The 144,179-nt window shown below is 44.3% G+C and overlaps 2 protein-coding genes and 3 non-coding genes across 13 annotated transcripts; all 5 read right to left on the bottom strand.

The window, feature by feature from the left end:
• Positions 1 to 28,153: 28,153 nt before the first annotated feature.
• ZNF143 (zinc finger protein 143) lies at positions 28,154 to 88,474 on the bottom strand. 9 transcript variants are annotated; one of them, XM_075567070.1, is made up of 16 exons: positions 88,352 to 88,474; positions 72,624 to 72,734; positions 70,564 to 70,656; positions 70,083 to 70,166; positions 68,596 to 68,676; positions 67,622 to 67,818; positions 67,447 to 67,521; positions 54,169 to 54,288; positions 53,431 to 53,484; positions 50,699 to 50,774; positions 47,925 to 48,050; positions 41,920 to 42,099; positions 40,516 to 40,743; positions 33,214 to 33,377; positions 32,568 to 32,708; positions 28,154 to 29,853 (listed from the first exon to the last, which is right to left on the bottom strand). In XM_075567070.1, exons 2-16 carry the CDS (start codon positions 72,724 to 72,726, stop codon positions 29,770 to 29,772), a joined length of 1,806 nt encoding a protein of 601 aa, XP_075423185.1. In that variant the 5' UTR covers positions 72,727 to 72,734; positions 88,352 to 88,474; the 3' UTR covers positions 28,154 to 29,769. The 9 variants fall into 9 exon arrangements, with proteins under 9 accessions (XP_075423185.1, XP_075423187.1, XP_075423186.1 ...); XM_075567072.1 differs by having other exon boundaries at positions 33,214 to 33,341; XM_075567071.1 differs by having other exon boundaries at positions 68,596 to 68,673.
• An 8,714-nt stretch (positions 88,475 to 97,188) lies between these two features.
• On the bottom strand, positions 97,189 to 138,672 carry IPO7 (importin 7). The gene is made up of 25 exons (XM_075567069.1): positions 138,396 to 138,672; positions 124,787 to 124,868; positions 122,726 to 122,879; positions 121,809 to 121,967; positions 121,054 to 121,210; positions 120,221 to 120,310; positions 119,685 to 119,779; positions 117,875 to 117,959; positions 115,528 to 115,662; positions 115,224 to 115,323; positions 114,547 to 114,623; positions 114,016 to 114,132; positions 111,784 to 111,873; positions 110,408 to 110,573; positions 109,435 to 109,595; positions 108,114 to 108,242; positions 107,148 to 107,214; positions 106,256 to 106,381; positions 104,251 to 104,348; positions 103,622 to 103,717; positions 102,752 to 102,972; positions 102,187 to 102,392; positions 101,299 to 101,502; positions 100,634 to 100,750; positions 97,189 to 98,427 (listed from the first exon to the last, which is right to left on the bottom strand). The coding sequence occupies exons 1-25, from the start codon at positions 138,477 to 138,479 to the stop codon at positions 98,330 to 98,332; spliced, it is 3,114 nt and encodes a 1,037-aa protein (XP_075423184.1). The 5' UTR covers positions 138,480 to 138,672; the 3' UTR covers positions 97,189 to 98,329.
• Positions 109,158 to 109,338, bottom strand: LOC142464356 (small nucleolar RNA SNORA23). Its single transcript, XR_012787665.1, has one exon. It is a non-coding gene; the product is annotated as a small nucleolar RNA SNORA23 (small nucleolar RNA).
• LOC142464357 (small nucleolar RNA SNORA23) lies at positions 110,959 to 111,140 on the bottom strand. Its single transcript, XR_012787666.1, has one exon. It is a non-coding gene; the product is annotated as a small nucleolar RNA SNORA23 (small nucleolar RNA).
• Positions 116,139 to 116,319, bottom strand: LOC142464355 (small nucleolar RNA SNORA23). The gene has a single exon (XR_012787664.1). It is a non-coding gene; the product is annotated as a small nucleolar RNA SNORA23 (small nucleolar RNA).
• Positions 138,673 to 144,179: the final 5,507 nt, after the last annotated feature.

The following is a 144,179-nucleotide window of genomic DNA, read 5'->3' as shown; positions in this document are numbered from 1 at the left end:
TGGTAATGGTGAGGGGAGACTAAATAGGGGGCTGGGACCTATCAGAGGAAGAGGAGGAACGGAGGAGCGGCCCGGAGAAGGACCTGATAGGGGAGAAGGGCCTGGGGGGCAGTCCTGATGGAGCAGGGGCAGGGGAGCGTGTGAGGCGCGCGCTGCACCTGAGGAGGCGGAGTCAGGCGCTCGAAGCCAGTAAATAGAAGCCTGGGTCCGCGCGCGCCTGTAAGGGTGACGCGCGCGACCCGGAAGTGCGGAAGCAGCCGTGGGGAGGGCCGCGAGGAGTGAGGTACGCCACCGGGGAGCCTGGACGGCACGGAGACCAGGTAAGGAGGCGCTGGTAGCGGGTGTACCCGCACCGCAGATCCTTACACAGAGGGAGGATACAATTGGGCACCTTTTAACATTTAGGGTGAGCTTGTGACTCACGGTGAAGACAAAAGTGGTGAAAGTGCGCTACTATAAATCAACCTGAATATTAATCACACAAAACCCAAGTGAGATGGTGATAAAACAAATGGTGAATATAATCAAATTACGTGATCCTAATCGTAGAGAGCGTCTGCAGCTGTGGAATCAGGGGTGGCTCAAACACCCCCTAAACTAAAACAGAGAAAAACACAAAAAACACAAAAAAACAGCGCACAATGCTCATAGTGCTTTAAATAAAATATTATTGAATATACAATTATAGCCCCGGTCTCTTTTCAGCCTCAGAGACCCCCTTGCCTGCGCGCCGAGCGGTCGCGGGTGCCGCCGGAGGCAGCGACGGACCCGCCGGCACTCCGAGAAGGTGGGGGCCGGAGCAGGGAGCGCTCCGAGGCTCTGCGGCGCACCCGGCTAGCGGGGGCCACCATTGTGTCTGCTCGCGGTTGCGCAGTGTAGTCGCGCATGCGCTGTACCGTGCCAGGAGTGCCGGCAGCAATGTTACGGTTGGCGTGAGGTCGCACATGCGTAGAACCACCGCGGTAGCCAATACAGGATCGCGCAGGCGCAGTAAGGGTAGCGCACGCGGTCCCAATGCTAAAGAGGTCCTGAGTGGACTACAATTCCCAGCAGCCTCTGGGGATTGCCCTTTCACCCACATCACGTGCAGCCAGCCAGCAAATAGGGTTTTGCAGCTTCTCCTGTGGAGGAAGGCTACAATGTTGCGGGGACCACGTTTGGCAGTTGAAGCTGGGAGCAGGAAGGGGGAGGCAGGGTGTAGGGAGCAAGTGGCTCCTACACCAGGTAAGGTAGTTCCCCAGATCCCAGGCAGGCCCCAATCCCTGTTAGGGTAGTGGGTAGGTACTGAGGGACGGCCCCTAGGTTAGGGACCCTGCCTTTAGGTAGTGTGTGTGCAGTCATGTCAGTGTCTAACGGCTGTCAGTGCTGTGAGCGCTGACAAGAAGGACACAGGGCTGAGTGCAGTGCAGCTGCAGGCAGAGTGAGTGCAGTGCGGTTGCTGCAGGTACAGTTAGTGCAGTGGGTTGCTGCAGGTACAGTTAGTGCAGTGGGTTGCTGCAGGTATTAGGGAGAAGTTAGTGAGAGGGGATCCGGGAGGGGAAGGGAGAGGTAGTGTGGGTGCAGGGGGTCAGTGACCCGCCTGCATAGGACAGTTCTAACCCGCAGGCCCTAGGAGTATTCCCTGAAGTCACCATAGGTTGCTGTGCTGCAGGGACGACCTATAGTGGAAGCGAGCATCACCCCTTACTGAGTACCAGTTAGGGACAAAGCAAAGAGTTGCGGCGGTTGCAGTCATCTGGGACCAGACGCTGGACACCGTGATATCTGGAGGCTACGTGTTGGAGGCGTCTTACCCTTTGTGAAGTGTTGCCGGTCACCGCCGTGACCGGAAGGTATTATTAAATCAAGTGCACCAACACCGGTCAACAGGCGCTGATCCAGCCTTAGGCGTAACTCTTTAGGGACACTGAGCGAGTGGCTAAAGAACTGAGCATATACCAATAGTACTATACATGGACACGGTGTGTGGGACACGCGGTGAGGGGACGGACACGTTGCTCCTGATGAGAGTGGCCGAGCCACTAAGGTTATACGAGCGTTAGAGTATAAGTGTATATGTTATGTGTTATTGCTACGTTGCATTATAGAGTGATAAGGTTACCGTGCATTATTACAGTAAAACTGGTTGCATTCATATGTGTGTTATTGTATTTCTTGCCCAGGGCAATCTCACATCACGGGGATCCTGGGTAAGTGGAGGCACTGCGCTATAAGTGTTACCCCAGGCTCCCAGCTAGCAGAGGCTCAGATCTCCTGGAGCCGCAGGTTATATACAGTGACCAGTAGTCTCTTTGGGAAGCGTCAGAAAAAGGGCTACACAATATTGTGTTTATTCAATAATATTTTATTTAATGCACTATGAGCGTTGTGACTCACGGACCTGTAAGGCAGTATTGAACCAGACAAGCTGAGGTAAAGGCTGAGTTCAATCTGAGTCGGAAGGAGGATATAATTGGGCGCCTATGAAAATTTGGAGGGATCATACTGGTGTGAAAAGGGGGTATGCTGTCGCCGTTGTGGCCTCCAGCGTGGCAGCAGTGAGGGATGGGACCCCGGCTTGGCTGGCGATGGTCAGTTCTTTCCCAGGTAGGCTAGAAGTGAGTGGTAGGGCTGAGCCTTCTTCAGGTGGAGAGGCTGTGGTTGCGCTGCTTGGCCCCATGGTGGGCCCGGCTGAGTCAGGTTACATTTTATGATGAGTGAAAAAACGAGTGACGCCGCGGTCACGACTCCTCTAAACAGCCAAACGCATGTAGAAAAATAAAAAAACTTTATTGATCAAACAAGTGAACAGCCATAGTCATCCTCTGACGCGTTTCGTCCGGGTCACGGACTTTTTCAAAGAGTAACTCGCCAATAAATGCCACAACTAGGCAGTTACTGTACCCACAGAGCCCAGTCTGGCAAGGGTATCCTGCACTTACCCACCAACCAGCTGCTACCAACGGGGCTATATAACACCCTTAAGTTAGCCCCGCGCCTTCAGACCCGCCCGGACCCTTCCACCTCCCCCTAAATGGTGACATGAAATAAACCGGACCAAGGTCAGAAAATGCACCATATCCGGGCTGCCCCTCACCCAGCTCTTCTTTATCCCGACTGGTAAATGCAACCCCAACGGGCTGGTGCCGCATGTATAAGCATCTCTAGAATGACTATCAGAAACTTTGTCCCCAGCAGGACCCACCGAGGGGCCAGGCAGCACAACCACAGCCTCTCTGCCAGAGATAGTCGCCCGGGCATGAACTGACCACCGTCAGCAAGGCAGAACCCCACCCCCCCCACTACTGCAATGCAGGAGGCCACTACAGCCCCGGTGCTAGCAACAGCGCACTCCCTTTGACACCCATATGACCCTTCCAAATCTTCATAGATACCGAAATGTATCCTCCTTCTAGCTAAGAATGAAAGTCAGACTTTACTTCAACTTGTCTGGTGCAACAGTGCTAACCAGCTCCATGAGATGCAAGCTCACCCTATCCGACTTTCTTGCTAGACACCGCCAAAGCCTCCATGTGGCCTAGCAGCATAGATACTGGATCCTCTTCCCACCTCGGCTTGTATCAGCAACCCCAACCAGCTGGCGACATAAGTATAAGCATCCTTAAAATAACCATCATAAAATGTATAGACAAGAGATAGGGGAACCGTGGCTACCAAAACCGTGGTGGTTTTAATTATGCAAGTCCATGGCAGCAAGAGGTGGACATCCTTTGAGTAGTAAAGACAATAGGCAACCAAGATATAGCCGTGCAGACTAAGACAGGGCGGGGGGCTTTGGACCGGGGGAAATACCCGCGGGCACGTCCAGGGAAATGCCCGTAAATAAGTCCCTTTAACCGGTAGCAGGACGCCTCACCCACGCCCTGTGTCCCGGTATAGACCCAGCGGTCAGTACTCACGACTCCTTGTGTGATCTGCCGAAGTGCTGGTTACGAGGTTGCCCAGCGGTCCGCTGTGTAGTGGTGTCCTTGTGTGCTCCAGCCGGAAGTAGAAGGGATAAGTGAAAAAACGAGTGACGCCGCGGTCACGACTCCTCTAAACAGCCAAACGCATGTAGAAAAATAAAAAAACTTTATTGATCAAACAAGTGAACAGCCATAGTCATCCTCTGACGCGTTTCGTCCGGGTCACGGACTTTTTCAAAGAGTAACTCCCTATGCCTGTGATGATCTTTATATAGGGTGTACTGCACTATGATTGGTCATAATGACGTGGAGAGTAAAACCTCCCACCTGCAGAATAATGTGTATTAGCTAATTTTGTACACACCCATACCGAGACCATCACATATTAGACACAAAACAAAATGTGAAAATACATAAATAATCCCAAAGAAAACGTTTTAAAAAATAATTAAAAACAAGAGTTAAAAACAAAGACTGCTGATTCATCACGGTAGATATTGCATAAGAAAAAATACATGTTAGGAAAGCGTATACAATATATATATATGAATTTCTGATATAGGCATATGATTATAAATATACTCCAACTCACTACATTGAATAATAGGTACCTCTTGAGAAGTAATAAGATAACATGATAATCGTTAAACTGTAACAACATGTGAGGACTTAAATGTAGTCCAACTTTCCACATTAAATGGTAAGTAATTTACATTTAGAATATTGAATGACATGATAATCAATAGACCATAATAACAAAATGTAAATATTGTCACATGAATACCCTTACTGATAAAAAAGTATACAGAGGCATACAACATCAAAGGTTCGCTTAAGCCATCCCGCAGGATAAGACAGAGAGATATAAATATACCCTGGAGGATATTCACAGGGATGTATATGGGATTGATGACTATGTCAGGAAATGTTTTAACTCCCATTCCTGATTTATACCTGATGGAAAAAGGGTACCCAAGGAGTAAATCCAGAACATTTCACGTTTGTTCAATATATTCTCTCTGTCTCCCCCTCTGATGTGGCTAGGGATATGTTCTAAAGCTGCATATGTAAAATTTGTGATTCCCCCTCTTGAACACGAGGAAAAATGTCTAGGTACAGGATGTACCAAATCCTTCTTTTTTATTAGTCTGACATGTTCTGCAATACGTACTTTCAAGGGTCTAATCGTACGCCCGATATACCGCTGGTCACATCCACAGAACAAAATGTAAATGACAAAACTGGAATTACAGTTTATAAAACTGTTTACATAGAAACTCTTTTTACCAGCATTAATTGATTTCATCGGTTTAACATATCTGCACATGGAGCAAACACCACAAGAGAAAAAACCTTTTGGTATTCCCTGTATACATGCCTTTCCTGATTGTGATTTAAACAGACTAGGCGATAAATGTGTCGCTATGGTTGGAGACTTGCGAAAAACAAAACGGGGTCCATCTTGTACATATTCCTTAATATCTTTGTCCAATGACAGGGTCCGCCAGTGTTTTTTGAAGATATCGCATATAAGATGTGATTGGCGATTATAGGTAGATATAAATAAAGGACTTTTATTCCCGTCATTGGAGGAAGACAGTGGAGTGACCCCATGTCCAGAATGTTTGGTTTTCCTAACTAATGTGGATCTTTCAGCGAGATTTGCTGACTCGAAAGCCGTTTTGATATCGCTATCCTTGTAAGCTGAAAAACGTTCAGCTAAAATTTTTGATTGTGTCAGAAAGCTATCATGGTTTGAGCACAATCTCCTAAGCCTGAGGAACTGTGCTTTAGGGATGCTTTTGATGAGTGAACGAGGATGATTACTCTGAGCTGACAACAAGGTGTTTCGAGAGTTTGGCTTACGGAAAATGTCCGTTTGTATACTCATGTCATGGTCGATATACAGGAGGAGGTCTAGATAGTGAATGTGATTGATGTTATGATCATATGTAAACTTAATATTTAAATCATTCTCATTGAGAATCTGGATAAATGATATGAGAGATGACTCATCACCTTCCCATATCATTATCAGGTCGTCAATAAACCTCTTAAAGAACTTAATATTTGAACGGTAAGAATTATTACAGTGATAAATGTGTTGTGCTTCCCAAAAACCCATAAATAAATTTGCGTATGAAGGTGCAAAACTCGTGCCCATAGCAGTGCCTAATTTCTGTAAATAAAATAGTGAGTCAAACATAAAATAATTGTGAGTTAATAAAAAGGAAATAGCTTCTAATATAAAAGTGCAATGTGAGGTTGATAACGTGGATAAACTCAAAAAGTGATCAATGGCGCAAAGGCCGTGCTCGTGTTTAATGATAGAATATAATGAAACAACGTCTAGTGTGACCCACCTATAATGTGATTTCCAGACCACATCCTGTAGATCGACCATGAGATGCATGGAATCTTTTATAAAAGATGGCAAACTAAGTACCATAGGTTGCAGAAAGCTGTCCACATACCGCGATAAACCATCTCCCAAAGATCCAATGCTCGCCACAATTGGACGACCAGGAGGGTCCTGTAGCGATTTATGGATCTTCGGGAGATGGTGAAATATCGGTATCACGGGATGTGGACAGCGTAAAAAGTCAATCTCCTTTTTATTTAGAACACATAAGATCTTGCCAAACTCAATCAATTCCTCAAGCTGTGTGTTAAACACTATTGTGGGATCTTTTTTAAGCGGAAGATAATTGTGTGTGTCCCCCAGTTGTCTAATCGCTTCACCTTTATACTGTTCTGCAGATAGAACTACTAGGGCCCCTCCCTTGTCTGCTGATTTAAAGACAATATCTTGTCTTTTTTTAAGTGAATTTAATTGTTGGGATTCAGTGTATGTCAGATTTTTGGAACATACTTTAGAATGTGAGAAACCTTGGGCCAATAATTTCAAATCTCTTTCTACAAGTTTTTCGAATGTGGTAATGAAAGGGCCCCTATTGTGACTAGGGCAGAAAATTGATTTTCTCCTAAGGTTAGACTCATCATTCCCAAAAAATGATTGACTGAAATTATTCAAGGGTTCCCCCTGTTGTTCCAACAATACGTTCATATCTGACAAGACACATGTTTCCTGAAAATTGAAAGTCGGCTTATCAACCTGAACTGGGTCTGACAACAATGTACCATTATTCACACTCAAATCCACATCCAATAATTGAACATCTGTTTCCAAAGGAGCAAACACTGGCGGACCCTGTCATTGGACAAAGATATTAAGGAATATGTACAAGATGGACCCCGTTTTGTTTTTCGCAAGTCTCCAACCATAGCGACACATTTATCGCCTAGTCTGTTTAAATCACAATCAGGAAAGGCATGTATACAGGGAATACCAAAAGGTTTTTTCTCTTGTGGTGTTTGCTCCATGTGCAGATATGTTAAACCGATGAAATCAATTAATGCTGGTAAAAAGAGTTTCTATGTAAACAGTTTTATAAACTGTAATTCCAGTTTTGTCATTTACATTTTGTTCTGTGGATGTGACCAGCGGTATATCGGGCGTACGATTAGACCCTTGAAAGTACGTATTGCAGAACATGTCAGACTAATAAAAAAGAAGGATTTGGTACATCCTGTACCTAGACATTTTTCCTCATGTTCAAGAGGGGGAATCACAAATTTTACATATGCAGCTTTAGAACATATCCCTAGCCACATCAGAGGGGGAGACAGAGAGAATATATTGAACAAACGTGAAATGTTCTGGATTTACTCCTTGGGTACCCTTTTTCCATCAGGTATAAATCAGGAATGGGAGTTAAAACATTTCCTGACATAGTCATCAATCCCATATACATCCCTGTGAATATCCTCCAGGGTATATTTATATCTCTCTGTCTTATCCTGCGGGATGGCTTAAGCGAACCTTTGATGTTGTATGCCTCTGTATACTTTTTTATCAGTAAGGGTATTCATGTGACAATATTTACATTTTGTTATTATGGTCTATTGATTATCATGTCATTCAATATTCTAAATGTAAATTACTTACCATTTAATGTGGAAAGTTGGACTACATTTAAGTCCTCACATGTTGTTACAGTTTAACGATTATCATGTTATCTTATTACTTCTCAAGAGGTACCTATTATTCAATGTAGTGAGTTGGAGTATATTTATAATCATATGCCTATATCAGAAATTCATATATATATTGTATACGCTTTCCTAACATGTATTTTTTCTTATGCAATATCTACCGTGATGAATCAGCAGTCTTTGTTTTTAACTCTTGTTTTTAATTATTTTTTAAAACGTTTTCTTTGGGATTATTTATGTATTTTCACATTTTGTTTTGTGTCTAATATGTGATGGTCTCGGTATGGGTGTGTACAAAATTAGCTAATACACATTATTCTGCAGGTGGGAGGTTTTACTCTCCACGTCATTATGACCAATCATAGTGCAGTACACCCTATATAAAGATCATCACAGGCATAGGGAGTTACTCTTTGAAAAAGTCCGTGACCCGGACGAAACGCGTCAGAGGATGACTATGGCTGTTCACTTGTTTGATCAATAAAGTTTTTTTATTTTTCTACATGCGTTTGGCTGTTTAGAGGAGTCGTGACCGCGGCGTCACTCGTTTTTTCACTTATCCCTTCTACTTCCGGCTGGAGCACACAAGGACACCACTACACAGCGGACCGCTGGGCAACCTCGTAACCAGCACTTCGGCAGATCACACAAGGAGTCGTGAGTACTGACCGCTGGGTCTATACCGGGACACAGGGCGTGGGTGAGGCGTCCTGCTACCGGTTAAAGGGACTTATTTACAGGCATTTCCCTGGACGTGCCCGCGGGTATTTCCCCCGGTCCAAAGCCCCCCGCCCTGTCTTAGTCTGCACGGCTATATCTTGGTTGCCTATTGTCTTTACTACTCAAAGGATGTCCACCTCTTGCTGCCATGGACTTGCATAATTAAAACCACCACGGTTTTGGTAGCCACGGTTCCCCTATCTCTTGTCTATACATTTTATGATGGTTATTTTAAGGATGCTTATACTTATGTCGCCAGCTGGTTGGGGTTGCTGATACAAGCCGAGGTGGGAAGAGGATCCAGTATCTATGCTGCTAGGCCACATGGAGGCTTTGGCGGGGTCTAGCAAGAAAGTCGGATAGGGTGAGCTTGCATCTCATGGAGCTGGTTAGCACTGTTGCACCAGACAAGTTGAAGTAAAGTCTGACTTTCATTCTTAGCTAGAAGGAGGATACATTTCGGTATCTATGAAGATTTGGAAGGGTCATATGGGTGTCAAAGGGAGTGCGCTGTTGCTAGCACCGGGGCTGTAGTGGCCTCCTGCATTGCAGTAGTGGGGGGGGGGTGGGGTCCTGCCTTGCTGACGGTGGTCAGTTCATGCCCGGGCGACTATCTCTGGCAGAGAGGCTGTGGTTGTGCTGCCTGGCCCCTCGGTGGGTCCTGCTGGGGACAAAGTTTCTGATAGTCATTCTAGAGATGCTTATACATGCGGCACCAGCCCGTTGGGGTTGCATTTACCAGTCGGGATAAAGAAGAGCTGGGTGAGGGGCAGCCCGGATATGGTGCATTTTCTGACCTTGGTCCGGTTTATTTCATGTCACCATTTAGGGGGAGGTGGAAGGGTCCGGGCGGGTCTGAAGGCGCGGGGCTAACTTAAGGGTGTTATATAGCCCCGTTGGTGGCAGCTGGTTGGTGGGTAAGTGCAGGATACCCTTGCCAGACTGGGCTCTGTGGGTACAGTAACTGCCTAGTTGTGGCATTTATTGGCGAGTGGGCAGGGCTCAGTGTGCTTTGGGCACCTGGGGTCCAGTCTCGCAGCCGATGATGAGTCATCGGAGCGTCTGGGGCTGTGCGGTGCCTGTCTGGTAGGTTTTGTGGGTCATGGTTACCCACCATTATCCTTACTGGTTGGAGGAGCACTCTGGCAGGATTTTGGCACTTACTGTTCTTTTGTGTGCGTTTTATTTGCAGCTATGTTTTAGGGAGTGGGGGGGTTTGCATCGAAGGCTCTAAAGAGGTCATGTTATACAATTGCCTAACCCCTATACTAAAGGGGCGTGCAAGTCATTGTTGGTCTCTCTTGCTGTGAATGGGGTTAACAGAAGCAGCAATATGTAGCCCAGCTTGAGGCATTGCAAGTGCTGCTTTGAACTCACTGTTATTACAAGGTGATTCTCCTTGACCCGAGTAGAAATAGGCAGAGCTCACAAGGCAGACCGGTCTTTCAGGTTATGGTTTTGCACTTTCCAAGGGTCTCAGAATCCGGCGCTCGTAGCAGTGTGTCTGACGCCTGGAGCCGTCCTACTTAACCCCAAGGCCCCTATTCAATATCTTGCGATGCTGCTTCCCTGTGCTAGAGATGAGGCCAACTCCATCTAAATAAATAGGACTTCAATCCTCTCCAGCACAGGGAAGAGGCTTCCCAGCATCTTCATTAAGGGTCAAAGAAGCAGGGGAAGGAAAATCTTTGGTTTAAAAAAGTGCATCCTACTTAACAACATGTATCCATGGAGTTACAAGGAATGACATTCATTCAGTGGTGTAATATTATTTGTAAATAAATAATTAAGTAATTAAGTAATATTATTTATAAATAAATATTTATAAATAAAATAAATAAATAAATTATCTTCGCTATAGTACTGGTGATTTCATAATACAAGACGTAAATATTAGCTTATTAATTTTAGGCACTTAAATATGGAATTTACAGTATAATATATAATACAATAGATATGACTTTTCCTATGGGCCAGTTAGCTACAGGGTGGAAAAATGAAAGGTTCACTTCAACAGTGGGAGATACGTTTTGATCAACTACAACTGCACTGACATAGCTACAAGAGCCCATTTCCTATAGCAGTGGTGCGCAAACTGGGGGGCGCCAAATTATTCAGGGGGGGCGCGGGCGCTCTTCCCCCAAGGCATTTAAATTAATGCCGGGGGATCGCGTGAGGCCCCTGCAACTAACTTACCTTCTCTTCGGCTACGCGTCGCCATGGCAGCACGTCGTAAAATGATGCCGCGGGGTCATGTGACATCACTTTGGCATGGCAATGTGACGTCACGTGACACCGCGACATCATTTTATGCCGGGAGCCGGAGAGGAGGTAAGGGTGGGGGGGCACGAGCAGGGAGGGAAGCAGGAAGGGGGGCGCGAGCAGGAAAGATTGCGCAGAGTTGTCCTATAGGACGGGGAAACTTTAAGTTAATAAAAGGTCTACAATTCTGGACATATGCATGTGCTTTTTTCCCAGCATCATAATCCAAGCTGCTAGATTTTAATTAAAATAAATATATATTTTTCAAACATTAAGGGGCCTATTCACTAAACAGTGATTAAATCAGTGCATTGCCGATCGATTTTGCATTGTTTTATCGCGCTCTAAAACATGTGGGTCAAAACGATATTCACTTTTTCTAAGTGCTATCGCACTATAAGTCCTATTGATCGGCAACTGATTGTTGAAACTGCAGCCTGGAAGAGTTGCACGGAGACGCTGCGTCTCCATGCACGGCTCTTACAGGCGATCGTGCAGTTAAAATATTCATTTTAATACTAGTGTGCGGGAGCAGGGGGTCTCCTGAGCTGAACCGTATTGATTTCAGCCCCGGGGATTCCCTACTTCCCGAGATTGGCTGTCATAACATGGTACTTCAACCATTTTTTTTTAAAGGATGTGACATCATCCCTTTAAGATGACATCACATCATTTAAAAAAAATCAAAGCTGCCACATAGTACTTGAACCAATCGGATTGGGGGTGTACCATGTGATGCCTCACATGTTACATCTCACAATTCCTATTGGTTCTAGTACGATGTGATGGCAGCCATTTTTTTTAAGGATGTGACAAACCTCCCTTTAAGTTGACAACACATCCTTAAAAAAAACTGTCACATGGTACACCAGCCAATCGGATTGGGGGCGTACCATTTGACACTCAAATGTGACATCACAGGCCTTATATAAGGCCTGTCACGTCTCATTTGAGCATGAGAAGACGACGAGACAATATCCGACCATTGGATTGGATTACAAAGAAAGAAGACTGAAGACTGGAAGAAGAAGAAGGACTTACCCGCTGTTGAGGAGCATTGCGTCAAGTGTTAAGAGGTTCCTGCTGTTGCTGCTGGAATCGGAATCGATGGTGAAGACGTCAAAAGTAAGACAACCATTGATTGTATTATATTTAATTCTGTAATTTTTTTTTTAGGTTGCCCATTGATTGCCAATGTGTTTATCTATGCCCCTTTCGGGCAATAGATAAATATAGTGACAAGCAATGCATTTTTTGTCAAATGCATGTTTTTATTTAATTTTTATGTTTTGGGTATGTGGTTGTTTTTATTTAAATGTTTTAGCTTTGTGGTTGGTTTGATTTAAATGTTTTGACTCAGTGGTTCTTGGTTTTATTTAATTGTATAGGATTTTTGGTTCTTGGTTTTATTTAATTGTATAGAATTTTGGTTCTTGGTTTTATTTAATTGTATAGGATTTTGGTTCTTGGTTTTATTTAATTGTATAGGATTTTGGTTCTTGGTTTTATTTAATTGTATAGGATTTTTGTGGATTTGTTTTTAGGTTTCCCATTGTGGCAAAAGCATGGTTTAACACTGTGCCAATCAATGGGTAGCAGGGGTGGTGGGTGGGAGTAGTTGCCCTGGAGAGGGTGGTTAGGCCTCCCGGGTGGGTAGTGGGGGAGGGGGGTTAACCCCTTAATTACTTCTAACCGCTAAGATGATTAAGGGGTTAGTGGCCATTAGTTTGTTTTTTATTGTTATGTTGCTGCCCACGGAGGACGGAGAGGACGAGGAGGAAGACAAGGACGGCCTTCATCCTGGCAGGGGTAAGTAGACTTTTTATTTACTTTATGGTGGCTGATTTTATTTTTAATTTTGCCCATTACTGTATGTTGGTGTTGGGAGGGATGGATTTAAGTACTGCACTGTAATTATTTTTTTTATGGGGAAAAGCGCTATTAGCCATCCTTGGTTAATAGCACTTTTACCCATTCCTGTAGTTGGTACAGGGGGTGGGTGAAGGTGGTAGTTGCCCCAGGATGGTGTTCAGGCATTGCGGGAGGGTAGCGTGAGGGGTTAACCCCTTCATTAACAGCGGTTGTAACAGGGGTTAACTTCTACTGCCACCCTCCCGCAAGGCCTAAACAGCCATTCTGGGGCAATCTTCACCCACCCACTGTACCAACAATGAAGCAGTGCCTGCTATTTAACCCTTTCATTACCTTAGCGATTAGTTGCTACGGTAATGAAACCGGCCGCAATTTTATTTTATTGCATAAGATTGATACTGGAGGCTGGTGGGAACCCCCGGAGACCGAGGTGGACCCCCTTGGGTCCCAGGGGGGGGCCCGCGGGTCTCCGCCGGCCTCCGGTATCAATCCTGTGCAATAAAAATAAAATGCTTTTATGCATCTTGCAATATCGTTAGCGCCAGCCTTTAGCTGGCGCCAAAATATTGCAAAATGTTAAAGTTCGATATGCTTATCACTGCTTAGTGAGTAGCAGTTTCTGGACAAAAAAAGTGATTTTGACCTTTTTTGGCTTCTCGTACGATTTTTATTGGTTAGAGTGTTAAAGCTCGTTAAAAAGCCGTTAGAGCGCGATACTGCCCTGTTATCACTACTTAGTGAACAGCAAATCGTCAATATCACGCTTTAAGGGCATTTAACGTGCATTAAGCCACTTATCGAAGATTAGTGAATGAGGCCCTAAGAGTCAAATTTACTGGAAGGTATTAAACGTTAACACACGTCCCAATATCCTAAATTTTTTAAACAACAGGAAGAAATGCGAATGTTTATCTAACCCTTTGCTTGTTTTCTCTTGATGAATGACATTAGTATTTACTGACTAACTCTGCACTGTTCGCTTGTTGCAAAGTGTGTTCTCTTTGTAAGAGTGTGAGATGTGTCACTGTGTGAATAACACCCTTACACTAAAGGGAAACCGTGAGGGGTGAATGCACGCTGATTAGAAGACAATACAAAAAGCAAGGCAACACCCTTAATTCTTGCGCCTAATGTTATGAGACCCACACTCTTTTGTATGCAATATTCTTGCAGAATTGAAGAACGTGTATTTCAGATCCTGCTTTTTTTCTTCTTCACTTTTCTCCATTGTTGTGTATTGAAAAACAAAACCAATTTACTTAATGAAGAGATGGGAATTCCAAATGGTATAATGCAATCCAGGCACGTACAGCATTTCAATGATTATTCTAACGTTCCTTAAGACTAGGTCCCCGCTGCCTCTCACCAGCCCCTTACCTGCTCCCTAGCTGGCCCCAGTGACGCCTCGCTCCCATGCTCACTGCGCGCTGTGATGCGTCAGCCAGCAGGGGCTACAACAGGATGGTGAACCCGAGTGGCGACGCGTCATGTGGTGTGGCAGGGAGCCAATCAGCGGGACCCTAGGCTCTGCTTCTGCCTCCTTTCAACTTTCTTTAATTAAGTGCTGCTTCTCAGTCTTGTATCTGGCAGCTGGGGGGGGGGGGGGGGGTGCATTGATTTTCAGGGCTGGGAGGCTCACCATGGCAGCTCGCTATGTTTAAGGTTTGTCACGAGTTTTGGAAAACGCTGTGTGTGTGTTTTTGTATTTACTTACAGCAATCTCGCACATTACCCCGCCCCCCCCCGTCATGGCCACGCCCACGCGCCCCACTTTGGCCACGCCTAAACAAGCTCCCTCCAGACCGCAGATCAAGTGCCACCAGGACGCAAGGAGGGCGCGCAGGCGCGTGCAGTGGGGCCTCAGCCTAACCCTCCCCTGTGGGTGCTCTAGCTGCGCCATGTTTTTGCAACAACCAACCAATGAAGCATTGATAAAGAAGCCAAATGCTGGTTTGTCGTTGTTTACTATTTCTTTAGATATTCCCAAAATGTGGCCTGGTTTAGGGCGTTAAGATTCGGCATTTTCCTGATTTTATGACCCGTTTGTTTGTTGTGACTTGTTACAGTTGTTGGCAGCAGTCCAAGCTGCCGTTTTTTTTAATTGTATTTTCCCCCCTTTAATATGTGCATCAATACAATCCACACAATGATCAGTAATTAGCTAAGGGGCCTATGCAGAGAGCAGCGCTGTAAATAATTGGCGAGGGTAATAAATTGTACCTGTAATGGCGGGATTTTTTCTCTATATGCAGAAAGGTCCGAAATCTGCAATTAATATCAGTCATGAATATGGCGAGTTTCAAACGGAGAGATGAGCGCTGTTGAAATGTTGTAGGAAAAAATCGCGGGTTTTTTTTTTCTTGTCTCTCTGGCCGCCGAGCTCCAGCTTATTGCCAACTTTTGTTGGCGGAGCTAATTGTAGAATTTCTCTCCATTTTAATGGCGCGATCAGCCGCTAGATGGTGATCGCGCCTTCCTGCATACGGCCCTTTTCAACAGTGGCGAGATTTAGGATCTCGCCACCCGCGCGGCGAGATTTACAACAAAAAAAAAATGGCGCTTTTTTCTCAACTCTCCATTACCTACCTTTTTATAGCATTAATTCGCTAAATAATGCCGATATTTCCGTTCGCGCTGCTCTCTGCATAGGCCCCTAAGTTGCCAATCGATCCGTTCTCCTGTGATCGATCAGTGAAGATTCAGCTCGGGGGATTCACTAAATGGCTGTCAGTGCAGCAGAAGAGTACAAAAGATGCAAAGTTCTGTGGGGAAGATCATGTGACCAGGCAGTCACTAGATACAATTGGGGCACTGCTAGAGAGAGGGCAGGGCTCAAAAAGAGGTGTGTCAGAGCCTGTTTCAGAAGAAGAAGGGGATGTGACTTTGTAAATGGTTGCTATAGAAACAAAAAATGCTTGTTACATTATAATACATAAAAAATGTCATTCAGCGTTGTTTAAAAATAAATAAATGCTACACGTATTTTCTCATAGTACAGAACTGATGTTTTTTTTTTTTTTAAAACACACGTAGGATATTGCTTGGTCAGCTCAGCTTTAAGCATTCACTTCTGCACTTTTACTACCTCTCATGTCTTTGTTAATAGCTGGCAATGTGCCCGTCACAGTGTTTCTGAATGTGTTCGTTCTAATTTCGCTATTTGTATATATGGGTGGTACATATCCAACCGGAGTAACTGGTTCCGTGTCCAAACGGGCAGTGGGAAGGGATTACCGTCATAATAAAAAGAAGAGATGAGACACAGGGTTCCACTCTGCCTCGGGACCAGAGGTGTTCCCCAAGGTAAAATTCTTAGAGGGGGCGGGCGGGATTGAGTGAGGAAGGGGGGGAATTGAGAGAGCAGAAGGGAATTGAGTGAGAGGAGGGAATTGAGAGGGGGGAATTGAGTGAGAGGAGGGGGGAATTGAGTGAGAAGGGGGACTGAGCGAGAGGGGGTAATTGAGTGAGAGGAGGGGGAATTCAGTGAGAGTGGAATAAAGTAAGAAAGGGGGGAAGTGAGTGAGGGAGGAGGGGGGAATGAGTGAAAGAGGAGGGGGGAATTGAGTGACAGGATGGGGGATTGAGTGTGAGATGAAGGGGGTTGAGTGAAAGGAGGGGGGGTTGAGTGAGAGGAGGGGAATTGAGTGAGAGGAGAGAGGAATTGAGTGGGTGAGAGAGATTGGGGAGAGAGAGGAGGGGGGATTGAGTTAAAGAGGAAGGGGCTTGAGTGAGAGAGGAGTGTGGGGCAATTGAGTGAGAGATGAAAGGGGAGTGAGACAGGAGAAGGGAACCGAGTATGGGAGGAGGTGGGGGAATTGAGTGAGGGAGGATGGGTGAAGTGAGTGAGGGGGCGGGGGGAATTGAGAGAACAGAGGAGGGGGGAATTGAGTGAGAGCGGAGGAGGGGGGAATTGAGTGAGAGCGGAGGAGGGGGGATTGAGTGAGAGCGGAGGAGGGGGGATTGAGAGAGAGGAGGAGGGGGGATTGAGTGAGAGAAGAGTTGGGGAATTGAGTGAGAGAGATGGGGGTTGGAATTGAGAGAGAAGATGGGGGAGATTGAGTGAGAGAGGAGGTGAGGGGATTTGAGTGAGAGGGGCAATTTGAGTGAGAGAGGAGGAGGGGGGATTTGAGTGAGAGGAGGAGGGGGATTTGAGTGAGAGAGGAGTGGTGGATTGAGTGAGAGAGGAGTGGGGGATTGAGTGAGAGAGGAGGGGGAATTGAGAGAGGAGGAGAGGGGGAATTGAGAGAGGAGATGGGGATATAATCAAGAGGAGATGGGGGTGGGGTATTGAGCGAGGTGGGAGGAGGGAGGGCTGTAGGACAGTGGCCTGCCCAAAAATGTGCGCCTGAAAAAAACGTTGGCCACCCCTGGTTTAGTCCTACTAACATTTCAGACGCCAAGGTGTCACAACTACTGACATTGTATATCTCTATTGGCTGGACTGACATTATATAACCAATCATTCATGAAGGGAGGAGTAAAGCTGGAAGCAGCTGTGCCACTACAGGTTTTAGATAAGGTGCTGAATGGGACGGTCAAAATATTAGTGTCCCAGTAGTAACAGGAGATCTTATTAACAGGTTCCTACAAGAGCACACGTGGCCTCTGCCCAATCAACTGCCAATACTATTCATTTATAAAGCTTGGAGTCAGCCTATTCACGACTAGAAGAGCCTGGAGAGGGGACCTAGTTGAAAAGCTGGAGCGTAGAATCTGGTTACGGTTTTGAAGACAACAGACTTTACTGATTAACCCTCCAGAACTTTAAGTTAATTCACTAAAAACAAGAATCTGGCTAAATTACTGCGACGTGTTACCTCCTGGCATTCAGGGGGTAAACCCTTTTACTGCCAGAGGGGTATACAAAGCATTTTAAAGCAATTAATTCCTACTTAAGGCGACCCCCAAGTGATTAACTCCTCGCCGGGATAGAACCTTGGCCCTTTTTGCATGTCACAGCCGGCACTTTAAGGGACCAGTTTCTAACAATGCCTGTAAATACCAGCCTCAAAACATGGCCATATTAGGCATATAAAGCTGGTCCTCCACACACAGCCATTCTCAGCTCAATTGTCAAGTTGAGTTATTGTCACTGCTGGTTTAAAAGGGCATTTGAAAGAGAAAAGGACACAACTGGGAGTATATTTCTAGCAAACCTACTGCACTAATGGGTGAAGTCATTTCACCTTTGCCCTTTAAACAAACACATGTACTCTCTAGGCATTCTGTAATCCTTTAGGAATGCGCTTGTTGTTGAGTCGTACGTGATCACTTTAGTGCGACTATCAGCGATATACTTATCAGTTCATCCTAGACAAAAAAAAATTAAACAGTGTGTGTTTGTGTGTGTATGTGTATATATGTATATATACATATAGAAATCAAGCCCTGTCAGGACCGATAGATATAGAAAAAAGGTTTTATTTAAACAGGATTAACATTACAGTCTTCTCAAGGACCCTTTCTGAGAAAATATAGGAAAAAAGGGACACCTTTAGTTTTTCATCATATCTTACTTGCTCAACCCCCATGAAAATGTGCACAATTGTAGGTCTGTCCTGTAGATCAGGGTCTCCAAACTCAGTCCTCAAGGCCCACCACCAGGCCGGCTTTTATGAATATCCCTGCTTCAGCACAGGTGGCCCAGTCTTTGACTGAGTCACTGATTGAGCCACCAGTGCTGAAACAGGGATATCCATAACAGCCGGCCTGGTGGTGGGCCTTGAGGACATAGCTTGGAGACCCCTGCTGTAGATGAACACTATATAAGAAGCACAATGAAGACAATCAACTGATGCCACTGTATTATGTCAACAAGTAGCAGACACACTACGGGAGGTTCATGTTCATTGAACAAGAAAGAGGACTTTTTCCTTCTTAGCTCGTAAATGGGTTAAACTGCTGTAATCTAATTTGAAACACCAAGATTACTATAACGTTTGAGTTCAAAGTGTGTGTTCAATATGTCCTTCTATTGAAACGCGCGCCCGAAGAGGAGACTGCCACTGTCTGATTGCATAATCGATAACATATTGATCCAGCTGATGCCACTCCTGAATGATACTTTGTTTTTACGAATCCTTTATCAGGAAACATTTTATATAAGCGTTTTGGACCATAATTCTTGCTGTCCCAAGCACTTTATAACGTCCTTATATTCTTTGCTCAGCCCCCCACCCTTAGGCAATCCCTATTAATACCCCATCCCCCGCCCATCAAAGAAAAAAAATTCCATCCCAAACAAAAATTCACAGAAAATATTTTCACAAAACAATCTACCCCTTCCTCTCCCCCCCCTCCTCAGGTAGGAGCTGAGACCCATTCATTTCAGCTCCGGGGACCCCTGCTTTCTGAGATACTTACCTCCTTAGGGGGTGCCGGTATACCCTGCTCAGTTTTAGATGTCCCATCATATTTTTATTTATTTAAAATGTGTTACCAGGAAGTAATACATTGAGAGTTACCTCTCGTTTTCAAGTATGTCCGGGGCACAGAGTTATAAAAATACATGGTTACATTAAAAGAACAGGGTTATACAGTCAATTCACAGACATTTCATGGACAGAGTTTGAAAATTGGGTATAGGGGATAAAGGGCTTGTGAGTTTCAGATTGAAATAGAGCAGCTATAACATCACTTTAACATCACCAAATGGCTCACACCCTTTGGCTGCGCCAAAGGCTGTCCGCCTTTGGGGCAACACAGATGTACACTGGGGTGGTTGAGATTCAATGCAGCTGTGAACACAAAGTGGGTGGGGTTGACGTTCCACAAAGTACAAGCAAATGTTAACCCTTAGCACGCTGGTCCTGTGCAGAGGGGTGCAGCTCTTGGGGAGTCCCATCAGGCTGTCCGCCTTCAGGACAACGCAGATGTACGGGCCAATAGAAAGCCGTGATGTCATAGGCGGTTTCCTATTAGCCCATGTGACCGGTGGGCTTTAAACCTGAGCTGAGATACCTGCACCCCCTAAGGAGGTAAGAATCTCAGGAATCGGGGTCTCCGGAGTTGAACCCCATTCATTTCAGCTCCGGAGACCCCCTGATTCCTGAGAGAGAGAGACAGACAGAGACAGAGAGAGAGACAGAAACAGAGACAGAGAGAGACCAGGACAATTATACCAGTGATCACTACACTAGACAGAGCTGCAGAGTTGAACAAAAGTGAATTTATTAGAAAAAGTTTCCACAAACTTCCAGTACATAAGGCCTTGACCCCGCTGCCTACTACAGCGTCCGCTGTGGCGGACGCTGCACGGACGAGAGCCCTCCCCTCAATGGCGCCGGGCCCGCTGCGAGGGGGGGCCGCAGCGCTGGGGCGAGAATTGCTCGCGACAAGCGATACGGCACGCCCCCCGGCGGTTCAGCCAATGAGGGCGAACCTGCCGGGTGACGTCATGGCCGCGCCCCCGTCACTCCCCCGCCACGCCCCCCCCCCCCGGTCTCTCTTCCTGCAGACCAGGGAATCGGCTGCATGCACGCGCCGCCAATCTCGCGGGCGCGCGTTGCAGCGGAGTTACCGGGGCCTTAGCCTAAGACACACACAAACTCACCCAACTGGGGGAACAACTTAAAGTCCTAGGTGCGAGGACCTCCGTTCTGAAGCTTACCCCGATACGTGATCCCAACTTGCGCCACTGCCCTCGGCAGTATGGGCCGCCCTGCCTTGCTAACCGTTGGCTAGCAGTTTAAATTCCCCACTGTCGCTTCACTTCAAACCGCTCCGGCCAACACTGCACACACAGACCGCAGCAACACCGGACGCTCCCGACCCTTATTTTCACATTTTTCTCCATGTCACAATTGTAATAAATAAATATATTTTATATATATATATATATATATATAAATATATATATATATATATATATATATATATATTTATTTATTTATATTTCTTGGTCTATAGCTGTTTTTGATTTCAGTAGCCCGATCCCTTCTGTTTATTAACCCATTTTGGGGTTGTTTAATGCAACAAATCCCTCCACTAGATCTACTCCCTCTATTATGATATGCTGCAGGCTGTGTGTGATATACAGTGCACTTCTATATATTTAATTCATGTATTGTCTTTTGTTCTTTTTTGCATCTTTTCTTAGAAACACGAGATAGCACATTTTTGTGTTTTAATGTTGTACTTTCATTGTATAAATTGAATGCATTTAATTAATTATACCTGTTTCCTCAACCAATCCCTCTCTGTGAAGGGATTTAAATTGTGCACATTACTTGTTTCAAACTATCCCATGATAAAGTAGCGCTCCGCTACGAAACGCGTTGGATATAGTTTGTGCACAATTTGACGTATTAATGTATCTACGATCCTCTGGTGATACTAAGGTTATTTCTCCATATTGCAATTTTGCAACATTGTTTCCTGTGGACTGATGTTCCTCCCGTCCATCTGTTGTTGGAGGTGATGTAATACACATGCGCTTTGGTTTTTCACTGGCGCGCCCCGCTAACAGAGTGTGACTACCTGCCTGCGCTCACCCACTGGGGTCGGGTGGGAGAGAGGACTAGACCCTCCTGCAATCTGGACTGTTACTCTGGCAAATCCCACTGGCATCAGAGAGGGATGTGTCGCTGTTGATCGCCTCTTCTCCCTCTACCACTTGCCCTCTTGACCCCATTCCCTCCCATCTCCTAAAACCTCTTGCTCCTACTATAATCCCTACGCTCACACACATTTTTAACTCCTCCCTCTGCTCTGGAACCTTTCCATCCTCCTTCAAACATGCAACAGTCATACCATTACTCAAAAACAGCAAGCTTGACCCTACCTGTCTTTCTAACTATCGACCTGTCTCCCTCCTGCCTTTTGCCTCTAAACTCCTTGAACGTCTTGTATTCTCTCGCTTGCTCCATTTTCTCAACACCTATTCTCTCCTAGACTCTCTACAATCTGGCTTCCGCACTGCTCACTCCACGGAAACAGCCCTCACTAAAATAACTGATGACCTCCATGCTGCCAAAGACAGGGGTCATTACACTCTGCTCATATTACTCGACCTCTTTGCAGCATTTGACAACGTGGGCCACCCTCTTCTCCTTCACATTCTCCATACTCTTGGTATTCGGAACAAAGCTCTATCCTGGATCTCCTCTTACCTCTCTCATCGTACTTTCAGTGTCTCTTCTGCTAACACCTCCTCCTCCTCTATTGATCTCTCTGTGGGGGTACCCCAGGGCTCTGTCCTGGGACCTCTTCTCTTTTCTCTGTACACACTCTCTCTAGGTAGGTGACCTAATAACATCTTTTGGGTTTAATTATCACCTCTATGCTGACGACACACAAATATACTTTTCAACACCCGACCTTACACCTGCTGTACAAACCAAAGTTTCTGAATGTCTCTCTGCTATATCATCCTAGATGGCCATCCACCGCCTTAAACTCAACATGGCTAAAACAGAGCTCGTCATACTTCCTCCCAAACCTGGCCCTACTACCTCCTTCCACATTACTGTTGGAACTACGATCATTCACCCAGTAACCCAAGCACGCTGCCTAGGGGTCACACTCGACTCCTCTCTCACATTCGCCCCTCACATTCAAAACATTTCTAAAACATGTCGCTTTTTCTTCTGCAATATAACAAAGATACGCCTTTTCCTCTGTTGCTCGACTGCTAAAACTCTGACTCAGGCCCTCATTCTCTCCCATCTTGATTACTGTAACCTCCTGCTGTCCGGCCTTCCTGCCTCTCACCTGTCTCCCCTACAATCTATCCTAAACGCTGCTGCCAGAATCACTCTACTCTATCCTAGATCTGTCTCAGCATCTCCCCTCATGAAATCCCTCTCCTGGCTTCCGATCAAATCCCGCATCTCACACTCCATTCTTCTCCTCACTTTTAAAGCTTTACACTCTTCTGCCCCTCCTTACATCTCAGCCCTAATTTCTCATTATGCACCATCCAGACTCTTGCGTTCTTCTCAAGGATGTCTTCTTTCTACCCCCTTTGTATCTAAAGCCCTCTCCCGCCTTAAACCCTTTTCACTGACTGCCCCACACCTCTGGAATGCCCTTCCCCTCAGTACCCGATTAGCACCCTCTCTATCCACCTTTAAGACCCAACTTAAGACACACTTGCTTAAAGAAGCATATGAATAGCACTGTGGATATTCTGAACACATGATACATAAAGCTTGGCCCTCTGCAGACGCACTTACCAGAATTCCCTCCTACTGTCTCTACATTCTCCCTACCTACCAATTAGACTGTAAGCTCCTCTGGGCAGGGACTCCTCTTCCTTAATGTTACTTTTATGTCTAAAGCACTTATTCCCATGCTCTGTTATTTATTTGATTACCACATGTATTACTACTGTGAAGCGCTATGTACATTAATGGCGCTATATAAATAAAGACATACAATACAAGACAATTGCAAATCTATTCAATTAATACTTTGTGTAAGGATTCTGCTCGATCCGTGCTGGGTTTGCTTCCAGTTCGGATTTTCCATGTTGCCTGCCCTTTTTGCTCAATTTGGCCATTTTGGTTACTGGCAGCCTGCTATATAAGGCTGCACTTCCTGGTGGGAGTCGCCGAGCAAGTTTCTAAGGTTTGCAGTTCCTGTTGTCTTCGCTGTCACGTCTTACCCTTTTGTCTGTTTGGATTTCCCTGTTGCTGACCCCGGACCGTGACCCCGACCTCGCTGCTTTCTGCCAACCCTGACCTCCTGCCTGTTTACCGTCTACGCATACTCTAACAGGACTCTGTCACTGGGTTCTGGTTGGTTATTCTGCATCCCTACCTCAGCCCTGTGGGTCTGCTTCCAGATTGGAGACGAGCAACATCACACTTTGTGGGGTGTGCTACTAACTTATTAGCGACACGTAACCCGAACTACATACATGAACCTCATTCTGGAAGTACCACTATAGCCCCACCCTCTCCCAACACTGCCCACAATTTTCAATTTGTCCCAGTATCTGAAGAGATTACACAAGCGCTCCTCAAATTATAACTAAGCAGCCAATGTGGACCTGACCTACTGCAATCTAAGTTCCTATGACTTGGTGCCCCAGCCATTGCCAAACCGCTTGCTTCCCTAATTAACTCTATTTTGTCTTCAGGCTATATCCCTAAGACCTGGACAACTGCCAGAGTTGTCCCAATCTTCAAAAGTGGGGATAAAAACACTGTCTCAAACTACAGGCCAATCCCTCTTCTCCCAATACTATCCAAAGTCATGTAAAAATGTGTTAACTCCCAATTATTTATTTATTTATTTATTTATAAAATATTTTACCAGGAAGTAATACATTGAGAGTTACCTCTCGTTTTCAAGTATGTCCTGGGCACAGAGTAAAACAAATAATACATGGTTACAAATACAGTTACATAAATGAACAAGGTATACATTATATACAAGACATTGCATGCACAGTTAAAGAAAATATATATTATGAGCGTATGAAACAGTTACAGACCAGATTAAAGTGTGAGACAGCCTTAGATTTGAAAGAACTTAAGCTGGTGGTGGATATGAGAGTCTCTGGTAGGTTGTTCCAGTTACTATGCCAAGACAAATTTCCCTAGCCAATTCCCCTGGCTTTCGCCCCAAACACATTTCGGTAAATACCCTCCTAAAAGTATGCAATGAGATCCAGTGTGGAATGAAACTGTGACAACTCACTGGTGCAATATTCCTAGATTTTGCAAAGGCTTTGATACTGTTGATCATGTTATCTTGATAAACAAACTCCAGTACTCTGGAATAGGGAAGCATCCTTTAAACTGGTTTAATTCCTTCTTATCAGGTAGATCCCAACATGTGTCTATCTCGGGCACTAACTCCAACCCCTTGGCTATCACCTGTGATGTCCCGCAAGGCTCTGTTCTGGGGCCCCTACTCTTCTCAGTGTTCATTATTGATCTTCCTACAGCTTGTAAGGGGGCCTCAATGCACATGTATGCTATTGACACAATATTGTATGTATACATCCCTAACCTCTCTGACCGTGGACACGTACTTCAATCTGACTTTTTCAGACTTGAAAATTGGATTTCTCAAAACAAACTCTTTTTAAACACTGACAATACTGTAACAATGGTATTTGGGACCAAGGCTAAATTTCTAAACCTGCCTATGAATGAGCTCCTGATCAGAACCAACGCTAATACTATCCTAGCCCGTTACTAGTTTCAAATATTTGGCCATATGGTTTGACTCCCATTTAACATTTGCGTTGCACATTGATACCCTGATATCCAAAACCTATGCCAAACTAGGTGTACTATATAGGAACAAATCCTCCCTGTCTGTTGGTCAGAAAGCGTATCGCACAGCAGATGCTAATGCCAATTATAGACTATGGGAACATACAGTAGTATATGGCACGGCAACCCAAACTCACCTTGGCAAAATTGATACCCTCTACAACTCACTATGCTGCTTTGTCCTCCAATGCAACTACAACACACATTACTGTGAAATGCTCAAAACTACATTGGTGATAACTTGAGTCAAGGTGCAAACTTCATCTTTCCTGTCTTGCCTTCAAATACTTTCTGGGCAAGGTACCCGCCTATGTGAACAACCTCCTCACCCCTACCACATGCAGCACTTATCATCTGAGATCTGACTCCAAAAAACTGTTCATGATCCCAAGGTTCAACAAAGTATCCGGCCGATCCTCTCTCTTACCGTGCACCCCACAACTGGAACAATCTACTGGAGACTCTCACAGCCGCCACCAGTCTAAGTTATTTCAAAACTAAAGCAGTCTCACATGTTAATTTGGTCTGTAACTGTTAATACGCCTATAAGATATATTATCTGTAACTGTGCATGCAATGTCTTGAATATAATGTAACTATGTATTTGTAACCATGTATTATTTGTCATCATAACTCTATGCCCAGGACATACTTGAAAACGAGAGGTAACTCTCAATGTACTACTTCCTGGTAAAACATTTTATAAATAAATCTGTGCCTGAGCTGGTATCTATCTGGGCAGCTGCTCTTTCACCCGTTATACTACGGTGATCGTTCCGTTCATCTGCCTGGTGTTCCTGCCACGTTTCGGCTTTGTATCATTGTGAGAGTCTGCTCCACAGAAATAGGAACTTTCTGCGCCAAACCAAATGCTACATCAGTGGTGATTCCAAGTCGGTCTGCCTCCCATCATCATGTGGTTGGAAGTTGGAATGAGGACTTACCCTGATGTCCAGGCTTATGGTTTTTATACCTCAATGCTTTTAAATGCAGTCTTGTTTTTTATACCTGCATACATTACCCCCTTTTTTTTACCACTAAATACTGTCAATACTACACTTAGGCTAAGGCCCCGCTGCCTCAGACTACGCGCCCGCACTGCAGACAGGCGGCGCGAGGAGAGGCACTTGGGGCTTTTTCCGGTCCAGCCCCTCAACTCCTCAGCCCTTCAACCGCTGAGACTCTCAACCCTCACACACAGACACGCACTCAGGCACACACATAAACAGGCACTCAGGCACACACATACACACATACACACACAGACAGGCACTCACAAATACACACAGGGGGGTGGGGGGTGAATCGGAGCCCGGGAGATCGGAGCAGGGGGGGATCGGAAGGGGGACCCCCCAACCCCAAGAGGAGTCTGTGGGAGGGAGCAGGGGGGACTTCCTTGGTGCTGCAGAGTTTATTTAAAATCGCTGCTTTCCCCCCACACTCTCCTCCCAGCTCCCCGATGCCTCCCCTCCTCATTGGCTCACAGCCACACCATGTGACACGTCGCCGCTTGGGATTACAATTCTCTTGAATCCCCTAGCGGCTGACGCGTCACAGCGTGTAGTGAGCCGTGCAGTGAGGAGGGACTGGGACCGGCTCGGGAGGATTCCCCTGCTGGTGGGGAACGCTCGTGCGGCCGCCCGCGCCGCCGGGCGCAGCGGGTCCCAGCCCTAAGGGTTGTGTGCTTTTCTTTTTTTAGATACAGTACAATGCCCACACTATTCCCCTCCAGGTATACAATACAGATAAAGCCCCAAGGCTTACAGCTTTCTTGCAGAACATGTCCCCTTAGCAGGTGGTCAATTTCTCTCTGGTTCCTCAACAATGGGCCTAATCCCATCACAGCGGCCAGGCCTACAGTACCAAACTCCGATGTGATTACAGTCCATTTGCAAGAGTTAACCCCTGCAGTCCACCCTCTTGAACAGAGCTGTACATCATTATTTTTCATACTTTAAGAATAACATATATAGGACTGGCACAATAAACTGTACATACATAAATAAATACATCATATCATTGCCAGGTAGGGGTAAAGGCGGGCTTAACCTTTAAGAGCAGCCAAATCTACCCCTACTGTCAATGCGGATACAACCAAGATTCCAAATGATTACTGTCTAACGCTTGTCCTATAGTAGGTGTGGGCGCGTCTGTGCGAACGCGCGTGCACGTGATGCACACATTTTGTGTGTATGCTGTGAGCGAAGGTACGGTGTGTGTGTATATGTGTATTTGTGTGTGTGTGTGTGTGTGTGTATAGATTGTGTGAGTTAATAATGTATTAAATAATATTTTTAAAATAAAAAAACATGTTGCACAATAATAATCATTTTTATTTATTCAACTTTGACACACACACACACACACACACACACACATTTCAGCGGCGGTAGCAGCGTAAAATCTTTCTTTTCCCTGTCTTCCCCCGTCGGCCGGCTCCACACTCACTGCCGTGTGCAAGCGCGGCACCATTATAGAAAGGCTGACTAACCACAGGCACTTATAAGTGCCGCGCGCACGGCGGCGCACCCGCGACCACTATATAACAGCCTTAAATCAGGGGTAGCCAACTCCAGTCCTCATGAGCTACCAACTGGTCTCTTTAACGATATCCCTGCTTCAGCACAGGTATCGTGAAAACCTGACGTGTTGGTGGCCCGTGAGGGCTGGAGTTGCCCACCCCTGGGTTGCACTCCTGCTCTGGGTTAACATTCCAGTGAAACGGGGCACTTTACAAAATCCTCATGAAGAATCGGGCTCCGACTTACCAGGCTATGGTGTCTATGTCCCAGTGAACCGCTGCAGGTGAGGATAGTGAGAGGTTTCAAACACACAGTGGTTTCCAAATAGTTTCAAAATGATGTCGTTAGAAAACGAAAGAAAACCAGCACGCCCGTTTGCCAGGATAACTAGAAACGGGATACTCTTCATTCAGAAATGTACGTTTGCATAAAAGGCAAGAAAGCAGCACTGATAGAAAGTCGTTTTATTTTATTATTTTCGGCATATTTACAGTTCGGCTTGAGGGATACTACACAAACAAAACAAACAGCAAAAAAAAAAATGTAATTACACCTGAAAATTCAGTTAAAAAAAAACAACAACAAAAAAAAAAACAGAACTTTATTGCATATTTGGTACAAATAAAACACTGCAGATGAACACTTTGGAACTTGTATTTCAGATTATGGAGCCAGAATATTGTTTTTGTAAGTTGCCCACACTGACAGCAGAAATTCGTGTTTTATTATTATCTAATACATTTAGAACTGGGGTCCTTTTTAGTACAGGACTATCTTTTTATATTGCAAAATCCCCTTGGCCCCTATATTTGGGGAGGGGTACACAAGGCGTTCTAGCAAGCCAATTAGAGAAAGGGTCAATAGCAGAGAACACAAATGGGACACATATTGGTTCAAATGCTAATCTTTATCAACTTCAGGAATAATAGTCACTTTAGTTTTTTTTTTTGTGTTCTCTAGGGAAATGTGAACAGGTGCTGCTTTTAAATCGCTCTTCTAAAGCATTGTCCTTAAAGCCATACGGGACACTCCTTCATCTAACGCAGGGGTGCTCAACTCCCGTCCTGAAGAGCCACCAACAGGTCAGGTTTTCAGGATATCCCTGCTGCAGCAGTGCTCAGTCGAAGACTTAGCCACTGATTGAGCCCCGTGCTGAAGTAGGGATATCCTGAAAACCTGACCTGTTGGTGGCCCTGGAGGACTGGAGTTGAGCCCCCCCTGTTCTAATGTACAATGAAATGTTTATATACTTTGTTGGCTCAAAAGCAAGTATTAAAATCTCAAATAACTCAATATTTTCTCTATAGACAACATACCTACACAAATTATATACAAAAAGTACTTACAGAAACAAAAGACATATTTCATTCCTTTAATATTCCACAACCAGAGCTTTTTTTTTTACATAATCCAATCAAAAGATAAAATATAATTAACACTTCCAGCATTAACAGTTTCTATTTACAAAGAGGAGAGGACAGTCAATGGGAAATACTGTACCAGACACAAAAGGTGTACTTTTCAAATACCTGTCCTGATATAGTGAATCTGATAAAAAGGCAGTGAATACTGGTCATTCTCCTTGGTTTTTGCTTGCACGTTTTTTTTTAATTATTATTATTATTTCCTGGAAAATCTTCATGAGTTTACAAATCCATCAATATAAAAAAGACCCAAAGTATTTCCTTTTTTTTAAATTTGTTTGTACATTTCCGGTGGTCACCAAAACGTTTGCTACATAGATTAAAATCACAATTTCCTACAGCCCTAATTTAATATCCTGGGGATATACCAGCGATCGATTAAGTTTCGTTTTCCCTCCTTAGACGAAAGCAAATAAAAGGCAATCAATTGTTGAATATATATATATATATATATATATATATATATATATATATATATATATATATATTTATATATATATATATATATATATACATACACACACACACACACACACACACACATATACACATATACACACGCACATATATACATATATATAAATATACATATACACACACACACACACACACACACACACACACACACACACACACACACACACACACACACACACACACACACACACAATCATTTAGGGGACAACTTCAAAGTGTGTATTTGCTGTAGCTGGCAGAGGCTTTTACTGATAGAAAAGAGAATACAATGAACTAGTGGCTTTTATTGCACGATTATTGGTTATTCATCCATGCCCGGAGATTCACCCTGCTGTATCCTTGAAGCTATTCTTATCGCTTCTTCTAAAGACTGCTGCTCACCAAGCTACAAAAAATAAGTACAGAAACACGTCAAACGTTTTCTAGTTTCTAGTGTTTCAGAGTTTCAAATTGGTTAAAACAATTTTCAAAGAAAGAGCGAGTGAGATACAGTGAGAGTGAGAGACAGTGAAAGAGTGTGAGTGACAGTGAGAGTGTGAGTGACTTTGAGAGACGGTGAGTGTGAGTGAGATACCGTGAGAGAGTGAGACAGTTAAAAAGTGTGAGCCGGTGAGAAAGTGTGAGTGTGAAATAATGAGAAAGTGTGAGAGAGTGAGTGATATTGTGATTGTGAATGTGACAGAGTGAATTGGGAGAGCGAGTGTAAGAGTAAGTGTGAGAGTGAGTGAGTGTGTGTGTGTGACTCATTTGCCAACTAACAAATTAAAACAATTACTGCTGATTGAATACATTCGTCAAACAATGTTACATACTTCTATGCCCTTATCAGCATTGGTGCAAACAGAAACCACTAATCAAATTTGTACTATAAAGATAATGTGAATTGCTCTTCAAAGTGTTAGCAACGAGATTACACCACTGATCTTCAGGTAAATACACTGTAAAATGGGATGACATTTAATGTTTGTGCATGAATTTCATAAGCCAAGAAATAAGCCTTAATGATTAACTAATCTGTCATTGCAGAAAACGTTTTTATTTCTTCAATCACCATGATGAAACTGGAGAAAACAAATGTCTATTGTATAATCAAGTATAGTTTGGATAAATATATATATAAATATATAGCCAATAAAGAATATCACTTGTGAGCACATTCACATGTCTTTTTTACACAGGTCTGCAACCCCGCCTTTCACCATTATCACCTAGCATACAGTGCTTCCACTGCAGCAAGGGGTTCTGGGAAATGACATGAAAATGAGCACACAATGTGTCACCTTTTGCCTGGACTATCCATACACGTGGAGCCCATTTAAGCTGATGAATCGCTGTTCACACAGTTTTTAAGCACAGCATGGGACTAGCAAAGCAAGTCAAAGCCACTCACAGACACGTTTCAACCTTGATGGGTAACATCAGTGTGAGGCTGGTTTATACTTGCTTTGCAATATTTCTGGGTAGGATTACCATAACATTTTAAGTTATGGTGGGTGAAAAGGGCAACAAAAAACCTCCACCGTTATATATATTATTCAGGACTGAGGCTTGGAACACATCTCCAGGAAGCACCACACATCACGGCTACCCCTCTCCACTCCCCGTGGCGCCGCCATCACTCATGGCTAGCTGAGTACAGCCTTCACCATCTGGACACTCTGTGGCATATCCGTTTGAGGCGGTAACTTCTGGCATTAGGTGCACAGCACACAGTGTGATGCAAAGCCGGTGGGATTAGGGTCGTGGTGCAGCTGGGACTGGTTCCATTGAAAGGTCACTCACCATTTGTATCCCCCTGAGGAAGGTCCCATTCTGTAGGACCGAAACGTTGGGTTTCTGGATGTATTTTTGCTTTCACTAATACACTTTGATTTTCAACTTTGAGTGCTGTCTCTTGTTTACCAATCCTTGGAACGGTAACGTATAACTACATTCTCTATATGGGACGTGCACCTGTGGCTTACCAGCACCTATTGGAGTGCCAACTGCCTTATCTGACTATATATATATATATATATATCCCCCTCATCAGTAGGCTTCTTAATGCGATCACACTGAATACTGTCCCACTCCTCCCCTTACACTGGCAACTAGTGATTAGCTCTGCCATTGGGCAGCTGAAGGGAAGGGGGAGGAGCTACAATCCACACCAGTAACATCTCCACTCCCTCTGCGCTGGGTAGAGTGAGCTGCTGGGGTGGTTAGTGGTTGGGAACCACAGGTAAAGCCCTTGAGGGCAGGATTCTGCTGCTGCTGCTGCTGCTGCTGCTGCTGCTGCTGCTGGGCCGCCTGTTGCCCCTCCAATGTCAAAGCAGGGGTGTCAAACTTTTCATGAGGGGCCTGATCAGATTTAATTGTACTTAAAATCGGGCCATACGTACCACAAATGTATCAAAATACGCTGGCTTCTCCTCCACATGCTACCCACAAAATATGACATACTCTCACTAGCGCCATGTGTACCGCCAACCAAGCTAACTGGGAGGACGGAGATGTGGGGCCGTCCCCCCCCTTCCTTATGCCATCCCTCCTATCCCCTCCATTTCCCTTTCCCTCCCATCCATCACGCCTACCCTCCTATCCCCTCCTCCATCACGCATACCCTCCTATCCCCTCCTCAATCATGCCTACCCTCCTACATCACACCTACCCTCCTATCCCCTCCTCCATCACACCTACCCTCCTATCCCCTCCTCCATCACGCCTACCCTCCTATCCCCTCCTCCATCATGCTGACTTACCTATCCCCTCAATCACGCAGACCCTCCTATCCCCTCCTCCATCACGCCTAACCTCCTATCCCCTCCTCCATCATGCTGACTTACCTATCCCCTCCATCACGCAGACCCTCCTATCCCCTCCTCCATCATGCTGACTTACCTATCCCCTCCATCACGCAGACCCTCCTATCCCCTCCTCCATCACGTTTTTCCAAGAAAACTTCTACAAATGATTTAAAAACATTTTCCCCTTAGTAATGGCATCAACCAACACATATCCACCTAATAACTAGATAAATGGCATGAAGCCACTTGGGTCCGATGAAGGGAGACACCTTTACATCCCTCGTGGGAACCCCTCTTCCGGTGGTACACTTACTTGTACTGCAATTTGTGTTCCATTTGACGTTGCCAATAATGTAACCGGCCTGGACTCTGTGGCCACCAGGTGATGGCTGTGCTGCTGATGCACCATTTCTGACGTTTGGAATGCAGACAAGTCCTGGGCAACTATTGCCACCTGTCAGAAAGGAAAGTAGTTCTATTACAGAAGATAAAACATTCAACTGTTTCAATGCACAGTCCCACAAAAGTTTTTTTTATTTTATTTCCCCCCATCTGAGGATTTAGTCATTGGGTTTCCCAGTCTAATGAGGACACACATATTTATAAACTTCCCCTCCCTGCCAGAGGACTGCAAATACGGGGAAAAAAGGGGAAGCCAGCTCAACAAAGACTAATGACACAAACGGGAGGAGCAGAACCCTCTCAGATTTTCAGGTGTACAAAATAACACTATAATGCAGAAGGTATGTGCAAATGCTTAAGAGTTCCCAGATTAAGGAAGGCATCAATCACAAACAGTTATCCTCTCATGCATGCAACTTTCATAGGCTGGCTTCTGTGATTTTATTTGAACTAGGAATTTTTGTTAGAAATATGCTGGACATGATGAAACAGGATCTTATTATAACAATGGCTTATTATAGCCTCCTGGAAGAGTTGAGGGCGAGGTGAGAACTTACATGTTGTGTCCCGTCCTGGGAAATGAGCGCCAACTGTTGGCCGGACTGAGTCACTGCGGCTTGAATCCCATCCTCGGAGTCGACGCCAGTGACATACGCTATCTGAGAGCCTTTGAGGACGTCATCCGCTACACCAATGGAACATTTAATATGCATGTTTGTAACTGAAATAGTGTAATCAATTATTGTAATATAGCATTAGCATTGTATATAGTATCATTTACAGGCAATTTACAATTATTTAATGCTCAGAACAGTTTTTAATTAACATTTACGTGTCAGAACCACGGGGAGATGAAGTTAATTGTTAAACCAGGCTTCAGGGAGCAGACACTGATGTTTGAACCTAATTTAACTACTTAACGAGCCCTGGTAACAACATAGTCCCACCATATCTGCACATAGTCATATTGCATTATAATGCTCTATCTGCAGTAATTCATGTCTGGCTAATCCTTCAATAGAAAATTAGCATGGTATCTTTCAGCGGAGACTGAATTAAAAGCAAAAATTATTCTTCCAAATATCTGATACACTCCTCATGTTATTCAGATTTGTAGCAGAGGACCCACCCTGGATATTTTCCCCATCATAGGTCTATTCTTCAGGTTTTCCTATACTAGTCTTAAAGGGGCAATACCTCCTAGGACCAGTGACCTAATTCTAGTGACATATTTAATTAGGGGTTTCATCTGGGTAATTGATGACGTTTTTACCCAAATCTGCCACTTAGGCTGCGCTTATAGTGCCGGTGACAATGACGTTGCGTCAAAACAAATGCATTGACGCAGTCGCGTGCGCTTATAGTAATTCTATATAGTAATTCTAAGTATAGCTTAGTCGTGATTGGCGGAAGTCATTTCAATTTGATTTTTCCACTGACCGCAGCGTGACGTCACCGTTGCGTCGCTGTCGCTATAAGCGCGGCCTTATAAGTATGTAAGTGTAGCCCCCCCATTTGGGATTACTATTTCAGTTAAGGGGTCAACAGCCTTAATGGGGTAACTGTGTGGGTTCCCTCAGGTTACTCCAGCCCCCATCATGTGATATAAGACGACTATGCAGAAAGTATTGCCACTCCCTTTTATGTCTTGTGACCAGTGACGTCAGTGTAGGGAGATTGAAGGGTGTATATATAGATCTTCCCAATGTTCTAGAAACATATTCTCCTGAGGCCTCACTGTGAGTCCTGTAAATATATCTTTGTGTGTATAGTTTAATATATTTAAATGTGTCCTGCCACCCTTTGTTGTTTTCAGTTAAGGAATGTGCCCCTGTAAGTAAGCACCAGTAGTATGGGTCCAAGATTGTTCTCACTACTGAACGGGAGGAAGCATGTTTTGGTAAGGAGTTCTCAGTGTTAGTAACTCCCAAGTGTGTTTGGATCGGCCCAACCGGAAGGTCCCGAGTGCAATGCTGATCAGATAGGTATGGGAGAAGTATGCTGTACACAGTAGCGGGATATAAATCCCGGAGGCCGGAGTTTATTCCATTGAGATCCATTTAACATGGGGCATCACTAACTATGGAAAAGACTGCCCGTTTAACCCTGTGAGTAACAAGTCAAATACCTCCCCAGTGTAGGACAGAGCTACAAAGGAGATGAAGTCCTGCATATTATTATTTCCCACAAGTTATCAGACAAGAGTGAATATGTCAATGTCTGTGAAGCATTATTGACGGTTGTCCAATAAAGCACTATATGGTTTTATTAAAGTTCCTGGCGCCCATCCTTGTTACAGTCACAACCATCCACGCCCAGCCTGCCCCTACCCAGCAAAAGCTAGACCTGTGAGGCTGCTCCTTTTTGTGAGATCTCACTGTGTGTTCAGCAAGTGTTTGTACAGCCAGAGTGCACCCCCTCCCCACCTCCCCTTATCTTTATTGGCTCTCTGATAAGGACAGGGTGGGATAAAGGTAAAGACAACACTTGACAGACAAACACGTCCCCTTTCTGAGGCCCCCCAAGAAACAAGCCGACTATGTGGGATTGCACTTTTAAGATCTTGTGTTTGAGTATTTGTCAACTACTCCATGATAAAACACCTGTTTGGGGCAAATCGCATTGGAGAACTTTTTTCCTCCTTTTATCTATGGATGAATAAGCAGATGTTATATTTGATTATCTTTATTGGTGCTCCCGTGCATGTTTCCAGCAATGTGGCTGTTACTTTGTTCTGTCTGATCCATTCCTTATCTTGGTTTTATAATGAGACGTAGCCTTGGGAGAATACAAGTGTTTGCTGATAAACTAGAGAGCCCAGTGTATTTATTCAACCTATAGCACATAGGAGCAGGGTTCGCTGTGTATGTGCTATACAAGACATTGAGATAGATACCAACATAAACCTTTGCTTTAATAAAGCCCAATACTGATTTATAGCCTTATAACATTGTTATATTATTGGTGTAATATAAAAGGGACTAACAAGGAATATTTAGACAAATGGATTGCAAACAAGTAAAAAATCATCACATTTTGTCAACATATGTGCTATTCTGTCCACATTGATCAGAAAAAACCCCAGTGCTTTATAAAAATACATAATATCCCTTTTTTTTAAAATTAGGAATCTATTGTGTCTGCATTAACCTCCTTGTAAAGCGCAACATAGAGAGGCAGAACTGTTTAAAACAGGTAAAATACTGAGGTACGAAAGACAAAAAAAAATATCACTAGGCATTTGTTAAATATTAACCTGGTTATATATAATCCATGAGACAATAACTGTCTAGCACACAGCTTGCCCAGAAAGAATCGTCCATTACAAGTGCTGATGGGGCTGTTGAGTAAGAATTTGCACAATGACAGCATTGTGTACAGAGTGAGGTTACGGCGTGTCACTTTAGTTAATGATTCACATTACACAAGTGTTTATTTCTACAAAAAGAAGCATGTTTTTGATAAGGAGTTGAGAGATAAACAAGGAGCAGTCTCAATGTGCCATATCTATCTATAAAGTGGCTCTTAAAGAGGCAGTCCTGGCAGCACTTTTTTTTGTGTGTGTGTTTAAAATATGTTTTTTTTTAAAATAGGTTTGAAGCAGGGGGTCTCCGGAGCTGAACCGTGTTGATTCCAGCCGCAGAGACCCCCTGCTTCTTGAGATACTTGTCTCTGAAGGGGGTGCCGGTAGCTGCCCAGACGGGGCTAGTCTGGACTATCAATATGGCGGCTTAAAAATGTCCCACGTTACTGCGGGCCAATAGGAATCTGCAACATCAGCCCTTGTGGCTTCCTTTTTTATCCACGTGATGCGGGAGCTTTAAACTGCACATACTAGCAGCACGGAGGTCTGTATTCTCAGGGAAGCAGGGGGTCACCGGAGCTGAAATCAACACGGTACAGCTCTGGAGACCCCCTGCTTCAAGCCTATCTAAAAAAAAAAAAAAAAAAAAACATAAAAAGGTGCCGCCTGAAGTGCTCCTTTATATTTCAGCCTGATCCCATGAAAAGCACCCACATTCCCACTGCGCAGCTAAAACACTACAGAGTGAAGCGTTTTACCAATGTAAGGAAAGGAAAAACACCACAACACAATGCAACCCAGGGGTGTGCAACTCCAGCCCCCAAGGGCCCCCAACTGGTCAGGCTTTAAGGATATCCCTGCTGCAGCACAGGTGGGTCAATCAGTGGCTCAGTCTAGGTCTGAGGATCAAGGATGTTCCATAGAGGAGGTTGCAAAGCCATGTTACACAGGGTACACATTTGCAGTGTTTATTAAATAACTGTTCAAGGTTTAGATCAGGGGTGGGCAACTTCAGTCCTCAAGGGCCACCCACCGGTCAGGTTTTAAGGATATCCCTGCTTCAGCACAGGTGGCTCAGTCGAAGACATACCCAATATACCTTTCTGTGGCTGTGTGGGGTGGCCGAGTGGTGCTGCACTGCCTGTCTCCCAATGGTTAAACCTCAGAACCTTCAGCAGCTTAAAGATCAATGGCTGATTTAATACATGGTCAGCAGGTTATGAGATTATAACTATTATTTTATCTATATATTGGTATATACCATGAAATCCAGAAATACACAGGTTTTATTAGTAAAACTGTAGCTGTGTATAATACATTGCATGTGTTATGGAGTCTACAGCAGACTGCGGACATAGTGCCGCAGCCCCATGCGGAGACACGCAGAGGCAAAGCGGGTGCTTTCCCTGGTCAAAGTACTCGGGCCGTGGGGGACGTTTCTTGGGGCATTCCCAGTGACGTCACGGAGCTGGGGCCAACCGCTCACGTGACCGCCCTGTTGCGCGAGAAATCAGTTTTAACTGATATCTCGCGCATCGCGCACCCCTTTCTGCCTCCGCGCGCACGCGCCCACAGTCTGTTCGCTCAGCGTGTGGACGCGTGGTCTGAGGTACCATGGACGCAGCCAGAAGTTTTTGCTTGCCAGCTCCTGTACTCTACAATGACAGAAGTACTAAAGTGTACGGACAGTATTTGCATTTGCTCACTGTTGGAAAGCCAAACATCTCCAGGAAGCATGAAAAGGTTTCCTGGGCGCCCTCTACTGTTGACTAAAGGTGTCAATTTTAACAAGAGAAGGACCCAACCAGCTGTAATAATCTCGGAAGTGCACTTCCAGGCCCATTTTCACTAAAAGGTGCTAAGCTTTAGCATGACCTAAAACAATGGGCTAGGACGTGCAGAAGCTTAGCCCCCCTTTAGTGAATATGGGTCACAGAATGTTATCTTGAGGTACTATGTTAGGACCACTATTGTCGGGACTATACTTTTAAAAAGCCATTAGTCTAAAACTGATGACCATGTAGTACTGCTACTTCCATGCCAGAGGGCAATGCGCTGCAGACGATTCAGGCACGGAAATGGTTAAAACATTTTTTTAAATAAATGTTATTTCATTGAAATAGTCATCTCAAGATGGTCTGTGGCTAAAATAAGGATGTCTCATTTTTCTCCGTCTCCAGTTAATCGTTACGTTATTACATTAGCAATATATTTTGATATCATTTTAAGGCTACTTTTAGGAGGAGTAAAAAAAATGGCTGCTCTTTTGAATAGTTTTGTTGCCTAGTGATGAAAGAAAAAAAAATAGCGAACTGAATAACTATAAGCGTAATTTGCCTTCCTCTGCGTGTATGGCCTGTAGGGGGCATTCCCATAAATGTCGCACCTCCTTTCATTATTGTCATTGGCTTTAAAAATGGCATTGAATGTTGTGTCTCTTAGGCCGCGCTTATAGTGCTGGCGACGGCGACGTGACCGATGACGTCACCCTTCGCCACCTGCGATAGTTGTAATTTGGTTTTTAGCGACGGTCGCCAATGATGTCACCAAAGGGGGTGGGGCCGCGGTCTCTGATTGGTTTAGAGACCGTCACATGTGGCGACTGTCTCTAAAAAATCAAATAGACCCGGCTACCACATATTTTGCCGCTCCGTCGCGCTTACTATAAGCGCTGGCGATGGAGTCAATGAATTTGTTTTCGAGCGACGTCGTGTCGCCAGGCACTATAAGCGCAGCCTTAACCGCGCTAAATAATACTAAGAAAAGAATCATTTGTTATACCTCCTGCCAGGGACCGGCAGGTGTTCACACTGTATACGACAGCAAACACAGTTGGAATAAAATGATCTTCCCAATCAGAAAGACCAGTGTTTATCAAAGCTACAGCAGTGCCAAGTATGGGCTGCACACCTAGTCTCAATACACATTACCAACGGATGTTATTCAGGTCACAAGTCTCACTACCGTATGGTAATTAGCTGATTTAGTTGTGTAGGATCTCTCATTTGGTTTGGCCGAGAACCAATATATGGCACAGAAGTCGCACCCAAGCAAAATGGTCACCCCGTGCACGAGCTTGGGTAATTAAACAGGCATATCTCCTGTATTGGAAATGCTAAGTGGCTGTGTCCATGCTGCTGTGATCCTTCACACCTGGATTGATGACAATTCACTTGGATGGCGGATTTACAGATTATCAAGTGTTTGCTAAAACTGTCAAACAAGGGCTGCTCCGTTCCCCCCTTTGCTGCCGGGGAGGCCTGTAATGCGTCACACCGCAGGCAGTGCTGCTTTTAAATGGCAAGTCATACCTTTTTATTGGTAGTAGGTGCAGCTTTAAAGATGCAACATGTGGTTTATTAAGACGTGTGTGCACCACGGTGATGCAAGATGCCGGCCCCCGCAATACGCCATGCAATCGTCATTTAGGAAATATTATAATGGTATTTGTTTAATAGCGTCCCAATATATGCTGCATTATTGACTTCATCTCAGTTTCTTAACATACCACAAAATCTCGGGTGTAGCAAAATGACGGGTTCGTTTATATTAATAAATCGTTTAATTAGAATTTACCAATATATTTAAAATGTTTACTCTTCGATATGATCGATCACATAAAAACTTGCAGTGTCTACTTTAACGCATTTAAGGAGTTTTAACTGAGTCAAAACAGGGGAAAGCTAAAAACCGGGATATTTGAAAGATTTTGAGAAAATTGTCGGGACACCAGGAAGTTTATTAAAAATCTGGGACCGTCCCGGCTAAATCCAGGACGTATGGACACCGAAGATTTCATTGCCAGTGCTAATTGTTATCTCAGATGCTCCAAAGATCTCCCTTTAATGACCAACACAAAGTCCAATGCATTCATTGGCTATACACATTAATTAACGTCTCTGGTGCAGGAAGAAAGCAATGTGTGCTGCACATCACAGGCACCCTCGCACTGAATGAAGCAATGTCTAATAAGGAGGATATTATCACCATATAATAATGTGCAATTAGTGCTCAAACTGCCAACCCCCACACCGTTTATTTCCTACTTCCAACTTTAGCGATCACGCTACAAGTTATGTGTTTTCGATTGCCCCCAAACCATGCAGGAATTGTGAGACCTCCACTCTTTTCCACCTTAAAACCCGTCATCCCAGACGGGCCTTCAACACATCGCAGGCTCTTCTAGCAGCAAAATGGTTAAACCACTTTCACAGTGTATTCCCATTTGGCATCGCTCTGCAAACTAATGAGCTAAATGGCCCCAGTTAATTATTCCCAGTGCCCTCTTGAACCCTAAAGCAAATACAATAATGTTGCTGTAGACCAGGAATGGGCAACTCCAGTCCTCAAAGGCCACCTACTGGTCAAGTTTTAAGGATATCCCTGCTTCGGCACAGTGTGGCTCAACCAGTCCCTGCTTCAGTACAGGTGGTTCAATCAGTGGCTCAGTCTTCAAGGATATATCTTTAAAACCTGTTTGTGGCCCTTGAGGACTGGAGTTGCCCACCGCTTCTGTAGACAGACAGGCATGAAACAGTTACCCGCAAACACTTACGCGGCTGAGGAACAAAGAAGCTCTCCTGCTCCTCCTCGATGGGTTCCGTGTCGTTGTGCGCAGTGCGCTTATGCATCGCCAGCGTGGAGATCTGCTTGTACGTCTTGCCGCAGTGGTTGCAGTTGTAAGGCTTGGAGTGGGTGTGAACCACGTGGTGTTTGTACAAGCTGGAGTACTCCGTGAAACGTTTATCGCAGCCGGGCACTGTGCACACGTACGGCTTCTCGCCTGCCCGGAGATGGGAAACATTGCAGTCAGCGGAAGGGAAGGATAACAGGCCCAAGGGATCAACGGCAAGGGGAAAACAAGTCTAGGCGCGTACAGGAGCGTTTAAAGGGAACAGCAATGGTTTGATAGTCCGTGTGAAGGTACAATCCATGATACTCTTAATAAATCCAAATGATAAGAAACACCACATTTTATGCTTTTTGTGGTCATTTGTATGAGGTTTTGCATCCACGGGGTGCTGTATGCGACTGCCCAAGGGATAGTTGACATTGAACTGGAAGCCCTCAGTCATGTAACACCCTTTCTACTCCTTATAACTCTCTCTGACAGAGGGGCTAGCAATGTATTGCTCAGGGTCTGAGGCTCTCTCTGCCAGTGAATAAGGGTTGACGGGTGTTTCATAGTTTGAAGCAAATTACACTGCAGCTAGGGATTCTGGGAACTGACATGGAAATGAGCACACGCTGCCACCTTTTTTTCATAGTTTGAAGTAAACCAGACAGATTATCTGCAAAACTCACATTAACACATATCAAAGGTGCACCGGGAAAATGCTGCAGCAATGCAAAAGTTGCAGTGATCAGGGCTGAAGTAAAAATAAATATATAAATAACAATAATTAAAAAAAAGAAATAACTGTGAAAGCTATAATGGGTATTTCCGAGAGTCTGGGCACAAAGTATTTTTTATTTAATATGGGTCTACAAAATGGAAGGTTACTAGAGACTTTTACAGCGCAGTCAGAAGGGAAAAAAAAGAGAAACTAAACATACAAAATACAAAGGAAACAAATAAAATATAAAAATAAAATTGTTTTTTTTTTGACCAAGAAAGTGGAAGTGTACTTTTAAAGGGTTGCAGTGAATCACAAATGAATAACAACTAAACTCATACAACAACCTATCAGTTAAAGTACTGGCCTTTGTAGTGGGAGACAGAGAAAGGAAGACCCAGCTCTGGGCAGTTCATCTTCCTCAGGGACTAAACATGACAAACTCTAGAGACGGGGATTGTACGTGTATATTACCCCCACATAAAGTGCTGCATGAGATATGCACAATGTAATAATGGAATATCAGAGACCTTAGTGACAGAAAATGATTGTTGTACAGTGTCACTGGTGCGCTCTTCTCTTGCAGTTAATACAGCCGAGACAATATCCAAGGGGCGGGGTACCTGTGTGTATCCGCACATGATTCTTATAGTTGGTTGCGCTGGCAAAGGCCCTGCCACACCCTGGCTCTGAACAGTAGTACGGTCGCTCTCCAGTGTGTGTCCGTATGTGGACCTTTCGGATATTGGACGTTGTGAACGACCTTCCACAGCCTTCAAAAGGGCACTTAAAAGGTCTTTCCCCTGCAGAAAGACAACAGAAACATCTCAATTAAGGAGAGTACAATTCGATTGGGTCTGTATTTTGTTACCATGTTGCTGCCCCCTTAGGATCACAGGGGATTAATGGCAGAACTAGATTAAAGCAGCACTCCTGGGGTATCTTTTTTCTTTTCTTTAATAGGTTTGAAGCAGGGGGTCTCCGGAGCTGAACCGCATCAAGATCAGCTTTGGGGACCCCCTGCTTTCTGAGATACTTACCTCCAAAAAGGTGGTGCAGGTATCTCTCCGCTGTTTAAATGTCCTGTGTCACGTATGTCAATAGGATGCCGCGAGAGATGACGTCACGGCTTCGTATTGGTGAACAGGACATGGGACATTTAAGCTGCCATTATGTTAGCCCAAGCAGAGATGCTACTGGCACCCGCAGTATCTGAGGTTAGTATCTCGGGAAGCTGAGGGTCACCGGACCTGAAATTAACACAGTTCAGCTCCGGGGCCCACTTGCTTCACACCTATTAAACAATTTTTTTTTTAAAAACAACAACAAAAAGAAGAAGGGTCCCCAGGAGAGCTGCTTTAAAGAGGTAAAATCTTGTTATTTCTTCTTCTTTTTTTTTTTTAAATTAGAAATAAGTATCTTACATTTATTTTTGAAAATGTCAAATCTAGACGGCAGAGAAGCTGGAGGTGAAGGAGGGGTTAATGTTTAACTCCAGCCAAAGTAAATGGTTTCCTTCACCACACCGATAATGTAAATGAGATTTATGCATGCTCTCCATATCAGTGAATACCAAGGAAAGGATACTTCTCCTCTGACATTTCTGTCTCATGGCAGTAAAACTTTTTTTATTTGGGGGGGGGGGGGGAGAGATTATTTATACTTGTTTAAAAGAAAATAAAAGCATCACATCACCGATTAAATATATAACTGCCATTGAAATGTGATCTTAAAGGATGCCACAGAGTGATCAGTTGAATTTCCTAGCGGCTTCTAAATGCCGACGTTATGTGTTTGTCAATCAAGTGTTTTCTTTCCCTTTGACCCACCCTGTCCTTATCAGAGAGCCAATAAAGATAAGGGGAGGTGAGGAGGGGTCCCACTCTGGCTGTACAAACACTTGCTGATCACACAGTGAGATCACACAGTCACATCACATGGGGAGCAGCCAGAGGAAAATCACACCCCTCACAAGTCTAACGTTAAAAATAAGCTAAAAATACTTATAAGTGTCAAGATTTGTGTAAAAAATTTTTTTTTTTAAGTTGTGTGTGCTGATCACGCACATTTTAAGTGAAATTTCTTTGTCTTTTGTCACAGAAATTGTATTTGTGATGGTGATGATTTTAATTAATAATCAAAACACAATTTCAGTGCCAAAACACAAAGAAGTTTGACTTAGAACGCGTGTTTTAGCTATTTGCACTTCTATATTTATAGTAACTATGAATTCCTTGTGTGTTTGTGTCAATGTTTGTGAGTCAGTGTGTGAGTGTGTGTCTGTGTCAGTCAGTCAGTGTGTGTGTTTGTGTGTGTCTGTGTCAGTCAGTGTGTCTATGAGTCAGTTAGTGTGTTTGTGTGTCAGTCAGTTAGTGTGTGTGTGTGTGTGTGTGTCAGTCAGTGTGTGTGTGTCAGCGTGTGTCTCTCTCTCTCTCTCTGTGGTGTGTGTGTGTGTTATTCTCCGTGTCCTGCTGCTGGTGCCTTCTGCCAGCCCCTCCCAGTCTCCTCCAGGCAGAGGAGTCTGATCTGTCACTGTCTGACTCCCCCGGCCCTGAGTCAGCCCCCCTCTCTCCTCCCCTCCCCTCCCCTCCGGCGGGGGTACGGAGACACGGGTTTGTCTTAGGCCGTGCTTATAGTGCCGTTGATGGGCGGCGACACAACGGGTGACGTCACCCGTCGCCACTGGCGAAAGTTATATTTCACTGGGCGGCGGTGTCACGGGTTTCCTGGCATTTGATTGGTTCAAGGGCCGTCACGAGGCGATAGCCCTTGAAAAATCAAATTTTGCCGGCTACCAGTTTTCACGACGGCGACGTCGCTCCGTCACATTGTCGCGCGCACTATAAGCGCACTCGGTGGCGGCAATTTATTTGTTTTCGGGCGACGTCGCATCGCCGTCACTATAAGCGCGGCCTTAGCTGTCTGTCTGAATTGCCTGAGATGTGTGTGTCCTCTACCCTCCCCCCGCGCTGCCTTCCCTTCCTCCTCTCTGGTTACTGCTGGTGTTGGAAGCTGACGTTGCGGGACACACGCAGCCCCCCCCCTCCCCTCTTTTCTTTCCCCGGCAGAGGTCCCAGTCGAAAAGGGGGGGGGGGGGGGGAGAAAGGTGGTCTTTGGGTGCATCACTCATGGGGGGGTGTTCGGGGGGGGGGGGGCACACTCCTTGCTACGCGGTGGGCAGCAGTAGTGTGCGGAGCGGGGACAGAGGAGGCCAGACCCGGGGAGCTACAGCATGAGACACTGGGGACTATTCTTGAGGCATTCCTTCACTCAGTCAGAGGTACTGGAGGTAGGTAGATGCAGGGAATTTAGATGAGCTGGGCTTTCTGTTTTCTTTCTCCTGTGGTGTATTTTTACTTTGTTTATATTAAGTGCGTGTGTGTGTGTCCCGGCGGAGTGCATTACTTGTGGGGGGCATCTCCGTTACGTGATTGCCCGGGCAGAGGTGTGTGTGTTTCTCCTCTATGGTGACTCCTGCTGGCAGCTAGCAACACTGACAGCCTCATCTGCCAGCAGTGACATCACTTCCGTCACCACTGACTTCCGCATCAATCAACTGCATTCATTCCCATAGCATTTTGCTGCTGTGGTAGGTGCCGCTAAAGAAGTTTCACTTCAAAAGGGGGGGAAAGTATCAATTACACCGATGAGACCCCTTAAACATGTCAGTGGAATGAGTTCACTTTGGTCTTAGGAGGGATTGCCCCGTTAAAATGTTACAGGAGACATGGCACGGTTCCTGTAACAGGTTAGCACACAGGATCAGGGGGTGAAAAAAACACAGTCTCTACCAATTGCCCGAGATCGCAATCTGACAGCCTTCCCACCCATCCCCCTCTTTCCCCCCCAGCTGCACTCTGCAGATACCAACTCCTAAAAGCAGGACAGCTATGATAGGCTCAACTATTTTATCAGCATCTCCTAAAATAAGATCACACAACACAATACAAATAAGTGACACAAAATAATGTTATCTGGCTGCAATGAGAACAGGTGTTAGAGCTGCATGCATTGTAATAAAACAGATTCCACTGAACCAGAGGTGTAACTTTAAAGCCAACAAACGAGAGAACCAAATGCCATTAGTCTCTGTGTTTGTAAAACGTATTATTATTGCATTTTGTACATTATTCTTGGCTCTGCTGCATGCCACCAGGAATGTCGGGTTTCTCCCCCTCCGCTGGCACTCCAGTTTTTCTGCCTGCTTGATTCAGACACTTTCTAACTTCAAGTGCCATATACACCTGGAGCCTTGAAGCACAGAACAGAATGTCCTGCAATGCCGCCCCGGCTGGAGAGTCTGGGAAGCGCTGACACCCTTCCCAAAACAAACGTCTCCTCCTTGCCAAGGGCCGCTGTCTGCTAGAGAACATTATGTAACGCACCGTTACTGCAGCAACAATAATCCTGCCATAATAAACAGTGCTCAGTAAAATGAGAAAGGTGCGGTGGAACAAGCTTTAAAGGGCAGGCATTTTTTAAATAACGGCAGTTTCCGTTCAGCCGCAGAACAATTGGAGCCAAACTGCATGCGCTTCTGTTATACATTATTTCAAAGAAATGAGTGTTAAAACAGCCTATTCAGACATTAGGGCTCAATGTACATAAAGCCTGTCCTTATACTACATGGACATACCGTGTGTACTGGAGTGTAGTGTGTATGTATATGTATGGTGTGTGTGTGTGTGTGTGTGTATGTATATGTATGGTGTGTGTGTATGTATATGTATGGTGTGTGTGTGTATGTATATGTATGGTGTGTGTGTGTATGTGTATGTATGGTGTGTGTGTGTATGTGTATGTATATGTATGGTGTGTGTGTATGTGTATGTATATGTATGGTGTGTGTGTGTATGTATATGTATATGTATGGTGTGTGTGTGTATGTGTATGTATATGTATGGTATGTGTGTGTATGTGTATGTATATGTAGGGTGTGTGTGTGTATGTGTATGTATATTTATGGTGTGTGTATATGTATGGTGTGTGTGTATATGTATATGTGTGTATATGTATATGTGTGTATATGTATATGTGTGTGCTTATATGTATTTGTGTGTGTATATGTATATGTGTGCATGTGTGTGTGTGTGTGTGTGTGTGTGTGTGTGTGTGTGTGTGTGTGTGTGTGTGTGTGTGTGTGTGTGTGTGTGTGTGTGTGTGTGCTTGCAATAGAAGAGGAAAAACACTTTCCATGTGTTGTCTAAAAAAGGGAAAATTCTGCCATTATAATACAGACACACATTTGTCTCCATATTATATTTAGTAGCTTCTAAGGAAACTGCAAACCTTACATTGTCACTTTCTGTATCTGAACGATGGCTGGTTAACCAGACTACCACGGAAAATATATCTTTGAAATGTTCTTTTACTTTCTTTCAATTCCTTTCTTGCATTTGGGGGCTATTTCTATATCCACCAAGGTATCCAATCGGGCAGTTTTCAAACCAAATCCTCCACTGACTTCAAATGGGAATTTGGGCCGAAAAACGTCCCAATCTGTTGCTTCGGCAGATATAGAAAAAGTCTCTTCGTAAGTACATTAATATATTATTATTCTTTATCTGTTAAGCACCAACATATTCCGCAGCGCGGCACAATGGGGGGTACAGAGTTATGTATAATACATAAACAGAATGACATATCAAATAACATCAAACAAGAGCAAACAGATACAGAAGGTAATGAGGGCCCTTGTCCTGAGAGCTTACAATCTAGATGGAATAAGGTTCAATGTTGGAACAAAAGGTAGAGTGGCTGCTCATTGTGGGATGGAGTATGCCTCAGGGTGGGGTATTGTCCTGCCACACAGCTGATCCCATTAAGCTTTGGGGTGGTGATGTTAGGGGGTCTTAGCGTGGAGTTTGATTCAGTTGCATAGCTGATCCCAAGAGGATTGGAGGGGGTGTTAGATGCTAGGGGTGTATCAGATAGGCTCCCTTGAAAAGGTGAGATTTCAGTGAGTTGTTACATGTCGCAATGCTGGGGGAGAGTCTGATGGTGCGTGGTAGGGAATTCCAGAGAGTGGCCAGCACGGGAGAAGTCTTGTAGGCCGGAGTGAGACGGGGTAATAAGGCAGGAGGAGAGGCGGATGTCATGGACAGAACGTAGGGGGCATTTCGGGATGAAAGCTTAGATGTAAGAGGGGTAGCGTTGTTGAGAGCTTTGCAAGTAAGAACTAGGGTTTTACATTTATCTAGAGCAGGGGTCTCAAAGTCAGTCCTCAAGGGCCATCAACAGGCCAGGATTTCAGGATATCCCAGCTTCAGCACAGGTGGCTCAATCAGTCCCTCCTTCATTACAGATGGCTCAATCAGTCCCTCCATCAGCACAGGTGGCTCAATCAGAGGCTCAGTCTTTGACTGATTGAGCCACCTGTGCTGAAGCAGGGATATCCATAAAACCTGGCCTGTTGGCGGCCCCTGAGGACTGAGTTTGAGACCCCTGATCTAGAGGATATGGGAAGCCAGTGTAGGGATTTGCACATCCCTTATTTTAAAAGCAGGGATAGTGATTGATGCAACTCGCTCAAAAGACAAATTATTCTCTTTGCTAAATAAACCTAGCAGATTAAGAGAGAGAAGGAAAAAAAAATGAAATATAGATATACAGTACAAGCTTATTGCACCTGTATGAGTTCTGATATGTTTCTGCAGGTCTCCCGAGGTCTTGAAGGACTTGGTGCAGTTTTCTTCTGAACACCTGTACGGTTTCTCTCCTGTATGCGTCCGGACATGGCTTTTTAATCCATAACCTGGCATGAAAGAAAAAAGGAAACAAAATATATATATTTTTTCAAAACCGACCAACTGAATCGTGTGTTTATTTCTTGAAAGTCGGAAGCAGGAATTGTTGAACCGAGCCCTGGAGAAAGATAGGACACGCCTGGAGACAGCAACGCTAGCTTTATTTGCACTCCACACAAAAAAAGGATTTGCTCAAACATAAAAGGACCGGTTAATGCCACAAACTCCTTTTGCAACTGGTAAAACAGCAAAAAGATAAGAAGCAGGAACAGTATGTTTGCCTAATATTCACTAGATTACTTCCACATGATGTGTTATGTCTGCCTATCAGAGAGCGGGTATAAAGCCTCTTTAACTGAAGGTATTGGTAGTTGTCAGTTGCACGACGTTCTCCGCTATAGCGTACAATTCTTAAAAGTTCACATATTTTATACTGGAATTTGCCATTTTCAAGAATAAACATGCCATTACATTATGCCGCTCATGCTGGGCTCACTAAATATGACCGCCGGTGTGACTTGCCAGTGCGGCTTTATAAATCTTTTCCTGCCACATCGTTAGAATTATGCACGTGTTCGTCCCTGATATTTGGGAGGCATTTCCAAAAGGCAGTATATGCTGCATGTTTTATGGGATGGGCAAGTATGCCAAAATGAGTTCCACTTTTTTCTTATTATTATTTATATATGTAAAGCAGGTGACAATGTATAATTCTACATTTTTACCTAAGCTGGCAATCGTTTGGTGCCCCTGTTATAAATCTGTAAAAATCCTGACGAAATGGCCGCCTTTCAGTTTCAATCAATCCTTTAGTGTAACTCAGCAGCTACAATGTATCCTGATATTACTACGGTAACATTGCCTATTGTTACAGTCTACAGCTCAAACTGCTGGGAACTTTGGCAACAAATGATCACAAACAGGAAAGTGTTGCAAAGATCTTGCACTGCTGAGGAAAGTACTAAAACCTGTTATAGAAATCAAAGGATGCTCAGTATATTAAAACTAATTAAAAACTGCATTAAGAGTTTTTTTTAAATTAAAAACAGTCACTATTATGTAATACAGTACTACAGTACTAATTTATTATTAAAAAAAAAACCATAAGATTTCCCATGTTTTGCCACTTTAAAAAGAACTTACATTATGAGACATAGTTTCATCATAGACGAGGTTGAAAAAAAGACAAATGTCCATCGTGTTCAACCTATGTTTTAAAGGGGCATCCCCTTTTTTCTTAATTTATAAACAGCATTTGATTTTCTATTTGACTTCATTAAAGTAATTTTTTCAGTTATTTGTCTTCTGTGAAAAATTAGTACATTTCCATTTTTTCAGGGTCAGTGTAATTCTAATTTTATGTGATACTTCCTGAACTTCTCTTTTATTTCGTCGGCTATACATGGCAGAATAATTAATTTACACAAAACAACTAAGTGTGGAATAAATATTCCTGTAACAAACCGTTGTATCATGAAAGGGATATAGTAAAGATAATACAAATCTGCTAAAACATTTGGTTATTAGGGAGTCACAGGTTAGACAGCGTTTTAAAATGCTTTTTTCACGTATGAATAACCCACATGTAACCAATATATTATGCCACTGGCTCATTTTGGTCCTAGGAGGAACTGCCCTATTTAAAGCAGCAAAAAGTCATATGCAGTGGCGAATTTCCCTCTACGCCCGATAGGCAAGTGGCGGCAAAATTTTGGGACGGCAGAATTTGGGAGCGGTATGCTCGATTGGCGCTTGTCAGCCGTGCATGATCACGCACGGCTGGCAAGCGCCACTGGGTCATGCGCGGACAGTATGGCGTCATCACACTGCGTCGCGTTGCCATGGTAACAGGATGGCACGGCGCTGGAGGCGTGCGGCATCAAGTAAGTGCCAAAGGGCGTTTTTTTTTTTTTAAATCCAACACTGGTCCTGTGTTTTAGTATTTGCACTTTTATGTGAATTTACCCTTCTAAATGGAATGTATTTAACCTCTAAGTACTCTAAAATGTATAGTCACTGGATTGCTAGCATTTGTATAATCCAGGGGTGGTAAACTCCAGTCCTCAAGGGCCACCAACAAGTCAGGTATTAGGGATAACCCTGCTTCAGCACAGGTTGCTCAGTCGACTGAGCCACCTGTGCTGAAGCAGGGACTGTTTGAGCCACATGGCACCAACATATTCCTCAGCGTAGTACAATATGGGAGTGAGAACAATTACATTGTGTGACAAAAGAGTGCATGTACGTTAAGACAAACTGAGACAATAGGAAGAAGACGCCTGCTCCATGGAACTTGCAATCTAGAACAGAGGTTCCTAACTCCAGTGCCCAAGGACCGCTAATGGTGCAGGTTTTAAGTGCTTGAGCACAGGTGGTTCAGCCAAAATGATTGTCCGGCCTGTGACAAAGAAAGGATACCCTTAACACTTGTAATGTTAGTGGTCCTTGAGGGTTGGAGTTGGGAACCTCTGACCTAAAAGATTGTATATTGCTTTCATTAAATGGGCAATGCCTCCTACGGCCAACATTGCCGCCCCCTACTTGGAACCGGCCCTTTAATAGCTCAACATGGTGCTTTATTACCCAGAAGGACAGGGGAAGGTCGGCCTGGGAGCTTGGTTACAGAGCACATATACACCGAGCGAGGTTACAATACCTGTTGCAAATGCTTTGCCACAGCCGCCGTGTTCACACTGGTACGGACGGTCGCCTGTGTGTGACCTTTCATGCACCTGTGAAAGACGAGGAGATGTCTCTGCGTTGTCACACTAATGCCGCCGGTTTTAAGGTTCTGGCATTAATTACTTATTTATTGTTAATAACCCAGATTTTTTTTTTACAAGAAACTGGAGTTCAGTAGATGGGAAAAGAGACTCTCTATGGTTTTAAGCGTATAGCAGTGGGAGAGGGAGTGAGAAACATGAGACGGGAGCAGCAGACATGGACAATATAGTTGTAGGCAACCTAGGCTAACCAGAGTGCGTCTTTTACATACATTTACTGCCACACACCACAATGCTACTTTTGCATTTTAAAGTTAAAGATCTCGAAAATATGATTACAATAATTTATACATTTTATCATAAATAAATCATGATCTAAAATAGCGAACGTCTCACTGTCAGACAAGGTTGACAATGCCTTGCAAGTCCCTTCAGCAATGCAGGGGTTAATACAGCCTATAGGTAGCCTTTTTGTTGGTTTTTTCCAAGTGTGGGAGACTAAACAGAACAGTACAGACCCAGGAGCTATTGGCATGATCTGAAGGGGTGTTTCAAACAATCCAGGAGGAGCAAAATATAGGGAAATAAAAAACAGAAAACAGTGCAAATTTAAGTGCAGACGTTGAGACTATGATGAAATATTAATGACGATATCTTGGCTCTGCTGGTCTATCTACTTACAAGATGTAAGTGGTAAGCATGCAGTTGGCAGATTGGGCTGCCACCCCAGGTAGTATCTGTGTATTTGTGGATATCCCTCCAGGCTTATCTCGTCAGGGTAACCATGGTGTACATAGGGAGGAAACAAAGCTACATAGCGCGATCTGTCTTTCCAAAAACTTTATAAAATGAATATGAACATATAAACATATAAAATGTGCACTTACAATGTGCTAGAATTAAAATAGCATTTATCACAATCACAGTGATTCTAGGGGGTTTAATCCGATCTCACCGCCTCCTCTCTGGCTCTGGATATCAGCTGTCTGCAGCCTGGAACGCTCAGCTCCGTTTCTCCTCCGGCGCGTGTGACGTCACTGCTCAGTGGAAGGTACAGCTACGGATCCCTCACTAGCTGGGCGAAACGCGTAGAGTGGTGTTTTGGTCTAGTGAGGGATCCGTAGCTGTACCTTCCACTGAGCAGTGACGTCACACGCGCCGGAGGAGAAACGGAGCTGAGCGTTCCAGGCTGCAGACAGCTGATATCCAGAGCCAGAGAGGAGGCGGTGAGATCGGATTAAACCCCCTAGAATCACTGTGATTGTGATAAATGCTATTTTAATTCTAGCACATTGTAAGTGCACATTTTATATGTTTATATGTTCATATTCATTTTATAAAGTTTTTGGAAAGACAGATCGCGCTATGTAGCTTTGTTTCCTCCCTATGTACACCATGGTTACCCTGACGAGATAAGCCTGGAGGGATATCCACAAATACACAGATACTACCTGGGGTGGCAGCCCAATCTGCCAACTGCATGCTTACCACTTACATCTTGTAAGTAGATAGACCAGCAGAGCCAAGATATCGTCATTAATATTTCATCATAGTCTCAACGTCTGCACTTAAATTTGCACTGTTTTCTGTTTTTTATTTCCCTATATTTTGCTCCTCCTGGATTGTTTGAAACACATCTTTCTACTTGGAACCCTGGAAACAGGTTCTACCAGAGGGTTTGAGCAGGGTTTCTTATTATTAGAGCACTAATATTAATTATTATTGCACTTGCACGTATCACTATTATATGTATTTAAGTTGTTAGCGCCTTATATTCACTTATTCACGATGATCTGAAGGGGACCACAGTTTGCCTAAGACTAAGGCCCCGCTGCATGCGCCCGCACGGCCGCCTTGCTTGCTGGCGGCGCGTGCAAGTCACTGCACCGCGATCTGCGGTAAACTTTTTCCGGCGCGGCTGGGGCGTGGCCAAAACGGGTCGGTAGGGCGGGGGCCATGACGAGGGGGGGGGGACTGAAACTGAGAGGAGAGAATGGAGGGGAGGAGAGCAGGAACTGTGGGGCAGTAAGAGACGGAGGGCAGAGACTGGGGGGCAGTAACAGACAGAGGGCAGAGACTGGGGGTGGGAAGTAAGAGACAGGTGGCAGAGACCAAGCGGGAACACAATTTACTAATAGCCGAACATGAGATTTCTCAAAACATGTAATTTCAGCATAAAATGTTTAAACCTCACAAATACATTATGAGCTATCTTGGGAAAGAGATAAAGGCTTCTCTTGAGACAGCTCCCCTCCTCCCTGGCTCACTGCGAGACCACGTGACGCGTCACCGCTGCAAAACACCAGAGCCTTGTAGCTCTGGCCGGCTGACGCGTCACAGCACGTAGTGAGCCACGTCGGAAGGAGGCAGCGGGACACCCAGACTGGAGGTAAGAGGTTGGTGGCTCGCGCACATGCGCCGCCGAACGCAGCGGCTCCTCAGCCTTAGGTTACCCACCACTGCTGAACAGACAGAAAAATCAGCAGTTCTGGAAACACGGTGAAGGGTCTCCTAGATACAGGAGGGCTTGTTTACAGTTGTGGGTAGATGTGAAGCAAGCAGAAGCACCAGACATATTCAGTGGCAATTACAAAAAGCACCAGTCCCACTTTATTGGTCCAAAAAACCCTAAGTATTTAGTTATTACACACAAAGTCACCCTTACTTTTCTTTTTCGGTCCTGATCGCACACTTCATTCTGAAATTGTCCAATAGTTATCTATTTTGGAGACAAATCGATGCAGAATCATTTTGGCGAGGGCCCAGTAAAGCATTTTATTTCTCTATTTAATTGTAATAAAACTGCCCTCAGTACTGCATTATTGGACTTAACGCACCAATCTTTCCATATGTATACATACAATCCGTGTGCCAGCATTTGCCGCATATCCCCTGATATTTGCCATAGGGCCAAATGGCATGAGGCCTTTGGGCCTACTTAGTTATCATACTTAAGTGTTCGTTTTAGAAGTGCTTTACCATAAATGCCACTTGGTAAGTGAGACTGGTGCTTTAATAGATTAGAAATAACTTGATGATTGATCTGCTAACACCACAAGTCCCATAAAAGGCAAAATGGTAGCCTTGTGTCCAGTCATGGTATAGATATGCTAACTACTTCATTTTCCGTCAGTTTGGTTTCTTTGTGTGCAGATTTCAGTGCCGCAGTAGTGTGGTAAAATGGGTGTTGATTCAGTTTTACCCACGAAAACAACCTATTAACATACTTACTGCTCTCAGATGAAATGAGCACACGTTATTGAACGCTTTTGAAGTCATGTACTGCACGACTACTTCTTACACTCATTGATTGAAAGCGTGGATGTAAACGCTAAAGCAACTTGCACCCCAGTGAAGGTCGAATGAAGTATTTTGTACATGCGTGATCTACACACCCGGTTACCTTAAGATGGTGAGCAGTTGTATATAGCTTCCCACAGCCATCATAGTCACAGCGGAAGGCTTTCTCATTAGTCTGTTGAATCTTTGCTGTCACTCGGGGGCCGTGTCCTTGTAAAACAATCTAAAAACAAACAAAACGTGGTACAGTTAAAGGATTTCTATTACAAGGAGAAGTTGACGTGTGAATGAAAAGATAAATAACACTGGGTGTCACCATAGACTTAAGAACGCCCAAACATGAGCCCATAAGAGGAGATACTACTTAAGTAAGAACATATCATTTTACGTTGGTGGTAGAACATCATTATGGTCATCCCCATATTACTGTCCCAAATTGCAGAATTCATTCATTAAAACTAATGTGCTTCCTTTTCAGTTTAATGAGAAATCTCAAAAGACAAAAATACCCAATGCTACATCCAATGTGACAAAATACAGTGTTAAATACTTCAATGTTAGTATTCTCATGAAAAAGGGTCATTTAGATAACCCCTTTGTCCAATGCGTTATACGCTTTCAGCCACGTCACGGCATGACCAGTATGCAGGTCCGAACACTACCTGTGTAGTAGCTTGTAGGGACTGTGTGGTCATTAATGAGAAATCTTACCTTAAGTACTGACTATTTCAGGTAAATGAGTCAAAGAACATTCTATTGCAACGGCTGAATACAAGAGAGAATCGGAGGATATACTGCTTATTCAGGAAACACAAAATGGCTGACATAACCTTAAGCCAAGAGAAAGACGCAACGTCATCTTTTGAAGCTTCCTATTGGTCGGATATTTAAACGCTCAACAAATACACCGGTAACTTCACCGCTGAGTATCTGTGGAACCGGGGGACCCCAGCGCTACATACATATAACGAATAGTCCACCGCTCAGCTGCTCTAAAACAAACGTGGCCTTGTAGGTGCACCTAAGGGGAAAATAAGATATCGGGGGATCCCCAGAGGGGAAGGAGACAGCAAAGCCCCTTATTCAGTGCACAACTACTGAGGAACTAGATACCTTTAAAAAAAAAAAAAAAAGATAGATAGAATTGGGTTACTCAGGTGAGTGTATCAACAATGTATGAGGGAAAGCAACAAATGCTGCATACTTTAGTTTAAATCTCATCAGTTTGAGTCTGTATCAGAAAAGGCAGTATGTAAAGATGTGTAGCCTAAAATATAACTTAATAAATGTGCTATAAAATAAAATGTCACACAACCGTTCAGGTTTAAAGGATATTCCTGTTTAAGCACAAAGTTGTGAAGACGATTGCCTACTGATACTGTGTTTATTAATAGTTTGTGTACAGAAAATGTATACATATAAACCTTAAAAACTGAATAACCCCCCTGCAACCATTAAAGTTTTCTATTCACAACTTTCACATGGGAGAGAGAGACACGACATAGGAAATGACTTGTCAGGCACCATTGAAGTTAGTATCCCTGAATGTCAAAGGCCTCAACAGCAAAAGTAAATGCAGACTGGCACTAAAGGAATTTAGAAAGTCGAATGCGGACATTGTTTTTATACAAGAGACACATTTCGACTCCCAAGAACCCCCAAACACTTTTAGCAGGACATATCCCATCGCATTCTATTCGTCTTTCACCAGTAAGAAAAGGGGGGTCACGATCTTGATAAGACAGGGTATTCCTTTCCAGACACTAGAGGTCAAGAGAGACAAGGGAGGGAGGTCACTGGTAGTCCACGGCCTTCTTTCCGGCCAGCATATTACATTAGTAAATATATACGCACCTAATGAGGGACAAATCTATTTTTTAAAGGAAACATTGGAATCAATGGGGGAGAACCAAGAACAGCTATATATCGTAGGAGGTGATTTTAATAGGGTCCCAGACCCGGATGTGGACAAGTCCACACATTTAGGGCATCTACACTCCGCAATGACTTACAGTGTAGCAATGAAATTTAGACTGCTCATCAAAGAATTTGGCTTCTTAGATGCCTGGCGCTGCTCGCACAAATGGCAGAGAGATTATTCTTTCTATTTGCCCCCGCATGACTCATACTCTAGAATTGATAATATTTTTGTATCTCCAAATATCCTAGAAGTATTAGTCCACTCAGACATAGGGCCTATTACTTGGTCGGACCATGCCCCGTGGCTATTCTGTTTGATCCACCATTCGCCAAGATTCAGTCATTTCCATGGAGGATGAATGACTCTTTACTAAACTACACACAGAATAGCTCACAAATTGGAGACTCACTTAAAACCTATTTTCGCTTAAACAATGGATCTGTAGAATCCTCAGCGATTCTATGAGAGGCACACAAGGCCACCATTAGAGGTCAGCTTATCTCAATAGCATCATACAGAAAGAGAATAAAAATGGAAAGACAACATTTTAACGGGAAAAATTATAAATTAAGAAAGCTCACATAAAAAAAACCCGTTGAGGAAAGTATATAAAATTTTGAACCGTGCAAGGTAGGAATTTAAGATATTACAACAAGATGTAGAAAAGGCCCTTAAGTGGACCAGGCAGATGTACTATGATAAAGGTGATAAAGGTGATAAAGCAGATTGTGTATTAGCCAAATATTTAGAGGGATTAAGGCGAGGGCTTCAGTTCCCGCTATCAGATTAAAAAATGGGGGGGGGGGGGGGGGAAATATAACCACTCAAAGATCGGAGAGGAATTTGCTAAATTTTATACGGATCTTTACGATCTAGACAACTCAACCCCGAATGCTAAAGTCCCGGGCTTGGACCAGATTGAGGATTATCTGAGAGATTGTGCCCTCCTGAGGATGATTTTAAGATTTTAAACGCCAAGACAACTCCGGAAGAGCTGGGTAAAGTGGTCGGATCTTTGAAACCATCGAAAGCTCCGGGCCCAGGTGGTTTTGCAAATCTCTACTATAAAACATTTATAGGAATTTAAGGACCTTATCTGTTGGATCTATTTAATGATTTCCTAAACGGAAAAACATATTCCTTCTCAGATGACAAAGGCCAACATAGTGGTGATCCCTAAAGAGGGAAAGGGTCCTATGTTGTGGTAGCTACAGGCCAATCTCACTACTTAACACAGATTTGAAAATCTATAGCAACATTCTAGCCAACAGACTGAACCCAATACTCCCAAGATTAATTCACTATGAGCAGGTGGGATTTGTGAGTGAACGCCAGGCATCAGATAATACATGGAAAATTATTAATGTTATTGATCAAAAACACAAATCCAAATCGAAAGCTATGCTGCTGAGTCTAGATGCGGAGAAAACTTTTGATAGGATAAGGTGGGACTTTCTGGACAAGACACTAGAGGTATTTGGTTTCTCCGGAGCATTTCTACAGGGAGTCCGTGCTCTATATCAATCGCTAACGGCTACCCTAAAGATCCCAGGAGGGGAGGGAAACCTAATAACAATTAAGAATGGGACTAGGCAGGGGTGTCCCCTCTCTCCCCTTGTTTTCGCTTTTACAATCGAGCCTCTAGCGGCCACCATCAGAGCCTCCCCAAACATACAAGGGATCAAAATAAAAGATGATTGTTATAAAATATCGTTGTTTGCAGATGATGTTATTCTTACTATAGCTAACCCATTGACATCTCTCCCGAATCTGCAGTCCACTCTTCAGGGGTTTGGTGAGCTCTCCGGGTATAAAATAAATATGGGAAAATCAGAAGCTCTAAATTTGACGCTAACGGAAAAGGAGGTCGAGGTGCCCAGATGACATTTTGATAATAAATGGAAAAAGACTCATTTTAAATATTTAGGAATCTATCTAACTAGAGATTATAACTTATTATATAAATATAATTACCCTGATCTATTCTCCAAAATTAAAAAAGATCTACAAGCCTGGAATTCCCATTGTATATTTTGGATAGGGCGTATAACAGCAGTTAAGATGAATATTCTCCCCAGGCTTCTGTACTATTTTCAGACACTACCGGTAGCTGTCCCTCATTCAAATATAAAAGAAATTCAGAATCGAATTATGCAGTTTATTTGGAAACATAAACAACCGAGGAAAGCTAGATCAATAATGTTGGATGCCAAGGAAGGAGGTGGTATCTTTGTTACAAATATTCTAAAATATGATATAGCCTCCCATATGAAACAAATGGTTTACTGACACTCCCCGAGAGGAGTTTATGCCTGGGTGTTACCTGGAAAGCTCGCTAAAAAACCCGATTGGGCTGTCGTCTATGTTGTGGTCTAGACTTGGGACAGGAGCCGGGTGTAACGCTTGAGCTGCCCACGAGCAAGACAGGACCCCGGTACTGAGGTGGGGAAGTATTGAACCATGCACCCACAGCAGCGGAAGCGCGCCTGGCAGGCGGATTGTCAACGTAGCCAGGTCTGGGTTGGACAGAGTGGGTTAGTCCAGATACTTGCCGAGGTCTTGGGTTGGAGATATTAGAATGGTCAAAGTCCGTATAGCCGTAGTCTGGGGTTGGAGAGGTCCGAATCGTAGTAGTCCATGTAGTCGTAATCAGGGTTGGAGAAATCAGCAGAGTCGAGGGTAAGATGGGGTCAGTATCCACAGGAGTTTCCAAGTACAAGCCGGGTCGGTACACAAAGGGTTAACTGTAGAGAGAATCACAAGACAAGGAGCAAGGCACAACAGACGTGGAAGCACAAGGCTACAACTAGTTCTGCTCAGTAAAGCAGGAGTGAATGAGCAAGGCATTTATAGAAGACAGGATCCAATGAGGCAGGGGGGCGGAACGGAGGCACGGCCTCTGCGGAGGCAGAGATAGGCTGCAGGAGACAAGTGGGCAATTAGAATACTTGCCACACAGCTGGGGAGCGGTGCACGACCTCACGTGTGCGCACCGTGCGAGAGAGAAGCGTGGCGCGTTCAAGGGGGCGGAGCTAAGCTACGTGGCAACATAGAAGACCTGCGCGTGCACTCTGTAAGCAGAGCAGGGGTGTGTGCACGCGCTGGTGCCAGAGCGGAGGTCTGTGCGGCGACTGGTAAGGAGGGAACACGTCGCAAAGGACGTGTTCCCCGATTCCTAACACCGGGAGGCAGCCGGAATCGACAGTAATTGGATTTACTCAGAAAATTTGGCAGATGGGGAAAAAAAGAAATATAAGGTAGTGTCGACCCCCTCTAGGCTCACGTCTCTGTTTGGAAATCCAGAGTTTAGCCCGGCCTTTCAGGGTCAGGGGTTTGAAGTTTGGAAACAGAGAGGAATTCTGGAGGCGGGAGATTTACTAGAAAAGGACCAGTTAATGTCTTTTGAGGAAGTGACGAGAAAGTATGGGCTACCCCAAATTGAGCTTTTTAGATATATTCAGGCTCGACATTTTGTGTCAGGGCCTCCATGACGAGGAATTTCCTAGATATACACGATTTGAAGATCTATGTAAAACAAAAAAATACCAAAGAGGTTTGATATCATCTCTGTACCAGGGGCTAACTCTTAAAAAAACAAACTCCAACCATAAATATATGGACCAGTGGGCTCTGGATTTCCAGACTGAAATAACAAGGGAGGATTGGGAAGGCATCTGGGATAATGCAGGTAAAACCTCTATATGTACGGTAACTAAAGAGAATATATATATATATATATATATATATATATATATATATATATATATTTATATAAAATCTTGCTACGTTGGTACTACACCCCCAAAAGATAAAAAAAACGATGTTCCGGGGACAACCGATAGTTGTTGAAGGGGTTGTGGCCAATTCGGAGATTTAGCACATATTTGGTGGTACTGCCTAGTAATGCGGTCGTATTGGATGACAGTTTTAAAACTAATAAAAGATGTGGCTGATATAAAAATCCCAATAAAACAGGGACTAGAAGATTCTCAAGAAGCTGTGAATCTAATCCCAATAAAGAAGTAGGGAGAGAAAGGGAACAGAAAAGAACTAGATTCAAAAAGGATAACTGGAGGAGTCCAGGGAAAGGACAGATCAAGGAATTTGAGCAAAGGGAAAGAGGGAACGGTAATGAGGCGAGGGAGAATAAATCAAAGAACTCAAGACAGAGGCAAATGAAAAGAACAGCCCCCATATGCGAGTAGACGTGACAGTGTCCACGAACACAGGGGTCACGGCTATCGTGGAGAATTTGATAGGTTTCAGAAGGATATAAGATCCCCAAGCAGGGAGGAGAGATAGAGGTTTAGAGAACAGAGAGAGAGAAAACACGAGAAAAGAGAAACCCCATTCCCAACCGCAGAAGCCCTAATATTGATGATAAAGGGAGAGGGGGCTCAAGAAGATCTAAAGAAAGGGGAAGTCAGATGTTACAAACTAGCCCAATTTGGGAGAAATCCAGCAAGGGGCGAAGTAACATTCCTTTTTTAGAGCGGGCTCTCCCATCACCTATTCAAACACAGAACAGGTATTCCAGTTTGAGGGATCCAGGGATACAAGAAAATATAGAAGAGAAAGGAAGGAAAAGAAGACTAGAGGACAGAAAGGAGGAAGGCAGTGTAAAACCAAAAAGACAAGTGCATGGAAAAGTATTTTTAATATAAGCAAGAAAACCCTGACACACACTGAAAATCGGCTTATTGAAAAAGGCCTAAGTTGTGCACCAACAACAGGACCAAGTGGCTTTAATCTGTTCATAGATGCCAACAAGTACATTCGACAATTAACCATCAAACGATTCTTTCTCAGCAGGGATGCCCTGCAAAGGGAGAGTCTCAATCACAGCCCAGCCACAATTGATGGAGGAGCTAATAGAGAAGGGGAAATAGATTATCTGATATCTAATCCCTTTGTACACTCGGATCTAAAAGAAGAATTTAGATTTTATCCGAGTGGTAGCAAGGGGAATTACCTAGAAGTTTTTAACCAATCCATTTGAGCAGATTTCGAGAAATTAGTGACAACCAAAAGCAAGTTTAAAAATAATCTGAGGAAATCTGAGAAGGAAGCTCTGGTAAAACTAACAGAGGACAAATCCATCACCATAAAACAAGCTGACAAAGCCCCCCCCCCCCGGGTGTAGTCATCATGGATTTAGAATATTATATGACTGAGGCAGATAGGATACTAAGCGATAGTGTCACCTATGAAGTACTGGGGACTGACCCCACAATCAAATTTAAAAGTGAGCTGTCCCTGATTCTGAGTAGAGGGAAAACAGTGGGTATACTACATGAGAAAGAACTGTATTATCTGATGGGGGAGAAACCAGGTATGGCTATTTTTTATTTCCTCCCCAAGATACACAAGAAATTGGAGAAAACCCCCAGGACGACCCATAATTTCGGGTATTGGTTCAATAACGGTTAACCTATCCGAATATATTGATGTTTTCCTGCAGAAGTATGTGTCCGCAAGTAGATCCTATTTACGGGACACAATGCAGGTTTTAAATATTATTTCAGAAATTCAGTGGGAAGATGATTTTCTATTAGTCACATGTGACGTGACTAGTCTGTATACTTCTATCGGCCATATGGACAAGCAATTGAAAAAACTATTGAAGGAGATCCTGTATTGAAACAGGAACAAAGGGAATTTCTTATAGAGTGCATTAAATATGTACTGGAGCATAATGTGTTTTTATTTAACAGTGTGTACTACCTCCAAAAGTGCGGCACAGCAATGGGGACCAGGTTCGCACCAAGTTACGCGAACATCTTTATGTCCAATTGGGAAACATACAAAATATGGTCTGACAATCCCTTTGGTGCAAACCTGGTCCGCTGGAGGCTCCAATCCACTAGGACTTTTTTCCCCCGGAAGCCACCATAGTGTAGTGAAGGAGTGTGGGTGCGTTCCAGGAACTGCTGTCCGGACGTGGAAGCAGAGAGCGCCCTGATGTGACCAGCCCCACGAACTTTGTTACACCGAACGGGAGTTTCTAGATGTAAGTTTTTACTATTGTCTATATGTTAATAAATTCTTTGTGGTTTACTTCCACTCTCTGTGCACTTTTAGCGGTACCTGAGGGAAGTATCCGATATATCCACAGAAGAAAGAGCCCCACAGGAGGACAAGCAGAGACCTCATGATTCCAGAGGAACAGGAAAAGATACCCTTGATGATCCCATACTCAAACAAGGCTGTGTGAGTAATTGTAATTTTGTTTCTTTGATATTGATATTTCACTGACCCAACCCTGTGTAGTTAACACCCCAGGAGGTGAATTGACTGAGGTTCAGTTTCTAACCCTTGTGCATCACTGAGGTGTGAGGTAAGTCTGGCTACACTGTTAACCAGTCTGCCTTTTGATTTTATTATTTATTCAAAAAACCATCAGCATACTTATTATTGATTCGCGCTCCCCTTGTTTTTTTTGTCTCTACTATCTATTTCAGGGAGCAAGGAAAAGTTCCCCGAAGGGTTTCAGAGCTGCGGACAGTGGACTCCAGAGGTGTATACCAACATTGGGTTATACGCAGGGGCCCTCTAGCAAGGTAATATAAGTGTTTTTTTCATTTCCTTGCATTGTAGTCAGAGAGCGCGCCCTAGTATTTTTTGTTTCTATATGATATAAAAATCCCGTTAGATCCAATTCTAATAATCTTGGCTAAACCTGTGGAAGATGTAAATCATCATACACAAAAACTGATTCTGCATATTCTAACGGCGGCTAGATGCGCTGTAGCAGCGGCGTGGAAAAAGATACTCCCGCCCTCCAGAAGAGAGGTTATTAGAAGGGTTAATGATGTTCAATTGATGGAGAAACTCACCTCATTTCTGAACCACACCACTAGGAGATATGATAGGGTCTGGAAGCCCTGGGATGCTGGATAGGGGCGCGCTCCCGGAGGGAGAGAGAATCTGGGAGTGCTGAATGTAAAACATAGTGTTTATCAAAAGTTGTATGATATGTAATGTGTCTGTTGTTGTTTGTAAGAAATTCAATAGAAAGTGGTTGTTCCCCCCCCCCCTTTTTATTTTTGTATCCTTCCTTTCCCCATTTATATGCGAAAATCAATAAAAAAATATACATAAAAAAAAAAAATGAATATACCCTTTAGGGTAGCCCATCTGGTGAAACAGCACCTTCCTGTATGGACTGGCAATCAATAATACTTATGCATTACATCAGGGATGCGCAAACTGGGGGCGCAAGATTTTGTAGGGGGGGGGCGCAGAGTGAAGCAGGGTGGTTAGAGGCAGGCAGGGGGGGGGGAAAGATTACGCGGCAGCCCGCCAAAGTGACGCAGCCGGTAGAGGAGTAAGGAGTTGCACGGAGGAACAGCGGGACGACGCCGGGAGGAGCGTGCCCCAGCGGTCTGACCCGGAAGTGTTTCTTACTTCCGGGTGTCTATGCTGCTACAGCGCGCTCCTCCCTGGCCGTCCTGCTCTGCCTCGTGCAACTCCTAACTCCTCTGCTTTACTCTGGCGGCCCGCTGCCGCCATCATCTCCCCCCGCCTGCCTCTATCACCACCCTGTCCCGCAGGTAGGCATGGAGGAGGAGGAGGGAGAAAGAGCTGGGGGAGAGAGCTGAGAAGATGATGTGGAGGGATGAGGAGGGGTGATGAGGAGGAGAGAGAGGATCAGGGAGAGGATGGGGGAGGGAGAAAAAAATTGCAGTCAGTATCTTATACTACGACGAGTTATTTAAAAACAACCTATAACATTATACCGATTAAGAAAGTCATGTGATTTTTATTACATCAGGCAGGGGGGGCCCCAACTAAAATCACGGATGAAAAGGGGGGTTCGGTGTAAAAAGTTTGCTCACCCCTGCATTATATGATGAGCCACTGATGGTCAGCATTAATATCCTGGACATTAGTGGGTAGCAGTAGTAATGTCGTGATCAATCAGGGATAGGGATTAGTGACCCTAAATTGGACGACACTTATAATAGGATCTGGAGGTTCTTACTGTAGGTACCCCGGGGCTAAAAATAGCAAGGTTTAGCTCAAGGACAAGAGGAGTGGCAATTCTATGAAGTAGCAGACACAAATATTATTTCTGGTCTCTCGGTTAACAAAGAGGTAACTATAGTTAATATTTATGCCTCCAATGTAAGTTTTGCTCTGAACTTTGACCAATTATTAGGGATTTTTAAAGAGGCCAATTTATCATGGGAAATGATTTTCATTTTATTTTGTTCCTGCAACCAGGTTCATGGAGACAATGGATCTGAGCCCTCAGTCAGACGGGCCAACAGAGCTCTCACTAGACATCTGTCCTCACAAGCTTTGATTGATACTTGGGAGACTTCTTCAAACCTCTGATAGATATTTTGCCCTTTTCTCTAGCGCACATCATTCTTACCAGAACGGACTACATCTTTGTAGGCTCTTCCTTATGCCCCCTACTGCGGAGCTCTGTAATTTCAAGTTCTTCTTGGTCAGACCATGCTTTAGTTGTCACTGAATTACACAACCTACTTTGCAATCCCCAGCTATGACTCCTTGCTAAATATCCCAGAAATAATATAGACCACCTCTACCACTTTGAAGAATTATTTTAAATTTAATGCAGATGATTTAAATTTATCAAGATTTCAGATAGCATGCTGTGGGAGGCTCTCAAATATGTACAGTAATATGCAGAACGTTTATTAGTTTGGCCTCTCAGATAAAGATGTCCTAATTCTATGTAATATAAAAAAATGGCAACGTTAATTCTTCCTCATCTTTTCAAACTATTCTGTATGATTACCAAGTACGGGTAGTATGTGAGTGAGTGTGTGTGTGTGTGTGTATGTGTGAAGATTTTGACCCTACACCTTAACCCAGGGGAGTGCAAACGTTAGAAGTTGCGCCCCCCTGCCTGGCTTCCCCCCGTCTCGCGTCCTCTCCTACGTTACCATGGGGACGCGTCTGAATCCCGGTAAGTGTTACTGTTGCAGAGGCCTCACGCGATCCCCCGGCATTCATTTAAATGCCTTGGGGAGGAGCGCAGGACTTCTGCAACCGCCTGCGCCCCCCCCAGACAAATCTCCCGCCCCCCAGTTTGTGCACCGCTGCCTTTACCAATGCCTTCCCAAATTAATACATTAGACTCAAGTTGGATTAATTTTCTTTAGCCAAATTCAGGACAACACCAAACACCAGTATTATAATTTGTACTGCTAAATAAGATTCCTATGTTTCATCTGGCTTTAGATGTGCTGAAGGCTTTTGATTTTAGATTCATTTAGTTTAATTAGCGCTAGGACCAAATTTCATTAATGCAGGCAAAGGCGTATATACAAATTCATCTGCAAGAATATATACTATAATATAATCCGATCTCCATCAACAATGGCACAAAACAAGGATGCCTGTTATTCTCCCCATCTCTTTGCACTGGTCATTGAAACTCTGCACACCTCATATAGAAACAACCCTGATATTCAAGGGGTGCAAATAGGCTCTCAAGAATATACAATCTTGCTGTTAGTTGATTATTTAATATTAGCACTCACAAATCCCTTAGTGCCCCTTGCACCCTGGACTTATTTAGGAAATTGGTGGGTGTTCCCAGCACACAAAGAGAAAATAATAATAATAGGCAAAAAAGGAGCTGCTGTGCTGGAGTAAGGGGGGCAACGTTTCGGGGCAGGATGCCCCTTCCTCAGGCCCGTTCCCACAGATCCACAAAAAAGAGGAACCCGCGATACTTCCATTTAACCCAAACCACATAGGTCTCCCTCCGTAAAAATAATGAAAATCACTACACCAAACGATGATACCAGGATGTACTTCCCAAGGCAGGGAAATTGTTCGGGCCCAAGCCCACCCTGATAGATTAGTAGGGACAGGCAGGTTAACTCAATCCCATATATCATGCAAGGGAACCTTCTTACTTGCTGAAGTGTTTATTTGGGGCAACTACATAAAAATAAAAAGGGGGGGAAAGTACTGAGGGAACATTGGGACATGAGATCAATGGAGGGGAAGGGGAGCTATGAGGGAAGTGGGCTAAATGCAAGATATAGGGATAGGTAAAAATCAGTAACTTTACCAAGATAGGAGAGATGACTGCTCAAGATGGCTGCTGGTACTAAAAGACAGCATGCTGGTCTGGGCTGATGGGAAATTAACTGAAACAATACCACCTGGCAAGGGTAGGGGGAGCAGTCCACCCTGGCAAAAGGCAGGGGGGTTGCCAAGGCAACTAGCTGAAGCCAAGAAACCCACAAGGGATCGCAACATTGTTGCAACAGCTAGGCTGAGGAGTGCTGGCAGCCTGAAGACAGAGAAAAAACACAATCCTGTTCCAGGACAAAAATCACTCATGTAAAATCAACCTCTAGAGAACTAAGTCACAGATAATACTCCAGTACAGTATATATGGTACATAGATATCAGTTAAATTGTAAGCACTACTTTTCTACACAAATGCAAGCACATAACCAGCAAGGGGTCCCCCAAAAAAAGGGTGGTACAAGTAGGGACCGAGTAAATAACAGAGAGAACCCTGTATGTATTGCCTTATGGCGTATGAATAACCCTATGGAAAACTGTACCAATGTTTAGGAACAAGCCACGGGTAAATGCCCCACAGAATTATGCCAAAATACCCGCTAATAAGCATGAAAGCAAATGTTCCACCTAAACAATGTAATGTATGGGCCATACATGACACTCGATCAGTGCTGCAAATCCGTCTGTGTAGCCGCCCGACACTGATCGAGTGTCATTGATTTCTGAACTGGTGGGCTCGCCTCTTCTGTGGGACCCCTGGGTTGCTCCTCTAAATTAAATTCCTAACATAAAAAAACAAAAGACCAGACTAATAGATCATATTTTGGGTGCCGCTCAACACAGTATACATTCTCCCGCCCCTCCCTATCTCTTAGTTTTCTTACACATACAACCTTGGAAGTGGCAGCCATGGAGTGCATCACTAAATGTATTAAGAGGCCCAATTAAAAGCTATCATAAAGTTTGGGCCCCTTTATATATTTGCAGAAGCGGCTGTTTGGCCGCAGCGGACAATCGAGAATAACCCCCCTCCCAGTCCCTCAGGAGTCTCAGGCCGAATGGTACAGTCATTCACTTAGCATGCTGATAAACATATCATGGGGTTTCGTCTAACTTGGTAGTTCCAGTGCCACCATGGTCAATGTACTTGAGAAAGCCCAATGTCTATTGTATTAAGAACTCCCTCCTCAGAAACTGCTGTTCAATTTTCCCCTTGTTCTATTTTGGAATTTCTCTGTATTGTTTTCCCTTTTCTGTTGAGTATCCTAAAATGCGATTCTAAATCCCTTTTCGTGTGTTCTGTATTTCATGAAAAAAAAAATTGAACAAAATTCAAGTTGAAGAAGAAAAAAAAACTCCATGAGAAAACCGCTCGTTAGTATATCGTTCTCTTCAAATAACTGCACATTAACAGGTACTTACTGATATTTAAATACAAACCTGCATTTTTTTATCCTGATCTGTTTCGGATATCAGTGCACTGCTACTGACGCTTTCACCTCCTTCAATAGACACCTATAAACAACATGACATTTTCGATATCTGTTGCAGAGTATTATCTCCGGTAATTATTCATTAGTTTCTGCTAATGGAAAATAGAAGATCTATGGTGTACCTTTGCTGCATACTGTTCCAATGCACTGATGGTATCGGGATCAATAGTAGCTTCTTCTGTGTGAAGTCCAGCCACAGTGCCATCAGCTTGGATTGCAAGGATGGTATCCGTCTGTGGAACTTGTACAGTGTGGTGAATGTAAGCGGTGGTACCATCTTCCAGCTGCACGGCCTGAACCGAGCTCTGATCATAGCCGTCTGAAAGATCACAGACACCCCAACATTACACAGAAGAATTCAAATCAGGAAACCAGAGACAGGATAGAACAGGCGTGGCCAACTCCAGTCCTCAAGGGCCACCAATAGGTCAGATTTTCAAGAAGTCCTTGCTCCATGTGCTAAAGCAGGAACTGATTGAGCCACCTGTGCTGAAGCAGGGATATCCTGAAAACCTAACCTGTTGGTGGCCCTTGAGCACTGGAGTTGACCACCCCTGGGGTAGACTAATGGGACATGCTGATGAAGATACTGGGTTCAAGGCCTGCAATGCATAATCTTGAAAACGTCAATCTATTTGCTTTAGACACCATTAAATTAGACTTTTTTTGATCTTTAATTTAGTGTGTGTGTGTGTGTGTGTGTATGTGTGTGTGTATGTGTGTGTGTGTGTGTATATATATATATATATATATATATACACACACACACACACACACACACACACACACACACACACACACACACACACACACACAAAAATAGAAACAAAATCAATCCTTGCTCTTATTAGACTCAGAATATTAAAATATCAGTTGTATTTTTAGAATCATGGTTGCGTGTACTCAAACAAATACACACTTTTATTCACAAGCGTGTGCTGAAAATGTTGTCCACTGACTTTTCATAGGTATTTCCCCCCCAAAAGTGCATGCACTCTCTCATATCCTTCTGGTTTAGAAATATGGCGTGAGCTGTGGCACCAACAGAGGAAAACCAGAATGCTGATCTGTAATATATGTCCCACCAGCAGTATACCTTTTGAAGTATGATGAATGTATGCCGTTGTTCCATCTTCCAGCTGCACTGCCTGCCCATCCTCCAAACGCAGACTATCTACTGAGAAAACATACAGCACTATAAGAATCATCTTGCTCTTAACAGGGTTGGAGGACATTCACATAAGTACAGAATGAAATAGATTTATAAAAACTAAGCTTTTGCTTAAAAATAACATACAAATAAGTACATAAAACATAACTGCGTGTGCATGTATCAATCGCTAAAACCTTCTATACTCATGTAACCACGTTACATTGGTAGAGAAAGGGCTATATTGTTGAGTGCTTTTATATACTTGCACATCCCACATAGGAGCACTTTTTGGAGCCTACTGGGTTTATTTTATACTGACCGAAGTGGATGTATAGATCTGATGGACCACTTTGGTGAATATATATACCCTAAGTGTGTACAATGTGCACTCAACTGTACAATGCATATCTGAGAAGGGTATGAATAATATAAAGCCAACGTATCCAGCACTCAGCATGTAATGGCTTTAATTCTGAAGCAAGTGTTATAATAGTTAACAAGACATTTACAAATGTAGGGCCAAAGCCTAATTGCAAAACACACAATAATAATGATATTGTACTGTATAATACAGGGGTGCGGTGCACCCCCCCTGCCTGCTCTCCTCCTGGGTCGCCCCCCTTACCACTAATGTGGCGTCAAATGACGCTGCGGGGTCATGTGACGTCACATGACCCGCGGCGGCATTTGACGTCACGTCTCTATGGCAACGGGTGTCATTTGAAGCCACGTCGCCATGGAAACGCACAACTGAATCTGGGTAAGTAGTTTACAGAGGCCTTGCGCTCTCAGCGCGAGGCCTCTGTAACCGTCGCGACCCCCCCAAAAAGTCTTGCGCCCCGCCACCCATTTTGTAAACCCCCTGGTGTAATGCATAGTCTGTTAGGGACGCATACGTAAGAGGAATGAAAGCTGCCACACTAAGAAAGTTACAGTATTCAATCATTCTGCAAATGCAAAGATGATGAACAATTGCATTATAAATTATGTGATCAGGATGAAAAAGGAAAGAAAATAATGTCATTTTGGGCATTCTAATGGGGACTGCACCTATCAAAGGCTTGTAAATGGTATCAAGCAATGGTATCAAGCACCACTACATTTAATTAGATGCATTTTCTAGTTTAACGTATAAAAGATGTGTGTGCAAAAAGACACGAGGAATGAACATGAAGTCCTTCTTCAAAATGCCTTCAGAAACTAAAGTTTATCAAAAAAATTTTTTTTTTTTAAAAAACAACAATTGCATCACACAACGTATTTGTTCACATTTTTTTTCTACATACCCAAATAGATCAACGTGGCTGTTAAGTAAAATGTTTAAAATAAATGGCACAATGCAGAGGGCCGCGGTCATGTTTATGAAGCCCACCCTTCTAAGATGCAGCGTTAGCACGTTCCAATGCTGTGCTATCATTTTATATTCTTACCAGTTTTAGGTACAGAAACATGTTGAACATACGCAGCAGAGCCGTCTTCCAGCTGAATGACTTGGCCTTCTATTAATTTGCCATCTACAGATACACAAAACAACTTTTTTAAATGACAACACTATCTGGGTTACACAGATCATAAATATTTAGGTCATTATGAAAACTCTATTAGGTTTACTGTATAACACAGGGGTGGGCAACTCCAGTTCTCGAGGGCCACCAACAGGCCAGGTTTTCAGGATATCCCAGCGTCAGCGCAGGTGGCTCAGTAAGGCTCTTGAGGACTGGCGTTGCCCACCCCTGGTATGAGACCATTAAACTAAAATATGATTGCATGCAGTTTAACAAGGGGAAGTAGAAAACCAAACGTTTAAATAAGAGATAAACCTCTACACTGTCAGATAGGCCTGCAATGCACTGAAAACATTCCTTCTACTAGGAAGCAAGCTTCTAGAATTTGTAACGATAAATGGCATACCTTTTAAATTATGCTGAATGTACGCTGTGGAGCCGTCTGAAAGCGTCACTGCTTGTAGGCTCACATTTTCCATGGTGTCCATGCTTTCACCATCTAGGTGACAAAACTTTTTGTTATCATACATGTGCTGTACCTTTACATTGGTTAAAACACAACCTGGTAATGAGAACACAAGGGAAGTAACATAGACATCCCCACAATCACAAGAAGGTTTATTTGTAAATTATTGGGGATTTATTCCACCACCCCCCCCCCCCCCCCGACGTTACACGAGTACGTTTATTCTCAACAGAATGGCAGAAACTTTAGTTAATATTAGGCCTTGGCAATCTGCTGTGGCACAAGCCTCTCTCAGTAATGCCTGGGAGAGCCATGACAGCTACACGCTTCTCAGCACTTTATACAGGACATGTAACTTGGTAGCACATACCAAAATATTTACAATAGGTTGCCAGGGGAGCATAGGATGCAAGAGGCACCATTGCACATGTAGCATTCTTGGAGGTATGCTGAAAGTATTCCTAGGAGTCCTGTTCCCTACAGGGAGTTAAGGGGTTATTTCCCTTACAGGCGCTAGTAAGTAACTTATTCCATGTAGTCAATTTTATGATGCAAATCACTTAGCTCAGTGATTGGCTGTTTCTGTCCTTCTAGAACTCCAAACTTTTCAGTACGAGGGACACATCGTATATTCTACACATTTTCGCGGGCCAAAGACAAAAAATCTTTTTATAATTTTTAGATATTTTAGAAATGACTGAATAAGTTTTATTTGGATCTTTTTGGGGTAATCAGCATGATATGATTCAGAACAAAAGAGAAATGTGACAATTACAAAGAAAGGATGCCATGCTTACACTGGGAAATGATATATAATGAGCAAATATATATATTTACATTTCAAGTTGCTGCGGGACGGATAAAAGCTTGTGGGGGGGCCGTAGTTTGGAGACCCCTGTTCTAGAAGGTACTGGAAAAATCAACCCTTTAGGGGATGACTTAGTTAAGTAAGCCTTCTCCTTTCCTGCCCAGCAACAGGGGGTGGGAACCAAGGTTATAAATGTTTGGGATCTGGATATTTTCCTCAGATCCTCATGTTTTCTGAGTTAGGGCAAGTCTCCCAGCTTATGGGCCCCAGAGACACAGCACCATAGTAGGGAGTAGGTCCTCACTGCAGGGCTTAGGAAGGAGACCTGGGTGAGGGAGTAGGTCCTCACTGCAGGGCTTAGGAAGGAGACCTTGGTGAGGGAGTAGGTTCTCACTGCAGGGCTTAGGAAGGAGACCTGGGTGAGGGAGTAGGTCCTCACTGCAGGGCTTAGGAAGGAGACCTGGGTGAGGGAGTAGGTCCTCACTGCGGGGCTTAGGAAGGAGACTTGGGTGAGACTGCTGGGAATTACAGGAAGGTTCCAGTTCTGTCCTAGGCAGCAGAAAAAGGCTTGCAAAACAGCTGATCTACCTGCAAACCTCATGGTTGAGGAAACCTGAGTACAAGTGTCTAGTAACTCTTGAAAGCCTGTCCTGTTGTTGACCTTAAGTTGCCTGTTAATAAAGTCCAACAAAAGTTCCTGTAGCCCTCCATCTTTTATTTGCTCACCATACCGGTCCTGCACGGATTTCGAGCACCCTGGGATTGGAGGTAACAACCGCTGAGCCTCACACACACACTTTGGGACTGTTTTGGTGTGGCCCCTCTTCTTTAGCCGGGGGTAGAGGTGTTACACACAGATTTACTAAATGGTGCTAAACCTTAGTGTACCTATAGCATCATTTGCTAAATCTAACTCCTAGCTTACTACCACAACTCAGCAGCAGCATCTGCTGGAAGGAGGATATAGACCTTTCCTTCTATTTCCACCCACACCACTCATTCCACCACCACTCCTCTCCAAGTTTTCTACTACCGAAGCTGGAGTGCATTTCATACAGATCTTCATCACCCTGCAGCAGGCAGAGAATACCTAAAACAAAAACATTCTCTTTCCCCGTGGTTTTTATGCTAGTTGGAGCACACGGAAAAGTCCAAAGAATAAATGTAGTTAAAATGACCACGGCTCTCGTACCTGTCACCGCTTCTGTGAGACACAGCGTGACATGCTGAGTTTCACCGCCTCCTCCGGTAAACTCCATTCCTTGGGAATCCCGATTTATCTGGGCTAACAACATGTTTTTAACTGGGAGGGAAACAAAAGCAGAATTAGAAAACATGCCGTCCCATTAAAGGGGGATTATCTCAAGCGGTTCACCTGTGTTTAAATGAAAGATACCTCGGTTTGTTTAAGTTTAATACAAAGCATTTATGCTATTCTTGTTTTAAAAGGGCAGTCCCTCCTAAAACCAGAGAAGGCAATTAAACGGATAAGTGGTTTACATATGTAGCCGAGCCCCCTCTTACCTCCGGTGCGGGGAAGGAAGCTGTCGGGGCGATCGGAGCTCCGCGGCAGACCCGGTGTGCGGGGTCCGCCATCTTAGGTCTCGCGCATGCGCAGTGTAACACGCCACGCAGTAGCACAGTTGCGGCGGCCATCTTAGGTCTCTCCGCAGATAGAGACTGCGGGACTACATGTCCCAGAATCCTCAGGACTAGATTCAGGAAGATTACTTTGGCCGCAAAGAGACTGCAAGGCAGTCGGACGGAGGGAGGCAACAGAGCAGGTAGTGTCCGGGGAGCAGTGCTTCCCTGGACTAGGCCTAGTCATTGCCCTTAGAGTCCAGCTAGGCCTTGAGTCACAACCAGATGAGTATTGTATTGAAGGCCCCAGATAGGGACGCTTTCCCATTAGCACAGAGGTACTGTTGTATCGGTGACTGGACAGTCACGCGGTGTCCTGCGGTCTGTGACCAGGCCACAGGCCACCTCATAGACATTAGGTGAGGCACTCCAGCTGGAGCTTGCCTCACAAGGCGGATCGGCTTGCGAAAGGAGTGAGGGGATTGTTGTAGGCCCCACGTCATGGGACCAGACCGATCCTCTATTTCACCAGCTGCACCTGGGTACAGGAGTGCCCAGGCAGGTATAAAGTGCACCAACTGTTCACAGGGGTAGCGCTACCTCATTGTAATGAATCGGGGAACACGTTCTCTGCGACGTGTTCCCTCCTTACCTGTTGTCTCGCAGTCCTCTACTCTGGCACCAGCGCGTGTGTGCGAACCCCCAGCTCTTCTAGTGCCACAGGGCTTAGCTCCGCCCCCTTGTACGCGCCGCGCGCGAGACACGTGACGTCGCGCACCGCTCCCCAGCTGCGTGGAAAGTACTTACAGCCCACTTGTCTCCTGCAGCCAATCCTTGCCTCCGCGGAGGCCGCGCCTCCGTTCTGCCCCTCGTGACTGGTTCCTGTGTGCTTTAAATATCCTGCAGTTCCTGTCTTACCTTGCTGAGCATAACTAGTTGTAGCCTTGTGCTTCCACGTCTGTTGTGCCTTCCTCCCTGTCTTGTGCTTCTCTCTACAGTTAACCCTTCGTGTACCGACCCGGCTTGTACTCGGAGACTCCTGTGGATACTGACCCCCGGCTTACCCTCGACTGCTGATTTCTCCAACCCTGACCACGGCTACACGGACTACCACTATTCTGACCTCTCCAACCCCAGACCACGGCTATACGGACTTTGACCATTCTAATCTCTCCAACCCAAGACCTTGGCAAGTATCTGGACTAACCCACTCTGTCCAACCCAGACCCGGCTACGTTGACAATCCGCCTGCCAGGCACGCTTCCGCTGCTGTGGGTGCGTGGTTCAATACTTCCCCACCTCAGTACCGGGGTCCTGTCTTCCTCGTGGGCAGCGCAAGCGTTACACTCATACATTGGGTGGGACTGACACTGGGAAGGACACCAGGGATATTGGTGCCACCACACCCTAAGAACTTTGGGGGTATTCACCCACATTATTGTTGTTATACTGTGGGGTACAGTTATATAGTTATTATATGTGTGTTCAGTAAATACTCGTTATATACCTTGTGTGTGTGTATTCATTACTGTATCAGTTCCTGTGAGGGGTTATCCCGCCAATGCTGGGATCCCTCATAGGTGAAGGTGCTGCATTATAGGAGAAAGCGTTTACCCCAGGCTCCCAGTGGCGGAGGCTTAGGCCTCCTGTGAGCAACAGGTATAGCAGCCCGCGTAGTTTCCCGACGATCTGGTCGGAGCCACCGCAGTTCAGATGGAGCTCAGCTACTTGCTGGAGTTCTACAGCAGCTGACGAGAAGATAAGTGAGCTGTCCCCGACACAACCCTATCGCCAGCTGAAAGCCTTCTCTGGGGTGCGATCCACGTCGCTGGGAGAAGAGGCGTTTACAGAATGGAGAGACCATGCGTCGCAAGTCCAGAATGGATTTGCACGGACGCTATCAAGAGACAGCGAATTATGTAGTGTCTGCCAGTCACCAACATAGTCTGATTATATCGTAAGTGCCATGCAGAGGCCGATGCCCAAGATGAGATTCGGGTTTTAACCAAAGCTTATGGCAAAAAGGACGACCCCATTGTTGTGTTATACTGTGGGGTAGTTATATAGTTATTATGTGTGTGTGTTCAGTAATTACTCGGTATATACCTTGTGTGTGTGTATTCATTACTGTATCAGTTCCTGTGAGGGGTTATCCCGCCAATGCTGGGATCCCTCATAGGTGGAGGTGCTGCACTATAGGAGAAAGAGCGCACCTCAGGCTCCCAGTGGCGAAGGCTCAGGCCTCCTGTGAGCAACAGGTATAGCAGCCCGCGTAGTCCCCTGTGTTGTTTCCCGTAGTCATAGGGAAAGGGGCTACAATTACAACTATAGATCAGTTATAATAATATATCTGCAGTTGTTACTAAACCAGCGTATTATTAAACAATACCCATTTGCCCAAAAGTAATCACAGCATCATAACTTAAACATGTTTTGCTGCCAGATAGGCTAAGAAGGGATGTTCCCTATTTGTTTAATAACCTGAAAGGTGACATTTTAAGGGGAACCTGTACTGCAGGGGTGCTCAACTCCAGTCCCCCCAACAGATCAGGTTTTCAGGATATCCCAGCTTCAGCACAGGTAGCTCAATCAGTCTCAGTCTACGAATGAGCCTCTGATTGAGCTACCTGTGCTGAAGCTGGGATATCCTGAAAACCTGATCTGTTGGCAGGGGGGGGGGGGGGGGGAGGCTTGAGGACTGGAGTTGAGCTCCCCCTGTTGTAATGGATGGCTTCTTTAGTAAACCTCCAGAACTGTCACCTCTGCTCCGTTATTAAAGAGACATGTGCAGTGGTCAAGTACTAGAAGTCATCTATTGTCACCCGGCAGAATATCAATAAATCAGGGTGTGCAGATGGACCAATCCAGGGAACCTGGCTTCTGTAGCTTGCACTTTGCATAAAGCCGTCGAGCTGCAGGCTATAGTTTTGAATATTACATGCTAAATGACTATGCAAAGCATAAGGGGCCTCTTTCAAATGGTACTATATCTCTGGATACCTTCATCGCGAATTGCCCTCATTTCAATCTGCCTTTCTTCCCCCGTTGTAAATGAATGCAGAGCTTAATGCCAGCAATGAATGCAAAACACGTTTTTTGGTATTTTAATGTAACACCAGGAAATGTCTGAATAAAAATCAAACCCGGCTGCTTTTCATTATGCACACTCACTATTATATTTGCCATATTCAAATTTGAGTTTAAAAGTCTAATGGGCTTATTCTAGATCTCACAACCCAGGGGGAGCATGGAGGAAAAAACAACAGAGAAAACACAAACTAAGTGCAGACAATCAGGTTCAATATTGAAGCATGTGATAAATTTGGCTCTTGTGTGCAGCCAACTCACAGGATAGTAGTAGGGTATGGGCAATACAGGATCTGTGGAATCTGTGGAGTCTTCTAAACGCAGACAGGATACACCTCACGCTCAGAAGTCAGGTGGATGAGGGCATGGAAGAATAGCAAGAAATCTCCATGGTGCAAATCAATGGTACAAGGGATAACTTTATGGTAATGCTAATAATGCGCACTTACAATGTAAAAAAGTAAAATCAACATTTATCACTTCAGTGAATGAGGAGTGGTAGGGATTAGGCTGCAGCTCACCGCACCGCCGTGATTTCTGTGTCGTAGGCTCTCTGTACTCTCCTCTCCACCGCAGTGTATGGGGATCACCTCCGGCACTCTCTCCGATGCGATACGTCACTTCCGGTGTACACAGTGAACTCCGTCGTGTCACTTCCGGTGCGGCTTCACCGGAAGTGACGTATCGCATCGGAGAGAGTGCCGGAGGTGATCCCCATACACTGCGGTGGAGAGGAGAGTACAGAGAGCCTACGACACAGAAATCACGGAGCGACGGCGGTGCGGTGAGCTGCAGCCTAATCCCTACCACTCCTCATTCACTTGTTAAGTGATAAATGTTGATTTTACTTTTTTACATTGTAAGTGCGCATTTTTAGCATTACCATAAAGTTATCCCTTGTACCATTGATTTGCACCATGGAGATTTCTTTCTATTCTTCCATGCCCTCATCCACCTGACTTCTGAGCGTGAGGTGTATCCTGCCTGCGTTTAGAAGACTCCACAGATTCCATAGATGCTGTATTTGCCCATACCCTACTACTATCCTGTGAGTTGGCTGCACACAAGAGCCAAATTTATCACATGCTTCAATATTGAACCTGATTGTCTGCACTTAGTTTGTGTTTTCTCTGTTGTTTTTTCCTCCATGCTCCCCCTGGGTTGTGGGAATATATATCGATCATCTGGGACCAGTGAAGCCAGTCCCTTCCAGAGGGTTTGAGCAGGGGTTACAACCTCTATACACATTCTTATGGTTGCACAATTTTAGTCACTATAAGTCACAACAGCATTTTATGTTTGTTTATTTTTCACTTATATTATTAGTGAGCACTAGCATTTTATTAGCGCCTGTATTTACACTATCACCTTGTCACGATTGCATATTCTAGATCTGCCAAAATTGCACTCAAAAATTCCCTTGAACTCAATTTCAACCAAAAACTACTAGATTGGCAACTTTGGCCGGTATAGAATAACGCCCTATGAATCGAGAAAAACAAAACCTTTGCAGAGGTTCGCAAAGATGGTGAATTTTGATCATTCTCAGAAAAGGACCAAGTTGAGAATATATGAAACTTCGCTAAAAACCACCAACACAGAATATCTTATTTAGAGAGCACCTCTGACCCCGACATTCTTTAAACGTTTATTGTTGCAAAAGTTTCATGGAGGGGAAAAAAAAAAAGTACTATTTGTGTTTTGCTGCTCTACACCCTCAAATCGCTTTTTCTCTGGCTATTTACTTGGTTCACACATTAAAAAATAAATATGGGGATTTATGTAATAGGAACAAGGACAGGCTTGTATCTCTAAATGTGACATTTTAGGGATAGGGTCCCATACAATACTCGCACATAAACATCGTTTGTTTTTTTTAACTTCTAGAGTCTAAAATGTTCCTATTGCGGTGCTAACCACAATCAAATCTGAAACCCTCTGTCGGGAATGTAACGAGATGGTGCAATTTATTCCCCAAAAATTGCTTTTTAATTAACAAACATTTTCAGGAATGTGTTGTCTATTTCACAGGCTTACCAATACCCTTATTTTACGAAAACGTAAGATTCCTTTATGGCTTTGGACAACAGTGGTTCCAGGTGTAAATAAAAAGGAGGCCTCCCGAAAATATTACAATGATGTGTACACTATTTAAGACCAGGAAGGGATTCATGGTGTTGATTATTTTATTATACAGCAAGAAACGAGACTTACAATGTATGCAGAGTGCATCTAAGAAACAAGAACACTAATTAAAATATTGTCATTCCTGACCACGTCGAATATACCTTTATTTAAAACACCATATGTGCATATATACACTTTTCTCTAAACAAGCACACTTGTGAATATAATTCATTAGTATAATTATATGATTTTTTTAAATATCAATGTATTTATATAGCCATGAATACACACGTGTACCTATTACATTCATGCATTCAAATATATACATAAATGTGCTTATAAATGCATACATAAAATACATGCGCGCATACACATATACTATGCAAAAGATGGAGACACAGATTGTAGTTGCAAAAAAATGCAGAAGTTTACTTCATGCTGTAGCAGACAAAAAAATTAATGTTTTAATTCCAACAGAATCCACTCCCACCAGCATCCAAATGGACCACAATACTTTAAAGGATCTAATGGAGTTCCAACCTTTCATTCAGACCCCTTGGAGCCACACAGTAGTGTGTAGGTCCATTTTGCCTTGCGCTGTAATAGACGTTTCTTCCTCTTAGGCTAAGGCCCCGGTCACGGCGCTGTAATGCGCGCCCGCGCTTTTGGCTGCGCGTTCCGGCGATTCCCCGGTCTGCAGCTCACTGCAGGAGCAGAGACCGGGGGGGGGGGGGGGGGGGGGGGGGGGCGTGGCGGAGGAGTGACGGGGGCGCGGCCATGACGTCACCCGGCAGGTTCGCCCTCATTGGCTGAACCGCCAGGGGGCGTGCCTAGCCGCTCGACACGAGTTCCTGCTCTCAATTCTATTGAGAGCAGGAGTAGCTCTCGCGCGAGCGCTGCGGCCCCCCCTCGCAGCGGGCCCGGCGCCATTGCGGGGAGGGCTCTCGTGAGCGCAGCGTCCGCCACAGCGGACGCTGTAGCAGGCAGCGGGAGCAAGGCCTTAGAGATAATACCACCCGATCATTTACTTCATATCTTAATTGTGCAGGGCTATGCCCCATTGATCTAAAGTGACACTGCGGTGTCACTATCTGGATTTCTAATGTTGGTCTTGTGCTGCGATACTTGTTTCTTTAAGCTTTTAATCGTCATGCCCACATGTATTTACACACCAGAGCATTTCAGTAGGTAAACGGTATAAGTACAGTACTTAAGCATGTGAAGAAACCTGGAATCCTAAATTTCTTCCCAATATATGAATGTACAAAAGAACCCTCACGTATAATGCGTTGGGGTCTGCAGAAATGTTTGTCGTAATCCTACACTTGTATCCAGTTTAACTAAAGTGTCTTTAATATTGCGTCCTATCTTGTATGCAAAAATCAGTTTATCCTTAAACAGTTGTCCCACGTGTAGATAATCGTGTAGCATCGGCCAATATTTTAACACGATTTTGTGTAGTTGTTTCATAGTAGATGAGGTTGAAAAAAGACGTAGGTCCATCAAGTTCAACCTATGCTAAATTTAGACAACAGATACTTTATCCTATATCTATACTTACTTATTGATCCAGAGGAAGGCAAACAAAAAAACCCAAAGTCATATCATCCAATGATATCTCATAAGGGGAAAAATAAATTCCTTCCTGACTCCAAGAATTGGCAATCGGATTAATCCCTGGATCAACATCCATCCCATGTATACTTATTTGGTATATCCCTGTATACCGTTCCTATCTAAAAAGATGTCCAACCTTTTTTTGAACAAATCTATTGTATCTGCCATCACAGTCACCATGGGTAATGAATTACACATTTTAACTGCCCTTACTGTAAAGAACCCTTTCCTTTATTGCCGGTGAAATCTCCTTTCCTCCAACTTTAAGGGATAGACCCAGTCCTTAGTACTGCCCGTGGGATGAATAGTTCTTTTGAAAGCTCCTTGTATTGTCCCCGAATATATTTGTATATAGTTATCATATCCCCTCTTAGACGCCTCTTTTCCAATGTAAATAAAAGTAATTTAGCAAGCCCCAGGTTGGGCAACCCTGTCGCCATTCGCCACTTGTGGCGAATTGGCAGTGAAACTGTGGCGAACAGAGCCCCCCCTTGCTTCTTACTGCACTGGCGGCCACAGGAACAGGAGAAGCAGCACAGAGAGGAAGCTCTCTCTCCTCCCCCCTGCTTCTTATTGCACCGGCAGCCACAGGGACAAGAGAAGTAGCACGGAGAGGAAGCTCTCTCTCCTCCCCCCCCCCCCCCTGCTTCTTACTGCACCGGCAGCCACAGGGACAAGAGAAGTAGCACGGAGAGGAAGCTCTCTCTCCTCCCCCCCCCCTGCTTCTTACTGCACCGGCAGCCACAGGGACAAGAGAAGTAGCAAGGAGAGGAAGCTCTCTCTCCTCCCCCCCCCCCCCCTGCTTCTTACTGCACCGGCAGCCACAGGGACAGGAGAAGCAGCACGGAGAGGAAGCTCTCTCTTCTCCCCCCTTTCCCTCCTGCTTCTTACTGCACTGGCAGCCACAGGGACAAGAGGAGAAGCAGCAGCAGCACGGAGAGGAAGCTCTCTCTCCTCTTCCCCCCCCCCTCCTTTCCCCCCTGCTTCTTACTGCACCGGAAGCCACAGGGACAGGAGAAGCAGCACAGAGAGGAAACTCTTCAGCCTCACTCCGGTGCCTGCTCCTCAGCTGTGCTGGGAGGGAGAAGCCAGCCGGCTCCAGCCACTGTCAGGGGGTTGAGAGTGACTTCGGCTGCACTGATCCGCTCCACCATGAGCCGGGGAGCAGCCCCCACCACAGCCTCTTTAAACTCCCACAGCCTGCATAAGCCCCCACCACCCGGCTTAGGATACCCCCCCCCCTGATGCCCAGGTACCCCCATCCCCCCCTGATGCCCTCTCCTGCTGCCATATCCCCACTCGTGCTGCCTTCATGCTCCCAGACCACCCCCTCTCAGGCTGCCCAGATCTCCTCCCCAGACTGCCCTGATCCTCCCCTCTCACGCTGCCCTGACCCTCCCCTCTCGTGCTGCCCTCATCATCCCCTCGCGCTGCCCTCATCATCCCCTCTCGCGCTGCCCTCATCATCCCCTCGCGCTGCCCTCATCATCCCCTCTCGCGCTGCCCTCTTCATCCCCCCTCACGCTGCCCTCATCATCCCCCCTCACGCTGCCCTCCTCGTTCCCTCCCACGCTGCCCTCATCATCCCCTCCCATGCTGCCCACATCATCCCCTCCCATGCTGCCCTCCCATGCTGCCCAGACCACCCCCTCCCCCACAGCTGCACCAAGCCTGCCCACACCGGCACCCACCCTGCCCCCACTGCTACTGCGGAGTTACCCTCTCCCGTCATCACAGTTCCCCTGCCCTACGCCCGGGCGTTATACATCCTCCTATGCGCCCTACGCATAGGATGGGGGGGGGGGGAGGGTTGTGCTTGATGATGAGGGGGACTGCTGAAGGGAGATCTAGGGTGCTGGGGGGAAATCAAGGGTGCTGGGGGGAGATGATGATGATGGGGGTTAAATGAGATAGTGATGAGGCGGGAGGTGATGACAATGAGGAGGGTAGTGGTGGTGGCGTGAGAGGAGGATGAAGAGGGGGTGAGAGGAGGAGGGGGGGTGAGAGGATGAGGGGGGTTGCGGTGTGAGAATTTATAAACTTGTTCAAACAGTGTGTGATGTTTAAAATTTTCGCATGCACAACATAATACCTCAATTTTTACATGGTGTGGCTATTTTCACTTCTAATTCGCCACACCTGTGGCTACATTGAAAAATAGGTTGCCCACCCCTGAGCTAGCCTCTCCTCATAAGTTATATTGTCCATCCCCTTTATTAATTTGGTGGCTCTTCTCTGCACTCTCTAGTTCCATAATGTCTTTTCTTAGGATTGGTGCCCAAAATTGTACTCCATATTCCAGGTGAGGTCTTACTAATGCTTTTTAAAGGGGCATCATTATGATTATTTCCCTTCCATCCATTGCCGTTCGATGCAAGATAAGATCTTGTTTGCCTTTGCAGCTACTGCATGACTTTGGGCCCTATTGCTAAAAAAACAAAAAACAGTGCACAACGCTCATAGTGCATTAAATAAAATATTATTGGATGAACAAGATAAAAGGTAGGTAATCTGCGTACATCAAATCAAAATTAAACCAGCCTTTAAAGGGATATTGTTACCCAAGCGCCAACCAGCAAGACCAGATCTCTCCAGCAAGATGTCACAAGGTAAGGTAGGTCCAGGATCGTCACACTAATGTCCAGGGATATTACCCAGGAACAAGTCAGTGGAATGGCTGCTTGCTCGAATGTCCCAAGAAGTGCAGACGTGCTGCTGGTGAAGGGAAGGAAACCCTTTAGTGAGGAGAATGTAAAAACTCTGGTGCTCGGAGGATAGACCTCCCGTCCGGCCGTCAATGACGTCACCACACCGCGACTCAGTATGTCGTCGGCCGCGCATCCCGGTTCTTCCGGGTATCGGCAATATCAGAGAGGAACGGGATGTCCTTTGATCACAGGGATCTCAACGTGATAATGACTTTCCAACGTGTTTCGAAACCAATAAAGGTTTCTTCATCACCTTTATTGGTTTATATATATAGTAGGTGGCAACAGGTGTTCAGGCAGGCATAGTGGCACTTGTGCTGGAAGGTTTAACCTTACTATGAAAGCTTGAACAATATACCTGGCTAAAGTGGGAAAGATACTTGCCAACATGTAAATGAGTGTAGCAAGGCAAGTAAGGTCTTAACAGCCACATATAAAATACACCAAAAAGCAATGGCCCTCATTTTACGGAGGCAGGATTGTCCCTGGGCTTGACAGCGTTCAGGAAAAAGGCATGAAGGCAGAGGGTGCTAAGAATCCCCGGAAGTTAAACAGACAATGAAGTGGAAGACTTCTACCATGAAATCAACCAATCTAACAATGGAAATTGTCACTTCAAGCTCGTTGAGAGATTTCAATGCAAAGATTGGTGCCCATCAGAATGGCGAAGCAACAGTTGGTAAGTAAGTATGGTTACGGCAATAGGAATGAACGTAGGGACAGATTGGTAGAATTTGCAGAATATGAAAACTACTACATTATGAATTAATTCTTCAAGAATAATCCAAATAGAAAATGGACATGGAATGGACCCAATGCAATCAGGCATGAATTTGACTATATCCTAACCAACAAGAAACATGTGATTGAAGACCACACAATCCTTAACCGTTTTGACACAAGGAGTAATCACAGATCACATCTGAATGCAAAGTTGGAAAGAAGAAAACTGATTAAGCCGAAGACTAAAGCAATCAACATCAATAACCTCAAGAATAACAGCAGAAAATGTAAACTAGAACTGAAAAATCGTTTCAGTGTGCTCAAAATGCATCGGGACAGGAGTGGGGATTGACACTAGACTCTGCTATATAATTATACTGTATAGCAACTGCAATTGTTGATTTGTACTGGGGTGAAAACAATTTAATTCCATGATTCACCTTGAGCTGCAAGTGAAATGTTACTGGTACCCCTTCCCACCCCCCCATACCCTTTTTCTTTCTGTACCCACCTAACCACCCATCCCCCTTTTTTTTTGTAAATATATATATATATATTATATATATATATATTATATATATATATATATATATATATATATATATATATATATACACACATACAAATATTGTTAAAAATAAATGCATGGGTACACTTTAATAAACGATTATTAAGAACTTTTGAAGATTGTAGGAATCACTAACAAAAAAAACAGGGTAAGAAATTATCTGATGAGACAAAACAATTAATTAGGAAACAAGAAATGAAGCAATCCCAAGACGCAAGAAAAAGAATTGAATATGCAGAGCTGTGCAAGACAATCCGCAAACGTATAATTGAAGATGGAAGAAAATATAACTGCGATGAGGAAGACTATTGAAGATAACAATGCACCAATTTAAGGTTGGAAAGAAGCAAACCATTGCACTCAAACAAGACAATGGATCAACAATAAAGGACTGTGCACTTATAATAAAAAGAGAGTTGAAGACTTCTACCTGAAATTATACGCGAACACAGATAACACAAGGCATAATCCAGCAGAGGACAAGTGAGGAGTAACCACCAATGATGTGCCATGCATCCTTCCAGAAGTGCCAAAAGCAATTAAATCCATGCAGAATAGGAAGCCTCCCCGGGAAGATGGAATTACAACTGAAATCTTGAAAGAAGCTGGTTAAGAAGTAGAAAAAAAATCCTTGCTAAACTGTTTACATGCTACTTGAAGAACGGGAACATTACAGAACAAAGGAGTAATGCTATAATTATCCTCATCCACAACAAAAGGAGAAAATGAAGACCTCAAGAACTAAAGACCAATAAGTCTACTTCCAATAATTTAGACGATTTTTTACAAAGATACTCACTAATCAAATGCAACAGACCCAGAATTTTGCCCTGTCTAGAGAACAAGTGTGTTTCCGCAATGAATTCGATCTACCACTCAGGTTTAGGATTTCTAGATTACGAAAAAGCATTTGATTCTGTCTACACTTCAACAATTCTAGATGCACCAAGTCGACAATGTTGAAGAAGCGTACATTGATATTATAAAGAACATTTACGAGAATACCACATCAACCATTAGATTACATGAATATACAAGCAAGGTAATGATCAGCAAGGGAGTACAACAGGGAGACACCATGTCACCAAATCTTTTCACTGCAACACTTGAAGAATTGTTCAAGACATTAGACTGGGAACCAAGATCAATGGTGAATATTTGAGTTACCTACGATTTGCAGGTGACATTGTTATTTTTGCCACAATTCCAGAAGACATATAGCAACAAAATTGGAGAACTCTCCGAAGCAAGTAAGAATGTGGGCCTCCGTATGAATATAACAGGATTAAAGTGATGTTTGAACAAATGTGTCAAGTTTGCAAATATTGAAATAAATGGAATAGAACTAGAAGTCGAAGACTACCTTGGCCGGCAAATAGCAATGGATGAGAACCTTTTCGAATGAAATCAATAGGAGGATGAAGATGGGATGGCATGCATTTGGAAGAAACAAGACAATATTTTAAGGGAACCTTCCACGGTGCCTCAAGAGGAAAGTTTTCAAGCAGTGTATTCTGCCTGTGCTCACTTATGGATGTGAAACATGAAACCCAAATGCAAAGATAGTTCAGAAGCTTCAGACAATACAAAGAAGTATGGAGATGTATGAGACTCGGTCCATGGTGAGTACTTGCTTGCGAACGTGCGCGACATCACCCGCGGGTTAGCTGCAGCGACGTGTGGCCTGGGTAGACGCGATGGGGGGGCCGGGGGCGTGTCCGTGATGTCATGGAGCTGGTTCGTCCTCATTAGGCGAACCGCTCACGTGGCCCGTCCGTTGCTTGATAAATCAGTTCATTTTGTCTCCTATTTCGCGCGCTTTTGAGCTCCGACGGGTGCGCACAATAGCGCGCTCTAAAGACAGCCTCATAGAGGCACCTATAATTGGTCACGCGGTCTCGCCGACCATGGACGCGGCCTGATGGGTGTTACTCAAGACAGGAAAAAGAATGAAACCAAACAAAAGTCTGTGAATTCATCACAAGTGTGTATAAATTAACATGGAACTGGGCCGTACATATCATAAGAAATGACCATAGTTGGGCAAAGATTGTACTCGACTGGATTAAAAGAAAGATAAAAAGACCAAGACGACCGCCAAAAGAAAGATGGGAGGCTGAAATCAGAAAACTTGTTGGAGCAACATAGAGAAAAAGAGGTGGGTTATTGTACAAACCTATCATTACGGTAATCATATCACACTTTGAGTGCAGCAATTGGGGTTCTTGTGTTAGCTTTAGGCTAACTTCTGTCTCTAGAAAAAGAGGTCTGCAACCACTGTACCTGGAAGATCATTGGGGAAGCCTTCTTCCAGCATTGGATTCACAAGTGCTGAAGATGCAGATACTGATAATAATATATAGACATGCGCACCTGTGTCTCTCTCGCCCTATGTATGTATATACACACACAAAAATGTGTGTATGTACAGTAAGTGTGTATGTATGTGTGTGTATATATATATATATATATATATATATATATATATATATACACACACAAACAAAAAATATATATTTATGTGTATATATATATATATAGACTTGTAGTAACCAGGAGAATCCTGATGACAAAAAGACAGCACACCGCAGCAGTAATACAAAAGATGTGTATTGTGAACACAGGGCCGCCAACGTTTCGGTCCTCGTAGAGGGACCTTCCTCAGGGCAATATATATATATATATATATATATATATATATATATATATATATATATATATATGCACACACAAACAAAAAAAAATATATGTATATATATATATATATATATATGCAGTGTTCGACAAACCTATACATTTGCTCGCCCCGGGCGAGTGGATTTAACCCCCGGGCGAGTAAATATTGGCCCAAGCAGCACAAGTTTGGTACTAGGTGGCGAGTAGATTTTTTTGTGTGGCGAGTAGATTTTTTGGTGATTTGTCAACCACTGTATATATGTATATATATATATATGTGTGTGTGTGTAACGGTAACGACTATTTGTTTTTGATTATTAAGCTCAGCTAACACGGTAAAGATACACACACACACACACACACACACACACACACGTGTATATATATATGTGTATATATATATATATATACACACACACGCGCACACTTACACACAAACGTGTTCACACAGCTTTTAAGCACAGCATGGGACTAGCAAAGCAAGTCAAAACCACTCACAGACATGTTTCAACCTTGATGGGTATCATCAGTGTGAGGTTGGTTTATACTTGCTTTGCAATATTTCTAGGCTGGGTAGGTTTACCATAACATTATAAGTTATGGTGGGTGAAAAAGGCAACAAAAAACCTCCACCGTTAGCATATATCCTAAAAATATTGCAAAGCAAGTATAAACCAACCTCACTCTGATGATACCTATCAAGGTTGAAACGTGTCTGTGAGTGGCTTTGTCTTGCTTTGCTAGTCCCATGCTGTGCTTAAAAGCTATATGAACAGCGATGCATCTGCTTAAATGGGCTCCATGTGTATGGATATTCCAGGCAAAAGGTGACACATTGTGTGCTCATTTGCATGTAATTTCCCAGAATCCCTTGCTGCAGTGGGAGCACTGTATGCTAGGTGATAATGGTTGAAAGGCAGGGGTGCAGACCTGTCTGAGACATGTGAATGTGCTCACAAGTGATATTCTTTATTGGATATATATATATATATATTATTTCTTTATTTGTATAGCGTCATTGATGTACATAGCGCTTCACAGTAGTACTACACATGTAATCATATAAATAACAAATAATATAAATAACAGGTCATGGGAATAAGTGCTTCAGACATAATATGTGTGTGTGCGCGAGTGTATATGTGTGTGTGTGTATATGTAGAGGTATCTGTACCGTGTTAGCCGAGCTTAATAATCAAATACAAAGTCGATACCGTTCTCTCTATATACACATATACACACACACTATGCATGTTTTGCATAACAATTGTTCACATTATATGTATACTAACATAGGGGGGGGGGGGTCTTATAAATATCACAACAGTAAATTCTATGGGGCAGGGATTTCCTTTCCTATTGTCTCGGTTGTCTCTCTGCTCGCCCCTTATGGTATCAACGTCCTGCACCGCGCTCCACAAATAAATATATATATACTGTACTCGTGTGTGTGAGACTAACACCGCCCTGCGGTACCGCGCCACCAGCTGCCGTGATGAAGGTGACAAGCAAGTGATCACACACTGCAAAGTGTTTCACGTGAGGGGGGGACAGGGCCGCGGCGGCCTGCAGGGGAAGGCCTCAGGCGGAGGGAAGGCCGCAGCCTGGGCGCGGAGGGGGACGCCGGGCTCCGGATCCCGCACCCAGCCGCAGATGAGTTTTTTTGAATCTGGAGTAAGAGCCCGGGAGATGTTTGTCAGGCGGGGAGAGGGGAAGCCGGCCTGTTACCCGGGCCCCCTCTCCCGCCCGAGCTCCCCGGACTCTCCCCCGCTCCTGGAGGCGGCGGTTAGAAATAAGGCATACTGGGTAAAAAACACACATTTATATACCAACCTCCGAGAAATTTTCCAACAATTCCTTCGTCCGACCGCCATGCACCAGGGCAGGAAACGGCTGCGGAGGAGGGGGGGGCGAGCCCCGCAACAGGGATAGTCACATAACGCGCGGCAGGGGGGCGGGGCTCGGCAGCGCCACTCTGCCTCCCGATTGGCCAATCCGTGCACATCGCTGGCTCCGGATTGGTGGGAGGGGGGAGTTGGGGTTATACGTTATGCAGGTTGCAGGGCCCCCGCAGAGGAGGCTGTTGTCCCGCCTTTCCCCCAGCGAGCGGTTGGGGGGGATGTGGCACGCTGATTGGCTGCGGGGTAGCGCTCCGCAGGTGGGGATTGGGTGGCGGGGCTGCAGGGGTGACGCGAGGCTCCGCCTGGCTGGAGTGTCGCTGGGGGGCCGAGGCCGCCATTTTATGTGTGCGCGTGTGATAGAGAGACGGCGGTTTGGGAACGGAATTCAACGAGGCGGGACTGGCGAGCTTGTAACATATCACCGGTCATTGTGTGACTGCGTGTGTCTTGCTGTGCTATCCTTCCTCCCGCATGGGGTTTCATTGCAGGGCATAGGGATGCTCAGCAGACATGTAAGGGGGCAAGAGTCCAGTAAATGCAACTAACATAAACCAGGCACCTCTGCCTTGACTAGTGCCCCAAGGTGAGTGATCACCACCTGGATTATGAGGGGAATGTGACTACATCCCTACTACAAGGCCTTGGGTGGGCAATAATAATAATACACTTAGATTGTAAGCTCTTTGGGGAAGGGTCTTTTGCCTGGTGCATTTATCCCCATGGTTTGTTATGTTTGTCATTCCCATTATTGACCTCGTCATGTTGTAAAGTGCTGCGTACGATAGCACTATGTAAGCACAACGGCAAGGCCTGGGGAGGGGGTAATAAACCTATTGATGGTTCTCTCTTACACCCCAACCCCCCCCCTCCCCCAAAAAGGTTAATGCTTGACTATAAAGAGGCATTGCACATGGACCCACACTCAAATCCAGAATGAAGACACCAGACTCGGGATGTACATGAATACTGGTGTATTTATTATAAGTAATAATAATAAACAAATTTATTCAACATTGTTGTTCAGTCACACCTTCGTCGGGACCGAGTGATATTACGCAGCTGGGGCTTAATGGTGTAATGCAGGGGTCTTCAACCAGAAAACATTTGCATACAAAGGTTGCAATATAATTTGAGATACATTTTTAAAAAAAAATGTCAACATTTTGACAGGATCTATAACTTCTGCACCATATAGATTGACATTAAACCGAACCTAAAAGTGAGGATTGGAAACGGAATAGTCTTGTGCAATGGTTTTCTTCTTGTACTAGGAACCTCAGAGAGGGAGACAAGAGATAAACAGAGAACACCACAATAGTGTATTACCCTTGGGACAATAGTGGATATGGTATAAAGAGCATTTATTGGTTAAAACAATTGTTACTACAATTGCAGTAAAACATGATATATGCTAATAAACAGTTGATCAATCTCCTGCTGAGTAAATGAGAAAAACTCCCAAGCGCTTGTGCTTAAGGAAGCTATGTTGCTCCGCCGTTGGTAAAAACTGAAATCCTACTCACCGTCCATGAGTAGGACATGTGCAATGGTTCTGGGTCTTTTGCCAGGAAAAACCGCTAGCCGTGGGGTGCAGAACGTCTGTTCGTGCGGGGAGGTCTCCTGCAATTCTCGTGGTCTCGTTGCCAACAGTTTCTTCCAAACGTCTCCTCCGCTGACGTCACCGCCTGGTAAGCACAGCTACGGTGTCCCTGGATGGCCACAAACCTTCCTACGCGTTTCGAAACTCCAATTGATGGGTTTCTTCGTCAGAAACGCGTAGGAAGGTTTGTGGCCATCCAGGGACACCGTAGCTGTGCTTACCAGGCGGTGACGTCAGCGGAGGAGACGTTTGGAAGAAACTCTGTTGGCAACGAGACCACGAGAATTGCAGGAGACCTCCCCGCACGAACAGACGTTCTGCACCCCACGGCTAGCGGTTTTTCCTGGCAAAAGACCCCGAACCATTGCACATGTCCTACTCGTGGACGGTGAGTAGGATTTCAGTTTTTACCAACGGCGGAGCAACATAGCTTCCTTAAGCACAAGCGCTTGGGAGTTTTTCTCATTTACTCAGCAGGAGATTGATCAACTGTTTATTAGCATATATCATGTTTTACTTCAATTGTAGTAACAATTGTTTTAACCAATAAATGCTCTTTATACCATATCCACTATTGTCCCAAGGGTAATACACTATTGTGGTGTTCTCTGTTTATCTCTTGTCTCCCTCTCTGAGGTTCCTAGTACAAGAAGAAAACCATTGCACAAGACTCTATTCCGTTTCCAATCCTCAGCGCCATAGGAGGTTATTCTACACAATCTTCTCATCTGGTTGGAAGATACCGGACCAACTTCCCAGGCAGCTTAAGGACTACCTCCATCAGAGACTATCACAGGTTTTGTTCTACTGTTTGTATCACTGTATAATATTGTTCACACAAGCACTAAATTGCACTTTTTTTTTACAACCTAAAAGTGAGTTTTTAAAAATGGCACACTTCATCAGTTATTTGGGCAGCTGAGTCAGAGGATCACTTCTGGGATTGTAAAGGGATGAATTACTATTTAGAAACACAAGAACCGTAAATGCATAAGATTCACAATTCAGTTATGCTTTTATAATTTTTACCGAACAAGAAATGTGCATAAATGGTCCCACATCACACCACCCAGTAGTTTGCAAATCTAGGGTATAATTGTCGTTAACAAAATCCTAACATGAGAACCTGACAGATAATTGCTCTACTTATTGATGCGGCTATGCAATGCACTTCAGACTCCTTGCCCTTGCACAAGGCTTAATACATGTATTTATTACGTATTCACAAGAGTACCCCCAATGTCATGCTTTGTGCCTATATAAAAAGATATGTTGAGGGGAAGGTCAGTAACGGTTTCATTGAAAATGTAGTATTTGCAAGGAACAGCTATTAGACCATCTCTGTGGCCCAACATGTCCCTTTATCTGCCATATATTTATTTGTAGCCACTTTTTGGTAAGCTATACTAGGACATCCCAATTGCAATGATCTGACTCCTGTTAAGCACTTGCTTTGTATGCTTCATACCACTGAATAGGGGCCAAAGAGAAAATAACGTGTTTTTATTTTCCGACAAGATGATCACAACCTACACGATTCAGATCATTGATCTGCTGGAACCACAGTTACAAATAAAAGACCAGTGTTATGACACCAACTTACTGAAACATGCTATAGACTGCTTGAAAGACCATAACAATCATGGCTTTATTTGGTAAATAAATGACTGACCACCTTGCAGAACTATCAAAATTGTAACACTGTCATTGTACTCCCTGTCTAACGGCTACCCTCTTCATTTCCAGTATCCCATATTTCATTCCTTTTCCCACTTGGCCGTAAAACCTTCCCCTGCTGCCCAGATGCCTCCCAGCATCTCTTCCCCCCCCCCCCCCCCCCTTATGCACCTTTCACCCTCCTCCCACATTCTTAAGAACCTTTATCTGCCTACTGCTTGTAAAGCTGCGTTTGCTTCAAACGTAACTTTTTAAATCTACCATTATACCCTGCAACAGATGTGAGCAGGCAACAACACCAGAACAGGTCAGTTCATGACTGTACAAGGCAGGTTTTCAATCGCCTATAAGTGGGATCCAATTGAAGTCTGAAGGTGAAATCTCGCATAGACAGCCAAGAATGCATCTTTTGTAAAGAATTTTAATAGTTTGACTTGCTTAAACAAATCTAAATCAGATAAGGATCCATAAATAAATTAAAAAAGCCTGGCTCATTGCATCATTTTGAAATTGATGTTACATTTCTTAGGGGCATCTGAATGTGGAAATGCATGTCAATCATTTGTTTTCTTCACACTTATACCACCTTGTCCTGATCAGAGAACCAATAAATATTAGGAGAGGGATAGAGTAAAGAAGGCTCTTGCTATGCAAGCATTTGCTGAACTGGGACAGACCAGAGAGAATACTTTGGTGAAAATAAAGTCCTTCCAAATTTCAGGCGAGTTTAAAAAATAAATAAAATGTTTGATAAGTACGAATAGGTGTCAGATTTGGGTAAAATAATTAATCGCCTAACAGTAACCTCTTAGCCACAGCAACAGAGTATCACTCCGGGAAGTTGTGACTAGCGACCCTTAACCTGTAAACAGAACCTGAGCAGGAAAGTGACTCCCCCTACAAAACTAGCACTCAAGGCGTGACTCAGACAAGTATTGTGGGCCCTGGAGTTCCAGACCCCATGATGTAGTGGCTACATCTTGGGGCACCCAGAGGGATACAGCAGCAGTGTCAAACCTAGTCCTCAAGAGCCAAAACAGGCCAGGCTTTAAGGATATCCTAACTTCAGCACAGGAGTTTCTCGGTCAAAACAATTTACCACCATATTAAAACCTGAACTGTTGGGACACCCCTGGGTTAAAGCATTAGTTCACATTGGTCCAAAGAAGGACTTGCCCCTTTGAGGGTAATAAACGAGAGGAAGCTTTAATAGGTGACCTGACTATTTCTGCATTTCATAGGTCATGCCTTTTCTCTAGTTAAAAATCTCTAGATAGAGAGGTCCTACAGAAAACAAGCTCTTAAGAGCACATGATCCAAGTGTGGAAAGTTACTATTGAGAGATGGCATACAGTTTAGTCACTTTCAAGAAACCAGTTTTCCAATGTTTTACTTCACTGGTAATGGAAAGGTAAACGATTCCTTTTTTGGTTACATCAATGGGTATTTCTAATTTCTCTCTTGGCGACGTACATCTATCGCAGTGTTTTTCAAACAGGGTTTCTAAAAACCCTTGGGTTCCCCGGGCATACCTAAAGGGTTCCCTGCAATTTTCTGGTCATTTGAAAATTGTATCAAATACAGAAGGATTTACAATGCACCAGATCACGGATACGCCATTAGGGATGGTTGGGGGTTTCTCAGAATTTCACTTAGGCTTCCTTAACCAAAGAAAGGTTGGAAGCCACTGATCGACAAATCATGGCCTTTAAAATTTCAAGTACAATACGTTCGCTATTACAAATAACCTACTTTCGGATTTTTTTATAACCAAAATACACGGCCAAAATGCATGCAACACGTAGGGACGCTTACATTGTATAACTGGGGTACATGTCCTTACACCTCTGCAAAAGGGATTATGCTGTGCTTCCGATTACCGCCGCACATTATTGCATAGGTTCCTTAAACAAATAAAACCCATATTTAGGGTCACGCCTGATTTCTTTGATAAAGTTGACAATTCTGCCAAACTTCCTGCCATAATGCCTCATCTCCATCACGTGTCCATGTATATAGCCTAATCCTGCGTTTTACCTCCAGGTTTTTAGGATTCACAAACAGATGATAGTAAATCTCTCCAAAACTCAACTGCAGCGCACAAGCTTTTATTTTAATTATGAAGCCATCTTTGAGGGCTAAAGCAAAACAAAAAAATGATGCTGCTATTTAATGTCCTTTCTGAAAGAAATCTAGAGATGGTAGTAAATGATTTGTGGTTATTAATATTGCAGGTCAGTTAGACAACTACTTATGGGCCCACTTGTGACCTAAAGAAAAATTCACAAGCATCACAAACCTAATGTGGTCCAAAGTGGAACTGCGAACTCAACCACCAGTATCTACAATGTATAGTTTTAAAGAATAAGCAATTATATCATTTTTAGTAAATGGACAGTAGCTTTTCATTCAAAATATTGACGTAAAAACGGCAATACCCTTTTACAAACCAAAGCATTGACCTAATGCAATTGGTGTGCTTTATCTTATCAAAGCAGTCTTGCCTCCTAATTTCTGATCAATACTGACCATATTCACAAAGTAACAAATTGAAGTGATAAAGGCGCTCAACGTTTGATCCCTTGTATGATTGTAATAAACAAATGAACAATATGGGACATAAGGGTATGTGAGAGAATTGAAGTAGTGTCCCCAAGAGAACCAATAATCCCTGAAGGGCAAGAAAAAGGCTAAAATAACCTAGATCAAGCTCTCATTGGGATGGTTTCTGGACTCACAATAAGGATTGAATAATGAATAACACTCACAAATCCCCTTATACAATGTCCTATAGAGGCGTGCAGCCTGGCAGAGAGATGCTTGTCTCTGGAAGCAAATAGGAAAAAGAGAGAAAACCAGCGCACTGCAAAAGTGGGTCCCAAGCAAATGAATAGTAAAAATCTTCTTAATTTAATCCATCTGAAAGTGGAGGTTAACACCCTCCTACGCGTTTCGTGTAAACATACACTATCAAGGAGTATGCAACATCTATACACCACTGCCTTTATATACACAATCATTTCCTATTTTAACGCCAAAAACCTGACGTCATAAATACGTCCATAATGCGTGATGACGCGACTGACTCCCTGGGTCCGCCCCCTGAGATCCACGACCATGATCCCCATAGCGCGACCGGGTCTCCCTTTCTCCAGACGGCTGAACGCAAGGTAGGAGGGGATTAGTACATGCTCTCTTAGAGGTTATCGAGGATCTCAAGGGGCGGTCCCAGGGAGTCAGTCGCGTCATCACGCATTATGGGCGTGTTTATGACGTCAGTTTTTTGGCGCGAAAATAGGAAATGATTATGTGTATATAAAGGCAGTGGTGTATAGATGTTGCATACTCCTTGATAAAGTGTATGTTTACACGAAACGCGTAGGAGGTGTTAACCTCCACTTTTAGGAAAAAAGATTGGTGTAAACAGCGCTAACAATATATATAGAGTGTATATACACAATACAAACACAATGTGACAAGTGACTAACTACAGGACGGCTGCCAGGAAAACCTAACCCAAACACAGTTAGAAAAAACACAGAGATAGCAATACAGACCGGCGCCTTAATGTCCAAAACTGAAATGAGTCCAAAGATGTGCTGCAGTGTCCAAAACGCTGATCCGGTAGAAGGACTGCAAACTCCACAACAGCACACGTGGTATCATGCAAGGGAGATAAAGAGAAAGATCATAGCGTGACACTACAAACTAAAAACATACAACTCATACATACAAGACATACATGACTAACAACACTGACAGAGAGGCTGACAATAAAACAGAGATTTATTTAGACAATAACTAAAAACAGATGAAGCTTTGGAGCAGGTCTAGGATCCCGTGTGTAAAAACTGGAATCCTACTTACAGCAATCCAGAAGGGTTCAAGCGGTATGTGTGATATGCAGTTCTTATTCAGCTTCTCCTGGGCGCGTGGTGCTGCTATAATGGCCGCCGGCGCTTCCTCCGGTTACTCTCGGGCTCGGCGTCCCTGCAGGCCAAACCTCGCGAGATTTTTCGTCAGACGTGACTCGCTAGGTGGAGCTACTCGCCGCCGCTTACTGCTGTCTGCACGTCTACACCATTCGCTAGAGCTATAAATGGATGCTGTGATCTGCTCCTTTGATGCTCTCTTCCAAATGATCTCTAAAACACCCAACGCGTTTCGTGCGCATGCGCACTTCTTCAGGGGGAGTGCGCATGCGCACAAAATGCGTTGGGTGTTTTAGAGATCATTTGGAAGAGAGCATCAAAGGAGCAGATCACAGCATCCATTTATAGCTCTAGCGAATGGTGTAGACGTGCAGACAGCAGTAAGCGGCGGCGAGTAGCTCCACCTAGCGAGTGACGTCACGTCTGACGAAAAATCTCGCGAGGTTTGGCCTGCAGGGACGCCGAGCCCGAGAGTAACCGGAGGAAGCGCCGGCGGCCATTATAGCAGCACCACGCGCCCAGGAGAAGCTGAATAAGAACTGCATATCACACATACCGCTTGAACCCTTCTGGATTGCTGTAAGTAGGATTCCAGTTTTTACACACGGGATCCTAGACCTGCTCCAAAGCTTCATCTGTTTTTAGTTATTGTCTAAATAAATCTCTGTTTTATTGTCAGCCTCTCTGTCAGTGTTGTTAGTCATGTATGTCTTGTATGTATGAGTTATATGTTTTTAGTTTGCAGTGTCACGCTATGATCTTTCTCTTTATCTCCCTTGCATGATACCACGTGTGCTGTTGTGGAGTTTGCAGTCCTTCTACCGGATCAGCGTTTTGGACACTGCAGCACATCTTTGGACTCATTTCAGTTTTGGACATTAAGGCGCCGGTCTGTATTGCAACCTCCACTTTTAGATGGATTAAATTAAGAAGATTTTTACTATTCATTTGCTTGGGACCCACTTTTGCAGTACGCTGGTTTTCTCTCTTTTTCATATTCACAAAGGATTGCAGCAATCTTAGGACAAAACCATAAGCCATGAATAAAGTAGCTGGTGGGCTTAAAATATTGTATGGCGAGTTTGTTCGAATATGTGCATTTAAGCCTCTATTAAAGGCTTCCCCTTTTGAGTTTAGTGCATATATCTCTATGTCCTCAGATCTCTCACATGTCTGTGTTTTGTGCAATAGCCAACTTTGGGCTCCCATAAAATGCAGGAGCCCCGTGAGCAAACGCTGGAAGACAAGCGAACCGTGACACCGACGTGTGTTGAACATATTGAGTAAACCTCTGCTGCAAACACAACAGCATATCATACAACAGGGGTAGCCAACTCCAGTCCTCAAGAGTTGCAGACAGGTCCGGTTCAGGATTTCCCCGCTTCAGCACAGGTGGCTCAGAGGCTCAGTCTTTGACTGAGGCCTCTGAGCCACCTGTGCTGAAGCCAGGATATCCTGAAAACCTGACCCGTTGGCAGCTCGAGGACTGGAGTTGGCTATGTATACCCCAGCAGCTGCCTTACAAACGTTAGAAAAAAATTGTACTCCGAGGCATGCAGATTTAGCCGAATTCATTTCTTTTAATAGATTGCATAAATAGATGTTTCATCCACACACTTCAAATCAAAACTCTTTAAGAGTAGAGCTTTGTGTCCAATTTTACATGCTGAAGATGAATGGTTTGATCTCCGTGCTTACATTACGGGTTTTGTATCCAAATTTAACTCGTACATCAAGAGCTTTAAGAAAAAACAAAGGACACAGAGGGTGTTGCCAATTGTAGCAGCAATGAAATATTACTAACCTCTTTTTTACAGAACCAAATTCAAGTCACAACCAGGGGGGGCGACTTCCTTACAAAGTCACCAGGTACAAAAACGGCTAGTTTATTTTAAATTAAACTTGAAACGGTCCCTAGTTCATCCCTTATACGCATGTATAAACAGCAAATTGGTTGCCAATTTGTACACAGGGCGAGCAGGTTACTTTCAATATAAAAGTGCTGTTCATTTACATATTTAATAATCAGTTGTGTAGTGCTACAAGTGTCCAACATTCTACATTAGGAACAAATCAAGTATATTCTGAAATGGAAAACAGTTAGCCTCCGCCAGGCTAATACACTTGCCTCAGCTTGTTCTGCAATAAAAGAATGTACATCTATCCGGGAGAAGGGGGGGGGCAAGAAAGAGGATATACTAGTACACTAAAACTGGTGAAGTAAAATGTAAATTGGCCCTCGTGTGTACTGCAAGATTTTTTTTTTTTATTATTTTTTATATTTTTTTAATAGTCCCGCTGCTCATATTTACGGTCTTATTTTTCTGCAGGAAAAAAAAAAAAAATACAAAGCCGCCTTCATGGCATTCCCTCAGGCTTCAGGATTTCCTCGGTGTTTTATATATTTTTTTTGAAGCTTGGAAGTTGAGCTCTTTACTATCTTCAAAAGGAAAAAAAAAAAAAAAAAATTAAAAAAAAAAAAATAAACCCTCTGTTTGCTGTCCCAGTGCCAGGTTGCATGATCAGGTCTCACACTTCCCAGATTCCCGATGTCCATTTTGCAAAGTCATAATTAGTTTTGGAGAAACATGAACCGGTTCTGGAGACACTACTGGGAGGAACACAAGCTTTTTTTTTTTTTTTTTTGCTTTTTTTTTCTCACTACAATCAGTCACACGTTAGCAGGAGAGGAAGAGAGAGCTCAATTCATTCCCGGGGCGGGGCCGCCAAAATTGAATGAACTTGGCACGACAGGAGCATTGAATTTGTAGCCTCCGTGTTTCTCAATCATTTTGGATTCTGGAAGGGAAAAAAAAAAAAGAATACACTGGTCAAGAGAAGAACCACAGTATTGGGAAAAGTCCAAAACAAAAACTCATATGAAACAAACCCCCTATCAATGCTGCAAGGGTCACTGCTCACGGAGTTAAGATCAAAAGCATTACAGGCATACCCCACATTAACATTCGCAATGGGACCGGAGGATGTATCTAAAGCGAAAATGTACTTAAAGTGAAGCACTACCTTTTCCCCACTTATCGATGCATGTTCTGTACAGCAATCGTCATGTACGTGCATAACTGATGTAAATAACGCATGTGTAACAGTCTCTATAGTCTCCCCGCTTGCGCACAGCTTCGGTACAGGTAGGGAGCCGGTATTGCTGTTCATGACGTGCTGACAGGCGCATGCGCGAGCTGCCGTTTGCCTTTTGGGCGATATGTCCTTACTCGCAAGTGTACTTAAAGTGAGTGTCCTTAAACCGGGGTATGCCTGTACAGCTCTAGCAGACTTCATTGCTCCCGCTAACACACATTACAGGCTAAAGCAGTAAAATTCAGGGCATTATTCAATCAGTAATGCCCGGAATTTTAGCTGCTTGAAAAGTGTTGATTTCAATGTGATTATTTCCAGCTAGCCAATCAGCTTTCAGAACAGCTGAGACAGGGCAGGGGATTGGTTAAGAAGTATCAGCCACAGGTTGACTCCTCCCCCTTGCTTCGTGAACTGAGCAAATTCAGTTGAATTGGTGGGGTGGGGGAGAGGAAGTCTGCAAAGCGCGCGCGTGTGTGTGTGTGCAGCAGCAGCGTTTATGAGTGTAGCAGCAGCTGTGTGTGCTGTGCTGTTGTATGTGTGTGTGTGTGTGTGTGTGGCAGCAGTTTGTGTGTGTAGAGGTGCTGTGTTCTGTGTAGAGGTGCTGTGTTGTGTGTAGAGCTCCAGTGTGTGTATGTATGCTTGTGTGTGTAGAGTTGGTGTGTGTGTGTGTGTGTGTATATAGATCTGCTGTGTTGTGTGTGTGTGTACACAGAGGGGGTGGCAGTGTAAGAGTATATAGAGGTGGATTCATTTTATTTTAATAAAAAAATCTATGTAACTAAAAAAAAAGTCTACATATAGCCTATAATAGTAATAATCCCCTCAGAACAGGGCATTACTGGCCAATAATGCCCTGGCTGGTTTAAAGTCCCTCGGCTTCGCCTCGGGCCTTCAACTCTTCCAGCCAGGGTATTATTGGCCAGTAATGCCCTGTTCTGAGGGGATTATTACTTCAGTATCACGCTATAACAGTATACAATGGCCGTGATAACAGAAGATCACAGACCCCGCCATAAAGAGGGGCAATGACCTCGAGCTGGGGTACAACGGTTCTAACCGTACATAAATTCAGCACGTCACTAGACCAGACAATTTAACCAAAATAAATGTCCCAACAGACATGTAGAGGATTATTTAGCATACCAGGATATGAAGCAGACTGATCGCAGACATGCATTGTACATAAGACTTTAGGTGTAGCAACTTTGGTTAAGGAAACAGGCTCTACAGGTAGTCCTCGCTAGCCAACGTTTCACTTTACAACGAATGGCATATCCAACTCTTTACAACGCAACCCTACGGGCCGTTTTTCGACACTGGAATGCGTTATCCAACACTCCCCGCCACTGATTAACATGGCACTCACTTTACTACGGTGTCACTATCCAACGCTACTTCCAGAACGGATTCCGTTGGATAACCGAGGACTGCCTGTATTGGGCAGTGTAAAAATAATGCAATTCAACATTAGTGTTCCCGAGCATAAAGCAGAATACAACAATCCTTTTGTAAGAGCATGGTTGTTTAAACCTTTTAAAATCTTTATGTTATAGGCCAGGGGTGCGCAAACATTCTCTGCGCCCCCTGCTCGCACCCCCCCCCTCACCTTATCTCTGGCATTTGACGTCACGTGACCCCGCGGCATCATGTCGACGCGTCGCCAGAAGCCGCCAGAGACAAGGTAAGGGAACTTCAAGGCCTCGCGCGCTCCCCGGCATTTAAGTTAAATGTTTTGGGGAAGAGCGCCGCGTCCCCCACCCCACCTCCCCCCATACTGTGGTAATGTCTGTAGCACCAAGCTGGATGACAATTTTCAAAAATGATCTTAAAAACAACGGTTTTTAAAGTAAAAAGAAAGCAGGGGCAATCTATAGCCCCTTGTGCCGTCAGATCACCTCTGATAACATACCATGAGCTGCCCGCCTCTGATCTGCCAGCGTTGCTATGTCTTGTAACTGTTTCCCTTGATCTTCATTAAGTCCTTGAGTAAGCGCCTGATACCAGGCAGGATCCCGACTTTCAAGCTCTATGGGGGAAAATACCAAAAATAAAACATTGTTGTATAAAATGACAAAGTCATAGACGGCTAAACTAGTAAAAAAAAAAAAAAAAAGGGGGGAAAATCTGGTGAATAATAAAGTTACAATTGTACGATATTAGGAAATAAAATACTTGAAGTTTCCAGACCAGGGGATGGCCAACTCCAGTCCTCAAGGGCCACCAACAAGTCAGGGTTTAAGGATATCCCTGCTTCAGCACAGGTGGCTCAATCAGTGGCTCAGACGAACATTGCACCACCTGTGCTGAAGCAGGGATATCTTTAAACCCTGACCTGTTGGTGGCCCTTGAGGACTGGAGTTGGCCACTCCTGTTCCAAACAGTCAGCTCTGCCTGAAGTTTAACAAGTCACCATGTCTTTGTAGCTCAGGTGCCAAGATTTAAACTGTAAGCTAGTTAGCAATACATAGTACATCAGTGCCACATCAGGATAGCACAGTGTACAATAGGAGCCATTTACAGACTATACAGATACATTACACCATGTTTCATTAATGGGTGAACGGCCATCCTTACTCTGAAATAAAGCTTTAAATATCTGATATTCATCGACTGGGCTGTCTTCATCATCAATAAGCGTATTGTAGCCCTCTAGTGCCGTCTCTTCTGCATCATCTTCCTCCCAGTCGTCATCGTCGCCGTCCTCTCCAGCCTGTTTCGCCAATATCTCCAGGTATTCCTGCCCGTCGTCATCGATATCGTCTTCATCACTGCCCAGCTCTGTGAGAAACAAACCGTTCCATACATGTTAACGTGATCCGGATCTGCTTTGGAATCGGACTTCACATGGGCCCTTCAAAGGCTGCAGAGTCAATAAGAGGACCATGTGCACTACAAAAAGTAATGACAGCAGTGGTCAAGCAAGCCTAGTTCTGCAATTGTATCATACAAGCACACACTGGATGACTGCACATCGCTGGAATGCAATGCTTTGCTAAATGACAAATAAATGTAAGAAACGCGTGTAGACATTTTAAATGCTACTGAAAGTAATTCAGTAATAGGCAACAAATCTATAAAACAAAGGGCTGCAGAAAAAAAAAAAATACATACCCATGTTACACCCAAAAGATATCAAGTGATCTACTGATTTATATTTAATAATGGAGCAGTATTAATCCTCCTATTGCTGGGGAAAAAAAACAAACAAATGGGGGATTTGTCTCAAACCAAGAGGGTCTGTAGACATCGTTGATAGCAAAGACACCCCTTGAGAATCTGCAGGTCTTCCCCAAGCACCCCCAAATCGGCTTCATTCACCTCATTGTCAAATAGACAGTGATAAACCAAAAGGGGTTAAGTTGTAGAGAGGCATTCTTGACAGTAACATGTAAAGGAGCCCGCTGGGCATATCACTTAACGTCCTATTTTTTTTTTTTAGTCTCTGGGGGCAGGTTTGCATACCAGCTTCGTCGTCGTCTTCTCCATCCTCGTCATCGTCGCTGTCATTTTCTTGCTCTGCATGGCAGGCGTAGGCTCTTTTCAGGCCGTTGAACAAGAGGAGGAAAGCTGGCAAGATTTGAGCCGACACTTGATTTAAAACCTGTGGTCTTTGTTCCAGATCAATAAGCGCGCACAAACCAAGTACGCATATCTTCCGGTCATGTAATCTAGGGGGAAAACATTTTTTTTTGTTTTATAAATAAAGAGTCTCCCCAGATATTCAAGGTTGAAAAACTGGAACAGAGCCCCCCCCCCCAATTAGACCGACATTGGATTTGCAAACTCCCAGGTAGGCCAGTCGCAATGTCGAGAGGTGTGTCCACATGGCTCGTAAGAAGTTTCAATTGTCTCGTGAAGCAACGAGGCAGATAAATGAAACCAGGTCACCTTTTCCAATACATTCCCCACCCTATGAAATCAGGTTATTGTCCCTTACATGGTGGTAGCAAACGGATTTGCCAAAGCTAGAAGACGGCCATTCCTCAAGGACAACGGTAGAAGAAGTCGCCACAACACAAACACTTACCCCAGGAAGCAGTCTACATCATTAAGCCACTGAGTGATGAAGTGGTTTGTGACGGGCTCAACGTTATTTGGGAAGCGAAGATTTTCCAGGGTGTTGAGTAGAAGGTGGGGACTGTAGAAGAGAGCGGATATGGCAACCTGCAGGCACATTGTTCGGAGCTCGCTCGTTTTCACTTCTCTGGTTAATCTCTCCAGAGCAGCCTCCACAAATAACGGTATGCACTGGAATGTACACGTGTACCCAAGAATGTTACATTCAATGTACACTTCTCTCCACATGCACCCACAATGACACTAAAACCCCCAAAATATTGCAGTGTCCTCTATCAGCGGTGGGGGGTGGGATACATTTTGGGCCGTGCCCTCGTGGTTACAGAGGCCCCGCGCTTCCCCAAAGGCATTTCAATTAAATGGCAAGGCCTCCAACTTCACTTACCTTTGTGTCAAACGATGCGACGCCATGGCAACCCGGCGGCAAATGACGCCATGGGGTCACATGACGTGGGAGCCGTGCCGGGGGCGAGGGGGGGGAAGAGATAGAACAGGCAGCGGGCGCAGTGGGATTAGTTTGCGCTCCCCTGCTCTAAATCAAAGTGCTCCTTTCCCGCTTAAGTAATGAACAGCTGGTAAACTATTCAACATTTGTTGAACGTTTAGGATTCTATCAATCTAGCACCAGATTTACCAAACATCTTCTTCCATAATATCCTTTTATGTATACGGAATACTAATACTAATACATACATATATTAGTGTTTTGAAGCAGAGAAACGGATAAATAACCCCTTTGTTTTAGCTCCATAGCATTCTGACGGGCTGTGTGTGATTAGGCTACCTTCTTTTGGTTCATCTCATCAGAAGACCATCTCACCTGGTCAATACCGCGACCTTTACACTGCAGGATGACGACCTCCAACAGTTTAGCTGCGTGACATTCAGCATCTTCTCCGGCCACCCCTGTGAGGACCTGGGCAAGAAGTTACCCATTGGATTAATGATATCTTCATAGTTCAATTGAACACTCCCCATTGTTTATTCTGGCAAAGTCACAGTCGCCCGTCATATCTGCCAACTAATGGAACCCTCCCACCCCCAAGACAAAATGAAGTATGTCATTTTCTTCAGCTGAGTATCCTGTATGAAACGAGAAGTTATCGTTTCCACGTGGGGTTGTCTGCAATGTTTAATTGTACTGCCTACGCTAAGCCAGACACCGATATGGAACAGCAACACATCTTTTGAACTACTGAAAAATATGGAAGTCTACATAATATATGATAAAGTGACCACATTATCTCTCCCCCCCCCCCCCTCAGATAAAGACAAAGACACACACACCAAAATATGGTACCACTGTGCAGTTTGCTCTACTCTACTGTGCCGCTTAGGCGGTGAACTCTTACACGTTACATAATTTGATCAGATTCAGGCAGAACAGTGACCGTCTTGTGTTTACAAAGCGACTGGAGGCACAGAATGCTACTTTCCCAGCGGACATACCTTTTTGCACATGCTGTAGATCATTTCCAGATATTTGGTGTCAGACATAAGGGTATCTGTGTCCACAGTGACATAATTATGCAGGAGAGGCATCATGTCTGCATACGGAAAAATATATATATTAACCGCAAATCAGCTTGAAGGACCAGTCCAAGCAATATTCTAGACAAGTTCCTCCTTGAATGCACTCAGAAAGGTAAGTCAGAGCGATATGGTTGATAACATTAAAAACCTTTTAATCACCAAATAGTAAGAACATATTGTATAGAGGGAAATGGTAGAAGTAGTCCACGGCCAGTCCCTTAAAACAAACCAAGAAAAGATCTTCCTAAATAGGTGTATGGAAGATAGTGGGGACAATACACCACATAGGTGTGGGTTACAGAAAACTGCAAAGTCTCGCCACAAAATAACTTCAGACTTGAGAACCTGTCCTGTTGGCAGGAATTCTATTATCAAAAACCAGCACACCTATAGAAAAAAGTATGCTGATACTAGCCACGTAGTTAATAGCTATGTATATGGTTTAATTTATGTTATATGTATTACTCTCCACATCATTCGTTGACTTCATTTGTGTTCTGGAGTTGACATACACCCCCATTCCTTGTGGTCTATGTATACGGATGTAAGGGCTTTATTACTCACGAACTGTATATGAACCGCCTCTTCAGATCTAGTATCAGCATACTTTTTTCTATAGGTGTGCTGGTTTTTGATAATAGAATTCCTGCCAACAGGACAGGTTCTCAAGTCTGAAGTTATTTTGTGGCGAGACTTTGCAGTTTTCTGTAGCCCACACCTAGGTGGTGTATTGTCCCCACTATCTTCCATACACCTATTTAGGAAGATCTTTTCTTGGTTTGTTTTAAGGGACTGGCCGTGGACTACTTCTACCATTTCCCTCTATACAATATGTTCTTACTATTTGGTGATTAAAAGGTTTTTAATGTTATCAACCATATCGCTCTGACTTACCTTTCTGAGTGCATTCAAGGAGGAACTTGTCTGTCTGTTTATGTTGTTATTATAGTTTATCCTCTATTGCACCAGTTTGTGTGTTATTTGATTTCATATACTATCCTCATTTTGCTGACGCGGGAGCTTCCCCTTCCCCTGTCCCCTTCCCTTCCCCCACCCCCAGATTAGTTCAAGCAATATTCTACTTGTGTTTTTTTTTTCTTCCAATAAATCAGTTCTGTAGTATTAAACACTTACAAATTATTTTTTGTTTTGAAATTCAACTTTTAATGAGTTTTAATATACTGAGCATCCATTAATTTCTATAACAGGTTTTAGCCCACCTCCCCAGCAGTGCAAGATCTTTGTAACACTTTCCTGTTTGTGATCATGTGTTGCCAATATTCCCAGCAGTTTGAGCTGCAAACGGTAACAATAGATAATGTTACCGTAGTAATATAAGGATACATTGTAGCTGCTGAGTCACACTGACTGAAGGATTGATTTGAAACTGAAAGACAGCCATTTAGTGAATCCCCGAGAAGCAGAAGCTTTGCTGATCGATAACGGGAGAACCAAATCGATCGGCAGCTTAAGTAATTAGTTTTCAATAAAAGTAACCAAAGGCTGCACATATTAAAATAAAAAAACACTTTTTTTAAACACGGCTTGCACTGCCTCTAACACCACATCCTTGTGACACACTTTTTCCTTGAAATCACAGAAATCCTTATGTCTCAGAGGGGACGGAGGACGGAGAGAAACTATACAACTCGTGATAAGGCAATCTGTGTATATAGAAGGTCTTTCTTTGCGTAACCACTGGACACCAGCTGGCCACCCTGTCAGAGCACAATTTATAATGAAACTATATAGGTCTAGGAAATAAACAGTCAAGGGCAAAACCCTGTTGGATTTTACACAAACTAATCCTGAGACATAAGAGCAGGCAGACCAGCATTAATACCCATGAAGGATGCTCTCGCGGTTAAACAGAATATCAGTGAGCCCAGCCCGTGTGTGGATCCGCATTCATCTCGCTCACCTGTGAAGTAATCAAAGCCGTCCTGCTGGAAGACCTCAAAAACTAGTGGCAACAGCTGCCACATCTGGGCAGAAACTTGCTGGCAGGTGAGGCTGTGAGCCAAGGAAAAGATCTCTTCATAAAACTCTGAAATAAAAGCGACAGCTCGCTGAATAACGCTGCAGGGATCGGAGAGAGAACATGGGAAGTACACACCATACGGCTTTCGGGATATCTCCGCTTCAGCACAAGTGGCTCAGACTCACTGAGCCACAGGATCTGGGAAAGCCTTAAAACCAGACCTGTTGTGGGGTGTTGAGGACTGGAGTTGAGCACCCCATCTCTAGTGCGCATTACCGTCCATATGGGAGCTTTCATGCGGAGCTCCATTCGCTCCCACCCCACACACCCACCACCACCACCACACCCACCACCACACCCACCACCACCACCACACCACACCACACCACACCACACACACGTCCTAGTCTTAAGACAAAATGTTCTGCATAACTAATGTAGGATCAAAAATGATGTACATGCAACGGACTAAGAAAAAGGTCAATTCTGTAGCACATTTGTGACATTTAAAGCAGAAAGTGTCTTAAAATTTAATGTTTTAGTTTGCCAATCTGTTCCACTTATCGGCTAACAAGGATTCATCAATGATACAGAAAGCATTACACACTATAATTTAATCTATTAATAACTAATATGGGATCGCAAAAGTACAACATCCTACAGTGAATCTTAATGATACTGGCAATGGTCGCTCCCTCAATGCTGCCAGCCTAAAGCTCTGCCAGCAGCCATAACATGTACCATCTTGCAATCAGACAAGCTGCCATCCCCTCGCAACTCCAACTAGCTTGCAGCCGGTGGCTTAGTTCTCACAGAGAAGGTCTGTACCTACCTAGGACATGCTGTTGTAGAACAGTTCCGATCACCTGCAGACAAATGCCTTCAAGCTGCTGAGTTATCTGGAGAACAACATGACTCGTTAGGTTCCAATACCGACAGCTTCATTTGCCTGACCATTTGAAATCATTGCAGCCGTTTACTTTTACGCTGTTGCAAATGAGGAACCAAGACAATGAAGACTGGGACAATACGAGCTTCAGCTACACTGTGGGGCACTGCACGGAGGTCGGGCACTTCTGTGCTTGCAGGTATGCCAGAGTTCTTTGTAACAGCAAAATACAGCAGAACGGGCGGGGTCAATGCACGTATCGCAGAACCGAGAATCATATACAGATGTAGCAAGCTTTAATATTCGGCACCATTGCAAGCCGGAGACCGCAGGGCTAGCTACATCTGTAAACTATAAATGTAGGATCAAGTGTCCCAACTGAATTAGAATTGAACAAAGATGTAACTGGGTGGACACCCCTACCCTTTTGTATTTCAGAACTCTGCCACTTTCTGATTGGCATCGCAGGGCACCCTTATCCATAACACAATGTGGAAAGTCTGGTGGCCAACTCCAGCCCGCAAGGGCCACTAAACAGGTCAGATAAGGATATCACGGCTTCAGCGCAGGTTGCTCAGTTAACGTGCTGTAACAGGGATGTCCTTCAAACCCAACCTGTTGGTGGCCCATGAGGATGGAGTTGGCCACCCCTGGTCCACACCATCAAAATGTCATGCTGTGTGGGTACACTGTCGGGTCCAATTACCAACAGGGGAGATGAGGACACCTATGAGTCAAGGCAAGCGAGTGCAGGGTACTTTGTAATCGTATATCTTTCCTACACACCTAAGAGAATAGATTTTACTACAGCTGTAGTGTCACATTGTCCAAATAACGCGAATGTAGGTGGCAATATGACCGATAGCATTGCAAAGCCAGGTATTAAATGCTCCACAATTCTGCTCTGACCTCTTTATGATCTTCAACCACACTGAGCAAAGTGTCGATGGTATTTAGGATTCCCATGGCCGTCACCGCTTTGTCATCACTGCCCTCCTCATCCGGCCCAGTCTGGATTACTTGATTAAACGTCATCGCCTGGAAAGATGAATTACTTGGCATTACTGGGCAGTACCGGCGATTAATGGGCAGCAACACATCTACTGCAGTGCCTTCACACCTACCCACTTCAGGGCCGGCACCGGAGGGGTTAGGCCTTCCCAGAAACAGGTTTAGAATGTAAACCCTCCCATGCCAGAAGGGTCTGCAAAACATTACAGTGCAATGTATTAAAGGCCCCTCTCTGGCACTGGAGTTCAACATCAGTATAAACATTAAAATTGACCAAGTGTAAAATAAACCGGTCATTGGCTACTGAAGCGAGAGGCACCAACACGGGAGCGCGATTAACCATTCGCCTGAAAGCTCTAATGGTAAGAACATACAAAGCCAGCAGGGCCTGACATAGCTGCAGAGTAATAGAACATGATTAAACCCTGCGAGAAGAGTTGGAGAGAAAAGAACTGCCATAGTAGGAATAAGGATCATTTTGATTAACAACTTTGGGGGTTTGGCTTGTTTTTAGTTTTTTATTTAATTCTAATGTCTAGTTATGTCAGGTTGTGTGCTTTGTGATTGTATTTATTAGTAATAGTAGTATTAGTTAATGTTATTGTATACTCTTATTTTATTATATAATTTAAATTATATGCTATATTGTACAATTTATTGTTTGGTTATAGTTGATAAAGTATGTTACATGATTGATCACAAGGAAGCGATGTTGCGTTTTTAACATCGCTCTTTATATTGTTTTGAGGCTAGGATAATTTTAGGTTTGAGTAATGCTAATACAGAATGCAGAATTGTGGATATATTTTTTGTGTGAGTTGTACTCTATGTTAACTGTTATAAAAATATGGATTACAAAGAATTTACAAAAAAGAAATAGTTGCAGAGCTCACTAGCGATAAACTGGGAGCTGCTGTAGGAGACACCAGAGAAGCAGGTCTGTTTTGTCTGAGGATTTGGAGGCTGGCCAGTGGTGGGATCGTCCAGCAGACGGCACTTGACCAGTACTATGACCTCATGTTGATCTCTGGCCGCAGGTGGTGTGTGAGCGGAGCAGCCAGCAAGCAAGACGCAAGCAAGCTGCTTCACTAGACACAGACTGACACTGTGCACACAGGCGCTGCAGCCACATCAGGAAACATTTGCTAGACTTGCAAAACACCAAACAGCAGAATACACACCAGAAAACAGGAAACTCTGCCTGCGCCGCGACACTCACCAGATGCTGGGTCATCTCCACTGCAATGGGCGTGACTTCCTCACTGTACTCGCAGATCATTTTCTGAATCACATTGGTAAGGTCGTCGTTCTCGGTCTCCCTGATGATGTGCAGCAAAGCCTGCATTACAGGCCTGATGAATGGCGCAATATACTCCTTAGCTAGGAAAAAGCAGCTTGTGTTAACTGCCAACTTCAGAACAAAATGTATCCGTTTTCTGCAGGTCTTTACCATGCTCAATTCTCCAGCACTCGGCGGTGAAAGCCAATGTGCAACTATTTGGTAACCAACTGGTCAAAAAAACTGCTTGATGAATTGGAAGCACTGAATTCTCCAGTAATTACTGGAGACCAATGTGGGGCAACAGGCTTTTGGGGCTTCACTTGCAGCTCCCAACCACCCCAGTACCCTGCTCTCCTCTCCGCAGTGCAGAGGGGTAGTGGAGATGTTACTGGTATGAATCGTAGCTTCTCCCCGCTGCCCAATGCCTGAGCCCATCACTAGTTCCCAGTGCAAAGAGAGCAGTGGAACAGTATTCAGTGTGATCGCATAAACCCGCTGACTGGAGGGGGTGGTGAGAAGCTGCTACCCACACCTGCAACATCCCTTCTGCACCATACATGTGCGGTCCTTTTGAGGGCTTATGGGTCAGACATGCAGCCCTTGTGGTATATCATGTTGCCTACCACTGCTGCAGTCCTTTGATATTGCTTTAAAGTCGTACTAGGCAACAAGAAATCAGTGTTTCCCATGGAGATGCTTATGGAGTGCCTCCAATTACCAGACAGACGGAGGATCAAACTCGAGACACACAGGCATAGCTCTGAATCTCAGTTAAGTTGTATATTGTTTAACTTAACAGATACCAAGTGTCACTCCTTAAATATAGGTTGCTTAACTCGGTGTCACTAGAAACAGGATACTGGACATGCTGTTACTATATTTGCCAAGGACTTCACATGAGAACTGGTACCTTTTTCCTGATTACTGATAAGAACTTGGAGAGCAATGGCTGCTTCCACTTTCACAGGCATCTCCCGGTCATCAATCAGACACCTTCTGGTCAGCTCCAGGGCCGTCTGCAGGTTTTGGTCAATCTTGAACTTCACCTCACAGAAATAGTGAAGGACCCAGCAAGCCTGCAGACAACACAAACATGCAAGATCTAGGGCGCAGAAGCACTTTAAGACAACTTTGGTAGAGTCCAAGATCCACTCGGGAGATGTCATTTTAATATAGATATTATAGATTTGATGTAGGTTGTGATACCTTTTAATTAAGCAATAGTTCATAGTAGTGTGTGCCGTGTACTACTTCATGCAAATTCTAACAGTGCACAGGAAGTGTCACTAGCTCTGCACACCATCAAAAAAAAAACCATCAATGAAGAACTGCCTTGATAAAATTAAGAACGTATTGCAATCTATAACTAAAGTACACATCACTAAAACAACTACTTTAAAAAACATAGAGATAGAGACTGGTTCAGTCAGAAGAAGCCCCTTTGACAAACAGAAGCACATTGCATGTCTGAGGGTTTGGAGGCTGGCCAGTGGTGGGATCGTCCAGGAGACGTCACTTGACCAGTACTATGACCTCATGTTTGATCTCTGGCCGCAGGTGATGTGTGAGCGGAGCAGCCAGCAAGCAAGACACAAGCAAGCTGCTTCACTAGACACAGACTGACACTGTGCACACAGGCGCTGCAGCCACACGAAAGCTTTTAGTATGCACAGCTTTCCGGTCATACTACCACAAGTGTAACTGCACTTTGACGTTTTGATCAATTGTTAAGTTCCTACCATTCTGTACATCGCCACAAAACAGGGTGAATGTACTACCCAATTTATATAAGCTTTTTAATAGCACAAAATTCTTGCCAGACCATTCTCACTCCACAATTTATCATCAGATATTAGTCTTGCAACTTCAGTTATACAACTAGAATCGCAGCTGGATCTGTTTGCACACTTAACCAGCTGGTTTTAAAAAGTTACAACACCAATTCATTCCTTTTGCCTCAATAGCTATAAAACTTTACATGTGGAAAAATTATTTAGAGGGTGAATTGGTCTACAGCAGGGTAGCCAACTCCAGTCCTCAAGGGCTACCAACAGGTCAGGTTCAGGATATCCGTGCTTCAGCACAGATGGCCCAGTCGAAAACCTGAAATCCTGACCTGTTGGCCCCTGAGAACTGGAGTTGGATACCGCTGGTCTACAGAGTCAAAGGAAAACCCCAGATAATGAAAAATTCAACGTGGTAAAAAACAACCAAACAGAATTGAACAAGTTTATTAAGTTGTCTACCCAAGGCACCTGCAGAAACAATTCTCAAGGCGAGTCTTACCCGCGCTCTCATGTAACCAAGCTCACTGCTGAAAAGAGGGAACACGTGGTTTTGCAGCATGAACTCCATCTGGTCCTTGTAGATCTTTTTCTGTCAAAGATAGCAGAATTCAGAATCAGGAGGGTTAGAGAATACAGTGCAAACCCGCAACGCATTGTAGTAATCAGCACACGGGCAGCTCATGTGTGTTACACAGGTGAGCAGTCAGGTTACACAAAAGATGAAAATTTATGTTCTATGCTAAACCAGTGCCTGCCTTCCAGCCAGGCCATGATCTGGGGATAACCAAGCAGCCACGCCTACATAGAAGATAGGCGCATACATGTGTGCTTAGGAATTCACAGGGTTTTTTTTGTTTTGTTTTTTTAAAGAACATCGTATGTATAGGTTTATTTATATTGCACCATCCATGTACACAGTGCTTCACAGAATAGAACAACGAAAAGAAGTGCCTCCGGAGACCCTGACCTGAAGAGCTTACAATCTTGCGTACTGGAAGAGGAGAGAGCTAACAAACCCGGTAACTAGAGGTCTTGTTCTGTAGGACACACCGGGAGGTCATTTATGCAATACGTGTGTTCAGACCCTGCAGCTCTATTCCAGCAAACCGGAAACAATGAGCAGAATACATCGGTACATCAAGTTTGGGGGGTAATAATTTGTTTGGTGACGCCGCTATGATGCGCCTATAAATCTCATGTGCAGCAAGTTTAAAATACTTTCTATATTGATCAGCAAATAATCAATAAACCGTTACAATTAAGTTACTGACAGCTTACAAATCTTCTAAGAGGAACCATTACAAGGCAGATAATGGAGTAACCGACTTAAAAAAAATAAAACAAGTACAATTAACCCCTTTCTCTGCCAGACGCCAGCAGCACATTGCCATGCATTGCTGGTCCCTCTGGCAGCAAAAGGGCTAAATCGTTACTGTCAGTCTGTGCTTGAAGTCAGTTAAACAGATAAAGTAGCTGAGCTCTAGCAAGGCATTTAACGGAAAATACATCTTCCAATGAGCCATTGTATTAACCATCTAAGTGCCCGATGACAGCCGACAGTGGTGGCGATTACGCCCCTGCGGCACCAGATCTGGCAGAGGACGCCTCGTCCTCCGCTCCAGTCAGCGACGCCGTGATCACGACGTGCCACTTTGATGCCGTGGCCTTTCCAGTGGCAATGTCCAGGCCGCAGTGCTACTTCTACATTACTATACAATGCAAAGCCTTTCTAAGTCAAACCAGGAGATTAAATGCAACTGCAACACACAAACTAGTTCATTTGCTGGATGTCACGCCAGTATAAGCAGTGCTGTGGTGGGCTGCAGGTAAAGTGCACACAAGAGCGCAACATCTCACGTGCACGAAATGGAGACCGACCCTGCCCGCGTCACTCCGTCAAGAGGGCTGGCATATGGAATGCAAATCTACTTCTGGCAACACTGTTAATGTTTTGAGTCTGGACAATGACAGAGGAGGAACGCAAGCCGATACTGGCAGGGGAATTCTTTGCCATCAGGAACACCGCCAATCAGATTTGCAAGACACGTGCCAGCCAAGAAACGAGGTCTGATTCAGGGAAAGTCCTGTACGAGGAACCAGGTCAGCCTACGTAACAGCGCATGGAAACTAGATGCATCTTTGGCTGCTGAGAGGGACTGGCAATGGATTGCACAACAAGGCACTGTTAACTCATCTGGCAGGGAACAAGGTTTATCCGCAGCTTGGCAATAGGTTAAATTGTTTCAGTGCTGGCGGAAATACATCTTGCCAGAATCAAGCAGTTATGCACAAGGTCCACAGTTTGTTTAGATAATGGCAGCACGTAGGCTGTACTTTTTCATGCACACTTGAGCCGTGTGGCTTCAGGCCTCGCAAATCACATTTTTCTAGAACAATGTCAGGGGGCGGACATATCAACCCCTACAGATCAGAAAGAAAAATAACCCTGGTTTGTACTCTGTTCCACGTCTTGGTCATCTCAACAGGTCAGATTTTAAGGCTATCCCACCTGCTGCACAGGTGGGTTAACCAGTGGCTCAGTGAAAGACTAAGCCACCTGTGCTGCAGCACGGATATCCTGACCTGAAAGGGGGGGACCTGAGGACTGGAGTTGAGCACCCCTGTTTCAGAGAACATGGGGCTGAGGACAAACCAAGCACGGTCCTAAAACTGCAAACTGATCATGGCAAGTCTCCATACAAGTTTACCAATGAAATCCCACATGTCCTACCTTCAATAATATTTCAGCCAGAGAGCCAATCATATGGAGGGCTCCATCTTTCTTCCGAGGATCTGCAGCTGGCTCGGTGAGGATCTGGTAGCAAAAGCCCATGGTCTTCTGCAGTACCTGAACGGGGACAAAAAGCACCAAGTGTGACGCCAGGTAAGAATCACTAGAAATATAGACCATTACGGATCAAGACACACGCCCTCCTAGGATTTTAGCGTTTGAAAATCTAGGTACCCATCACGGGTCTCGTGTACAATGTACACAACGGACCATGTGAGGTGTCCCAAGCTCTGTGCACAATACTAAACCTGTAAGGTTCCCCTATTAGCCCATTAGATCAGAGCTGAAAGTTAGAGAGAGATGTACATTGCACCAATATTCCTCCAGAAACAAAAACTTGAAACCCATATAGGTTTATGTTGCATCTTCAGCTTGACCCTCCTACCAAGCAACAAATTTGTGTTATGTCGGAAGGACTTCTGCCCGTCACGGATTTATCGCTGCATGAAGTTACACACTAGTTCTATTTACCTCTTTCCTTTTGCTGCAAGCTGTGAACAGCAGTGTCTGGGCAGCAGTAGTGGGGGAGATGAAGTCCTCAAACACATCTGAGAGAACATTAATAGATGAATAAAGCACACAATTACACAGAACATTTCTAAAAGAAAATCCAGAGAAACATTTTCCGCATGCGAGGATTAAGGTTGTATGTTAATGACCCAGGAGGACAAAGGACTTTGAAACCACAGCTGCATTCAATCTGAACCCCCTTCATTCTACATCTACGTCGCCCCAAAAATGGACAGCCTTTGGCGCAGCCAGAGGTTGTGAGCCGTTTGAAATAGAGCATCTTTAACATCACCAATCTGAAACTCACGAGCCCTTTTATCCCCTGCACCCAATTTTCCAACTATATCTGTCCATTAAAGGTCTATGAATTGACTGTATAACCTCTGTTCATTTAATGTATAACCTCTGTTCATGTGCCCAGGACATACTTGGAACCAAGAGGTAACAATGTATTACTTCCTGGTAAAACATTTTATAAATAACAGGTTGTAGGTCATTGCAAGGAGTTAAATTACAGAGATACAAGCCAGGACTAGAGTACCCAATATTGTGAACTTGTAGAAATGTCCAAGTGTTTCGCCACAGATTCACAACTAAAAGTAGCAGTAATCAACGAGACAAAGTAGCAACATCCATACCGAATTTCATGCGGATATATTCATACGGGTCTTCCTGCCAGAGCTCCTCGTCCGAGTCCGTGTAACACATCAGAGGGAAAATGACATCTTGGATAATCCCCTGAAGTTACACAGGGAAGCGTGAGTCAGCCTGCCCTCAAACAAACATGAAATATTTAAGCGAAGACAAACTACTTTCTGGTTAAAGAACCAAGAAGAACGGGTGTTTTCGTTGTGCACTTAACCAGATTAGACAGTGAAGCAAGCAGAAACTAAATCAATTACTTGTGCTCATCAACAGCACTCACTTGGAAATGGCACTCACTTGGATATGGGGTTTCAAGTTCTTCCAAGTGACAGCGTGCGACACTCCTTGGTTCAGGTAGTTCAGCGTCTGCTGTAGGACCCTGGGGGCCAGGTACTGCTTCTCCTTGTATTGGTACAGCACCTTCAGCAAAACCTAGGACACAAGCCAAACACATTCTATTGTTACACCGCAAATATGTATTCACGTCTAAAAGTCAAGAACTTAACACATACATAATGTATCTAAATATAAAAACAATCTCGCCCAGCTCCTACCTTGCTGCAATTTCGAGCTTAACCCATTTGCAGTTATTCGTTACATAATGTTCTCCATGTTGGGACTATAAAACATTTTCAATACAGACTGGTTTATAATTTGGTTTCATTTGAATGGTCTACATCAGCGGTGCGCAAACTGGGGGGCGCGGGGTTTACAGAGGCCCGGCCGCTTCCCGAAGACACTTAAATTAAGTGTCGGGGAAGCGGCGAAGGCCTCTGTAAACCTCACTTGGCTACCCCTGTTTTACTTTGTGTTGAACACTATTTTCTAATCTATATAAACCAAAAGACTCACTCACTACTATTCTGAAGTTAGATCCTTGGTAATACTGTTAACTAAGCCATATAGCAGTGTGTCTGAGGGTTTGGAGGCTGGCCAGTGGTGGGATCGTCCAGGAGACGTCACTTGACCAGTACTATGACCTCATGTTGATCTCTGGCCGCAGGTTTTGTGTGAGCGGAGCAGCCAACGAGCAAGACGCAAGCAAGCTGCTTCACTAGACACAGACTGACACTGTGCACACAGCGCTGCAGCCACAATACTGCAATATCTGTCCTACACCCGGACTTATGCACAGGAGCATAATTTTAACAGGGAGATGTCATTTTGCTATTCTTGGCTTTGGGGATCCCCGAGATGGTCACTGGTGTAGTAACCGGTTTATTCAGGGGATTTCAATGACCATCCAATAAAAAGAAAAAGCTGCAACCAATAACGTTTCGACTCCTATTGGCCCGCGGGAAGAGATGTGGCAGCCGTTAACCCTGGAGGGAGTTTTAACAACGGGAAATACCTTCAGGAAATGGGGGGACCCCAGGGCCAAGACTAGCACTCTAGTGGACCCCCTGGTTCCAATTGTGTAAAGCTAGGTTTAAAAAAGAAATAATAAAATAAAAAATGAAACACCGACCAATAGCTGCCTTGACAAAGCGCGTGAAACGATCGTCGGCTCCGGCGTTCTCTCGACTAGAGCACACAAGAACTTGGCTTTAATTTACTGTTACGTGTACCGAGAGCAGTGGTTAGTAAGACATATGCTATACAAACCGTACTAGGCGATATTGTATTAACATACATCACAGCTTATGTATGGTTGTGTGTAATGAGGCTAGTGGTCCGTACCCCCACATCATACTGCCTCTTCAGATTCAGGGGAGACAGACCGTCTCTTCCTACCAAATAGGATATCAGCTATGAGAATGCTGTATACAAAAGAGGCACTAATACCATGTTGCATAATTAACCCCGACGGTACTGGTCAGGCTCCTAGCTACACCAAGCAGGGACAAATCTCTTTTAAACTGGAGTTGCTCATGGGGGCTAGTTTGTTGCAATAATAGTGCCAAGGGGTATGGGGGAGAGTTTAAAATATAGCTAATGCTACACATTAGCTGCATGTATGATACTTAGTAATACAAGCTGGGTTATGTGTTTACAAACAAGCAGATCACTTTGAGACTGCAATAAGTAATTTCCTGCTTCGATTAAAACCAAAGCCTGAACACTAAGAATGATATAAAAAATATTATCCTTCTATTTAATGTGTGGAAACTATACTAACATCCACAAATTGTACATGTGTATTCTCAAGGGGGCATATTGTGTAGCCGATATAAATCTGAAAGGCTCACTGTTACTCCTATAATGTAACAGATTAACCCCATAAATGCATTTGCTCTGTTTGGGGTTTCCGTGAATTGGCACACATTGAGGCAATTAACCTCTGCTTGCAAACAATTACCAAGTTATTAACTGGCCCCTAATCCACTTGGTCAACGTATTTTAGTATTTCGTTTGTCATTTATATGTACGACCTTATTTTATTTAATTACTATTAAAAATTACGTTTTAATTACTACAAATGTACCTATCACTAACTGGGGTCTCCGAGTGCTCTTAATAGCCGGGTTCTCTCTCTTGGGTCTACTACATTTCAATTTATAGCGGTAGTAGCACCAGACTCCGTACCATTCTCATTTCACCCATATGGCAACAGCTGAGCAGGGGTCCCCTTTCCCTTCCCACTAGGTATTATCCAAAAGGTGCAAGGGATTGTGTGCTAAACGTCTATATCACAAAGATATACCTGCTGAACACCAACAGCAAACGCCTTCAGGAAGACTTCAGCAAAATCATTGTACTCCTTAGAGACATTTCCTGGGCTTCCATATCTGAAACCGGCAACAAAAATCAGGTTACCACCTAGCCCAAGTAGCACATAGCTCAACCACGTCACTGCCAGACGGATTAGCAATGTACTGAGAACATGACCATATATAGCACATACCAAATTACAGCTGCTGAGTGCATAGAAAAGAGCTACCATCACCAATCAGAAAGCTTATTACAACTCACAGCGAAAACATACATCAGAAACATACCTATTTACTGCACGCTAGTGCTGCTGGCAAATTTGTGACCAATATGTCCCTTCCCCCTGTATTTACACAGTAGGCTAAATGAATGCAGCTTGAAACAAACTAGATCCGAGTACACTCAAGACCTGGTCATTAAAGTGTTTACAAACAGATAAATCACTCAAGACCCCATCTATAAATAAGTGGGGTGCATCATTTCTTCCAGGGCCTAACAAAAACAAAATGTTTTAAAGGAGCAATCCAAGCAATAGCCTACATGTTCTGTACATCAGTTCTAGTATTAGACAACACTTACTACTTTTTTCATTCTTTTAATTCAACAGTCAATGCCATTTTTAATGAGTTTCAATATACTGAGCATCCTTTGATTTCTATAGTAGGTGTTGGCACACCTCCCCAGCAGTGCAAGAGCTTTGCAACACTTTCCTGTTAGTGAAAATTTATTGTCAATGTTCCCAGCAGTTTGAGCTGCAAACTAATAGATCATGTTACCTTAGTAATATAAGAATACGTTGTAGCTGCCGAGTTACACTGACTGAAGGATTGATTGAAACTGAAAGCCATTTCGTGAACCCTGGGAAGCAGGATTTTGCTGATCGATCACGGGAGAACGAATCGATCAGCAGCTTAGGCAATTAGTTTTCAATAAAGGTAATCAAATGCTGCATATTAAAAAAAATAAATAAAATAAAAAATAAAAAAAAATATATATATATATACACACACACACAAATATAACTGTATGCTCATCTGCATGTCTTAGGCAGGTCTGCAACCCCGCCTTTCCCCATTATCACCCAGCATACAGCACTTCCACTGCAGCAAGGGATTCTGGGAAATGACATGCAAATGAGCACAGTGTGTCACTTTTTGCCTCAAAAACCATTTTTAACATGGTTCCCTATAGGCTTAAGCTTGCTGCATGGTCACAGCTTTGAGCACAGCCAGGGTTAAGGTGCATACCCAGAAAACCACCCACAGACAGCTGTTTCGACCTTAATGGGTCTCATTAGTGTGGGGTTGATTTTAACTGGGTATGCAAAGAGGGTATGGGATAGGCTAAACCATAATACTGAGGTAAGTTATGGTGAGTAAAAAAAGTGACAAAAACCCTCCACAGAAAAGCAAATATGCAAATACAACTGTATGCTCATCTGCATGTCTTAGGCAGGTCTGCAATAAATATATATATATTTTTTTTTTTTTTTTTTTTAAAAGCTGCTTGGCTTGCCTCAAACATTAACAGTCATGTTACATGCATTCTAGAGCAGGAAGATGAAAATGTAAATTGTGCTTAAGGTGTGACATTACTTTCTCCCCCATTTCTTTTAGGGTTTTATTTAAACAAACCTAATGCCCCCCCCCCCCCCTGATCTCGCTCTTTTTACTTCTAATAGCATATTTAATGCAATTGGCTTTGCCTCTCTGGGGAGATTGCACCTATAAAAAAGGCCTTTGCACTCCTGCATTAAAAGCGTAGAATCACTATTGGCAGAAGAGGAACGAGCAAGCTCTCACCTCTCAAACAGTCTCGCTAATATGTGCAGAGCCCACTTCTTGCATTTCCACCAGGGCAGCTCTGGTCGGTCATCTTCATCAACCTGAAGAGTTTCCTGGCCAAACAAAAACAAACTGAATGATACTGGAGCCCGGGGGGTTTCCCCCACATGTAGACAATTGTTTCCTCTGTTTCTTTCACTGACAGTTTTTACCCCAATTAGGCTAGCTCAGTTTGAAAGTGAAACGATCTCTTCCTACGTGTGGCAGACTTCATTTTAATGCAGTGGTCTCAAATACAGTCCTAAAGGGCCACCAACAGGCCAGGTTTTATGGATATCCCTGCTTCAGCACCAGTGGCTCAATGAGCCTTCACTTGATCCACCGGACCCCTGAAGCAGGGATATCCATAAAACCTGGCCTGTTGGTGGCCCTCGAGGACTGAGTTTGAGACCTCTGCTTTAAGGCATCTGAAATGTTGCAATGCAGTGCAGCCTTCTGAGCAAGAAGGGTTGTCACCGCGTCAGGATAGCAGCTCTTTTAGATGTGGTACTTACAGCTGGTACCTCCCGGTCCACCACCGTCTTCAGAATCTCAATCCAGTCGGTCAAGTTCTGCTGATTAATCAACTCGAGCGGCAGAGTATACTGGGAAGAGAAAAGCACATGTGCCTTGTACAGCAACTGCAACCTCGCAGAGCACAGCAAGAAACTCAGCAGCTAAACTCCCAATCTGGTCTCTGTATGCCACGGAGAAATACAACGACCAAAAACAGTTACTATGCCAGGTCTTTGGTTCACTGCACTTGCAACGCTGTTGAATGGATGTATAATATTCCCCTTACAAAACTCACTTTTTACGTGTATTAGCAAACATCTGAAAGAGCTAAGTATCAGTTGGAAAAGAATTGCACGTATGCGTTAGGCTAAGCTTTGCGTTCAGTAAAAATGCAATTAATAAAACATCAAATGTCATGTAGATAGATTTATATTAAGATGGAAATAAGTCAGGATTACCCTATACACCAAGGGGGAAATAAAAATAAAGTCAGAGTGCTGTATATTCCAAATGGTAAAAATCAATATATTAATCGTTGAGAGCCAGAGGGCCTGTAACAATCTTTTATCTTGTGCAGCGCTGATGGGTTCGCAGCGCTGTACATAACATTTTTAGAGGAACGAGTCCCTGCCCCATAAAGCTTACAATCTGTTTTTGGTGTCTTTACTCGCTGTGCCGTCCCTTTAGCCCTGTGTATATTTTAGTGGTACAGCACTCGGTGCAGGACCCAGGAGATACCCAAGTGGATCCACTATACACACACACCCAACTTTATTCCCCTTAGATCCGCCTCAAGAAAACAAAACAGTCTCCGGAGGCAGAGAAATCTGACCTGCACAAGCGCATAGAAGATCTTGAAGATCTGTTTCTGGATGAGGACAGACTGCTCAGAGGGGTCAGGGAGCAGCTGGATGAAACGATCCTTCAGCATGGGCAGGAAGTGCTGCATTGCTGCTATCAGCGGAGTTCTCTCCTCTGGCTTCTTGTACCTGTCACGGTACAAGAGGAATAAAGAGGACGGCACTGAGCAAGCCCAACGGGACTAAAAGCACACAGTGAAACGGAGACACTCCTGGAAAATCATGAACATGTAGTATAATTTCAAAAACGAGTGCTCTTAATGGTCTAACTCCAGTCCTAAAGAGCCAACAGGCCAGGTTCAGGATATCCCTGCTTCAGCACACGTGGCTCAGTGATTCCGACAGCCACCTGTGCTGAAGCAGGGAAATCCTTGAAAACCGACCTCTTGGTTGCCCTTGAGGTCTGGCGTTGGCCACCGCATGTCTAATGCTTCCTTTAAACAAAGAACAAATGATAAAAAACAACATTGATGGAATAATTCCAGCTGCAGATCGCAACTGCCTGCTCCCAATGCCCACAACATAGTCCAAGGAAACCCCTTCCTGCTAGTTATTACTGAGGGTTACAAGGCAGCAGGGCCTGGCACCAAAATATGTGTTATGGGTCTGCACGTACGGGCTACTTCAAAATGCAAAACCTCCATGCCGTTTAGAAAAGACAATGCGGGCAACATTAAGGAGCCCAGGCGATATGGCTGCAATTGCCTTTGCATGCACGTGCGCTTACTCATAGTTCTTCACCAGCTGATAAAGACAGAGGAGGATCCCAAGCCAGCAGGCACTGTTGTCTGACTGGAGATAAAACCCAATCTTCTCCACTACTGCAGTCCAACGGTTGGGATAATCATGCTTAATAATGTGATGGATACAGGTCGTGAGTTGGACTCTGGAAATATTAAAAGAAACACAAACAAAGTGAGAGTTCCAGCAAATGGTGCAAATAAAGAACATAAGAAAAACAATTGTGCAGGGCAGCAACAAGAAAGCAGGCATCACATTGGCTATTTTTTAAAGCAGCAATCCTGCGGTTCATTTTTTGTTTTGTTACAGGATTGAAGCAGCCGAGGATCTCTGGAGTGTAAATGTGTTAATTCCAGCTCTGGGGGCCCCTGCTTCCTGACATACTTGCCTATGCAAGCTGCAGCTGCTTGCAGCTCCTTCTACGTTGGGGTTATCAAAACGGCGGATTTAAAGCGCCCGCGTCACGTGGTCCAATAGGAAGCCGTCAAGTCATCCCTTGCGGCTTCCTATTGGCCCGCGTGCCCAGGACATAAAAACCCTGCGGAGCTGCTACTGTCATCACCTACGGGTGCAAGTATCTCGGGGAGTAGGGGGTCCCCCTGTAGCGGAAATCCACACTATTCATCTCCAGAGACTGCCAACTCCACAGGATTTTTTTGGGTGGGGGAGAGCGGGTGGCGCGCATCTGCTCGTTTAAACCTCAATTGCATATGAACTTTAGTACAGGCACGAAGTATTTAACCAACCAGCGCTACTCCACAAGACCCCTTACAGCCCAAGTATACGGCAGGTTGAGGGCTCCGTTACGACGCTGGTGTAGATGTCCCAGCACCTGCTCCTTTCCTAGAGGCCCCAGAATGCTTCTCCCACCCAGATTTCTCCTGCAGTATCCGAGCCGCGTACCTGATGAGATCTGGCGACTGGATAATGGCTTCTACGATGTTTTCTCGGATAAAATGCCGGTCTTCCTCAGGGATGGTGTGAGGGGGCAACTCTCCTGGGGTTGCCTCACGGTCAGGCCAGTACTGAGTTATCATATTCTTCAAATAAATAACACCTACAACACAGGAAGAGGACGCCAAGAAATAAAGAAATCAGCTGGCAAAGTGTCATCTAGTCAAATGTGATCCCTACAGCGTTTTCTTTTAGTGAGCACAACCCCAGCCCCTGCGAACATTTTTTTTAGAATACATTCTGTAGGAAAACATGAATTAAAACTACTTCAATTAATAGATAAACCATCAAATATAGGATAAAGTATCCGTCGCCTACATTTAGCATAGGTTCAACCTGATATGAAAATACAGGCATACCCCGCATTAACGTACGCAATGGGACTGGAGCATGTATGTAAAGCGAAAATGTACTTAAAGTGAAGCACTGCCTTTTTTCCACTTATCGATGCATGTACTGTACTGCAATCATCCTATACGTACATAACTGATGTAAATAAGGCATTTGTAACAGGCTCTATAGTCTTTACGCTTGTGCACAGCTTCGGTGCAGGTAGGGAGTTCAACTTTGCTGTTCAGGACGTGCGGACAGGCGCATGCGTGAGCTGCCGTTTGACTATTGGGCGCTATGTACTTACTCGCGAGTGTACTTAAAGTGAGTGTCCTTAAAGCGGGGTATGCCTGTATGTCATTTCAACCTCATCTACTATGCTATTATGTATGTAATTATGTTCATTGCAGTGAATTTAACATGGGTGGGCAACTCCAGTTCTCAAGAGCCACCAACAGGTCAGGTTTTAAGGCTATCCCTGCTTCAGTCATTGACAGCCACCTGTGCTGAAGTTTGTTGGCCCTTGAGGTCTGCTGTTGCCCACCCCCCCCTTCCCATGGGTTAACCTCCAATCGCTCTTGCATACTATATGTATAAAACATTTGTTCAAACAAAGAGGAGTTAAAAACCCTTCATGTGTGACGGTGTATAAATGGATTTTGTGTCAGGAGTAAGTCCCTTTGCACAAAAGCTTCAAGCCCAGCGATCCTTGCGATAAACATTGAAAAGCCCACACAGTTGCCTGTCCCCTGCTGCCTGGCAATCTTCAGATCAAAACGCTGATGCAGCAGGATACAAATGGGGCCTTTTGTAACCTCTGCATGAATCCCACAATGATAATAACAAAAGATTAATGTGAAGATCCACATGTAAACCCCATTAAGCAGTTGCAGAGGCCTGTATCGCTTTGCAAAAAGGCTGCAGATCCGACTGCAACAAAAATACAGACTTCTGCTTTCTAGCCTCCAATTCAAAACAGCTGCAAGTTATAGGTCTTCTACGCACACAAAAAGCTCTCAAATTCATATTTGAGAAATATAATAGATTGCATTGGGATAACAAACAGTCTTTACTGTCTATGTCAATTCCATCTTCGGATATTACTAGCCCTCAAGGATGGGCGCACAACGGGTGTTACCCAAATCTGTTAGCCTCATCAGTTTTTCAGAAAGGAAGCGGCCAAGTTGCAAGATGAAAATGCACGCTTTAAATCGGCATTGCATGCAAAATCCTGTGTTTAATTTTATTTGTTTACGAATCAGTTTATTAGAGAATACTTACTGCATTTCCCCCCCACTCTTTATGCCCTTTGTAATGATGTTTAATGCATGAAGCTTCCTCGGGTTGCTATATTCCTAAATCTGTTATGGGGATTTCCAGATAGATTTTTAGAAGCTTTATATAGCCCCCCCAATTTAAAAAACCTAAGCTAGACCACATTATTAGAGAAAGAAGGGTTTGTATATTGTCACAAAGTATTTTGTATTTCCCTACAAGACTTGGACGGACACACACGGGAATCTATCGGTAAACTGACTTCCCAATGGAGATTTAGCACCTTATTGCCATGATCCTTCGGGCACATGTTTACTTCCTTGTTACTAACGGATGTTCCTTGGCAGACTTACCCAGTGCATACCATAACATTAGATACACAATGCGTTTCTAAGACATACTTGCCTGCTTGCCTTACTGGTAAATCCAGTTGCTCAGACATGGTGATCTGAAGCAGAGTTGACACGAAGGTCACAGATTTATGGGACTAGGAAACAAAAAGAAGAAAACACCACACGATTGGGATTAAAACCTACAAATAGATCATATGAAATCTCACCAACTGTAACCCCTTCAATACAGTGCATTATTTCCAGTTCCAGGCCTCCCTCCTTCCCCCGGAGATACTTACCGATGAAGGTACCAGTGCATCACTGCCTACCTCTGGGATTTAAATGGCCGTCCAATAGGAAGCCACAATGGATGATGCTGCGGCTTCCTATTGGCCTATGCAACGCATGAGATTTGAACCTGAGCAAAGATCTAAAGGTTCATTTACTGCTCCCAAGAAAGCGAGGCAGACTGTATATTGGAAGATGACATTAAGTTATTAAAGAAAACAAAGTTAAACAAATACATTAACAACTCACAACAGTCAATGTACACACACACACACACACACACACACACACGCTTCGTATCTATATGATCCTTACAGACACGCTAAATAACACTTATTCCATCGGTCTAACAACTCATCAGCTGCCGATTAAAATCATTCATGATTCCAAGGTGGGATGTGAACACAAATGAATGGAAATGTGTTGGCTATTTAATATGTCTATAAGTGGTCTCTAAGGCAGGGGTACGCAAATGTGTTTTGCAGCGCCCTCCCCGCCTGCTCTCCTCCGTTGATGCACGGCCCTAACCTCACGCAACGGGGTGTGTTACGTGAACCGCGGCGTCCTTTAATGTCACATGACGCCGCTTTGCCATGGTCACGCCTCCTAAAGCTCGATAAGTAGAGGTTGCAGAGGCCTCACGCGGTCTCCCAGCCTTTAATTTAAAGGCCTTGCGGACGAGTGCAAGACCTCTGCAAGCGGCCGTGCTCCCCCCCCCAAAAAAAATCTTGTGCCCTCCAGTTTGCGCACCGCTGCCCTAAGGCATGCCAACAGGCGCAGAACACAAACAGAGCCTTTCCTTTTTAAGTGCTTAAGCAAATTAAGATCACAAGCTCTAAACTCCAGCGGGCAAAACCCAGCGGGACCGACTTACAAATCCAGCAACACGGGATACTTGAACTTGGCTTGTTTGAGAATATAGAACAGTTTGTGTCAGCTGTAATATGCAAAATGAGGCAGGTGCCATTTGTCTCTCACTAATTATACATGGCATACTGTAAAGATGTATATGCGGTGGGAGTAGTGATTAATTCCTTTGGATGGAAGCACACGATAGTGATTGTGTCTGCAATCCGCTGCCACTTTGCTATATTTAGATGAAGTTCTTAGACCAGCAGCCTGTAAAATGACAGTCAGCAAAAACGCTGAGCTACTGAAACCATAAGAAACCGACCAACGAGAAGCCACAGTGGTGGGTGACCTGTGGAGCAACCTAGGTGTCAGTCCTGGGACTGCTCCCCCATGCGGGCACCATACACCTCATCCCATCCTCAACAAGAGGAATTCATAGAAAAGCTACTTATCGTAACCATTCTGCATTATAGCGAAATACTTTGCCCTTAAGGGTTTACCCATCTTTTTCAAATTCATATACGAAACGCTGACTTGTGGATAAAGTGTTCATCCCAGAAGTTGGTCATTCACTGGTATAAACAATGACATTTTACTCATTGGCAATTGATCAATGAAGGTTAGTGGCAAAGTCCTCATTTCAATCAATTATGAAGCACGTCAAAAAATGTAAAAATGGAAGCAGCATTTCAAAATAACTGGTATTAATACACAATGCTTTTTATTTTTTAGTGGTTGTGAACTGGAATTTATCATGTCATTGATCATGTCATTATGTTGTTATCAAGGTTTGACCATGTGACTAGGTACACATATGCATAGATCAGGTTCTCTCATTGGTGCGTACCAGTATCAGTATGTTGGATTGGCTGTTTAGAAATGTGGGTTGTATCTGGGATTACAATTTGGAGTTCATGATTGTTTTCAGGTGTTTTTTAGTATGTGTTAAGGGGTATATATGGGTGCTTGTGTTAGTCTGTAGTTGCACTGCCCTGAGGAAGGTCCCGTTGGGAGGACCGAAACGTTGGCGGCCTTGTGTTACTGAATACACTTTTTTGATACCATACCTGCAGTGTGCTGTCTCTTTTTGGCTATCAGGATCCCCTGGTCTCCATATGTCTATATATATCTATATATATCTATATCATATATATATGATAAAGTTGCATTTGTTGCGACGAAACGCGTCAGGGACGTACTTTACGACATTACATCATCACACTGTGTGCATCCTTTACGGCCGGGGAGCACATGTAGTGATTTGAAGGCCATACTCTGATGCCAGAACTACCTGGATGATTTCAAGTGAACCGAGTGAACCGGAGGGATTGCGCTGTTCGTGAGATCAACTCCAGCCTGCTATGGACTCTCTGCTGCGGTTTGGACACGCCTTGGTGGTGATTATATATCACATACTGCATATATTTTACTTGTCTATTGTGAGTGTTTTTAATCCCCCCATCCACCCTTCCCCACATTAAATGTTACAGTGTTACACTATGGGGCGCGCGCTCTCTGTTTTGTCTCATATACATATACATATATACACACACATATATATATATATATATATATATATATATATATATATATATATATATATATATATATAAATAAAAAGATATAAAGACCGCTAAAAAAAAAAAAAAAAAAAAAAACACGAACCACTACGAAAATTCTTCATCAAGCTTTATCCCGTTAGGCGCGGCTACTCTGGGCACAACAGGTCAACTGGCTTTGCTTTCACAGTGCCAGCCGAACCCAGGAGAGATCATGTCTGAGGCAACGACAGAGGCGGCTGCTCTACTGAACTAATTACTGCGCCTTTCAGCTAGTTAACACTTCTCAATCTGTGGCGTTCTCAAAATAACTTCATACGTATGGAGAGCGTTTAAAATAAGCCACACGTGCCAAACCAGGCCTGTTGCAGAATGCCATACTCCCAACAGTGCAGAGCGCTCAGCACTAGAACATCTTATACTTCAGATTGTAAGCTCTGGCGGGCCCAGCCTTCCTTTACCTTACGTCGTCATTTACCTGCAGCGCTTGTCCCCATTACTGGTGACGGGAGGGGGTAACCAGGCTCTCTAATAAAGGTCAACCCCGTTTTTCGTTACACCTGTTCTGTGTATAAGGGTCCCAGAGAGTCAGCTCTTGGACCCAGTAACATTGTATCACTGTGTTATACTGTATGTATTAAAAGCATTTTTTGTTTTTCCCTTTCCGGGCATGCAATCAAGCGGGGATTGCTAGTGTATGAGTTTCAAGGGGGTGGTGGGGAGTTTGCGGAGGATCCGTTAACAGAATGTGCCTATGAGGTTGGGGCGAAGTTGTCTGCTCCCCCATAAATGTACCCGGGAATCATGCCTGATTTTCAGATACATGTAGGCACATTGTCCCGGCAATACCGCCCCTTGCAAGCGCGACTCACCACTAGAGTACCCTGCTTCAGCACAGCCCAGAAAGGTGAATGAGACAGGGATAAAACTTGTATTCCTATAGCTGAGGGAATCTCTAGGTTAAGGGGGGTACCCCCAGCTAGTACCAACGTGACCCACAACCAGTATAATGTTTGTGGGTGCCCCAATTGTATATAAATTTGAGGGGGGACTCAAAAGTCTAAACTGAGCAAGTGAAAGTGTGTGGGGAATAAGGGAGATGGAAATAAAACTACCAATATTTTTCCTTTTTTGTCCCCTGTACCCAGAGACTCAGAAGTGTATTAAAATATACTTTAATGTAATGTGCTTTTTACATTCGGAACCCATGTCCAAACAGGCTGCCCGAACTAACCCATAGGCGCCGGTAAGTCTGCTGGACATCGGAGGTCAAAAGCCCCCAGAGGTGTGAACAACATTTGGTCAGCGGAGAAAGGCAGAGTACCAGGTCCGGAGATGTCTCTTGGCCATTTCAGATTTGCCGCTGATCGGCTTGACTCCGACTGGCTGCTGGGGAAAGTTCCCACGCATTGATTGGCTGCTCAGTTTTGTGAATGAAACTGAAAATACTATAAGAAATCAATGAGCCAATCAGATTCTCTCTCTCCGGTAGTAAGAGCGCGGGCGGTCTTTTCAAAGTTGCTTCTGTGCGAAAAGCAGAGCAACCGGTTTCGATTCTGAGTCTGAAAAGCCTGCCCGCCAGAGAGCAAGTCCAGCATTTTGCACCAAGGTTCTCAGAATCGAACGTAGCGGTCGCACCTGGGATTTTATGCCAATTTCAGTTCTAGGAGATTTGGACTAACTCGGTCAGGAGGGACCAAGTTCTCAGAAAAGAACGTAGCGGTGGCGTATGGAATTTTATGCCGATTCGGGTTCCAGGAGATTCCGGGCTATTTCCCGGCAGGGTAACCCTCTCCCATAGAGTTCCCTGCACCTAGAAAAGTCTAGTTTTCGACCCCAGTCCCAAAGTAAGTGTGTCTTTTTGTCTGTATTTTGTGTTCCATTGTGTATAAGCGAATTAATGCCAAGTAAATGACAATGTATTTCATTACCTTGTTTTGCTCAATGAATAATCCTGGTAAAAAAGGTGTAAATAACCTGCTCGCCTGTGACAGTACTTTATTTACATTGTGTAGGTTTGTAAATTACGACACTATAGAAAAACAATTATACTTGAACGTATGTAAATAACTGGTCTGGAAGCTCACTTATTGCTTCATACTATTGTAGTTTAGTAAAGGGGATTGCACAATGCCATCAGTGAGGATAAGGGCAAAGTAAAAGTTACATGTAAATAAAATCCCTTCCTTAAATCGTTGGAAGTTATGGTCTTCATTACACCCGTGTAACATGATTCAACAGCCTCAGAGACTAGCTTTAGTGAGGCCTTCTACATTAGATATGGTTATTTGAAAGAAGCGATTGAGGTCCATCAACTGCAAAAGTTTCCCGAGCCCCACTAATACTAGAATTTTAAATCCAGTCACATTAAATGAACTGAACTAAATCCATGTGTATAGCCCCTTTATTACCCACCACCCTAGTTTCTATCTGTGAAGCTACTCCGAGCATTGCGAGTTATATAATTTCAAATAAAAAGTGCCTCCAAGCGGTCAATGGGTTAATCATGAAGACTGACATAGGCAAAGTTTCCACGGGATCCTAACTATATGAGACAGGTAAATAAATGTAATGCAGCTCTGGGTATGTCCGCAGAGATGCCAAGTGCGAGGTCAGGCAGTTTGGCCAAATGATTAATGGTTTGCTTGCTCGGCCCAGGGAGAACCAGATGCTCATTTACTGAGCTAGGCTCAATCAGCAACAAGGGGAGCTGTACACGCCGCTCTGAGGGAAGCAGATTCAAGTAGTGCTTTATCTGGACACCTCCAAGGACAGAAGCTCACGCTGCCCGTAGAGAACATCCTACACTCGCCTGTACAGATATGCCATGGATTGTACAAAGATGGAATAACCCTTACTCAACATCAGTGCTAAGGTGCCGAGTACGTAGGACAGCGATGACACGTAAATCGTGCTCCTGTACTCCAGGCCATAACACTTACGTCAACCGCTCAGTGCAACAATACCATTAAGTGATTTCGCTGGCAGACACCAGGAACGCATCACACTGCATTTGAGCTGCAGCACTAATTCATTTAGGAAGAAAGTCTCTGACTCCTATGCATTACGCTGTGAAGGCATTGCCTTGTGCATGAGATTAGCCCCAGTCATTTGAATGAACGCCTCTCCAGCACTGACAAGACGTTCCACCGCATATGGAGCAAGGACCTGCGAGTCCGACTTCCTGACAACTCTACAGAGCTGTGAAGATTTCTGAACTTTCACAACCCACCTTTAAACCCTTTGCCGTCACACAGTCTCGTGCAAACTGAACAAGACTTAAGCATACACACAGGATAAGCATGTGATATTATTAGCGAGAGGAACAGCAGCTCTGCTTACTCGGATATTGTAATGTTGTGCACTTTGGGACGGGAGGGGGAAAGAGAGTACTCCGCTGTCACTGTGACCCCATAGCAGTCTGGCAGCCCAGGCATCTGGGATCGAAGGCATCCGCCTTCAGACTATAGTTGGCTGTGAAGCATTAGCAGCTGAGGAATTTCTTTTGGGTGGCAGAGAGCTGTTATGTATAGTGTTTTATAGAACAGGGACCAAAACAGAAAAGCTGTACAGAGCAGCTCTGGGGGCAGACACAAAATGAACAAAAAGCTTACAATCTAATTATTGGAACAAATGACATACATTGAACCAATCAAATACATTTCAATGGTGTCTGTGTGCGCGCATGCGCATTTTCATATATACTTCCCTTTGACAATGGTTTAAAAAACAGGTGGTAAGAACCAGTGGTTAAAAAGACATTAACAACATACCCATGCAGAACTCGCACAAAGCTTAAAGTAAATTATCTGCAGACACATTGGCTCGAAAATGTAATTAAAGTGCCGGGTTTTATTTCCCTGGGGTCTTGCACCAAGGTACTGCAAGTATGAATATCCATTTGTGCAAAATATATCTTCCCTTACACTTCTGAATCAAAAGGTAATCTCTGTCAACAGGGAGCGGACAATGAAGGAGAGAAAACGTGTTTGGAGTCTGCTACACTTTAGAGAAACTCCAGTAACCACAGTGAGACATGCTGCTTATTACTGTCAACTCGGGTATCTTTATTACAACAACCAGGCATAATAAAGAGTTGAAGGGATTCACTACGCCACTTAAAAATGCAAGATAGGATTAAAGTCCAATAAATGACAGTATTGCACACCTGAAAAAGAACATGCTGCAGCTGAAGTCTAATTGTGCTACAAAGGAAATATTAAACCCCGGAGAGAAATGTAATGGGTGTAATTAGGATAATCGGGGTTTGGCCCAACAGCATTGCTTATGAAAATTGTAATGGCTTAGATTGAAGTTTGTGCAAGGCCCAGGCGTAACCGTTGTAATGTGTCTGCTGAAAGGTGTATAGTTCACATTCATCCCATTAATTCAGCCGATGGAGCAAACTTTCCCCAATACTAATAAAGTGCTCCCTAGAACTTTACAGCAGGTATGTCATTCCCCCCATGAGGCACTTTGCATAGCTCCCCCAGTATTAGGCGTGCAATATAGCGCGCGCGTCAATTATAATTGGCTGTGTTAGCCAGATGTTTCTATAATAAGGACGCGCGCGACCAGTGGCGCGCAGACCAGGGAAAGTACAAGAGAGTTGTATTTTCATGCAGTCAACGCACGACACTATGAACCAATCACAGTGCGGTCTAGCGTTGTGACGCCCCCTAGCCGTGCTTTACCGCTCACACATGAAACGCCCGCGCTACGTACAGGAGCAACGCCGTGCGCACACCCGCACCCACTATATTACAAGCCTTAGATTGGTTGGTGTGTGGACTGTTATGTTCTCACTAGCAATTTACCCCACAGCTAACTATGGTTGTGTGTATAACTCTGCAGCGACAGCCACTTACAAACATGCCACCAACTCCTGTTGAAGGGCTCTTGCTTCACCTCTTGTTACTGGAGAACCCATAAAGTACTGATGAACAGGGGGAAAAAAAACTAATTAACCCCACTGCTGCCAGAGGCCATGCTCTGTTAGCAGCACAGTTCAGGCTCATACAAAGAAAGGGTTAACAAACATGCTTGAAATGTTAAATGAAGCTATAGTCTCATTCCTTCAGCGTTACGTAATGGGCCTAAAAGGACCGCAGCCTGAATGTCTATTGTACTAAACCCATTGCAGCCAGGAGAGACCCGCAACATGTTGCAGTGAAGGGGTTAAAGGGACAGTCCCTCTTAGGATCAAAATGTACCAACGGGCAGCGACATGGTTTAAGGGGTGACATCTGGGTGACTGATGCCTTTATTTCAAAATCTGACACCTAAAATAAACGGTTTTAATTTCTTTAAAAAAAAAAAACGCCACGCTCCTAAGGAATTAAAACGATAATTTCCAAAGAATGAAAGCAGCAAAATGATTGCCATGCACAAGCCTGGGAGTGGTTTAGGAAAGCTAATCATGCTCAATGCTTTACAAAACAAAAAAAAAAACTGGTTTCTGATGAGCTAAGTGGGATTGCACCTTTAAAATCACAAGCTTCAACTTATTCCAATTGCATGTTAAAGTTGTGTACCATTTACTGTAACTGCCGTTAGTGCAGGAGTTGGCAACTCCAGCCCTCAAGGGTCACCAACAGGTCAAGTTAAAAATATCCCTGCTTCAGCACAGGCGGCTGTGTCAACAACTGAGCCACCTGTGCTGAAGCAGAGAGATCCTTAAAACCTGACCTAATGGTGGCCCTTGAGGACTAGAGTTGCGCACTCCTGCATCAAAGTATCTTTAGTGAATTTACCCTGCATAGGGGGCCAGCCACCCTTAAATGGAAATATCTCTTTCTCAACACATTGTAAAGACTGGGGTTTTGGGGGCCAAACAAGGAAGGTTTCATTTGCGGTATGTGCTTCCGCTTCCTCAAATCTGGAGAAGTTCTGTGCATAGTAAAACTACAATGTAGCCATCTTGCTTTTTATATGCAGCGCAAGCTTCGGTGACGTGTACTGGATGACCCAACACGTGGAACTGTTAAAGCACACCCCCCCCCCCCCCCTGGTTTTCAGGATATCAAAACTTCAGTACAGGTGGCTCAATCAGAGGCCCTTATGCCACCTGTGCTGAAGCAGGGGTATCCTGAAAACCTGACCTGTTCGGATTTGTAGATAGATTATGGAATATCAAGCAGACAGCGTTAGGCCACATTTAAATGCTTCCTCAGTACAGACGGACCTGCAACATAAGCCAAAGCATCGTCTGTGAATGCGTTCTAATTCGGTGTCAGTTCCATCATTCAATGTTTGAAAGTAATGTTACTGGCCCATTCTGATGCTGAAAAAGGGTTAAAAAAAAATGAGGGGGTGGGGGGGAGCGCAGCTCCTTCTCTGCAACAACCCAGGAACAAAGTAATATGGTTTGATAGGTTTTATAAGGCTAGGCATATGAATGCCGATTTGTGTGTGTGTATGATACACATGGTCCGCTGCTTTACAAGGCTGGGCTATGAATGCAGATTTATAAAACATTTTAGAAAAGGAAAAGCCTACATTAATAAAAAAAAAACGGCTATCTGCTCTGTACAATCATCTGAGCGACAACCAGGAAGCCCAATGTAACTGCTGATCTAAAGAACAGGCATGACCAGAGAGAGTGGATTTGCCATGTAAGGCAAAGAGCAACACAATCCATGCAGACGTTCTCTGTCTGTCTGCACTGGTGTGTGCTTCAAACCAAGAAAAGATTCCTGAAATGTACAAAAGTCAATGAAAAAGGTGCTAGACTAGATTTAACCCGATTTAAAGAGGCAGCTCTCTCTACCACCAACATGAATGGAGGGCAGTGCCATTTTAGCAATTGGAAAGATTAAAGTATTAAATAATAGCACAGCAAAAAAATACACTGGCATGTTCTTATCTTTGCGATAAGACTAATTGGGTAACCTTGTATCCACAGGTAAATTGTTAATCCGCACTTCTTTGCCATGTTGTCCTTGTACAGTAATGGTCGAGCCAGCATTAGTGACAGAACTACATGAAGGACAAGTCAGATCTGAAATTAGTTTCACAAAACCTGCTCACAGGACTCGGGTAAGTTATTTTACTTTCTTTTGAATAAACATACCCCTTGTGAGCACATTTACGTTTGACAGGTCCAAAACGTACCTTTCCCCATTATCTCGTAGCATACAATGCTCACACAGCAGCCAGGGATTCTGGCAAATGACATGCAAATGAGCAGTGTGTCACTTTTTGCTTCTTGTCCATTTCAACAGGGTCCCCTATAAGCCTAGGTCTGCTGCATTACACAGATTTTCTAGCACACAGTGTTGAAGAAGTGTATGGTCAGTAAACCTGCTCACAGAACGCGGTTTCTACCTTAAATGGGAGGGTGATTTTAGGTTGCAATTATCTTTCCTTTTTTTTTCAAACAGTTTTTATTAGGCATATTCATTTTTACATACATTGGGTTACGTTATATTTCTGGCCTAATACAAATAGGTTTTCCTTGTTCGGTAAAGGGGGGTGGGGAAAAGCACACTCAGGGCCACTTTATGGTCCATGAGGTGTAGAGAAAGAGAGAAAAAGTTTGGTTAGAGAGAGGGGGTTATCTTTTTATGCAACTAAATAAAAAAAATTAGCTTTCCGTTATGTAAACTAAAAACAAAAACACTACACGGTACCTGTTCAAATTACATCTTAAACATTTCAAGATCGGAATTAAAGTGCTTCAGATTTGATGCTCAGGAGCAGTTCAAGGCGCTGAGAAATTAGATTTTTGGTGAGAAACCTTTTGCGACACCAGTAGGCTTCTCGGAAGCCAATTGGCTGCAATGGAAAAAATATTAACCCCATTCAAGAGGTCGCTACATTCGTCACAAGACATGTAAACAGAGAAAGCTTTGCCGAGAAAACATCCCATGAATTTAGATAGGAGAGGGGGAAAATGTATATTGCAAGGTATAAGATCTTAATAGTAAGTAAAACAGCTGTAAAGGGTATATACCAGTGGCTTCGCATACTATATGCGCTACCAAATGTCAGGTACAGCAGCCTTCACCATAGAAACATGTCAAACTCAGTGTTCCGATTCCTTTTCATTGTACAGTATGTCAGCAGCAGAACTACAACTCCCAACATGCTATGCTGCGGAGTAAGAGGTAAATGCAGATATTCCTTAAAAATAAATTATAATGCTGATCCATGGGCAAGTGTTTAGAAAGACAAGAATGTGTATTCTTAGGCCGCGGGCATGGTCAGCGCATAGGCGCTGACCCGCGCTCCCGCTTGGCAGTGAGCCCCTGCAGTCGCAATGAGAGCGGCATTACCAGGGGCTCGTGCACGCTTCCGCAGGCGTGCGGAAGCGTAGCCGACAAGAACATTTTAGTTTCAGCGCTGAGGGGAGTGCAGGGCCGGTCATGTGAGCGGTTCGCCCAATGAGGTCGAACCAGCTCAATGGACGTCACTGGCCCGCCCCTCGACACGCACCCGGACGGCGTGCGAACTAAGGCCACGGAAAGCACCCGCTTTCCCTCAGCGCGCCTCCGCACGGCTGCAGTCACTATGGACTCAGCATAAGGCTGCGGTCCCAGTCACTGCCACAGCGCACGGCTCGGCGTGCGCTGTGCGTGTAAGCACCGCCCCTCAATGGGGAAGGGCCCAGTACGCACCTTCCCGCTGAAGGTGCAGCCGCGCCGTGCTGCAAGATTTTTTAAACTCAATTTGTTAAAACTTGCGACGGAGGCGTGGCCACGCCCCCACCGGCGGTTCACCCAATGAGGGCGAACCTGACGCGTGACGTGATGGCCACGCCCCCGCAAATCCCCGACCACTCCCCGTCCCGTCGCAAGCTCCCTCTCTCCCTGTCAGACCGCAGATCGCGGTTAGCGCTGTGCACGTGCCGCCCCATCCCCCCGCCGCGCGTGTCACAGTTTTGACTGGGACCGCAGCCTTAGGGATGCGATGATAAGATATGATCGTTTTTATATCTTTCTATGAAGATATTCAAAATGTAGGTACCAAGGAAGTTAATAAAAATGTAGGGGTACCATTTCTTGGAAATAGGTGAAGGGTAAAATGTGAGAGCAGGAAAGCAGAATATAAAAAAGGGAGGTGGTAAAATGAAGAGGCAAAGAACAGCAATGTAATAGGCCATCCTAAGTAATCGTTTCCAAAAGTGAGTTAATACCAGTGATGGCTGCTTCCACACGATAATAAAGTAGGCAGGCATGCAGACCATCTTTATGTAGATAAAAGCAGTTAACCCAAGATTCAATACGTGTTTTGGGTTGTTTTGTTTTACCATAAAGAAAATTAAAGTCATTTAGTCTTCACCCATGAAATATAATAATGATGGCAACTCTAAAAGTGCAGATGGAAAGATTTGACATCCTGTCCGAAGGAGAACTTTTTGTAAGTGCCAAGCAAAATAAGAGGGATCCTTTGGACTGACCATAGGTTTTCCATCTGATCAGGACATATGAGGAACTGAAATTTAATGTGCCGACTACAGCTACAAAGAATGTTCATGCTGGTCAATTACGTTTTTTCCTACCTGAAACAGGATCAAGAATTACAGAGGTCACTTGAAGGTGACCATCTGATTGTGCGTGAGCTCTTCGGGACATGAATTCTTCTCTTGAATTGTACCTGTGTACAGTGCACATGCTCTCTCTCTTAAGTTATGTCAACCAATGGAGACTGTTTATATGAAAATAAATATTGTTATATAGCCATGACATCGTACACCTCATGTTCACAATTCATCCGTGCCCTAAAGAACTTGAAAATAATATTGGTGCCTTTAAGAACAGGGAGGGAAAGTGGCATGCAGTGTGTGATTTACAAAATATGTTCTCCCACCTACACCAGCAATATCTTAGCTCCATGACAAGCCATTTTCTTGATCCCACAGCTGTTTTTGATGCAAAAACCTTGATCTCATTAATTGAGTCATCTCACTTTATTCCACTGATGCTGTCAGGGATGCAAGCAGACAGCATCATGAGTAGGAAATGACTAAGAGGAGGGGGGAGGAGGAGGGACACGTCCCTGCCTCATTATCCAACTCTCCACCCTAAAGCCCGCCTCAAAAGCATGAGCAGATGACATACCACCCAGTGCTACCAAAATGAAGATGCTGCCACACTACTCACACCGCTGTTAAAGGCAGCATGCCACTTCCAGTCCTAAATCACTCATGCCAAGAGGGGGGGTCACTAATTCCACTCCCAAAATATATCACTACAGGTAGTCCTCGCTATCCAACGTTTCACTTTACAACGAATGGCATATCAACACGTTACAATGCAACCCGTTGGGACGTTTTTCGACGCCGGAATGTGTTATCCGACGCTCACCGCCACTGATTAACATGGGACTCACTTTACAATGGTGTCACTATCCAACGCTACTTCCAGAACAGATTCCGTTGGATAACCGAGTACTGCCTGCATTACCCCACGGTCCATGATTTTGGGGGATGTACATACATGTCTGTGGTTATTTCAAGGGATGTGTAGAATCTATGGGCAGCCCCACAAAGTAAAACCCCACCAGTTTATTGGGATAACAGAAAAGATGCAGTGCCAGTCACACCAAGCATCTGAATAAAAAGTTTTACAAAGTCATCTTCAGGATTTGTCCACTTTAGAGCAAGTCTAGCCAGCCTGTTTCATCCCACACAGGTTACACACGTGTATTCAACACGCAAACGATATGCATGTTTGTATATAGTGTCAACCATGCTGATCTCACAGATCAGACATCACAATGCATAACATGATCATTCAATCAGCACCATGGGGTAAGAGAGAATATGCCCAACACCATACAGCATGGTGGACATGGGATATTTTCTTAATCGCAGCTGATGCGCCATTTTATAACCCCACTTATAAATACTATGCAACCCCCCCAAAAAAACGTATGTGATAAGCCTAGGGAGAGGGGTGAGGGGCTGCAGCCCAGGGAGAGGGGTGAGGGGCTGCAGATGCTCCCTTCTCGCTGGCCCGGGTGGCAGGCCCCGACTCTCACCTCGTTGAGCTGCCGCTCGGCCGCCTCCCGCAGGGCCGGGTCCATGGTCCCTCGCAGGGCCTCGATCAGGATGTTGGGGTCCATGTTTTGCGCCTTTCTCGTGGGCTGGTTCCCAGAAGGAAGAGAAGCGCGTCGGGTGCCCCTGCGTGTGCGTGTCCGCGGCTTAGAAACGAGCTGCGCACATGGGACCCGCCACACCACAGCCACCGGCGCGAAAAGGAAGGGAAAGCGCCAAGGCCCCGGATAGAACCAACCCCCTCTTTGGGCTACAGAGAGCAAAAAAACGTCACTTCCGCTCCCTACCCGCAAGGCGTCATGGGAGATGTAGTTTTTCCTTGCGAAGACAGCGCCGCGTCACTTCCTGTCCCTTGGCGCGAAAGGTGATGGGAGTTGTAGTCTCCATTTTCATAGGGTTAACGATGACTGGTGCTGGACATCATTTCCGTTGGCAGGTGGCCTCATGGGGGTTGTAGTCCTCACCAAGCATGAAAGACTGAAGAAGTCATTTGGCAACACTTGCATTCTCCCCCCACTAAAATAAAACCAGCACAAATCCAAGCTGGTTTGATTTCCCTGTGGCTTTTCTCAATCAAAAGGTGGAAATTGATTGATTTTAGCCACACACAATGCAGCTTCTTAATACCCTTTAATGTTATTTCTGTGGAAAACGTGTCAACACATCTGTTTCTGATACTTTTTCGATATCTAAATAAACGTAATATTAAAGCACCAATAACCCCACAAAAAAAAAACGATATATTTTTTTTAGTAAAGAAAAAGCCTTCGTGAACCGCGGAGATCCCAGAGAGTTGACCTGAAGCCCACTGAATTCCAGGCGAGATGTATGTAGTTTTTTTTAGCCTGTCGCCATTAGAAAGGGGACGTCAATGTTGCAGCTTGCTATTGCCTGCCCTATATCGAGCATGACAAATAAAATACTTTCTATCCGGGAGGAAATGTTCTTCCTCCCCGTTCCCTCTTCCCCTGTACAAAAGGAGTCATATCTCAGGGACCACGGGGGACATTGTGGATAGGGTTGCCAGGTGTTTGGTTTTGATCCAGACTGACCACTATTTTGCCACTGCGTCCGGTAAAAAACAAGAGGTAATACCGGACATGTGCCCATTCATTGCTATTGGGCATAGGTAGCCACACTGAAAATCAATGTGTTGGCTAGCGTTGCTGTTTGTATTTTTAATGTTTATTGGTGGTAGAGGGGTTGGATGAAGGTTGGAGCTGCCCGATGTGGGTGTTTATGCCTACCGAGTGGGTAGCGGGAGGGGTTAACCTCTTCATTACCTTAGCGGTAATTACCTCCTCTAGGGTTGCCCACCTAACTCAATATCATCATGAGATTTCAATACTGTGCTTGTTTTCTAACTCTAGCCCACTGGTTTTCAACCGGTGTTCCGCAAGAAGCCCTCAGGGGTTCCGCAAGAACCCCTCAGGGGTTCAGCAAGAACCCCTCAGGGGTTCCGCGGCCGCCAGGGGGGGAGAGCCCCCCAATATTGCAGTGACCGGTGGCTCCCGAGCTAAGCAGAGGCTATTCTTTCTCTTTCTGCCTGCTCCGGTCGGCTCCGGCTGACAAGAGGGAGAGGATTGGGCAGGTGAGCGCGTACGCTCTTGTAAAGGGGGAGGGGGGTGGAAATATTTTAGTCATCTCCTGCAAATGCCCCTTGTTGAGACACTACAAGGATAAGTGTGTGGGAGAGTGTGTGTAAGTGGGAGAGTGTTTGTGTAAGTGGGAGTGTGTGTGTGTCTGTGTGTGTAAGTGGGAGTGAAAGTGTTTCTAAGTGGGAGAGTGTGAGTGTGTGTGTAAGTGGGAGAGTGTGTAGGAGTGTGCGTGTAAGTGGAATAGAGTGCGTCTGTAAATGGGAGAGATTGTATGTAAGTGGGAGTGTGTGTGTGCGCACAAGGGGGAGAGAGGAGGGGCGATGGGGTGGAGGGGGGGGAGAGACGGGGCGATGTGAAGGGGGGGAGACGAGGGTTGGGGTTCCCCAGAATTTAAAAATCGAATTCTGGGGTTGCCTAACTAAAAAAAGGTGGGAAAACGCTGCTCTAGCCCCACTGCATTGTGGGTCGCAATCCTGCATTTCCGTGGGAAGCGGAGACTTGAAAAACCAGAAGTGGACTAGAATCTCATTTATTTATAAAAAGTTTTACAAGGAAGTAATAGATTGAGAGTTACCTCGCGTTTTCAAGTATGTCCTGAGCATAGAGTTATAATGACAGATACATGTTACAAATACAGTACATGGTTACATAGGAGAACAGGGTTATACATTATATATAAAGACATTGCACCTAGATCCGTCTCAGCATCTCCCCTCATGAAATCCCTCTCCTGGCTTCCGATCAAATCCCGCATCTCACACTCCATTCTTCTCTTCACTTTTAAAGCTTTACACTCTTCTGCCCCTCCTTACATCTCAGCTCTAATTTCTCGTTATGCACCATCCAGACTCTTGCGTTCTTCGCAAGGATATCTTCTTTCTACCCCTTTGTATCTAAAGCCCTCTCCCGCCTTAAACCTTTTTCACTGACTGCCCCACACCTCTGGAATGCCCTTCCCCTCAGTACCCGATTAGCACCCTCTCTATCCACCTTTAAGGCCCACCTTAAGACACACTTGCTTAAAGAAGCATATGAATAGCACTGTGGATATTCTGAACACATGATACATAAAGCTTGGCCCCCTGCAGACGCACTTACCAGAACTCCCTCCTACTGTCTCTGTACATTCTCCCTACCTACCAATTAGACTGTAAGCTCCTCGGGGCAGGGACTCCTCTTCCTTAATGTTACTTTTATGTCTAAAGCACTTATTCCCATGATCTGTTATTTATATTATCTGTTATTTATTTGATTACCACATGTATTACTACTGTGAAGCGCAATGTACATTAATGGCGCTATATAAATAAAGACATACAATACAGTTAAAGATAAAATAAGTTATAGGCGTATGTAATAGATACAGACCACATTAAAATGTGAGATAGCTTTAGTTTTGAAAGAACTTAGACTGGTAGCGGCTGTGAGAGTCTCCGGTAGATTATTCCAGTTATGAGGTGCACGGTAAGAGAAGGCGGAGCGGCCGGATACTTTGTTCAACCTTGGGACCATGAAAAGTCCCTTGGAGTCAGATCTCAGGTGATACGTGCTGCATGTGGAAGGGGTGAGGAGCTTGTTCAGATATGGGGGTAGCTTGCCCAAGAAGTAATTGAAGGCAAGACAGGAGAGATGAACTTTGCGCCTAGACTCAAGTGATGACCAATCTAGTTCTTTGAGCATTTCACAGTGATGTATGTTGTAGTTGCATTGGAGGACAAAGTGTCATATTGAATTGTAGAGGGTATCTAGTTTTCTAAGGTGAGTTCGGGGTGCTGTGCCATATACTATGTCCCCATAGTCTATAATTGGTACTAGCAACTGCTGTGTGGTGCGCTTTCTGACCAGTGGGCTTAGGGAGGATTTGTTCCTATAAAGTACGCCCCTGCATCCACTGAACCCAGATTGACCCCCACAATGCCATCACGAGCCAGTACAGCGCCACTGTAGATGTCTGTCAGGTAATTTGAAGCTGCTTCCTCCTTTGTGATGTGGGGCGAGTGGTTCCCCACATTTGGACATATTGAGTCAGTGACAAGGGTGAGCGGGTCACAGTTCTCTGCTTTGGGTGCTTGTTTTCCCAATAAATGTCCTACTTTTATATTTCTGGCCTCTTTTTCCCACTTGTACAGTGCTCCTTCATTCTCAGTAAAGTGATATTGAGTATATGAGGTCTTTTGACTAAAATGCGATGACCATAATCACTCGGTAACAAACATGTACTCGCGTTTCCATTAGTGATAATAACTATTACACTGCAGTCAATAGTGAACAAAAAAAGTAATAGTGCGCAAAAATAAATCGTGACGTGATAAGTGAAGGGTATGTGAAATAAATAAATAAATAACTTAACCTAGGATTGAGCGTCTGCAGCTGTGATGGAATGGGGGGGCTCAGAAACCCCCTGGAGCTAGCAAATGGATACAAAAAAGACACAGCGCACAACGCTCATAGTGCATTACAAAATATTATTGACATATATAATAAATGGGTGAGTAATGTGCGTACATCAAATACAATAATAACGAGCAGTTTCGGGATATTTTACCCAACGCCTCCGGAGACCAGAATAGGTGTCCTTGCAGGAGTGATGCTGCTGTCCTCGATATTGCAGGGTTCTATTGAAATAGGTGCACAACCTCTGCTGTTCCTTGCTCCCCTAAGCACAGGCAGGCTGGGAGATGCTGATTCCTGCAGTGCTTCAGCAGGGCAGTCTTTGGCATCAGCTGGGCGCCAGCACTCTCCTCCGTGTGAAGCGCTTCCTGGATCGTGACGTCACCACGGGGATTTCGGCGCCGCTCACAAGCAGTCAAAGTCGCGCAGTAGGGTGCTAGTATGAGGCTAGAACACTAGTAAACCTTGTCCTACGCGTTTCGAAACGGAACATTTCTTCATCAGGGACTAATAATAATGAGTGGATCGCGGGATATATAGCTTCTACCCGAATCCACTCATTATTATTAATGTTTACATTAATATTAAGGTTTACTAGTGTTCTAGCCTCATACTAGCACCCTACTGCGCGACTTTGACTGCTTGTGAGCGGCGCCGAAATCCCCGTGGTGACGTCACGATCCAGGAAGCGCTTCACACGGAGGAGAGTGCTGGCGCCCAGCTGATGCCAAAGACTGCCCTGCTGAAGCACTGCAGGAATCAGCATCTCCCAGCCTGCCTGTGCTTAGGGGAGCAAGGAACAGCAGAGGTTGTGCACCTATTTCAATAGAACCCTGCAATATCGAGGACAGCAGCATCACTCCTGCAAGGACACCTATTCTGGTCTCCGGAGGCGTTGGGTAAAATATCCCGAAACTGCTCGTTATTATTGTATTTGATGTACGCACATTACTCACCCATTTATTATATATGTCAATAATATTTTGTAATGCACTATGAGCGTTGTGCGCTGTGTCTTTTTTGTATCCAACTGCAGTTAATAGACCTGTAAATCTCCTGTGTGAGTTGTGCAGCAGCTCTGCAGATTTGCTGCTGACTCCTGTATATCACGTGCGCTCCACACGGTGTCTGATCTAATGACAAAGCTCATCTTGTTTCTTGATTGCTCCTTCATTTTTACTAGTTATCGAGAAGATTTGTGGGGCAACATCTAGGCTCCATCGTCTCTATTATTAGTGTAGCACGTGTTCCCCCACCCTAAGTGAGGTCATCTGGCTACCTGGTGTTGCAGGTGCGGTGCATACCTGTGAGGCTGGAACAGGCGGCTCTGAGTGGTGTGTGGAGATATCAGGACAGGTTTTCAGGGTGGTTGCAGCGCCTCCAGCCAGTGAGAATCCTAAGATGACCAGGATGGTCTATGCTGGTAACTTCTTAGTGATCCAAGAAGTTATCCACACAGATAGAGGTTTAACTGATGTTTATTGCCCTTACACAGCAAGTCACAGTACTCCATTTGCATAAGGCCCTACAGGCCCCATCAAGCTCCTTATCCTTGATGGCACACAGGATACACACACTCCCGCTCCTCAGGGGGAGGATAGACAGACTGCCTGACTTCTTGGAGAGTGTCAGTATATACCCAGGGGATGGGTTTGTAACCCTGCCCCATAACAGGGCAGGTCTGATATTGACATGCATGTGACCCAGCCAGTATCCTCCCCAGGATGACACTCTCAGGTTGTTGCTAGGCCTGCCCCTGGATACAATAACAATACATCC

This window comes from Ascaphus truei, chromosome 12 (genome assembly GCF_040206685.1).
Source record: "Ascaphus truei isolate aAscTru1 chromosome 12, aAscTru1.hap1, whole genome shotgun sequence".
NCBI lineage: Eukaryota > Metazoa > Chordata > Amphibia > Anura > Ascaphidae > Ascaphus > Ascaphus truei.
Note: the sequence above shows the minus strand (reverse complement) of the source record. Positions and strands in the feature narration are given on the sequence as shown.

Excerpts from the sequence above, each read along its gene's own strand:
- ZNF143 (XM_075567070.1), bottom strand. The coding sequence starts at position 72,726 with ATGTTGTTAGCCCAGATAAATCGGGATTCCCAAGGAATGGAGTTTACC. Across the intron at positions 70,167-70,563 it reads CATTCAGCATAATTTAAAAG|ATGGCAAATTAATAGAAGGC; the intron begins GTATGCCATTTA and ends GTGTATCTGTAG. Across the intron at positions 29,854-32,567 it reads GAACACAAATTGCAGTACAA|CTTGGTGAGCAGCAGTCTTT; the intron begins GTAAGTGTACCA and ends TATTTTTTGTAG.
- IPO7 (XM_075567069.1), bottom strand. The coding sequence starts at position 138,479 with ATGGACCCCAACATCCTGATCGAGGCCCTGCGAGGGACCATGGACCCG. Across the intron at positions 124,869-138,395 it reads CCGAGCGGCAGCTCAACGAG|TCCCATAAATCTGTGACCTT; the intron begins GTGAGAGTCGGG and ends TTTGTTTCCTAG. Across the intron at positions 114,133-114,546 it reads CTTGCAGCAAAAGGAAAGAG|GTACTGCAGAAGACCATGGG; the intron begins GTAAATAGAACT and ends GTCCCCGTTCAG.